Genomic DNA, 144179 nt, shown 5'->3' with positions numbered 1-144179 from the left:
GTTTGTTTGTCTTTATTTTTATTTTTTGCGCTCTTCTGCATGTGCTTTTCTTATCTTTTTTTTTTTTTTTTTTTTTTTTTTTTTTTTTTGGTGGTTATTTTGTTTCATTTTCTTTTAATATAAGGCTTCTCCAATAAAAATGAATTACTGCAAATGTAGTGGCAGGACACAGGGAATGGCTTCTCCACTGCCAGAGGGCAGGGCTGGATGGGATTTTGGGAAGGAATTCTCTGTGAGAGAGGCCCTGGCACAGGGTGCCCAGAGCAGCTGTGGCTGCCTCTGGATCTCTGGCAGTGCCCAAGGCCAGGCTGGACAGGGCTGGGAGCAGCCTGGGGCAGTGGGAGGTGTCCCTGCCCATGGCAAGGGGATTGGATGGGATTTAAGCTCTCTTTAATCCAAACCATTCCATGTTTCTGAGAGATTTTTATTCCACAGTTACTGTTTCTTTATAGCACTCCCAGCATTTTGAATATCCTGGCAAATGTGTGGTACCTGGAAATAAGGTGGAGCGTTGGAGTCCTGTATGCTGAGAATTTCAGACTTCCTGTGCTGACAGACTCTGGCCCCCAAGAGAACTCTGCATTTGACCTGAGGCCATGGAGAAACTTCCAAAATTGATTCATAGCACTAAGAATATGGGTGTGTAGTTTGATCAGAAGTGTGTAATATCACAGGGTAGAAAACTTAGAGTTTAGTGTTTTAGAATATAGAATATAGTAATATATAGAGAGAGCAAGATGGAGGTTTTAGGGCAGAAGTTGGTCCTTCTTCATTTTCTTCTTCATGGGTTTGGGTGGTATTTTGTAATTGGACAGAAAAGTCTGCATTGCAGACTTTGAGTGATTAGTTATTGAGTGAAAAGTGAAAATAATTTAGGTATCTCTTAATTAAATAGTTTAACCTTAAAAGACCTTGTAGGGAAAGATAGTTAGCCATTTTGTAGCTTGTTAATAGAATCCTGTAGAAGTCACAAGTTGTAATAGAGATAAGAAATAATAAATATCTGAGTTTAATAATAGACACCAAATGCCATCTTTAGTGCTTCAATCCCGACCTTGATTCTGTAATTTCAACCAACCTTGACAGAGGCAAAAAAGAAGCCAAGAGCTGGCAGTGGAGTTCCAGCACAGCCGTGCTTTGCCCAGGTGGAAGGGAATTGCTGCTCTGAGAGCAGGGTAAAGCTGGGCTGCAGCTTTGGGAATGAACATTCCAGAGCACATGGAAACCCACAGGAATGCCAAATTATTTCAGTAAAGTTTGGTTTAGATTCAAAACATGCACCAGTTTAATTCTGCACCCAAATTAAAATTTGCACTTGAGGAGTTTGCTGTGGGATCCTGGCACCTGGTGAGCTCTTAGGGCTGGGATGTATCCCAGAAAGGGGCAGGTCTCCATCACACCAACCTTAACTTGCCCAGCTCTGTCTCAAACCCCTGTGTCTGCTGTGCCTGAAAGCTTTACAGACCATCTGCTCAGGCCTCAGAAATCCAGAGCGGCTGGCAGGTGAGGGAAGTTTGAGATGGAGGGTCTCTGTGGGATCTCCCTCCTGAGTTCCCATCTGCTGCAGCTGCCAGGGGAGATTTCCCCATCTGGCTAAGCCTGCTCCAAACAGCTCCCTGCCCTGGGGGCTGTGATGTGTGACCCTGAGAAAGCAAGTTCTGCACCAAGAACATGTCAGATCTGGAACTTGGCTCTAGTTTTTTGGGATCAGCGGTTTTCAGGCAAAATGTCAGAAAAGCCCTGTAAGAACCAGCCCATCCAGGCTTCTCTTCCCTGCCCCAAAGCAGAATAATCTACACTTCTGTTTGATTTCACAATAAAATGCAAAGTGACTTCATCTTGTAGGTTTGTATGTTCTCTTCAAGCGATATTTTGAAGGCAAATGCCTTATTCTTTCTGGGAAGTTGAGCAAAAATAGTACAGTGTCAAAAATACACAGTGACTCCCATACAATACCTGTTGCTTAAACCAGGTTTTTCAGAAACCAATCAGTTTTCTAGAAAATCACACCAATCTTTATTTTAGTGCAAACTGATGCTGAATATTCACCCCACAGAGCTTTTTTTTTGAGGGGGAGGGGACAGAGGAAACTGATTCTAGAATTGATGGCAGAGTTTGTGTGTGGTTTATTTATGTGGTTTTTGTATATATTTTTTCTCTTTGGCAGCAGCCACTCCTTTTCTTTTCAAAAGAAGATTCAAGGCATTGCTGAGTACCAGGTCATTGGTTCTAACCCACTGTGATGGACATGAGCTGTAATTTTTATAGTATCATTTAGGGTGGAAAAGTCCTCTGAGATGATCCAGCCCAAGCTGTGCCTGATCTCCACCTCATCACCCAGCCCAGAGCCCTGAGTGCCACATCCAGGAATTCCTTGGACACCTCCTTCAATCTGAACAGCCCACTCTTGTTTTATGGACTCAGCTCTGTTTGAAAAGTAGGAAAACAACTTAAAAGAGCCTTTTTGGGATGGCATTTCGTGTGTGCCTTTCAGAACCAATGCCCTTCCCTCAGAGCTGCAGATGTTGTACCATATGCATCCAGATGGATGGCATAAACAAGGCTCTTTTTTTTTATGATTTGGAAAACAACTGTAATTTCTAAATTGCTGCAAGATTTGGTCCACATCTGACAGAAATAATTGCAGTCACTGAGCTGAGCAGAAATTAAACAGAAGTATTTATATGTCACCTGGGATAGCAGAGTAATCTGTGATTTCTGACCTCTCAAAGCAGCTAGGGAGCATCTGATAAAAACAAAAAGTAAGATTAAACTAAGAAAAAGGGGACCCTCTTTCCTGTGGGTGGTCAGTCTGGGCCTGGACCCCAAAGTGTTTGGGCAGATTCATGTTAAAACCAAAAATTGTCATTTAGATAGTTAATCCCTTGATCTGACTCAAGAAATCTCCAAGTCACTGATCAGCAGATGAGGGATTGCTCTGAAACCTTTCACTGTAAGTTGTTCTGGTCAAGCCTCTGCTGTGACTCTGCTAGAGAATAGGTATTTATATCAATAAATATTTCCCAGATGAAGTGCAGCTGTTCATTTCTTCACATTCACTGAGGAAGGCCAGAAATATTCAGCATCACATGGAAACAGCTCCTGTCATCCCCAAAACTTCAGCCAGACCAAGTTCAGCAAGGTGTACAAGCCCCAGGGTGCTCATGTCTGGATTTTTGGCAAGCACTTGTACACATGGATGTGCATCTTGAGGAATTGTAACTGTAGGTCCTTACCATGCAGATTATATATATTTAAATCTATGATTTCACTGAGTCAGGATGCCTTTTGGTCACATCTTTATACCCTAGGAGGGTATGAAACAGCAAAGCTGCACAAACCTCCTTACCAAAGCCTCTTTCTCTTGCCATCCTTTGATATTTTCCTTCCTGGCTCCTGATTTTTTTTTTTTTTTTATATTGACCCCTAAAATGCAAGTTATCTGTGAAATTATAGTTATTGCAGCATCTCTATTCCATGGGCAGGGAGCCTGAGCAACTGGCAACCTGAAATAACAACCCTGAGCAATTTAGTTGTGCTTTTTTTGATGCTGTTGTTTTCACCTCCCCCAGCCCCATGCTGGCATGATAAGCATAATCATTTTCTCCCTTGGACTGTATTTAGGCCAGATGCTGGAATTTGATCCAACAGTCCCCATTTGCTGAGGATAAGAAATGGCTTTAATGCTGCACACCGACATGTGAATCCCATCAATTTTTCCCTGTTTCATTTCTTCCAATCACCCAACCAATTGGCTTGAGCAAGCAATTCAGGGGGAAAAAAAAAATAAATGTAATACGGTTCCCTCTTTTGAGAAAGGTACTTCTGTCCAATTGCTTTCATCTTGAGAATACAGCTCTGAGGTCTGTTTCCAGGGATGTCCTCCAGCAGGCAGCATGAATTGCAAAATCAGTCACACAAATGGCCTCCCATATATAAAAATAACCAATATATCAACAGGGCTGAAGCCAAGCAGCTGTTAAAATAACTACCAGATCAGTAGCACTAAACTTACAACAGACAGATGCATCTGAAAAGGGAAAGTCCACGGCTTTTTTAGTTTGATTTATGTTGTTGCTTCATTTTTTATTCAAGATACAAACATTCTGAAAAGGAAATGCGAAGACTATGAAGAGATTGCCATAACAAAAGGAAATACAGTGTAAGTGTAAAATTACTGGGGGAATATTCCTGTTTCTAATCAGGCAGGGTGCTGTGGCTGAGGAAAAAATTGGGATAAGCTTTATGATGGAAAAGCATTTTTGGATGGGTTCTGCCACCCCTGCTTGTGCTCCACAGAGTTTTGTGTCTTCCTTGCTGCTGCTGCAAGGATCAGCCTTACCCTGCATGAGACAGCAACTCCCTTTCAGGCTGAGCTGTATTTACCCACATTCATGTTCCTGAAGTTTTCCAAGTGGTTTTTATTACAGAGTTCCAGCAGGAGGATGGAGGGGTCTAAGGCAGGGAGGTAATGAGATAATTTACACAAATAAAAGCAGGGTTATGGAACTCTGACAGGAACACCTTCCACTAGACCAGGTTGCTCCAAACCCTGTCCACCCTGGCCTGGAACATTTCCAGGCTGAAGGCAAATAATATGAATTTCTATTACATATTATATAAGATGAAAATAACCTTGTCTGTTTATGAGTAACAGGATTTAATGAGAGTAAGTTGCTGAAATACAATGATTCATCTGTCTTAGAAGAGAGACTTGTTAGCAAAATTCGTGCTGATGTCAGTGAGGCCAGAATTTTACCTATTAATTAATTTAAAAAATGTAAATATATTCTCTTATCTAAAGACAATTACTTTATAAATTGGTGCTACCTAGATAAAACTCATAGAGATTAAACTCACTTTACCCTTTAGGTAGAAATACATGTGCAAGTGAATACAATTCTGGCTACAAAAACAGTTGAGAAAATTCAGATTCAGTATCTCTTCAAAGCCCAAAATGTTTGAGTTGTGCCAAAGTTCAGTATAAACAGATATTGAATCAATATATTCAACAGATTCCATTCAAAGTGAATGGGGAAGGTTCATTTTGAGCTCTAATGACTCCTTACATAGCCCTGGGTTGATTCAGTGCTTTGGAAGCCCTGAAGATGAATTTCCTGTAGCTCTAATATTAATTTGAGCATGTTTGCTGCTGTGCTGGCAGCTGCCAGGCTTACAGGAGACTGGTAATTCATTTTATCAGATGGTTTTCAAGGGGTAAAACAGGTGCACCAGACTTCACAGCCAGTGCCTGGATACCCCACAGGCATCTGTCAGAGGAGAAATTCCCTCCCAGGGTGTTGATGGCTTTATTTGTTTGAAATGTGTCAGCAGTGTTTACTTGATAATTAGGAACGTTTGCTTAGCAATTGGTAATGTTTAATGAGGTGTGTTGGTAAGGAGGATGTCTTTGGAAAACAGGTTTTGAAGATGCTGTGCTGGAGTGCTGAACAGGGAATCACAGGATTATAAAGTTATTTACGTTGGAAAAGACCAAGGGAAAAGAAAAGGTGAGTGCAATCTCACCTTTCTTCCAGCACTGACCCACGTCCCCAAGTGCCACATCCACACATCCCTCCAGAGATGGAGACTCCACCACTGCCTTGGGTCTGTTCCAATGCTTGACAAATATTTTGGTGAAGAAATTTTCCCTGATATCCAAACTAAACCTCTCCTGTCTAAATTTGAGGCCATTTCCTCTTCTCCTGTCACCTGTTAGAAACCAACCCCCCCTGGCTGTCCCCTCCTGGCAGGAGCTGTGCAGAGCCACAAGGTCCCCCCTGATCCCCCTTTTCTCCAGGCTGAGCCCCTTCCCAGCTCCCTCATCCCATTCTGGGTCTCCAGATCATTCCCAGCTCCATTCCCTGCCCTGCACACGCTCCAGCCCCTCCATTCCTCATCATGAGGGTCCCAAACTGTCCCCAGGACTGGAGGTCCCTCAGCTGTGCCAGCACAGGGGACAGCCACTGCCCTGGTCCTGCTGCCACACTGCTCCTCATGGATACACGAGCTCCTCAGAGGAGGAGGATGGTTGGGAGAGATGCAGGATTTGCTGCTGGACTCGGTTCTGTCAGGGCATCCCTGGGGTTCCCCTTCAGTGCTGGGCTCTGACAGAATTTGCCTCTCCGACCTCTGAGCAGCCCCGTTGAGCAGAGCTGAGTTTGCACGAAGCTCCCAAGCACTTCCTAAAGGTTTGGTTGACATTTCACCCCTGCTTTCCACTTCCAGCATCTCCCCGTCCCCACATTTTCCGTGTCCCCTTCGCCCGCCCGGCCAACGCCACGCGAGGGCGGCCTCGGGCTGCGCATCCCGGGAAAAGCGGCTGGGATTACATCCCAACCCCTCCACATCCCGGGAAAAGCGGCTGGAATCACCTACCGACCCCGCATCCCGGGAAAAGAGGGCTGGAATTACCTCCTGGCTCCTTCATCCCGGGAAAAGCGGCTGGAATCACCTCCTGGTTCTTCCAGCCCGGGAAAAGAGGGCTGGGATCACCTCCCGACCTCGCATCCCATGAAAAGTGAACTGGGATCCCCTCCTGAACCCGCATCCCGGGAAAAACTGAAATTACATCCCAACCCCTCCACATTCCGGGAAAACCGTGCTGGAATCACCTCCCGAGCCCGCATCCCGGGAAAAACGGACTGGGATTACATCTCAACCTCTCCATCCCGGGAAAAACGGACTGGGATTACATCCCAACCTCTCCATCCCGGGAAAAGCAGACTGGGATTACATCCCAACCTCTCCATCCCGGGAAAAGCAGGCTGGAATCACCTCTCGGCTCCTCCATCCCGGAAAAAGAGAGCTGGGATCACCTCCCTGTCCCTGCTCATCCCGGGAAAAGCAGGGATGGGATCAACTCCCAACCCCTCCATCCCGGGAAAAGCGAGCAGGAGTCACCTCCAGAACCCGCATCCCGGGAAAAGCGGGATGGGATTACATCCTAACCTCTCCATCCCGGGAAAAGCGGCTGGAATCACCTCCCTGTCCCTGCTCATCCCGGGAAAAGAGGGCTGGAATCACCTCCCGGCCTCTCATCCCGGCCCCTGCATCCCCGAAAAAGTGAAACTCTTTGCAGAACTCCTTGAACTACAGATACGTTAAGAATTCATCATAGATGTAATGGTATTTCCAAATTACCCGCATTATACCTGTTTTTAATGTCTTTTGTACCTCACCGTGACTTTGTAAAAAACTCACGCCGGCTGCTTTCATTTTTGTGGGTGATTTACAGCAATTCACCCTCCAGGCACGGCGGTGCTCCTGGGGTTACAGTCTCTCACTGGTTTTTGTCTGCTCTTTATTGCTCCTGTGCAATTATTTCGCTGGTACAAGGGGATAACTGAGTGAGGTATAACCATATGAATGCTCCTCTGATTACTTGTGATGCCTGTAACACACTGAGGAGGATTTCTCAGCATTAGGAAATTCTCTGGCAAATTCCAGCAGAAACGAAGAGAATTTAAATATTTTAGAACTGAGTAGACGAGGCCATAAATATACACCTATCCAAAGAGTCAGACAGCTGGGAAATAGCAGGGCCCTACAGCTAAAATTACCCAGATCCTACATTTAGTAGCAGACTGGAGGCTTTTCTTGGGAATTCAGCCCCAGATGCGAATAACTGATGGTGGCAGAAGGAAGGGCTGCAGTGCTCACAGCTGTCCCACCATCCCTGTACATAAACACACCCCACACAATGGATCTCTCCTTTCCAGCCCTCTGGATGTGATGCAACACTTTTTTTCTTTATTTTCTTCTCGATTCAGACTTGCTGATAACGTTTTTTTGCCCCCAGCAAATGTCCAAAACCTTTCCTTGTTTACGCACAGAAGTCGAGTCACACTTTGTTTCTCTACTTCTTGATTCTCCTTACGAGTCCTAGTTTGGGCTGAGAGTTTCCAGCTGGAAAAACCAGCATTCCTTCCTAAAGAAAATGCATGGAAAACAGCCTTTTTTTTTTTTCTTCTTCTCCTCCTTCTTCTCCTTCTCCTTCTTCTCCTTCTCCTCCTTCTCCTTCTCCTTCTCCTTCTCCTCCTTCTCCTCCTTCTCCTCCTTCTCCTTCTTCTCCTTCTTCTTCTTCTTCTTCTTCTTCTTCTTCTTCTTCTTCTTCTTCTTCTTCTTCTTCTTCTTCTTTTTCATAGCAACATGTGTTTGGTTTGGGTTTTTTCCTCCAGCAATAACAGACCAAAGCAACTGAGCATCCATCTCCTTTAGCCACACAGGATGTCAGTGAAATCCCCTGTAACACAGAGGCAGCATCTTTCCCTTGAGCAGTTATTTGTATCCAATAGCTTCCTGATTAAATAATTTACTGGGACTTTGCATATTTATCATTTCTTAATGAGATCAGTTGTGAAAGTGTGAAAGTCTGGTGCTATCAAGACCAGCTGGGAGGGTTGAGATGTGCTGGACACCTTCTCCTCTGGCTGTACAACTGTGTCCCCAGCCCCAGCAGGTGACATGGCAGTGGCTTCAGTGACTTTCTAGAGGGCAGAAAATAGACAATACCCAAAACAATGTGTGGAACATCAAATAAAGTCTCTTTTTGCAGGCAACATGTGGAGATAAAAAGGGACTGCTTTTACAAAACACATGTTCTTGAGATCCTGCAAAGGTGTACTGAGAGAAATTGCTGCAAAACAAAAGCAACAGGCACATGATTCCACTTTTCCTTATGAGTGCTGAGTTTTTCATCCAGTTTGGAGTGCCCTGCTCCAGTGTGATGTTTGGCACATGAAGTCACATTAAACAGGATGGATGTCACCATGCTGTGCTTTTCCCCACCCCACAACAGCAGGTGATGGTTGGAGAAGCTCTGAAACCCCCAAAGTGATGTGCTGAGAGCTGGAGCCTCCCCAGCCACTGCAGCTCACAGGTTTTATCTCTGGAGGCAAGGCTTGTTTGCCCAGATATGTCCTCCTTAATTTCATGTTTGCTGAAAGAAAAGGGATCAGGGCAATCAGTCCTGGCATCTCTGCTACTCAGGGGAATGTCAATTAATCCAGATAGCCACATGCTGATTGTTCTCCCTGTTACTATTATTCTGTATCATTTCCAAATCTTCCTGGACATTTGCAGGCTCTCTCTGCTATTATGGATCTTAATTAGGCAGTTTCAAGCCCTGGGAAGCTGTTCCTGGGTTCAGATGTCGATTATGGACTTTTATTGTGGTTTTTTTTTGTCAGCAAGTGGGTGGCAAGCAGATAATAAATGGGGCTGTTACAGAGGATCCCCCTTTCCAAATGACAAAAATAAAGAATTGTCATAGAATTATAGAAAAGCCTGGGTTGGAAAGGATCTCAAAGCTCATTTAGTTCCAACCCCCTCGATATCTTCCGAGGCAGGATTTCAGCAGCACCTCTAGGTCCACATGAAGATCCTGCAGCACCTTCATTTCCAAAGCTGTACAAATGGTGGAAAACAAAAAGAAAACATGGCTTGTCTAGGTCCTGACAGAAAAACATCAGGAGAGATAGGAATAGAGTCTTGAGGCAAGAAAGTTTATTGTGAGAGCATCCCTGGGTGAGGATCCTCACAGCAGTGGAGATCTTAGCCAGAAAATTATTATAATATTAAATATTTGTGTCCAATAATGTGCAGAGGAGATCCCTGTGGGAGTTCCCCTCCAGGGTCACTAACAGGGTGTTGTCAGCACTTTTCTGTTTGTCCCTTTCATCTGCTCCTGGGTAAGAAAAATCTCTTTAGATAAAAGTTATAAAGTGTACACAACCTTTTGTCTGCTCACATTGACCATGTAAGCTGAGCTTCTTATGAAGCTTTTCAAGTCACCTAAATTTAGAGTGCACTGCAAAACACATTAAAAAAAATAAATTACAAAGTGAGGAAGCACATAGTGGAAAATGAGGGTGGGAAAAGAGGCCTGGAAGAGGCTCATAATAATAATCAGAGGTTATTATTTAATGTCTGATAATAATCAGAGATTAAAACCAAAATCTGTGCAAGCCAAGGCTCATTTGTGTCACCTGGGATCCTGGCATGGTCCTTGGGAAGTGGCACCATATGGAGCCCAATATTGACAGAGAGGGAAAATTGCACTTCCAGGAGCAACACAGCTGCCTTTGTGGGCATTAATCAACAAACTGAAAAGCTGAAACTGAAGGGGAAAAATTACTAATGATGATGATGTTGAGAATGATGATAATAATAATAATAATAGCAAGAATAATAATAATAAAGAGACACTTGGAGAGATTAAGGGCAAGGAGGCTTTTCTGGATGTGACTGAGGAAATCCAGCCCAACCTCCCAGCATGGCTGTGAGGGGAAATTTTTTGAGCTATTGGCATCTTTTTTATATATGATGAGTTGTGCAAGGCCCAGGAGTCCTTTTAGACAATTAAAAAATAATAAATACATAAAGCATAATTTCTTTTGCTCAAAACTGCCTCTAAGCATGTGTTTAAAAGCTTTGCTGAGAGTCTGAATGTTTTCATTTTCTGAAGGGCAGGCTGCAATAAGCAATGCTGAAATTAAACTGGTGATTTTAATGAGTTTTTCAACTACAGGTACACAAATACCCACAGATGAATTAATATTAAAAAAATAAAAGTGTCAGAACATCCTGATGAGGCACCAAGCCTAACCAGGGGAATTACTGTGTTATAAAGAAGTACTGGGGGGGAAAAAAAATCATATTTTATAAGGAATTGAAAAACAAAAGAATAATCAGAAAAGTGTGCATATGCTCCATGTCATTAAGGGGGGGAATAAAATGAGAAGTGACAAAAGTTAATTTTTTTTTAAAGGCTTTGGGAAGGATTTTAATACAAACAGCAAAAGCTTGTTATAGCATGTAACCATGAAAAGCAAAGAAGCTGGATTATCATGCAGGAAGGGTATTTTAGAGCTTGGAGATAATCCACATAAGGCCCAAACTTAATGGAAGTTCTGCTTCCTTTTTTTCAGAGATAAAGGAAACAAGCACAGCAGAAACAAAATAAATTAATAAAGTGAACGAGGGTATGAAAATGGAAATTACTTCATCAAACTGCTGCATAAATGCAAACTGCCTGCAACAACTGAGAGCAAAGAAAATGAAAGAAGCTGGTCATGAGAAATGACATCTGACACCATTATTTCTGAGGAATGGATCAAATTACAGAGTGACAAGATAAATAAAGTAAGATAAGGCAAAGCTGGGTGTGGTCCTGAGCAACCTGGTCCAGTGGAAGGTGTCCCTGCCCATGGCAGGGGGTGGAACAAGGTGGTCTTTAAGGTCCCTTCCATCCCAAACCAGTCTGGGGTGCTGACAACAAACCCAGGTGTTTTCTGCATCAAAACTGAAACAGGAAGAAGCAGCAAAGTTAATTTTTTCCATTAAAGCCTTGGAGGGAAAAAAAAATCCTATTTTCATGTTAACATGGGTCATAATGGCATAATGCTTGAAATGAAGGAGCAGCCTACAATATAAGAACTGTAATTTGCTGTGTCATAGGATGTTTCAGTACATGAGGGTAGAGAAACACATTTGCAGATAGCACCATCCTTATAAATTTTCACACCAAAGAAAATCGGTGGATAGCTTCTTTACACAGCCAAAAATCTCATTTATTCGTGTATGAAGCAATTTTGGAGTCCAGCAGATCTCTCTTGCACTCAGCCTTGGGAATATTCATGAGTTGTGATTGCAGGAGAGCACACAAATACATGGAAAAGCTTTCATGGAGCTCCTCTGAGTGAGGTTGCTCCAAGTGTGGCTGAACAAAACACAAATGCCACCCCAGTGTTAATAAAAGTGATAAAACTGGGAGCAGTTCCTGCCAGTATAAACACACAGAAATGTTGAGCTGATCTTTCCACCCTCACTGTAACTGTAGGGAAGGGGGAATCAATGGAATCATGGAGTGAGAGATTGCTCATCATGGACATTTAAATTATTCCCCCAGAGGCTGTAATTTCTCAGAGGAACTTGCTCATCCCAACTCATTTCACACACTAATCATGCCTGTAATTTGTTCTGAAGATTTCTGCCCTTCTCTGGCTTGTCTCTGCTCCTGTCAGTCCTCTGGGATGGCATCTCCCACCCTGGGCCTGCTGGGCACCCTGGGCCTGCTGGGCAGGAGCAGGATGGTTCCTGGGGGTGTCAGCTTCTCTCTGTGACAGTGACACGACCCAGGGAGTGTTGTTAGGTTGGATTTAGGGAAAGGTTCTTCCCCCAGAGGGTGCTGGCACTGCCCAGGCTCCCCAGGCCCTGAGGCTGCCAGCGCTCCAGGAGTTTGGGCAGCACTGCCAGGGTGGAATTGTTGGGGTGTCTATGCAGGGACAGGAGCTGCACTGGATCATCCTGTGGGTCCCTTCCAGCTCAGAATATTCTTTGCTTCTATGAACCCCCCTAAACTGGAATCCTACACTCTGGATTTTGGATTTGGCACCTAAGGATCAGCTGCCCCAAGGAAGGCTTTCCATGAGGAATACTCAAGTACCTCTTGCCCATTTTTCAGAAGGTTGGTGAAGACCAAATGATTCACCTGGGAACAGAGAGTTTGGAAAACTCCTTCTCTTTTTTGGGAGGAGCCAACACTGAGCCATTTCAACTTAATTTCCCAAAATGAGGGTACAGGAGAGGCAGGTTTGGGCCTCCCTGTCTGGTGCTTCAGCAGTTAGGGCCCTGAGGCTGCCAGAGCTCCAGGAGTTTGGGCAGCACTGCCAGGGTGGGATTGTTGGGGTGTCTGTGCAGGGACAGGAGCTGCACTGGATCATCCTGTGGGTCCCTTCCAGCTCAGAATATTCTGTGCTTCTATGAACCCCCCTAAACTGGAATCCTGCAGTCTGGATTTTGGATTTGGCACCTATAAGGATCAGCTGCCCCAAGGAAGGCTTTCCATGAGGAATACTCAAATACATCTTGCCAATTTTTCAGGAGGTTGGTGAAGACCAGATGACAGACCTGGAAACAGAGTTTGGAAAACTCCTTCTCTTTTTTGGGAGGAGCCAACACTGAGCTATTTCAACTTAATTTCCCAAAATGAGGGTAGGGGAGAGGCAGGTTTGGGCCTCCCTGCCTGGTGCTTCAGCAGTCGGGATCCCAAGTGCCTGAGGGACACGGCTATCTTCAATAAGATTTAATGAGCCCCAGTGAGGCCTGCTGGGCTCCCTGGATTTTACTGCCCTTAAAAGAGTTAAAATGGTCTTTTCCTCAGCCTCCCAGTGTGTGTGACCCACAGAGCTCAGGTGTGTGCCCTGGACCTGCCCCAGCACAGCTGCATCACTGAGCCTCAGCACAAACTGAGATGCTGAGGAACCAGGGGCAGGTGCAGCTCCTGGAGCCACCACCCCAGAGACCTCCCTGGGCACACAGGGATGCCCAGGTCTGGGAGCAGAGGATTTGCAGCTTGTAGCCTTAGATTTAGGTGCCAAATCCCACCTAAACCCTTGTTTAGGAAATTTAATCCTGTATTGAGTGCAGCCTCCGGCTCTCTCTGCTTTAGTTCACCTGTAAAGCATTCCTGGCCTGAGGCTGGGAGGATTTTGGAGGCTTTTTGCCTTTGGTTTGCAGCAAATTTGTCCAGCAGGGCCTGGAGAGGATTTCACAACTTCTTGCTACTTGCTCACCCAAGAAAAGCAGCTCACAAATTGATGCCTTTCATTTGTGCAGCTTGACTATATGAAATGGCACCAAATCAGGAAATAACAAATGATGTGGAGGATTTCTCTGCAGCAAACAGCTTGTTAATGCTGGAAAAATGCCTCTCAGTGGCTCTGCTAATTGTTGGGATATTTTACAGCAGGGGAATTTTTGCTTAAGAATCTCCCAGCTATGTAAGAACTGCAGAAATAAAGGAAAACAGGTAAGACTGAGCATTCAGGACAGACCTGTGTCAGGAGACAGGCTTGTTGGAGAGAATTAAAATCACAGTTTGTTCAATGTAACCAGACAGTGAGTATGCAGTCCTTGGCTATTTATAACTCACAAATAAGGCAAGCAGACAGCTAATATAGCCAGGGGCCAGCAGGAACAGAGCAGTGCAGCTTTATTAGCAAACCTAGGTGGACATGTCATTTGATATAACCATGTGGGAAAGTATTTTTATGGTCTGTGTGTTGAAAAAGGTCAGAGATGCTTTAAAAATGAAATTAAATGAAATTAAACCTTATTGAAGATAGCCGTGTCCCTCAGGCACTTGGGGTCCCTCAGAGGCTTAAAGATGATCTTTAGAGAGAAGTGGGTTAATCACAGGGGACTTCAGCCTGTGTGGAAAAATCCAACAGAGCCAGATTTGCAATAGATGGGGAAAGAAACACATTATTTAGGAGCATATGGCAATTATCAAGCAATAGAGAATAATAGCTGCTTAATTATAAACTCCTGCATGCAGACTTTCTGACAGGCAAGCTGCAAATGCTCTCTGGAAATGCTACAATCAAAATAATTCCATGGAGCTGCGACATCTGAGTTCCATGGGCTGGGTAACCAGGCAGCACGGGCCAGGCCAGCTGCAGCACAGGGGTTGGTGGCTCTCACACACCTGAGTTTGTGTCTTACAGGGATAGCTTTGTGCTGGGAAAAATCAAATAAAACACAACACAAAATTTGCCCCAGTCACTGAAATTTAGAGGTGTTTAGGTTTATTCTTTGCTGGGTTTTTTGACTGGAAATATTTGCATTATTTGAAATATTTTGGATTGCTTTTGTGCTGGAGCCCCAGAGGGGCTGTGGCAGTGCTGGGATGGCTCCTCTGCAGCTCCTGCCATCCCTGAGGGAAAGTCATTCATCCCAGGAGAGCCCCAACAGCATCCACACACTCAGCTTCTGCTTTGGCTAAGAACTTTATCGTTTGTATTCTTAAAAAAAAACAAAAAAAAAACCAAAAAAAAAACCAAAAAAAAACCAACACAACAAAAAACCCAAACAAAACCTCAAACCATTTATGAAGGAGGACCCCAATTTTTCTGTCATTTTTTCATATACTTCATTAAAAACTAAATCAATGAGAAGACACTCAAACCACCCCCAATAATGCTCCATTTTTTAAAAAAGAGAAAAAGAGTATAAGTTTCTTCCCTAAAAATTTTCAAGAGGTGCAATGTAAAGAAAAAAAGATAAATATGTAGGAGCTGTTTTTGTGGTGTTCTCTTTGGAGGCACAGCAGTAATTGTACCTCAGGTTAATTAATCAGGTGAATTAATTCTGCCCATGGAGTGATTTCCTCACGCATGGGGACCTAAAGCAAGTAACCTTAAATATAATTATCCTTTCAGGCATATCTTACTGCTTACTCAAGAGTAATGATGGTTTAATTGTTGTGTAAAAGTTAGATATTATTAGCAAGGGTTTAGCCTCCTCTGCAATATACTGAATTCAAGTATGCTGTTAGCTTCTATTTTTGTCCCAATAACTTCATTTTCTTTGGAAAAAAACATCCATCCATCACTATTATAAATTCAAGACAAATTATTCCCCTACCCAGAAAAAAAATCCATTCCCATTTTTTTTAGCTCTCAAATGCATTTTATTACAGTTTTTAAAAATTTTATTTGTGTCAGTGAGGATATGGACTTTCCTCAAGAGCCAGGTCAATGGTAAGTGATTCGTATGTTAAAATAAATGGAGTCAAAGAATAAAATTAAAATAAAATTAAAATAAATACAATCAAAGAATTGTAGACTGTTTTGGGTGGAGAGGGACCTTAATTTCCATCCAGTGCCACCCCTGCCATGGCAGGGACACCTCCCACTGTCCCAGGTGCTCCAAGCCCCAATGTCCAACCTGGTCTTGGGCACTGCCAGGGATCCAGGGGCAGCCACAGCTGCTCTGGGCACCTGTGCCAGGGCCTGCCCACCCTCACAGGGAACAATTCCTTCCTAAAATCTAACCTAAACCTACCCTTTTTCTGTGTGAAGCCATTCCCTGTGCCCTGTCACCTCATGCCCTTGTAAATATTCTCTCTGCAGCTCTCCTGTGGCACCTCTGGGCCATGGGAGGCTGCACAGTTTGTGATTTCTTCATCCTTTTCACTTTTAATCTTTTCCTCTGAGTCCACTTTTGATGTTTATCTCTATGTTGGGGAAAGGTAGTAGCAGGACAGAACTAAAATAAGTGTTTGTGAGCATTTGAACTCTCCTTACACTTCCAACCCAAAGGCAGCCAGAAATCAACCTTGCATTGCTACAGCCAGAGCAGAGAGAGAGAGAGAGCAGAAAACTTCAGCTGGAAAGGCAAAGGTTTCACGTTCTTTCATTTCTCTCTGTGCTGGAAATGCCCTTGAACAGAGAGATGCCAAGAGTGGCACAGCTTGTGACACCAGCTCATGGACCCCTCTGCTCCTCACCCTCCTCTACAGCAACACCAAATTAAACTCTTCTCCTGCTATCAAAATTTGGGCAAGCTGTGGTCATTAAAAAATTAGGAGAAAATTAATTCCATCTATCAAAGCATCATCCTTCTCACAGAGCAACCTGGAAGAAGGCAAAGCCCAGTGAAAAATATGTAATTTTTATTTCCACTACTGCTTTTGATCTGAGTTTTGCTGGGGAATGTCACAAGGTTTTATATTTTTAATTGCTCCTGGGAGCAAAATCTCAAAGAGTCCACTTGAATAACAAGATTGCTTTGAATTTAGCAAGTGGAAATCAACAAGTTAAGGGGGAAGATGTTTCTTTTCGTTGGTGAAAAAACCAGTTTTACCTTCTAGAAGCAAATTCAGCCTGCATGGGTCCTATAAGACTTGCAAATGCAAGACGGTGTCAAAAACAGAGGCTACAGTGCAGAGTGAGTGCAAACAGAGCCAGGTAAGAGCACGCTGAATATCACTCAATAAGTGGACTAAAATATTTGTTATTCCTCATTTTGCCTTTTCACCAACCATTTGAAAGTTTATCTTTCTTTTTATCTTTTCTACAAGAGCAGACAACTCTTTTTCTAACCTTAATTAATCTTTTTATTTTTCTTCAAAACAGGAATAAAACCAGGTCACATGCTTAAAATCACAACAATCTTTTGAATCTTGCTCAATTTTCAGTGTCTTTAGAATAATTATATTAATTTAAATTTACTCAGTTTCTTTCTTTTCTTTTTTTGAAAAACTGATGCAGTTCTACTGGAAAATATTTATTCTCTTGGCTAAGGATGGTGTTGATACCACCTTTAATTCATGTTGTTATTTTGTCAATGGCAAACCATAATATTTCCATGTGTAAGGAATGTTTCCTATACACCATTCTGCATAAAAAGGCATGAAAATAAATCCATTCCTTTAGAGAGAAAAGAACTGGTGGGACTGGGAGAAGTTTCCATCCCCATGAGCAAAATACTCTTTTGTTTAGGTCAAAAAGCAGCAATCCCCCCAAAAAGCAGTTTCCTTGTGCATCACCCACTACGCTTGCCAAAATAAATTGTACATTATGTATTTAGGAGAAAACAATATCCAGGGAATTAGCTCAGGCTAATTTAAACCAAATTAATTAATCTACCTCAGGAAAATACAAATCACCAGCTCACTAATTCTTTTTTTCCCAAACCTTTTTATAACTTCACAAGAGGAAAAATTCCAGAAGAGCAATCCATAGCTGCACATGCAGCTGCCTAAAACATGAAGGAAATAATTTATTTCTCTGTGCCTCTGACATTTTTCTTGGGTAAAAAAGATATTTAAGCTTCACAGCACAAATATCAAGACTGTAGGATCTTCATTTTTCTGGGATAGACTCATTGTGTGCTTGCGTCTGTGAGATGAAGCAGAAGAACCAGGACAATCTTTTTGGCCCATCCTTTGTGTGTCCCTTGTAATTTTATTTTTTAAGGCTTGTCTGCTTTCAACTTCAGTGTCTTCTGGGGACTCCTGTCAGTAATTCCTTACTCAGAAGCCCAATTGCATGTATTTTTACTTCTCTGCCACTTTAGCTCTCAGTGACCCCCTAGAAACACTTTCTGGGGAAATAGTTGTGAAAATCCACACTGATATCAAGAATTTATCTTTTTTTTCCTAAAAATATTCTCATAAATAAAAAAGGTCCTGCAGAGATATTCATGAAGATTGTATAGTAGGGATTGCAAAGGTAGCCTGGAGGAAAATGTTGGTTTTATTCAGGTAAGCAGATAAATTACGTTTTTAAAAGCTGCATTGTGCTTGTGTGTGAATTTATATGTATATATGAGCTTGTGTGAGTATTTATATACATAGATGTCAGAGTTCTAGATACTAAAAAATTTTAAACTTTCTGTACTAACAGACTCTAACTCCCAAGAAAACACTACCTTTAACCTAAAACCATAGAGAAACCTTCCAAAATTAATTAATAACACTAAGATTACGAGAGTATAATTTGATTAGAAGTGTGCAATATCACAAGGTAGAAAACTTAGAGTTTAGAATTTTAGGATATAGACTATAATAATATATATAGAGAGAACAAAAAATAAAGATTTCAGAACAGAAGCTAGTCCTTCTTCATTTTCTTCTAAATTTGCACCTGCTGTCTACCAGAACATGCACCTCAGAGATGTGAGATTTGTTACAGGAATATGGAGAAAATGTGGGAAAGGGGTAATAACACCTTCTGGAAGGGTCTGTGGGAGCCCCCAGTGATACATCCCACAAACTCTGCTGGCACTGAGGGTCTCCTGGATTCACGTGTCAAAAGCCACCTCCAAAGTCCTGGAGGACTCCCAGCTTCCTGGGCCTTCTGTGGGCACAACCATGTCCACAGGGATATAAATAAAGAAGGCATTTTACCCTGGAAATGCACACGAAATAGATCCTTGATAAAAAAAAAATAATTTACAGAAATGCTGAAAAAATACAAAAGATAAAACCCCATTCCAAAGCCAAATCATCCTCCCCAACTGAAGACCAACCACAGACAATACTAATAACTAGAAGCAATTTATAAGGAGCTGAGAACACCATGAGAATAGGGGAATAAAATACATTTTGACTAGAACAATATAATGTTATTGGCAACACAATGGCATACAAGCCTCTGGAGGTGTCATGCTGTCTTCCTTGATTAAAAGCTTGAAGAGAAGCATGAGTATTAATTTAGAAAAACTGTTTATATCTTCTGTCTCTCTAGAATATTATTAATTGGAGTGTGCAAAATTAGGTCTTCAGAGCTCTTGCAAATTACTGTAAGCAGCAAGTCTTTATGCAGAAGGATAAAGCAAGGATTTCAGAAGCTTTGGGAGAAGTAATTAAGTTCTGTTACTTGCAAAGTTCTGTTTGTTTACAGGAAGAACTTTCCCTACAGAAGTGGACAGAGTTATTTTTCTTTGTTTTCCTAACAAATATTTCCTGAGGGATGACTACCAAGATTAATTAATCCTATTAAATCTAAGGCAGAAAACATCTCACTGCTGTGAGAGACTCGAAAATCTGCACTGGCTGTCCTGGATCCTCAGGCTCCATGACTTGGAGCATCAATAATATCACCACATCCAAAGGCAGGGGACAGCTGAAAAAATGTCATTTGCAACAATGTCCTTCTTCCAGCTGCCTAAAGAGATTAATTCCACTTTAAATGGGTTCAGGTAAGACAGAAATGCCTCTCTGATCTTTCCTTTAGTGACAGTATGGGATCCATGAGCAGCTTTATTCCTGGGTATTTGGTGATGTGGGAATGGAGAAAGTGTTTTACATTTATCTCTCCCTTTAGGATTTGAAATCAACGTCCACCATTCCTTTTCTATCTTTTTTATCTGAATCCATCTTCACACATCTGATTACTTTTAAGAGATACAAATCTGGGGCTTAAGGACAGAAAGAAAGCAAAAAAATCATTGACTGGTTTGTACCGTGGAGCAGTAATTAAAAAAAATAGGAGTCATATTGTTACCTAAGCAATTAAACAATTTAATAATTGCTTAAAATAATTTTTAAAAATTAAAAATAATTTAATTTAACAATTAAATTATTCCCTAATTTTCACAGCAGTCTCTTAATGGAGGCTTAAACTCTCAAGCTCTGCAGGTCAATCCAAGTGATGGTTTTCCCATGATTAAGGGTTAAAGGATTGGCACCCCAAATGTGCAGCTGGTGCTGAGCAGAGAGCAGTGGCTGGGAGGATGATGTATGCTCAACCTCCAGCTAAAGCCATTACACTGAGAGTGAAGGAGCTCAGGGAGTGCCCATTGCCCAAATCCAATTTTCATAGCTCTGTGTTGCTGAGAGTGCAAATTACTGAAAATTTGCCAATCCAAGGTAATATTCAGAAAAGCCTTTCCAGTAAAAGTGGAAACAGCCTCTCAGTTAGCAGCGCTGCTCTTCCAATAAAGCACAGGTGGAATAAACCGCACATAATTTCAATAAATAAACCAAAACACAAAGCAAACAGCCCTGTAAAAATACTGGGGAGAGGAATTGCATTCTAACACTGAGCACATGGAAATAAACCCTTTTGGAATGCTTCCACTCCAGCTGAGTTAGAAGTAAAATAAACCTTCATGTGCAGTGAAAAACCGATGGATTTTTTGGTGGGAGGAATATCAAGTAGCTGAGTATTACCAGCAGAAAGGTGGGAATGCTGCATCCTAGCAAAGCCTGAAGTTTGTCTGCTAAAGTGACCTTTCCCCACCTAATCATTTCACTGTCCCTCATAAATGACATATTTCCCTGCCTCCTTTTCCAGCAGATTCATTCCCAGGTTTCTCCCTGTCCATCCCCACAGGAGATGATGTGGCTGCTCAGGTCTCTCACACCCCCATGGAAAGGCTGTGCTGGCGGTGTGTCCTGTAACCCCTCCGTGTCACCAGCCTCGGGTGGAGATCTCCAGAGGTCATTCACTTATTAATTAGTGATTTCCTTTCCAAATGTGGTAATCCAATGTCTAACCTCCCTGGGCTGTGTGCCTGTGAATCCCTGATGTTTGCTTCATCCCACAGGAGGGAACATTTTGGCACCACCTGGAAGCTGAGCATGTCCCCCAGCCCCAACCAAAGTCTCACTGATAAAAAGTCAAATATTGTGAAAGATAAACTTGTTAAAATTATTATTAAACCCAGGGGGTACAGAAGAAATACAGGTAAAACACAACTTTGATGTGGTTCAAACCTATAAATGTGAGTGAGTGCTTCCACTATGGCATGTACCTATTTCTTTGGCCAGTTTGGATGGAATTTCAGAAAAGAGGAGTTGTTTCCATGTGAAAGTTCCAGCACTGAGCCAGCCTGGCTTTACCTGGCATGACACTGGACTGAGTTGTTGTTAGGCATCATATCTGCTCTAAAGGAGAGATTGTTCGGAAAACTGCATTTGGGAATCCAGGAGTTCAATGGAAAATGAAGTCTAATTTCTGTCAGTGAAGTTTGATTGCCGAGAGTCCTGTTTCCTTATGAAACAGGAAAAATATTTTCTGCCTCAGGAAATACGCATGTTAACTGGATATTACTCTGAATATTTGAATATTCTGGCTGACACATCTGCTCCAAGGAGATACAAACTTCTCTTTCATGTGGCAGTTGATAATCTGGCAGCTGATGGAGGGAGAGTGATGAGGATTGTTTCAGAGGAAGATTGTTTCGAAACATGATTTAAATGCTACCCTGGGATTTATAAACTTTAATTAGTCCCAGTTCAAATGCTTTTGTTTCCAAGCAGATATTTTAAAGTGCTGATGCCTGGCCAGGGCTTGTGCAGTGGTCCTGGCCTTGGGCTGGGGGGCCCTGGATGCTTTTTTCTCCCCGTGCTCTCAGGGAAAATCAAATCTGTGCCAGGCACGGCGGCGCACATGCGCTGCCACCAGATCCACACAGATGTGATTGTCTGCCATGCTGTAAACACTGCTTTTCATGATGCCCCAGAAAAAGAGAATCTAGTTCACTTCCTCCAGGCTACACAGAGCTAACTGGGATGGAAAAGAGTGAGCAAATAGGTGGAAAAGAGCCAGCAGAGGGAAGGAGGGCTGGCATCCCCGGGAAGCTGAGTGCCCTGCAAGGGAGGCTTTCCTGAAGCTGCCCGAGCACAGGGCAGCCAGCCCAGCCTGTAAAATGCACATTTGCTGATGGATAAATATTGTGCCTGGCATTTGGAGAGGTGATGCTTCCCAGGGAATGCTGCCTTTCCCAAAGAATGCTGTTAAAGCCCTGCTGCTCAGGGAGAGTGTGCCAGGGCTGCTTCCTTGTGGGAAATAGTAAGGGTAAGAAGATTTTCAGAAAATTGGGAAAGCAGGACTTAGAAACAGAAAGAACAGGGAACTTACAACCAGCTACAGCTGTAAAGTCTGAAGGTAGAAAACGCTACAATAGTACAGCAAGCAAGGGCATGAAATAGCTTGAGTTTTAGGCTTGGCTAAGATAGATCTTAAGACTGCAGAAAAACATGCTTAGCAAGATAGTAGAAGGTTTTAAGTTTAATAATGGAGCATTGTATATTGTAATAGAAGACATAAAAGCCAGCAGTGTATGAAGCAGGCGTACATGTGATTTTAGTGATTGGCTAGAACAATTTATTTAGCAATATGCTATTGGCATATTTAGCAATATGCTACTGGCTAGAAAGTTTTTAAAATGCTCTGTAAAAAAAAAAATTGGCTGCTGCTGGCTGTTACATGAGCTTTTGCCACCTTTCTATTGTCTCAACTCTGTCATGAGGCTGATACTGCAAATAAAAGCTCAAGGAGGGTCTCCCAGCAGTCCCATTCTGTTTGTGAAAAAGAAAAAAACTCCCCACACACTTCCTCCCTTCCCCAGCTAATTGGAGAGGATGATTCCAGGTCTGTCCAGCTGGGAATCCTCTGCCCTGTGCACTCGAGCATTCAACATTTCTGCTGCACTTTGAGTCACTCCATGATACTGCTATTATTAGCAACAGCTGACCAGAGCAAATGGAGCACAGCCTTTTAGGGTTTTTTTTTCTGCCCTTGGCCTGTTGGTTTATTTATTTGTGTACATGCTGGCTGAGGGAGCTTATTAAATAATAATAATAATGATAATAATGCTGGGATACAAACAGCTGGTGTAGTGTGTTCTTAAAAACCTGATGGCATCTCCACTCCGCTGGATGTTCTGCTTCAACATTGGAATGGATTTAAACAAAACAAAAAAACCAACCAACCAACCAAGAACCCAAACAAAAACAAAACAACAAAAAACCCCCAAAACCCCACAAAAACAAAAACAACCAAACCCCCCCCCCCAAAAAAAAAAAACAAAACCAAAACCCCACTAAAAAATAACAAACCCCTGGACAAAAAAAACAAACCCCAAAGAACTAACCAAAAAAACCCATCCCAAACTAAAAAGAACCCTCAAAAAACCCAAACAAAAACAACAACAACAAAAATCCCCGTGTGTGCTTCTAGATGGGATTTACTCCCAGATTGGTGGGTTTCACTTTCTCCTTCATAATTTTGCTTCTGATTTGGCTCCCCGTGGCAGACCTGCCTCACTTGACTGCTGCCAAAGGAGTTAACCCTGGATTTCTGTGGCCTTCTCAAACAGCCAGAGAGAAGGGGAAAGGGGCTCAAAGGGATCTTGTGGGAGGGAAGAAGTATGAGAAGGGCCCCTCAGCACAGAGCTCTGTCCCTCCCCTGGCTGAGGGACCTGTGCAGTTTCCCCCTGCACCAACTCACTCTGCTGCTTCTTCCAGTTATCCCGGGGGCTGGCATTGCCTTGGTAACTCAGCAAGGGCCTTCTCCTTGCAAAAATTAACATGTTTTATCAGTTTGCAAACTATGGGAGCAATCTGGGTGCCCAAATGAAGCATTTGTGCTGTTTCAGTCCTTCCAAGCTGTCTCTGAGCTGCCTCCCAACCCCTCCACATCCCCAGAGGGGGTCTCAGTCACCCTCAGGGGGGAAAATGGCACTAGGTGCCTGTATTTAAGTCATTAATTATCTTCCGGCAGCCCTCTTTGCACACAGAACCTGATGGAATTGAGAGAAAGCACGAGAGAAAAATAAGCCAAGCAACACTGAGCCTTTTTTAGGATATGCATATGGATAGCTTTCAGCAGTCTGGGGTAAGGGCCAATTTACTGGGGTGTCCCCTGCAATTAGGAAGTTTTTCATTGCTCTGGAGCTCTGGCAGGCAGCTGAGATGAGAGATCCTCTGGTTTGAGGGATTTCCTGATGATTATGGCTTTTTCCCTCTGCTTTGTATGACAGCTCAGGTCTCCAAGTATTTCCCTTAACAATCTCAGTGGTAGTTACAGTTTTCCCCCATTGAAACAGAGGTGGGGGAGAATCAAGGCAAGGAGGTGCTGACCTCACCATTAAAGCTTTCCCTGAATCTCTTGCTGCCTACCTTGGTTTGAAAAGCCAGGTGTCTGCTAAGGAAGGGAAGAGCCTCCCTTGAAATGGAAAATGTAAACCTCCTCCCTCTGAATTATTAAAATTTTGAAAGTAAGGGGCTCTCAGGAAAAGATATGGGAATAGAAATAACAGTTCTTTAGCAGGAAAATTAAAAATACAAATGCAATAGTACAAAAAAAATCCACTGACAGTCAGAACATGCCCTGTCCCCTGTGTGCCAGGGTGGTGTCCCAGCCCATCCCATGGGGGCTCAGCCCTCCTGCAGTGCCAGCTGTGGCTCTGCTGCAGCAGGGATCCTGCACAAGGGGGGAGTTTTCCTCTGCAGCTCCAGGGCTGCTGCAGATGGGCCTGGGCTCCCTCTGGCCATGCAGGGCAGCAGAAAGCTGCTCCTCTGGCAATGCAGGGGGCAAAGGCTGCTGTGCTGTGCCAGGCTCAGATTGGATCCAGGCAGGAATGCTTGGCTCCTGCCCTGGGCGGAGCATCTCCCCATGGGATGCTGGGATTGGATCAGCCCTGCAGGGACACTCAGTGGCCATGGACAGCAGAGATCTCCTGGAGGGAGGATTGGCTGTGGAAGGGATCAAGAAAACTGCCCCATGAACAGAGATAATTGTGATCCAGGGGTCCCAGGATGAGGGAAGAGATGAGGATCTGACTCCCTGTTTCAGGAGGCAGATTTATTATTTTATGATATATATGATATTAAAACTACACTAAAGAATAGAAGGAAGGATTTCATCAGAAGGCTGGCTAAGAATAGAAAGGAATGGAATGATAATAAATCTTGTGACTGACCAGTGTCCAAGCCAGCCAGACTGTGATTGGCCATTAATTAGAAACAACCACATGAGACCAATCCCAGATGCACCTGTTGCATTCCACAGCAGCAGATAATCAATGTTCACATTTTGTTCCTGAGGCCTCTCAGCTTCTCAGGAGAAAAATCCTAGCAAAAAGATTTTTCATAAAAGATGTCTGCGACAGATAAGTGCCCCACCTCTAGCAGATGGGGATAGAATACACACCCCAGCCCCATCTTGCAACTTTTAGGACACTGCCTCTTTCAGGGGCTGGGTTATTCTACCTGTGCTCACACAACTTGCTGCCCCTTCCCATCCCAAAGTGGGCTCTGCAGGAAGAGAAGCTCCTGCTTGCCTCTGGCATTTTCCCTGCATCTTCTCTGGATTCCTGCAGAAATCAGAGCTGTGACAGCTCCCTCTGCAAAGGCACCAACCCCAAATCACACACCTTGCAGGAGTACAACATCCATCATCTCCCTGCTGAGGCTGGGATTTTCTTTGCAGCTGCAGCAGAATCAGACATCCTAAATCCGCTGCATTTCAGTGGGATTTGTGTGTCTGATTCCCCTCTGACAGCCTGCCCCTCTGTTCCTGCTGGAGCCAGCTCTAAGCCTTTCATCTATTTTGGTAATTACCACACTATTAGCACCATTTCCCATTAAATCTCATCCTGCATTGAGCTCCTGACACATAACTGTGTTATAATACTTCATAACTTCACATTTACCTTATAACATTTTCAAACAAGATAAAATGATTCACTCTTTTGGCAATCTCCCACTTTTGTGTCACATAAATTATTATAGAACTCTTTAAAAATGGAGCGTGTCTGTTTAAAATATGTTTCTAAGTGAGGAGGATGTATGAACAAAATAAGCTTTGTGCAGAAATGTTTAACCTGGTGGACTTAAAGCAGCACTGATTAGAGCTTCCTAATACACCTTTTAAAATCTCTCCCCCGTCACCTCAGCTGGCTGATTGCAGGGTGATTTTGCCAGAGTCCTCGCAGAAAATGACCGGATTTTGGGGTTCATGACTGATTATATCCTTCCCTGGGCTCTGGGCTCATTTACTGCCTCTGCACTTGGCTTGGGTTTGGGTTTGGGTTTGGGTTTGGAGAGCAGATTCCCCCCTGCTGTTGTGTCACCTGAGCACAGAGGTTGTACTCTCACGTAGTCATCATGGGACAATCAAATCTCAGCACAGTCAGAATTGTTTTCATGGCTCTTGCTAGGATATTATCTGGATTTCATAATCAAACAAGCAAAGCTTGTTTGCATAGTTGATGTTGCACACTGAAGTCTGTGGCTCACCACGAATATGAGCAGTAAAACATGGCCTGCTTCTCCTTTATGCCCTGAATGTGTCCCTAAGGACCAAGAGCACCAAGGGAGGGCTTTGTGAGCCACTCTGTGTTCTGAGGCCAAAAAGGGCTTTTCCATCCTCTGTGTGAGTAGATGAGCCTGGCACAGTTTCACAGGATTGGATCCTACCATGGAATTACAGAGTGGTTTGTGTTGGAAGGGACCTTAAGGATCTTCCAGTTCCAACCCCCTGACATGGGCAGGGGCACCTTTCCACTGGATTTCTCCATTTTTGTGCTCTCTTTCCATAACCAAGGTGTATTACAAGAGCTTGGAGCTAATAAACACCAAATGGGGTGAATCTGGGAGGGGAAAAATGCCTGGCTAAAGCCAATGGTGCCCATTCAATATCTCTGCAGGCCTCTCATTTCAGCGGGTGGGACATCTCCCCTTAGTCCTTTGCAGAGCTGGAGGCCAGGTTTGCCCCAGGAGGGTCCTGAGGACTGGGCTTGACCTCACCCAGGGTCGGACAGGGACACATCTACCACTTCTCACCATCCTAATCAAAGGCTCTGTGCTTGCAGATCTGGCAGAGGAGCCCTTAGCAAATCTTCAAAAGGTGGTGCAAGCAAAATGGACTGTGAGGTTTGCTCCCAGCCCTGCTCTCATTAGCAATTAACACTCCTCCCTGCTGGAGAAGAGTTAACGATCCCTTCGCAGGGGCTGACATTTTCCCATCTCCAGAGGTTGCTCCCCGTAGGCAGAATGCCACAAACTGTTGGATTTCCTCCCTAAAGTGCCTTGTCACTGAGAGAGCAACCAGGGAAACAGGCAGCCAAGAGGTTCACCACGTGCAATTACCCCATCTCCCCTCCTGTTCCTCTGTCCAAATCCAGCTGGATCCATCCTGATCTCTCTGGATTGCTCTGTCCCCAGCTGCCCCACCCCTATTGCATTGCACGTATCTTCAGCCAAAAGTAGCAACTCATGAATAAAAAAGGGATTTCTACCCACTACACCCTATATTCATACTGCATGCACAGGATTTATTTAGCTCTTATGGAGGGATTTTATTTGATGCCACAAAATACCTGAGTGGAGCTCAGTGCTTCCCTAACACCTTCCCACTTCTTGGAAACACCCTGCGGGCAGCTCCAAAGTTGCTCACCTCAAGATTATCTCACACACAAGCTTTAAAAGTGACATGGTCACAGTTTTCCATGTTTTACACCATGGTAAGAGGTCAAAATTGGCTTTTGCTCTTGTGGGAGTGCAAAGGTGCAAGAGGACCCAGGGGAATCAGAGAGTTATGGGATGTCCAGGGTTGGAAGGGACCCACAAGGATCATCAAGTCCAGCTCCTGGCCCTGCACAGACACCTCAGGAGTCCCACTGTGCTCTCTGCCATGGGAAGGAAGACAAGGAGCTGATGAGCAGCAGCAATCCTCCCCTGTGGGCAGCAAGCCCTGTGTCTCCAGTGAGCAGCCAGTGCTTTTTCAATGCCTGCTGCTTGCTGCCCAAACTTTTACCACCTGGAAAACCCCAGGAGAGGGAGGAGGAGCCCAGCAGCAGTGATTCCTGCAGTTTGGGCACTCTGACACCTTCCTATGGATCCCTTCCCTCCTGGGCACCACCACAGCTCATGGATCTGTGGCAGCAGCACCCCCTGCTCGTGGATCAGTGATGGCCATGCCTGGTGGCTGGTGCACAGCCTGAGCACAGCTCCTCGTCTTTTCCAGGGAACCCTGGAATTTTGAATTCTTCTGAATTCCTGTTCTGAGAAAATTCTGGTTTTACTGGGAAATGCCGCACTCCTGGAGACTCTGAGAAATGTCACATTTGCAGCTCATTTAATCTGCCTATTTGTATTTGGAGTAACATTACATTAGGTCAGCTGTTATTATCATTCCAGATATTCACTGATTTCTATGTCTGTATCCAGCTGCTGTGTTCCTTTTGATGTTACAGCAGGAGCTTTTCCTTCTTTATGTTTAATCTTTATTCCTTAGATCATTTTAAGGAATTGTAAACCCCCTATAATATGGAAGATAAGGTGGTTTTCCAGTACAGCAGACCACAGGAAGAAAATCCAGTCTTTCAATTATCTTTATTTAAATTCATTTTATAACCAGGGAGCAAGGTTTTACTGCTCTTTAGAACATGATGCTGAATTTGTCTGGATTTCTTGGTACAGACATTCATCCAGTTACATTTATTTAATGTGCTAAATGACCTTTTAAAAGTGCTTTTTGATGTCATGTGGAATATCAGCAACACATTTTAGAACAGCAACAATGCAAGTTCTTTTTCTTTCTTACTTTTGCTGTAAATCAAAAAAAAATGAACCATGCTTTGCAGTACTTTTCTAATAGTTTTTTGGATCAACTACAATATCTGTTTTTTGTAAAAAAAGAGGATAAAACAATGTTCAGTCCTTCCAGCCCATCTTAGGTGCTAGAAGAAATAAGAGACTGAGAATTAATCTGTAATTTCACTTCTTTGCTTAAAATTTTCATGTTTCTAGCTGAAAGGACCTGTTAGTCCTATTCTTCCACAATTTTCTTCTAGAGCTGAAAAATACCTGGAGATTATGGACAGCACACCAAACCCCAGGGGTGTTTATGATGAGTTATACTGAATGGAAAAGCTTTAACAGAATAATCTTTCAGAATACTAATTGGTTGGTAATGCTGACAATTAGTTGCTTCAACTCTGTTTTATTTCCTTCAATTAAGACAGTTAAATATAGATGCAAAGTTTGATAATTACACTCCAATTGGGAGATGTACAATAAACAAATAAGATACAGTGTCTAAATTGATTAGCAAATCTGCATAAAGCTTTCTTTAAATGCAAGATGTATTTTTCATTACTGTGTAATTATTCATTAAACACCAGCTGTTAAAAGTCAAGTTAATGAAATATGAAAAAGTGTAGGATAACAACCAAAGTCAACTCATTTCAAAAGAATTTTCTTGAAAGGGTTCTCTGAAAATAAACATGTTTGATTTGAGCCAGTGAAACTTGTCACAAATCTGAGGAGGAGAGGATAATGTTTGCTGAGGATTTCATTGTGAAAACAAAACCATTCCCATTTCCAAATACCATTTTCCTGTTGGTTTTTGAGAATCAAACATAACATTTTACCCAAAGTCTCCTAGAGCACAGTGATATTTAAGCTCTGAGGAAGTTTATGGGAAAGCAAAACTCGCCACTTCATTTCTGTCTGAAATACTTCCCAGATTTTCACTGTCAATTACTTCTCATTCTAATTTAAACATGAACTTAATTGCATTCAGCACATTCAGCTGCTTCCATGTGGAATGAGACCACAGTGAGGTTTGACAGAGCACAGAGCTTAGGATTAAACTCAGGATTTGATCTGAGACCTTGGAAAAGGCTTCCAGACTGAGGTGCTAGAAGTGAGAATGTGGATTTATAGTTTAAAGCAGAGACAAGTTAAGCTAAGTAAAGGAAAGTTTAGAGTTTTAGAATTGAAGATATAAAAATAAAAGTAGTTACAGAGGTGAACAAGGAGTTTAGAATTCAGCACTGTAGGTTTGTGTGTCATAACAGGATTGGCTAAGAAATCTCACGCTGTAGCATGGGTCCATAAGAAAAAATATTTAAAGATTGGGTCAAAACATAAATATCCTTGTTAGCAGTGTTCGATTGGTCAATAACTTCTTAAAAGGTCTTGTAACTAAGGGTCTTGTGACCTTCTGAACCGTGTGGTAAAGATGTGAGCTCCGCTTTCCTGCCTGTGTGGAAGATAAGGAAATAAACCACATCATCAAAAGCCACTCAGTGGTCCCATCTCAAATTCCTTCCAAAATTCCCCACAAGAGAATTTTCCCATTTGGGACACAGAGAAACAAAGAATCTTGGAGTGGTTTGGGTGGGAAGGGAGCTTAAAGCTCATCCAGTGCCGCCCTCTGCCATGGGCAGGGACACCTCCCACTGTCCCCAAGCCCTGTCCAGCCTGGCCTTGGACACTTTGAGGCGCCCACAGCTGCTCTGGGCACCCTGTGCCAGGGCCTCTCCATCCTCATTGTAAAAAACATCTTCCTTAAATCTGATCTAAACTGATCTTCAGCTCCAAACCATCACCCCTTGTCCCACCACAGCAGGTCCTGCTAAAATGTTTGTCCCCAGCTTGTCAAACTGAAAAGTCTGGCACAGCTCATGCAGCTGCATTTTCAGCCTCTCTGCCAGTTAAGCAGCAAGGGCTGTCATACATAAACATTTGTTTCAGAAACCTGATATTATTCCCTGCTGCCAATTAGGTTTAGCATAAGCAATTTTTCTTCCCCAGCTCTTTTTCCACTTGGTGCAAAAGCCTGATGTGTTTTTCTGCCTAAGTCCAGCTGAGAAGTCAGCAAGCTGAGTGATTTGCAGGATGGAAAGTTGAAGGCAGCGTGGATTCTGCAAAACATTTGGTTTTAACTTTTTAAATGGAAGCAAAAGGTTTGGATGGGCCCAAGTCAAAGTGTGTAATTTGGATTTGTTAAATGAAATCATAACTCTGGATTTCAGTCTGGTCTGACACGGGATGCCCACAACAGCTGAATGCTGTTTCCCTGGATTCATGATGGTTCACAGCCACCAGGCTGATTTCACTGTGGTTCTTCAAGTCTAGGAAATAAATCACATGGAAAATGTGTTTTCTAATGTTGTGGCAGCCACAAGGAAAGGGCAGAGTAGCAGGAGGAGGGAGGGGAATATCTTTGGGTTGGTGATAAGAGACAAAAGTGGTTTCCAAACCATCTGCTGGCTAAGCCTGTATTACACTGGAGATGATGTTTGGGACTTTACCCTATTTTGGATCATTTGTCATGGCTTCCTAATCTTGCTTTATTCCTCAGAGCTGGAAGATGTTCCTTGCATGTCTGTATTGCACAAACCACTTGGGTGTGTATCAGCCCTTATCCAAAGTGCTCTTTGAAATTCCACTGTCATTGAATTCCAATGGCAGGAAATGCCTACACAGTTTATTAAATATTGAGTGATTACCTTGGCTACAGAGTATTTATTTCCAGGCTGATAATTTTTGATTAGAAGCTGAATATGTATAATTAACTAGCTAAATTAGTTTTAAAGATTGTAACATATCTTACCTACGACAGTCTTTTTATTTCACTTAAAGTCATGACTTGAACAAGGGCCACACCAATGTAAAGATTTATCTCTTAAAGAAATTATGGCTGTTTAGGAAGTTTGTTCATGTTTATGAGCAGAAACTAATTTTTTAAGATTTAGAGTGCCAAGAAATCTGACTGCATATAATTCTGCCTTTTGGGGTAATAAATAAAATGAAAGCAGGATAACACAACTGCTCCCTTTCTGAAATGTGTCACAGTTCACAGAAAGGATTAATGTTCTTTTCTTTGGACATTTCTTAGGAATAAGAGGTCAAACTATTAAAAGGAGTCTCAGCCTGGCCTTCAAATTTAGGTTGTTCTTACTTTCCTATCCCTGAATTTGCTCAGCTAAGACAGAGAACATCTTACTGAATTCCATTTTTCCATGGTGAATTCCATAGTGATCAGGCTGTTTTATTACACCTTGTGCAGGGCTGATCATGGTCACAGGACACTCCTTGGAGCAGATATGACACACACAAGGACCCAGTCTCAGACAAGAACTCATCATTTTCACCTGAAGAACCAAAAGATGGAGAGATCTGCACAGACACATGCTGAAGGTTTTCAATTATCAGCAACTAATGTAAAAATTGATTGGAGAAAACCCTTTAGGCTGGCAGACACTTTACTGACAAAGATGTGTTGGGAGAGGCTGAAGCCTTTAAATCAGTCATTTACAGGGCTGGATTGTCACTCATCTTTCAATCCCATCAAGAGAAAATTGTGCCTTACTCCATGTGCTGGTTTATTTACTTCAGGGTGACTGAGATCACGCAAACCTCAATGGCCTGACTGATTGACTGCAAACTGACTGCTGGGTTTACTTCTTTCATTTTATTTAGTATAAATATATTCAGTATTTGAGTTTCATAACTTGATTTGTGGTCTGCCACTTTGGGAAGAACTCACTCTCTCCCAATTAATGCAGGAAGGCAACTAAAGCCAATTATTTTTGTCTGTTTGGGAAGTTTTCCCTTGTTTGCTGAAAAGCTTAACAAGGGTTAATTAAGAGCCTTCAAATTCTTCCCACTGATCTTTACATAAGTATTTACTCCAGAAAACTCAGGGTCAGGCCTAAAATACTGCATGCTATAGGGATGGATGTCTAAATCAAATAATGAGCAAGGGATAGAAGTGATATGAATGAGAAATAATCCTGATTCCAGCATAAAGAATGACCTAAAATATTGAAATGCAGTAGACTTGTGCCTTGACAACTCCTGCCCATGCTGCAAACAACAGCAAGACACATAAGTAATAGCCTTTTCTATCTAATCTTGCCAGAATTGCTCAAGAAATATCTTTTGGGGGATTAACTGTTCCTGAACACTTTCTTCAGTGTTTCAGCTCAGAAAGCTTTTGTCTTTTTCTTTGTCGTGTCTTTCTTACCTATGAGATTTTTTTCTTTAGACAAAAAACAACCTTAACCCAGAAAGTGCAGCTTTTCAGATCCTATTAGGAAAGCCCACATTTTGCTTGTGCCTTTTATGCTGCTGTATTGAGGAGAGAAGCAATGCTGCCACACTCATCTGGGAGGGAAATGCTCAGGGCTAACAGAGGCAGCCAGCTCAGGAGGAGCAGCTTTAGAGAAAACAGAACAAGGATATTGATATTTTTTAAAAAATTCAAATGAAGCTCTTTCCATATATATTCAGTAAATCACCAAAGGTAAATTTAGTGATATTTTAAAGCAGTTTCTTCTGGTAGATACAGCAGAAAATAAACAGGGTGGTTATCCCAAGGATAGAGTTAGGACATATTTTGCTAGGATGGAAGTCTGAGCAGGACATTGTTTTTGTAAGGAGTGTAACTATTCCCAGTTCCCACTTTTCCAAGTCCACACTCACCTATACCTACAGCTGCTCACACAAATCCAGTCCTTCTTAGAATCCATGTTCCTTTAATACCCATACAAGCAAAATCGTTCTCTTAATTTGTCTTGGAGTTAATATGATACTCCTGACCCAGGAGCTGGGCAATGAAAATATATATTAATATGTTATTCTCCAAATCAAATTATCAGAAAATCCCTCCTTGGCTCTCTACATGCCAGGTATAGCATTCTACAATGGTACAATTAAAAAATTAAGGGAATGAGACAAAGAACTTTGCTATCAGAATCCCTTAAAACAGATGAAGTTCTGTTTGGATAACCTACTTCCTCTTGGAATTTTTACTGCACATCCTCCTGTGCTGTTTTTCACCCCCATTTAAATACAGCTTTCTCTGGTGAAAATCATCCAACACAGTGCTTAATAAAGCTGCACAGCCACTAATCCTGTCCTTTGGTGGATAAAGGTAATATCCTGGAATATTCAGGGATTTATCTGTATTTCTGTCTGTATTTCTGTCTGTATTTCTGTCTATCTGTAGTAATTTTCCAAGAACAATTACAGCAACCAGGGTTATTCTCATGCTCAGGAAGGAGAGAGGTGTAAGGAGAAGGAACAAGATTATAAGTCCAGTTTTCCTGTTATCAGCTCAGGGATGGATGGAGAAAAAAGGGTTTTTTACCTCATTCTGAAATCTCTGTGGATAACTGGGAGCAAGTTAAAGCTGTAAAGAGCCTCCAGTCCTTTCTGGGATGGAAAAGGCATTTCACCAGTTAGAGCCCCTACACCTCATAGGATTTGAGCAGAGAAAGGCAGTAAATACTCACTGCTACACCCAGGATCACCACCCACACCAGGGATTTTACACTCTGCTCATCCCCTGTGCCACCACAGCTCAGACCACCCTGCTAAAAGCTGGAAAATCACAGCATTTGGCTCAAATTTGTTGTGGGTTAAGCCCTCACGGGGTGTCACAGAGGCAAAGTGGCTTTTGAGGAACATCCATGTGGAGCACAGAGGGTTTCTCTGAGCCTGTGTCAGTGCAGGTTTGTGTTCACAAACCTGTGCCATCACTTCCATTACAGGCAAATATCCTCAGTGATGCATGTCTTGTCAGAAAAAATCATATTAAAGCTGGGGTTTGGCACTGCAGGACTCATCCTGTGAGGTTTATAAAGGAAAAAAAAAATCCCAAAGCACACTTAGAAATAAAAATATTGATTTTAGCCGATTCCTGACTCAGTGGATAAATATGAGCTTTTATCTTTTTCTGGAAAGCTTGGGAATACAGAATTTGGGTGTCCCTGTTGCAAAAGGAGATGGCTGTCTCTGGAATTACACTTTTTTTAGACCAAGCAAGCTGTTTGTTGATAAAGCCCCCTAAGTTTGTTTCAATATTGTTTTTCCATCTCCTCCAGTTGCAACAACCCTACAAATCTTTTTAAGGCAGGTTTCACTTGTCCCTAAAATGGGAAAATTCTTACAAGATTTCTTTCTGGAAAAGAAAGACTACATGAAAATCATGGGCAGAAATTGTCCAGTTTTTGACATCAAAAGATTTGGATTTTCTGCCCTTTCAATCCTGTTGCCACCTCCATGTAACACATAGGGAAGGAAATGACCTTTAAAGGTCCCTTCCAACCCAAACCATTCTGTGATCCCATGATCTGAAAGGGTTCATTGCCCTGCCAGGGTGAGTTAGAGGATTTCCTGAGGGGCAGACAAGCAGTTTCTACTAATTGGATTGAACTTTGTATGTGACAGTGTTCACAGGGGTTCTTGGATGAGGGAAGAGATGAGGATCTGACTCCGTGTTTCAGAAGGCTGATTTATTATTTTATGTTATATATCACATTAAAACTATACTAAAATAATAGAAGAAAGGATTTTATCAGAAGGCTGGCTAAGAATAGAAAGGAATGGAATGATAATAAATCTTGTGACTGACCAGTGTCCAAGCCAGCCAGACTGTGATTGGCCATTAATTAGAAACAACCACATGAGACCAATCCCAGATGCACCTGTTGCATTCCACAGCAGCAGATAATCAATGTTTACATTTTGTTCCTGAGGCCTCTCAGCTTCTCAGGAGGAAAAATCCTAAGGAAAGGATTTTCCATAAAAGATGTCTGCGACATTTATATTATTCTGTGTTAGTGCTCTCCTGTATCACTCACTGGGATGCTCTTCCCTTCCCTTAAGTCAGCACCAAAGGCAGACTGTCAGATGTGAAACAGCTCTGATGAGGGAAAAAGTAAAGGAGAGCAGGGAAGAAATCAGGGAAGGTTTGCAAGAAAGATTAGAAGAAAATAAATCCAAGATCCAGAGTGACCTTCCACAGCTGGAATCAAAAAAGGGGAGAAGCCAATGTCCAGAGGGGAGGAATGATGATGGCTGGAAATCCAAGGCAACAACGCTGTTTGCAAATGAGGAAATATTGCAGAGATTTGCATTAAGACAAGCTCGATTTCTCTGCACTTAAAGCCATTTTTGAAGCCATTTTTTCCATTTCAAACAGTGTACCTGGAAGTAAAAAGTTCCAGCAGCATCTGGCTGTGGGGCTGAGGGACATTTCCTGTGTCTCCAGCTGTGGGGATGCTCCTCCTGCACTCCTCACCTCCCAGGCCCAGAGGATGAGGAGGAATATCTCCTTGAAGCTAATTAAATTATCCTGATTTCAAATGGAAAATTTAAAAAGAACCCTTTGCTAGTGATAATTAACATTTTTTCTTTCACATGAGAGAAAAAGATCAGCATTTTGTAAGGAAAGCAAATCCCCATTTGTGGCTTTTTGTCGAAATCTTTAGGGGCTTTGGCTTTCACACAAATAACAAAAGTGGGGACTCAGAGTTAATTAAATAAAGCTAAAAATTGTGATGAAGAGCAGGAGGTCCTCAACACTGGGAAAAGAAATCAGTCAGCAACTCCTTTAATTTTTCCCTCTTTACAGCTACCAGATCAATGAGGCACTCGGGGCTGCAGAGGAAATTCTTAACGTGAACACTGTAAAAGCATTTTCATCTCCAGAGCTTGCCAAGAAAGTGCAGGTGTTCCTGGAGCCCCAAGTAATAAAAAACCCAGGGCTCCTGGGTCTGGCTGCCAGGGATTCCTGACAAAGGGAAGTCATCTTTCTGCGTGGGAGATAATTGCAGGTGATGTTTATTATGCCTTGGCTTGACAAAAATCAAAGAGTGATTAGGGACATAGACAAAACTTCACCACTTTCTTCTTTTCTGCCTTGTAATTAGGTTTTGTGGCTAGTATCCCAGCTATCAGGTGAAATTTAATATAAGAACAGTAGAAAAAGTTCTAGGATATTATGATATAGAGGATATAACAGCTCGCTTCACAGTCTCTGTCGTCACTTGCTCCTTCCACAAATCTTATATCTTCCTGTGTGTTTGCTTTTCTCTTTTCTCATGATTTCTCTGAACCTTTATCAGAGGAATATTTTTAAAAGACAAATGGATTAACCAGTAGACATGGAAACAGTCTACATGAATGTGGATTCAATCAGCTTTTTCCATGGGAAGAACTCACTTGAGACAGGTCAGGAGTCCTTGGTAAAATGAAACTGGAGGTATCCCTGTTCATTTACAGCTAATAAATGCACAGTACTGCTGTGGACTGGGCAGCTTTCCAGATTTTTCCATCAGGATCTTGCTGAGCTGGGACACCAGGCTGGTTCTGTCTCTGTCTGAGTTTTCTTCCATTCCAGGTAACGTGGGGGTGGCCAATACTTCCTATTTCATTGTTTGGGTCATTTAAACATTTACTGAATTGGAAAAAAATTAAAGGAGATGACAAGGCAGAGCTGGAGTTGGCTCAAAGGCTGTGACTGTTTTAGAGGAGTTTTATCCCTGTGTTCTACACCAGTAGAGAGATCAGGAATTTTGCTCAGCTCCTGAACACAAACCCTGCAGCAGCTGCATCTTGGCAAAGGGTGAAACTCCTGAAACCAGAAATGAACCTCCTGAAACCAGACCTCAGAACTCTTTGGGTTGAGCTACTAAATGAAAAAAACCCAATCTTAACCCTGGTGGAATTTAACATAACTCACCAATTTTGCATTTCAATTTTTATGGAACGTGCTCTGCTCCAGGCCCAAGGAGAGCCATCACACAGGACCTGCCATGAAATGAAAGTCAAGTTTGCTGTAGAAAGCATCTGTGGAGCTACAAATGGGACAGCTCAGAGCTAAAGCCCTGTCTGGTGTTATAAAGGGTCCCAGGATTTGCTCTTCCAGTTTATTGCCATCTCAATAAATTTGATACAAGAATACAAGATGTTTTCAAAGAGCAGCCACTGATCCTTGTAATCTTCCTGGATTGCAAGGGAATTATTAAGGGAATGCCAGTACAGCTGCATTTCTGGTGATTTCCATGTCAGGCTCAGAACCTGCTGGTTAGGGTTGATGGACAAAGGATTGCTTTTCTTTTTAATATAGAAATAATAACAATAACATGATATAATATACAATAATATAATATAATATAATATAATATAATATAATATAATATAATATAATATAATATAATATAATATAAATATAGAAACCAAGTGTGGTTTCTATAACCAACCTCCTTTTGCCTCCATCTACTCACAGAAGCTGTGGCTGCCCCTGGATCCCTGGAATTGTCCAAGGCCAGGTTGGACAGGGCTTGGAGCAGCCTGGGACAGTGGAAGGTGTCCCTGCCCTTGGCAGGGGGTGGGATGGGATGAGCTTTAAGGTCCTTTCCAGCCCAAATCATTCTACGATTCTATTTTGCTTGTAAAATATTGACTAAGATTTACAGGTTCCAACCAAAACCCTTTTACACCAATAACATTTCAAAATGAAAAAGGCAAACTGATGTCAAGGGCAGGCCACACCTCATTAATAGTGCTTCCCATACTATGGCCTGGAAATAACTCATGTATTTTTAAAAGGCTGCTGAGTTTATTGAAGGGATTGCATAATTTCTTCGTTACCACAGTAAGCCAGTTAAATCAATAATTAAAATTAGAATTTCAAAGTCCTTAAACCTACTGGACTTGTAGAAAAGCTGCCAGTGAAAAAAGCCTTATAACACCTTGTCAATATATCACAGATCCAAGGGAATCACAACCCCAAAAGAGCTGTTACAGGGACACAACTTAAGCCCTTAATAGACTGCTTTGCAGTGAGTCTTTTAGTCTCTGAGAGAATGAATTGGATGTGTCCTTCCCTGAGCTAAAATAACCTTAATAAGCTTTCCAGTGTATTTAAATTAGCTGTGCAGAATTTGCAGGTGACACAGAAGGAGTTGAGCCCTGAAGTCCAAAATCCCAGCAGAGCAAGGGAGGCAAAGCAAAACCAAGCTCTGCAAAAAAAAAATAAATACGTATGCTCATGGAAATTAAATGTATTTTTGAACCCAAACTCTTCTGCCCAGCCTGCAGCAAAGATCCAAATATCCTTCGTTAATAAACCAGACATATTTGGTTAGATCATCCCCATATGTATCATAACCTCCTCCCCTGCAGAACTTATTAGAAGGAGCAGGAATGCTATTCTGTTCAGTTAAAAAAAAACAAAAACAAACCAAACAACCTGAACAAACCAAACCCCAAACCAGCCAAGATGCAAAAATCAAATATTGCAATCACAAGATAACAAGATTAATAATGGACATGTCATGCAAAGAATGGATAGATAAGAATATCCACAATAAATTGCTATGGTAGATGAAATAATGAGAAATAAAATACTTAGCTAATTGCTAAATGGAAGTTTACAAGGGTGCATGCTCATGCATGACTTTTTATATAGAAGCAGGCACTGACATCTACGTTTCAGTTTGAAAGCCTTCTGTTCAAGCCTCTATTTTCATCTTTGCTGAGTGAGAAGGAGCCAGCCCGGTTTAAAACAAGAGGAAATTGAAATACCACACATCTAAAAAGAGCAAGTGTGACAAAAGTGATTTCTGCTCTGACATTTTGAAGGAGTACAGGGTGAAGTGAACAAGTTCTATCTAGAGCAGTGTGGATTTGACAGGTGTCACATATATCACATACAGGACCAATATAAAATGTAACATCTAGCAAATCCAGTCCTGCCTTTACTCCTAAAATATTGGGAACTAATTTGCTTTACCTGTCTTCAGACAGCCAAGAATATTTGGGGTATTTAAATTAGCAACTGTCTTCCTTCTTCCTCTGCATTTCAAATACCCAGAGCTTTGCCCAGGACAGTTTAAATCCCAGAGTTACTGCACATCATAGGTGACATTATGAGAGGTCACCCCGAGGTTAATTCCTTTCCCTGAATAAAATCCTTCCAGTTCCATCACCTTCCCACTTGGGTACAGGTCCCTAAGCCTCTCCAAGCCCTTTCCAGGTGCCCTGAACAAGAACAAACTTCCCAAGGCAAGGCAAAGCTCAGGCTGCTGCATCAGTTCACAAGGCAGCTCTGATTGCAAAGACAATTCTCTTTCAGCTGCTGCAATAAACATCCTAGAGAGAAAAGGAAATGTGAAACTGGCACAGGGTGCCCAGAGCAGCTGTGGCTGCCCCTGGACCCCTGGCAGTGTCCAAAGCCAGGGTGGAAAGGACTTGGAACCACCTGGGATGGTGGAAGCTGTCCCTGCCCATAGCTGGGATGGAACTGGATGAGCTTTCAGCTCCATTCCAACCCAAACCACTGCAAAATTCTATTTAGAATTATTATATTTTTATTATTATATTTCTAAGTTATTATTTCAGCAGTTCCTGGAGGTTGGAAATCATTCCTTCCAGAAAAGAAAGGTTGTTGGTGTGTGCTGAATAACTCTACAGGCTGTGATATTATGGATATACTAATTGAATTCCACTTAAATAAGATGGAATTTTGTTTGTTTAATTGGAGTTTTTCAACATCCCTCAAAGATGCTAATTTTCCCATTAGTTACTCTTTTATTCATTAGCATTAAGCAAGAGGCGAGGAGTAAAAATAGGTTGAGAGCAAAAAAAAAAAAAAAAAAAAAAAAGCAGAAAACCAAATTAGAATTTAAAAGCATTAAAATGTACCTAATTATTTTTTGTTAATAAATATTTCCTGGGGTGAGAAATGGCAGTGCAATTAAAATCTAAAGCCCAAGCTCTATTTTGAGGCCCCCTTTTTGTCTTTGAGGTAAACCAAATAAAGCAGGTACATCCACGCACTCTCTCCTTTAAGAGAATGCTGCTCTTACAGAGCTCCATATGAAGATGAAGTGTGACTCAATATCTGCATCACTGATGGTGCTGATAGGGAGTGATTCTAAAATACGAATTGTGAAGCAGAGCCCCTGCTGGAATCTGTCATTTAACATCCTGCATTTGCCAGAATGACACAGAGGAACCAAGTCACTGAGCTTGCTCATGCCCTAATTGGTCCCCAGGAAGGAAGGAAGCTCTCACCTGGCTCCAAAGGAGCTCAGGGAGGAGAAAGTTCTGCCATCCACCTACTCACACATCCACCCACAGCCCTCCCTGACTCAAAGCTTCCCATGCCTTTCTGCTCCTCCTGGCTTGATTTGATTTCCTCAGCTGCCCTGAGAGTCCTTAAAAGCCCACCCAGCAGGCAGAAGTGCCAGGAGCACCAGCCACGTGCCTGATGTTTCTTTAATTCCGTGAAGCAAAGCCTCGGCGACAGCCCAGGCGTGGATAATCCAGCGGGAGGGCTCTGGGCAGCAGCTGGGGAGCTGTCCTGGCACCCCCAGCTCCAGGGCTCTGAGCTGAAGGGCTCCCCTGCCCACATCCCCACAGCGGTGCCCCGTGAGGAGCCACCTGGCTGGCCAGGAGCTCCCAGTTAGCCCCAGTGTGCCACACACAGAACCTGCTGGAGAGGAGGGAGATGTAGACGAGATATTTTCTGAAAAATACCTTTGCTGGGAGTTTTCTCCTGAGAAGCTGAGAGGCCTCAGAGGAAAAGAAAAACAATAATTATTTGCTGCTGTGGAATGGAGCAGGTGGATCTGTGATTGGTCTCATGTGGTTGTTTCTAATTAATGGCCAATCACAGTCCAGTCTCAGACTCTCTGAGAGTCACAAGCTTTTGTTATCATTCCACTTTTTTGCTTATCAGCCTTCTGATGAAATCCCTTCTTCTATTCTTTTAGTATAGTTTCAATATATCGTTTTCTTTTAATATCATATATACAATATATTAATAAATCAGCCTTCTGAAACATGGAGTCAAGATTCTCATCTCCTCACTCATCCTGGGACCCCTGTGAACACCACCACAGGGAGCCAGGCAAGAATCCACTAGGTGATGCTCATTTTGAGGGGCTGGGGAGAGTAAGGGCTGAAGTAAATGTATTTTTGGTCAGGGAAGGTGACAGGGGAGGTGTAAAGGTCACCTCTGATGCCCCAAAGAGACACAGACCTGTGGCTGCTGTCTCCATCAGGCAGCCCTGCCAAGGGTTTGCACAGTACTGGCTGAGGAGAGACCAAAGTTTACCCACACAAGTGCCTAAAGAGCTTCCTTTCCTTCCTTAGATTCTGGTACAAGGTTTTAGACTCTAGTCTAAACTTTTAGACTCTGTTCTGACCCAAATGACTCAGTGATTCCATCCCCTGGGAAAAGGGCAGTGACTGGGCAGTGCTCAGTTGCCAGCTGGGGTTAGCCCTCGACAGATGCCCAGCAGATTCTTCTCTCCTGATTTGTACAAAATGAAGCCATTTCATGGGTCCATCGTGCTCCCTTAGGTACACAAAATAAATAAATAAACCCAGAAGTGTTCAGCAAACCCCCTCTTGCAGGGATTAGCAGCAGGGGAATTAGTTATGTAAATCACTTGGGCCTTCAGAATACAAAATACACACTGACTCTCAAATTACTCACTGAGAAAAAGCTTCAGCTTCCTCCTGATATCTACAAAGGTTTTCCCCTTGATTGTAGCTTTTCTCCCAAATCTGACCTTCCATATTTCATCGCAGCTTCACTGAACTCTCCCATTCTGCCTCCCATTATTTCACATCCATATCTTAGGGAGAATCCTCTTTTCCCCACTGTCATCCCTAATCCTTTTTCTCCGGGCATGAATTTCCTCCCCCACTGTTCACCCAGGCTCACACTGATGCCAGACCCCTGTCACAGCAGGGAATTACTCAGGAGCAGGGCTTTTCAATCCTGGAGGCAGCACAGCTCACTGAAGGGATAACAGCAGGAAACCACCCTGTTAAACCCAGGGCCTTGTGCATTGGAGGCAGGGGAAAATCTGAATTTCCCAGTCCTTGTGCAGCTGGGGGCTCTTGCAGGGTTCATCTGAGCCCAGGAGGAGGCTGAGTGAGGAAAGAAGGGCCAGGAATCCCCTTGATGCCAACTGGGTGAGTTTCCCCTTTACCCTGTCACAGAGTTCCTGCCTCTCATAAATGTATCACCAGAATTTCCCATTTTTTTTTCTTTCCCCAGTTCTTCCCAGCAAGTTTTCCCCACATTTTTCTTCACAGTGGCTCCCAGCTCACACAGCACCTTCCTGTGGTCCTGCAGCTGCCTCTGCCTGCTGAGCTTGAAGGCTTTAAGCTGTCCTGAGTGTCCCTTGCTCAGGCTGTGGGTGCCAGGGGACCCCTCTCAGCAGGGCTGCTGCTTCCTACCCAAGGAGGAAACTTGCTGAGGTTCTGGTGCTGTGAAGCAACAGCAAAACCTTCATCTTCTCCCTCATTTCCTCAATCCACCTCTTCTAAGAGGGTAACAACCCCTCGTTTTTAAAGAAGGGGTCAGCTTTAGGCTTTTCTCACAGGATCACTAAGGTTGGAAAATCCCTCCTAGATCGTGAAGTCCAGCCATCAACCCAGCACCTCCAGAACATTCACCACTAAGCCACGTCCTCAAATGCCACATCCACAGGTGTTTTGAGCACTCCCAGGGATGGTCACTCCACCACTTCACTGATGTGGAAAGGAGACAGACACTGCAGGTGTCTCCTCATCCCCTCAGCATCAGGGTCGTGTTCTGGACACAGTGAGCTCTCAGGGCTGAGGGACTGACCCCGAGCTGCTCCTTTCAAAGCCTGGCTTTTGGAAACAAAACAAACCCAAACTGCAGTGAAAGAGGCTTTTTCTCCCCCATGCCAAGCTCTGGCAGCGAGCAGGCTGCCAGCTCTGCCCCTGAGCTGCAGTGAGCAGCTGCTGCTCGTGGAGATGCTCAGCTCTGGAGGGAAAACTGCCCGAGCACTGAGCACCGAGGTCTCCCACACGTGCAGAGGCACTTGCTAAGCCCCAATAACTCTGCTGCAGGGTATCTTTTGCCTTCTTATTGTGCAGGGATTAAGGCCTGGCTGCCTCGATCAGAAAGCTGTCCTGATTGCTCACAAACTCTCAGCCTCCCCGGTTAAAACTGATTTAAAGAGACAGGAAAAGCAATGAGAAATCAGCTCCCACTCCATCCTTTGAAACAAACTTAATTTTGACACCTAATTATGTGCAAGTCAGACTCATTCCTATTTCCTTTGCCAAGCTGCTTTTTAGTTTGGATCTCACAGGGTGCTCACCCTCAGAGGGAGGGAGGCTTTGATTAGGAGGAAAGAGAAACTCCTGGAGAGGAGAAAGGAATAAAGGTACCTGCAGCACGATGCTGCCTCTGCCCCTCACCTGCTCTGTGACCTTGGCCATGTGGCTCTGGCATCTGGGCTTTGATTTCCCTGCTTTCAAAGGAAGGGAAGCATCAGTTTCCTCCTCCACATGGTATTTGGAGACAACAAACTGCAAAGTGCTGAACTCAAGCAGTAAAACCATTCCTGTAGCCTAATGACAGCTCCAGAGAAGTAGCAGGATATATCCATTTTCCCCCCATCTCTTTAAGCAGAGCTAAGGAAGAGAAAAGAAAGCCCCTGCCCTGGCTGAGAGCAAGCAGCAGCACCGCAAGTGATGCACAGAAATGTGGGGAACACGCTGGAGTGCAGGAATTCGGTTACAAGGCTCGTTGGCAAATTAATGGCTAAATCAATTAAATGAGAGCATGGGATTTCTCTTGAGGGAAGTCTAGTCACGGTGGCAGGGAGAAGGGGAGGGGTTGTGGAGCAGGGATGACATAACCACGTTTGCGAATCACCAGCACCGTGCACGCTTTAATCCATTAATGGGGTTTTTATCTGTGATCATAAAAAGCAGGTTACATTCAGCCTGGAAGGGAGCGAGGCTTGGAGGAGAGGGGAGGGGAGAGAAAGACACAGAGAGAGAGGCAGAAAGCAAGGCAGAAAGAGAGCACAATCCACTCAGTGCGTTGCTCGCAAGCTTGGGGCTGACAATGAGGGATCTCAGGAGAGCAGCTTCTCAGAATAACGCGCTCTCCTCCGCATGGACCGACGGCAGGCAGTGGTTCAGCCCTGCTGATATTTTTTAAGCCCTCCTCGCGGTTTGATGGGCATTCCCAGTGCCTTTGTGCACGTCTCGGGAAGCGTTGACGTGGAAAGGAGCAGCGAGGAGGGGGAGGCTGGAGGAGAAAGCTGCAGCTCCTCCAAAACCAAGGAGGGCATGCACGGGAGGGAGCAGGCTGGCAAGGAGGGCGAGGCGGGGGCACCTCGCACCATGGTACCCCCGTGCCGGCGCGGCGCAGTTCCGGAGATGCCCCTGCTGTGACTGGACACACCATGAGCATCTGGGAGCTGCTCCTGGCTTTCCTGGTGGTGCTGCTGATGCTCGTGGCCCTGCTGGCCAACGTGCTGGTGCTGATGTGCTTCCTGTACAGCGCCGACATCCGCAAGCAGGTGCCGGGATTGTTCATCCTCAACCTCACCTTCTGCAACCTGTTGATGGCCGTCTCCAGCATGCCCCTGACCCTGGCTGGGATCATTTACAAAAGTCAGCCGGCGGGAGATCAGGTCTGCCACGCTGTGGGCTTCTTGGAGACTTTCCTCACCACCAACTCCATGCTGAGCATGGCAGCTTTGAGCATTGACAGGTGGATTGCCGTGGTCTTCCCTCTAAGCTACCACTCCAAGATGAGGTACCGGGACGCCGCTCTCATTCTCAGCTACACGTGGTTGCACTCGGCGTCCTTCCCCATAGTGGCAGCTTCTCTCTCCTGGCTGGGTTTCCATCACCTCTACGCCTCCTGCACGCTCTGCAACAAGAGACCGGAGGATAGGACACAGTTTGTGATTTTCACTGGGGTCTTTCACGCCCTCAGCTTCCTCCTCTCCCTGGTAGTGCTGTGTTTCACCTATCTCAAAGTGCTGAAGGTGGCACGGTTCCACTGCAAGCGCATCGACGTGATCACGATGCAGACCCTGGTGCTGCTCGTGGACATCCATCCCAGGTAAGCTTCCCCTGAGGAGGGGGCTCAGTGTTGTGGTAGATAGAGATTAACCTGTCTCACAGCAGGGGATGGGGAGGGGGAGGAAACAAACATCCTCTCAGCCCATTGCTGTTCTGCACGGTTCTCTTCACTTGTGTTGTTTAATTCTCTCATTGCTGAACTCATTTTTTGTTAGGCTTAAGGACTTGTTTTGGGAGGGAGAGCAAATGCACTGGCAGCTTTGGCCAAGCATGCACTTCCCTTTGAGACAGTGATCAGATCACTGCCCTTTGTGTCTGAAGGTGGATTTAGTGGTCGATAGCTTTGCATATTTTGGGCACTGTCAGCCCCAGAAGAGTTGCTGGATCCCTGAGAGGGAGGAGGTTGCACATGTGCCTTGGAGTTTGGAAGGGAAGCTGAGCGCTGCCTGCTGCTCCTTTTCCCAGCAGTTTCCCCGTTGCTGTGCTCTCTGTAACTTTATCATTCCTGAAGGCAGAATCCTTAAGGGAATTACATCTGCAAAATACATGTGCTCGAATGCCTGTACTTAAACCTAAAGTGAGAGAGAATTCAGTGGGAGCGTTAATGTGACAAACAAGGGATGTATGAAGCTTGTTTCAAATGGGAGATTTTAGGCAAGTCCCTTGTGCCTCGAGACAGGAGGAGAAAAGTCCCCAGGGACTGGCAGGATCGTGGGCTGGAAGGCAAGAACCAAACAGGGAGAGGAGTGTGTGCAGAAATCATACCAGGGATTATGCACAAGCCATAAATCTTGCATGAATAATCGATGTATGGGTCTGGAAGGGATGCAGGATTGGTGTGTGATACAGGGAGGAAATGTGCCTGGAAGAGAGGAGAGCAAAGAGGGCAGTCCCACGCCACACATCCCATCTGAGCATCCCTGCTCCCCTTTGCTCCACCAGCCTCTCCATCCGAGCAGCCAGAGCAGAGCTGCAGGACTCAGAGCACATGTGGCTGTCCTCAAACACAGGTCATGCTTTGGGGATGCCTGAGGCTGAGACAAATAGGTCTGGAAGGATCAGGGCAGGGCAGCACATTTTAGAGGAACAGAAACATTTGCTCAGAATCCTCCTGTCAAGCTGTTTGAGCTGTCTCTTGACCAAGAATGCAGAGCAGAACTTTGGGCAAGTCTTGCTGCCGTTCTTGAGAAATACAGGGATAAATCTTCCCTTTTTCACCAATCACACTGAGGAAAAAAAACACCCTCCTGCCCTTCGTGCTGTCTGCTTGATGAGCTGTGCCTCGACTGCCTCAGCTCCTGCAGCATGAGGAGATGTGGTGCTTACTGCCAGCAGAGTGCCACAAACCCACCAGGGCTGTTCGAAACCCCACTCGTTTTGCCTCATGCTAAAAGTATGCCTGGACTGCACAGCAAAGTTTAGTAAAAGGGCAAAAACCTCAGTGTTGCTTCTCCTCCCCTGCGTTTTTTCCCGGTTGAGGTTGATTTGAGGGTGTTTGTGCATTTTGTGATCCTCTCACTGCGGGATGGATTCAGTGGGGCTGTGGGGATGGTGCTTCCTCTCTTCAGGGCAGCCAGAGCTGTGCAGGCACTTTGCTGTGGGTAACCTGCACCACTGCCTGCATCTCTGGCACCAGATTATTCTGGCGTCTCTCTCTAAGAAAGGAGCTTTAGTTTATTTTCTGCCCTGCAGAAAATAGTGGGTGATTTGGCCCCTGGAGGGCTGTTCTAACCAGTGACAGCTCCTGTGCTGAAAGGGGCAGATCTGAGGTCACCAACCCTCCTGTGAGAGCTGCACGGGGGCTGCAGCTCTGCTGGCTGAGTCAGAGATGCTCAGAAACCTCTGATAACTAAAGGCATCATTTGCATTGTGTAACAGGCAATTTTCAGGGTACCCCTAGTACCTGGCAGCACAGCTGTGGATGCTGGGAGAGCCCAAACGAGAAAATAAGGTTTGCAATCCCACTTTAGGCTACTCTGACTCCTCTGGTCCAGTTTCAGCACTGGGAAATGTGTACAGACAATTTTCTGCTTCCCATGACTCAGAATCCAGCCGCAGGGCGGTCTGGTGACAGGATTGTGACAGATGGCTTTATTACCTGTGACTTAGAAAGACACCCGTGATCTCCTGAAGATCATTCAGGACGAGCACAAAGGAAACCTCCGAATACCCTGCAAATATGTGTGAATGTTTAGGGCATGTGGCATTTCAAGTTAGCTGATTTTTTTAGTGGATCCTGCTTTTTCTTTGTTGTTAAGACCAAAATATCTTGGGTATTGTGGGAGATTTGAGCAAAACTTCACTTAAGTGCTTAACCCATGTATTTGTTAATTAAAATTATCTATACTATCTTTTTGGTGCATCCAGCTCTACACGTCTTAAGGTCCAATATCCCATAAACTTTGTTTAAAATACCAAACCTTCAAAGGGATATAGCTCAGATTTCCCACGATATTAAAATCTTTAAATGAAAGCTTAGCCAATAATCCTGTTCTATTACTGATGTCGCTGCTAGAACTCACACATGCCTTATCTTAGTGCATGAGAGTGTGTGCAAAACCAAAATATACATCTGTGTGCATGGTCTACATGAAGGAGTGAGATAAAATACCTTCCTCTGTGATGTGGTATTTATTGGATACATCTGGAAGGGCTGAACAAAAGAAATGGGTTCAAGTCTACCAGGACAGTCATGGGTGAGCTCCAGGAGTGAGAGACAGCTTTGCATGTGCCAGAAAGGAAAAGATGTGACTGGGGAAACAGGGACAAAAATTACACCACCCTCTCCTCCCTAACAATACCTCAATTGAACCTGTCCTGGAGAGTCACTTTCCTGTATTGCCATGGGCTTGGCATATTCTGAATTTAAGAACATAGGTCTTAAATGAAGCTCATGAAACTCTGAGATAATTTTTCTGCACATAAAATACTCCAAGTTCCCCAGCTCTTGCAGAATTGAAAACACACAGGTTCCCTTGAAAAGGTGGACTTTTTTTTCCCTTCTCAGTTGTCATTGCTAGCTGCAAGTAATTCACATAGAGAACATGTAACACCTTTAAATGTGTCATTTTCTTTAAGAGAAAGACAATTTGTTAGAAGAACAAACTTTTCCTCCAGTATTTATTTCATCGCATCATGATAGCTGCTCTGGGCCTGACAATGTAAGACCAAATTCAGAATGGAACAAAATAAACACTTTTTCTGCAACAGAACCAAAGGAGCTCATTGCCACAGACATCACTGAAACACACTGAGATCCTCAGGACACAGCATGTGTTTGGGTGTTGATAAAACATTTACAGATGAAGTAAATAATGCAAGGGTATGGCCATGAGCCTCAGAGAGCGTGGAGCCTGAGAGTGAGTCATCAATTAAAAATTTACAACAAAAAATGGAAAGACTAATGCCAAACAGTTGAGTTTAAAAAAAATTATATATATATATATATAAGGGCAGGACATGGGGCAGCCCATTCAGCTTGCCTGAGAAGCAACTGTGTCACTGTGAGATCCGTGCAAGGAGTCAGCAACTCTGCCACGGGCACAGAGAGGGGTTCAGGATGCCAGCCTGGCTTTGCTGTGCCCTTCCCAAAGGGATTTATTGAGGTACAGGCAGTCCTGGCACTGTGGGAGATGCCAGCGCTGCCCAATCCACCTGCCTGGAGTAAACAGGGGTTCATCCACTTCCCCCAGAAACCATGGGGAGCACAGGAGTCCCTCAGACAGGGAACGGAGGAGGATCAGCTTTCACATTGATCGGTGTTTTCACAAGCCAGTGTGCTGATTTCAGGGTCTCAGCCCTGCTGGCATCCTTAGAGGATTCAGAGGATTCATTTAGGAGGCATCCCACTCTGGATATATGGGGATTTTTGAAGGAATTTTGAATGAGTTAGAGACAGGACCTCTGAATTACTTCTGTTTTTTTTCTTATCTTCTGCATAGGAAGGGTGAGTTTGGCTCACATTGTTACTGCATGGTTCAGAATGTCCCAAGACCCCTAAGTTGCAAGACCTTTAAAGGAGTTATTGACCAATTGACTGTTACCAAGGTTATTTATGTTTTTGACCCAATCCTTAAATATTTTGTCTTATGGACTCATGCTGCAGTGTAAGTTTTCTTAGCCAATCCTGTTATGACACACAAACCTAAAATACTGCATTCTAAACTCCTTGTTCACCTCTGTAACTACTTTTATTTTTATATCTTAAACTCTAAAACTCTAAACTTCCCTTTACTTAGCTTAACGTGTCTCTGCTTTAAACTACAAATCCACATTCACACTTCCAGCACCTCAGTCTGGAAGTCTTTTCCAAGGTCTCAGATCAAATCCTGAGTTTAATTCTAACTTTGGCTTACAGGCCCAAAGTTCTCAGAGTTCCCTGCATTTCAGATTCCAACAGGATATTTTCCAAGTCTCTGAGTATCACCTTGCCTGCAAATACAGCTCAAAGTAGTTCAAGAAGGAGCTGCAAACTGAGTTCAAGGATGAATTCCACCATTTTTTCTATAGATCAGTTGATATAATGGGGCTGTGTGCACTCAAACATATAACCATGTATTTGTCAGTGACTTTGTGGAGGGTAAGATGAACAGACGATGCATTAATAATTGGTTTTGTCCCATGTAAACACAGTGTTTTCCTTTGTAACTACTTTTATTTTTTCTATATCTTAAACTCTAAAACTCCAAACCTTTCTCTTCTTAACTTAACATGCCTCTGCTTTAAACTATAAATCACATTCTCACTTCTAGCACCTAAGTCTGGAAGCCTTTTCCAAGGATTCAGATCAAATCCTGAGTTTAATTCGTATTCCAACAGGATATTTTCAAAGTCTCTGAGTATCCCCTTGCCTGCAAATACAGCTTGAAGTGGTTCATAATCTGAATTAAAGGATGAAATCCACCAATTTTTCTGTAGATCAGTTGCTATGATGTGGCTGTGTGCACACAAATATACACCCATGTATTTGTCAGGAACTTTGTGCAGGGTAAGATGAACAGACAATGCATTAACATTTGGGTTTGTCCCATTTAAATGCAGTGAACAACTAAACCAGATTGTTGTCCATCATTCCATGGTGAAGCAGAATTGGGAATTGTCACCTGGTGCTATTTGTGGCTGATTTGGTTGTGTTTGTGTTGGGTGTCCCGCAGCGTGCGCGAGCGCTGTCTCGAGGAGCAGAGGAGGCGGCGGCAGCGGGCGACCAAGAAAATCAGTACCTTCATTGGTACCTTCATCCTGTGCTTTGCACCTTATGTGATCACAAGGTAAGTGTGGACTGCATCCTGGAAAAGGCTGCTGAGAGGCACTCCTGGCTCGGGGAAGTAGGGCACGCTGAGCCAGAGCAGGGCTCCAGTCTCCTGGGGAAATCTGATGCGCCACTTCCACTCCTGTAGCGGAGGTTGCATTTACTGAGCTACCAAATGATGGAAAATGTCCCAGTGCTTCTCCTCTCCATCCTGATGCACTCTGAGGGTCAGACTCTGCTCACTCAGCCCAGTCAATGTGTTGCTTGCATGGGAGGGACTTAGGAAATCAGTCCATAAGGTTTTTCAGATGATGCCTCAGGTTCAGCTTTTCTATGTTTCACATTCTGTGCTGCTTTAGTGTGTGGGTCTGGGCTCACATCAGGGGATGCTGAGCTCTGTGCACAGAGCAGGGAGACAAAACAATTCCTGCTCCAGCTGGGCACCAAGGACAAATGACCCAAATCTCAGGCTGGGAAGACTGAGAAGAAGGATGAGACTGCATGGGCTAAAGCTGGAATTGAACAATTAGCTCCAATGTGCAAGTAGACCAGAACTTATAAAAGTGACAGACCCCATGACCTGCTGTCCATTTTTTGTGACCATTTTGGTTCATGTTGAGTATGGCCCTGGCTGGGCTCTGGTGCTGCCCAAGGTGGCTTCATTGAGGAGATCCTTTTAATAAATCCTTACTTTATTAAGCTCTGTCCAGCCTCTGCTCTAGGTAAGCCTTCCCCAGGCATCACAGACATTTTTTTGTTGTCACCTACTGCTCTGACTGACTTCCCAGTGCAGGGGTTGATCTCCAGGGAAAATCTCGCCTGAATAGCTCAGACTGTAAAAATTTGGTCAACAAGATTCAGCTGAGGTGAAAACATGGTCCACAAACTCAAACAACAGTTTTGTCTGATTGGGTAGGGTTTATTAGTCATAAATATCAAATATCAAAGCTGTGCTAGCTCATAACTGAAAAATATTCTTGTGATTTATGGTAGATATCTATCCACCAGCTTATCTTTGGAAATGGCTCCTATGGGAAACACTAAATTAGTCCTGTGAAATAAAAAGTGTTAGAAAGTGAGTGCATCCAGAAAAAAAAAAAAGTTATCTAGCTGTTAAAGGAAATTTACAGCTTGCATTCCTTATTATAAGATTTTGGAAAAACTGAGATGCTGCTATGCACAACAGAGAAAGAAAAAAAATTAAGGTATCTCCTATTCCAATACTATTAAGCAGAAATTAGTGAAGCTGATCTCATTCAAATCGGATCCACCTTGAAAAAAATCATTAAAAAATCTGGATTAAGAATCAATATAATTGAACTTTTGGCCAACTTTGAGTTTTTCCAATTCAGTGTAATGCCCTCAGTTCCCAGAATTAGAAAATTTAAGTAATTTACTAGAATTACCTTCATTTTCCCTTCATGGCCACAAGACACCACTGCAAGCCATGCACTTAAATGGTACGAAAGGACTTGTAATTAAGGACATTTAGCCTTAATTCTCAAGCTGCAAGATATTAAAGTGTGTGTCTTTTTGCAAACGGCTAATTTTAATTTCATGTTACGTCTCTGAACTTCCTGAAAATCCTCCCAGTCACACAATAGCTGGCAGCTCATCCTGAGTGACACCAAGTGCTCTAACCAGAGCTGTCACGAGTATTTTTGGGCTCCTCCAAAGGCATCTCAGCACTCAGGCACCACCTCCCCACCTCCTCTTCGCTCCGTGGCATCCCAATTTGTGTCCCAGTAGCCTCAAAATACAGAAGAGGGGGTAGAAAAAATCCTGAGCCTGCTCCCTTTAGTCTGTACAAGGATCACTGCAATGTTCTCCTGCTGAGGAGCAGCTTCTCCACAGAGGGAGATGGTGAGGAGAGGGAAAATGCAGCTCCTGGGTGCATGAGGATGTTTTGGGGTGGGGTGGGAGCTGGTCAGACATGTCAGGGGGGGTGAAGCCTCCCACATTCCTGGCCCTTTCAATTCGGACATGTGTAAAAGGATCCCTGCATATCATTATCACCACTAATAATGAAGTTTTGGGACTTTTTTCAGGCTAAGAACGATTTGTTGCTCAGACAAACATCAGTCTCAGAGGCCCTGAGATTTCAGAGGAGCAAGCATTCTGCCATAGCTCAGAGCAGTCACAAGTTCTTTGTTGCAAGGCAATCTAGAACTTTCTAACCCCATGGACAGCTGCCACAGGGTTTATTTTGCTTTTCTGACCCATCACCTTTACTCACTTCTGCTGCACTGAGGATGCTTTTGTCCAATGGGCTTCTGTCTCACAGGCACACATCTGCTTCTGTTCTAACTTCTGAACTCTCAGCTCGTTCCATACAGCCCCACCCCTGCATTATAAACCTTCACCATCTCATCAGTGCAGTTTCTCACTCACTTCAGGCTTATTCTCACTTACAACTATAGAAATAAGAGTTTATTAATTTTCTGCCTAATTCTGTGTATTGTATTTTAACATCAATCCAAGGCTGCAGATCAAACCCTCCAGTGTCTGTGGGAGTTTCTGTTTTTCCATTCCCACAGCTGCACAGCAGGCTAAGGGAATTCCCTGTTGAGCTCCCTGAGAGCCCTTGCTGGACACCTGCAGGGCTGGATGTTCAGAACACTCATCCCTGCCTTCCATGGGCTGAGCACCCTGACACCAAGGGGATTGGCAGAACTGGAGTTTAATGTGTGAGCAAGTGTGTAATTGTGTGTAATTTCTGGACCACGTCCAGTGCTTTGCATTCTCAGGAGGGACATGATCAATCACAGTTCAATCCATGGACAGAAGTCAGGACAGGGAGTGCCTTACTCAGCCTCTCCTTACCAGCAATCTATTTCAATTAAACATGCTTTTAAGTGCTCCCTGAAGTGGGGGCTGACAGCAGCAAATCACAAGGTTTCACTACAACATCTTCCTGTTTCCACACTGAAAATATTCCATGAACAAGTGAAGGAGTTGTGCTCATGACCCCAGACAGAGAAATGCTTCAGTGGGCAAACCTGAGATTTTCAGATCACACTGAGGCAAAAATCAGATCAGGCACTTCATTTATCAAGAAAATACACTTCTAATTAGTTCAGTGGATGATCTTAAGTGGTGTATCAGGATCTGATTGCCTTTGACCCAGGGTTTCCACTTCATCAGCATCACAGGTGTAACCCCCCCATTATATATTTCCAAGCACAGATTGTTTCTTGTTTTGTAAAATAACTTGCTGGTACACATTTCTTCCTCTGCTGTATTTATCATTAGGCAATTAAAGATACTTGTTCCAAACCTCTTTTCTCCAAGGAACTTTTTCATAAGAAAAATGAAGATAAGTCATACTAGTTCCTAAAATTCATTTCCAACTCCAGGCATTTCATACTGAAATACAGAACTTTGCTCATGTAAGTTAATAAATGCTGTCAATGTGTGAGGAAATTGGCCTTAAATTAAAAATCCTGAAGTAATAGCAGGCAGAAGTTCATAATCCCACGCCCTCAGGTTAGAGAGGAGGATGGTGGAACAGGCAGAAGTTGATTAAAATTCTGTTGTATCATCTCTGGGGGATAGGGGGTAAGCAAACCCCAGTTTTAAACTGTTGTTTGCTCTCTGCATATGCAGATCCTGCTTGGGCACACAAAAAGCTCAGAATTCTTCTGCAATTTGTGTTCTTCAGCATCCCAGCTGGGTGGGCACACGTTCAGTAAAATATTTCAGTGTTAGTGGTGAACTGCACATGTAAATAAAGGATTTCCAGTGTGCATTATGTGTGTAGAGATCAAGGTCACACTCTTCCACATGGCATTCTTGTTTGTTTACTGAAGGGGAAATAAAATAATTGGATAGCCGTGTGAAATGACACACTCTACAGAGTTGTAAGTTTCTAAAATATCGACAAAATATCACAGAAAAAGAGCTTACAGCTTTGAAATAAAAAGGGTTTGAAGACCAGACAGTGGAAGAGAGGCTTATGAAAGCAAGCCAGGGAATTATGTAGTTGATACTGTAAAATTTAATTTACAGGTAACACTGAAATATTAATGTACCTTCACTGAAAATGTCTTCTTTTAGGTTGAAATGTTTCGTGAAAATGGAAGCTGTGCATATCATTTCCCTCACAAATGAGAACCAAAACCTTTCAAAGGCAATAAATTCTGTGATGTGCCTTGAAAGGCTGACATTTAATTGTTTGTACATGAAATGGAAATGCATAGCTCAGGGTTTGGCTACATTTCTATGTTTGCTGCTTGATAACAGCAAATGTAATTTACTATAAAAAATAATACATGAGAATTGAAAAATGTGTAAATGTCAAGGAAGCTTACAGAATGCAAGGAAAATATTTAAGATCTTGTTAATAAAAGTGTAGGCTTTTCATTTGATCAGTCAATGAAGGTAAAATTAGCAAGTCTAGGCTTGCAACCCTGAAGTGTCTGCTTGATGTGCTTTAAATGGAGATGGTTAATGTCTCATAGAACTGACTGACAGAGCCTCAGACACAAATTTGTCATATTTTGGTTATTCAAGGCATCCGCTGAATTTAATTAAACGTAATCAAATTCACATCTGTAAAGCACTCAGTAAAAATAAATCATCCAAATGAGATTCAACGTGGTGAAATTCAAAATGTGAAGTAGGCATTGAGTAAATGAAGTGGAGAACAACAAGGATGGCTCATGGTAGATTACAAAGCAAATATGACTCAATAGATGATTAATTTCAAAATTGTCAATTCTCATTTTAGAACACGTTAACGTGGATGCCATAAGTTGCACTTTATTAAAGAAGAGAGAATACACCAGATGAGACCACCTGGAAACTCGAGCAGATGAAATTATGTCTCAGTTCTGATCTTTGTGGGAAAGATAATGATCATGAATTACAGGGAGAGGTTGAAAGAACTTTGGTTTATTTGAGATGAGAGAGAAATGGGAGAGATGAGGGTTCTTTGGGACCTCAGAGCTGCTGAGCCAAGCAGCACCAGTGGAGTGGCACCAACAATTCCCAAGTATTTTCATTCCCTGGTCACCTGAAATGTCCCTCTCATTGACTGGACTGTGACATCTGCCAGCATTATTTTAAATAATACACTGTAGTGAAAGGTTATGGTATGGAAATGACTGAGGAAAATAAATCCTCATCTCTAAACTGCCTGAAGTACCAACTATATTGTCATTGCTGCTGCAGGAGCCACCCTCCAGAATGCTGCTTGGAGGTGGTGCTTTGTCAGGAGAAAGCATTTCCCAGGCAGATTTAAGAGCACCTGCTGCTGCAGACAGGTCCAGCAAAGCCCTGCCCTGCCATGTGGGCTCTGTAGCAGCACACGTGGCTGTTTGACCTCTATGAAAATCAATAGTTTCTAACAGCTATAGAGGCTTATTGAACAGAGCTGCCCTTTGATGCTGCTCAAAGGCGTGGGGAGTTATCAATATTTCCCTGTCAAAAATGCTCTCAGTACACAGTGAGCTATCTGGGCTAGTGTAGGTATGAGGAGTATATTAAGTTTTTCTCCCTCCCTTAACAATTTTAAATTTTAAAGTTTTAGTCTTGCTCTATTTGTTGCCAATGTGAATCCTTGCCCTTTGAACTGCACAGTTTTTTAATTCAAGGTATGACACGCCATCTCTCAGCAATGAATTTTCCATTTGTGCTTCTACAACTCAAATTGTTCAAAGGCATTGAACTCTATCTAGGAGCTGGACTGGCCAAAAGAGCTGGGTAGCCCTGGTGAGGTAACTCAGGTGCTCTAGAGGGGATCTAGAACCACAAGTTCTGAGTGATGCTGGGTTTTTAGGTCGCTCCTAGTAGAGGAATTTGACTCCCTTGAGACCAAGCAATGGCACTTTGGCAAACAGGCCTCAAGTTTACATTTGCAGCCTTTAAAATTTATAAGAGGAGGACAACATACACATTTTCAGGAGTAGGGCTTTTTTTTCTTTAGTTCTGTTGCAATTGCCCAGCAGTAATTTGTGGGTTTGGGGTGGGTTAATGTAATTTTTAACATTCACCCTTTCCCCCTCCCTCTTTCCCCAGACTCGTTGAATTATCCTCCGTGGTCCACATCAACTCCCACTGGGGGATCATCTCCAAGTGCTTGGCTTACAGCAAAGCTGTTTCAGACCCTTTTGTGTACTCTTTGCTGCGGCACCAGTACAAGAAGACGTGGAAGGACATGCTAAACAAGATCCTCAAGAGGAGCTCCATCAACTCCTCGGCGCTGGCGGGCGAGCCGCACGGCCGGAACCTCCCGCAGCTCAACGAATGAGGAGCCCGGCACGGCCCCTGCCAAGGGATATTTGGGAAACCACAGCAACTGGCCCACCCCTAGCAGCTCCCCTCAGCTGCCCAGGTTTTGGGAGGCAGCTGTGGGCAGGGTGAAGGCCAGAGCGTGTCCCTCCAGCGGCCCGTGGCTGCTCTGGGCCTCCTCCCCGCGACTGGAAGAGCGCTATTGATCCGTGGTCCTGCAGGCTCCACAAATACAAATCTCCCATTGATTTCCATCAGCTGCTGCATTTATAGATAAAAAAAAAAAAAATCCAGTCCTCAAGCAGAGGGATTCATGAAGGTAATGGGAGCAAAGTGCTGCTGGTGTAAGGTTGTTCTGAAAAGCTGCACAGGGGTGTTTGTGCTGTGTTTGTTGTTGGCTGCAGGTGAGGGTCCTTCTGATGTAGCTGCCAAGGTGGCTTTACAAAAACCACCCCACTCTAGTGGCTTGTTTGTAGAAACAAAGGTTGTTTGAAGAAAATAGAGAAGATTGTTTGTAAAAAATATCTTAATGGGAATAGCTTAAAAAAAAAAAATCTAAATATTCATCCCGCACCCAATGCAGTTCAGCCTTTTCTGACATATAATTTAGGAAGAATCCCATAGAATTGAAGGAAGAGAAAAACCACTTTTGGAATGTGCTGGATTCAGCCATGTCTTCTCTAAATTTTAAAAATTTATTTTACATAGAATCTCACTAATATTCTCCCCATTAAATTTCAGGAGAATACAAATGGTAGACAGGGTGGAAAGGTCAGGATGCCTCCTGCCTCCCTTCCATATATCTGAGCTCTGAGTAGCTGGATTCTTGCCAAAGCTGCAGATCTGGGCCCTGTGCCCAGGAGGAAAATAACAAATCTCTTTTTCTGAGGAGTTATTAATCATGGGGCTTTTTCCTACTTAAAGGAAAGACGAGCCTAAGTCTGAGTTTCAAGTATAATTTCCAAAGCAAGTGGAGCACAAATAATAGGCCCCCTCTCCACCATGAAAGTGGAGCCAATAATCTGAATCCACCCCTGAATGTGCAAATCTCTGGAGGTGTCAGTACAAATCTTTATAGCTCTGGATTGCAGTTCTGCATAGGAACATTATTAACATTTACCATGCACTCAGATGCCTGCCCAGATTTTAAAATAGGCTTGGTTAATTAGGCTTCATGGATGCAATGGCAGCTTCAATAACAGCTGGCACAACTGGCTGTTCTGCCATCCATCCCTGCTCATATCCCAACTGTCAATGCCATTCTGAGGAAATAAGGCCTCAAGTTGTAAAAAATGTGGGATTACTTTTTAGTTGCCACCTTCTCTCATGCAAGAGAAGAGCTTGGTGTGTTGCAAAAAATGTCCCCTCTTGAATTTTCTGGCCTCTGATTCAAAGCCCAGACAGGGGACTCAATGAGAGCTTCACCCCAGAGTCAGTGAATGTCATACCTCAGTTATTATCTGAAGATTATCAGCTACCATGTAAATAAAAAAAATCAGCTTAATACTTAATTTCAGTTATGAAAATACCATAATTACAATAAAATCCATGCATAATTATAGCCACAGAATTTAGGAAGCTTTTAAAACACTGCATTCAAATGAGCCCTTAGCCAGATTAAATAGTCTACCTCATCTTAATCATTTTGCTTCTTAGGCTTAACATAATTTTCTCAGGTGCAATAGATAAAAACACCCAGTTCAATACTTATTTCTTAAGAAATTCAAGATATATTGATGATTAGATTGTATTGGAATACAGGATGTTAGCAAGTTGAATAGTATTGAGTTTAAAAAGATAAAAAAGCTCTATATTGAGCATGTTTGACTTAAATTGCACCAGGAAAGGCCACAGCTGCTGTAAACTTACACATGGAGCTGATGCCAAAGCCAATGGGAGGTTTGTAGGTCAATAAGGGCAGTTCCAGAAACATTTAAACCTTCAAATTCAAAGAAAGTAAGCTAATTTCCCAGGAGAAAAAAAAAAGCATAATCCATTTAGGACGTCTAGTAAAAGATGGAGAATACAGCACTGGACTTGTCTCATTATGCTTGTGTATCACAGTCAGTCACTGGCTGATTTATATCCCACCATGAGCAATAAATCTCTCCCCTTGTATGTGTTTAAAAATTTGTCTCTCTTTCCTGGTGCCTTTCTCCCCTAATTAATCTTATAACAGAGAATAGATATGATTTCCCCTTCCTTGCATCATCTCTCTGTCATGTTTTGACCATCTGAAGCAAGCAGGAGTTGTAAATGCTGGTGCTTGACAAACTGCCTCAGTACACGAAATAAAAACACCACCCCAGCATTTCCTGATGACATTTTATAGGATACTCAAAATATGATGCTGTGGCTTGTTCAGTGCTAGATTTTCAGCTGAATTCTCATAGGCAACTGGCAAAATTTGTCTAAAATGTGTGTCTCAGTGGTGAATGTAGATATGAGTAACTATCTGTCTGCTGAGTATTATATGTACTGCACAACACTCTGGCTGGAGTGGGTTAAAATCCCGCTGGTAAATGTAATGCACAGTATTTATTATCTCTGCTCACCAAGCAGAGCTGTTCTCTTGTCTAACACACGTGTGTGCAAGGAGAGGGAGGGGGGTGGGGGGAATTTCCATTTGTTACTTCAATATTTTTGAAAAAGTTTTGTCAAGTTTGGCTGCAGCCTGCGCCCAAAATCTGGAGCTGCATGTGCAAAATCTGGGCAGCTGCTTAGGCAATGTGCAGATTTCTGTTTGTTGTATCTGTGACCCATCTGCAATATCTACTCCTCACACGCATGTTCAATTAGCATTTCCTTCAGAGCTTGTGAATTTGGCAGGCAGAGCACTGGCAGATGATTAAGAGAATGTAGTCCACCACCACTACCACGTTGTTTTGTGGATTCTGAGCTTTTCCCTTTGTTCATTTGAACGGTTTTTACACCATTTCAGGGCCCTCACTGTGAGCTGTCATCCCGGTTTCTGTTGTGTTCGTGAGCCAGTTTGAATGAGAAGATTAATTGCAATTGGCAAAAATTATGAGAGACTGATAAGGATTGTTGAGCAATTATTAAGTACCAGGCCCTCTCTTGACATAAATCAAAATAATGGTGGTTTCACCTGAGGATGGGGTCCATTAGGTGACTTTATCCAGGGTTTATAGATTTATTCTCTATGTTTAGAGCCCTTTTAAAATTGTATTTACAAGTGGAAGGGTGTGAGCAGGATTTAGGGAGTTCCTCTGATGTGCAAGTGCTCACTTCCAAAGTCAGGCAGCCACATAACTAATTAAGTCCTACCCCTGTTCTTACACTTTGAGTGGATGACCCTAAAAACCTCTTTTCAGTAGCCCCAAATCAGACTTTTTAGAACTTTCCTTATTTCTGAAAAAAACCAAACCTACAAACCTAGAGATTAAAAATGCTTCAGACAAATCCTTGTGGAGCCTGATGGCTGCTGCAGCTGTAGCCACACAAATCACAGCAGCCCAGACCAGCTGAGGTCGGAAGGAACCTCAAAAAGCCCCCAAAAGCCCCCAGAATCCACATCCCTGCCTCTGGCAGTGATTCACCCTCTCAGTTTTGCCAAAGCACCTAGAAAATGATCTTGGTCTGCTTCAGGTCAACAGTAAAATCTTCTGGCTAGGATTTTTTTTTTAAAAAATAGCTTTGAGAAGACATTTTAGACTAAACTTCAAAACTCAGAACATATTTAGGAGGCTCCAAAAGTGAAGTAGGAATGGGTGTGAGTGGGAGGCTGGGAAGTACAAACTGGCTTTGCTGCAGTGGTTTGGGATTCCTTGGCTGCACTGAGCTTTTCCCAGTGCCCTGTTTCCACCCTGAGAGCTCTCCAAGCCTCTCAGACATTCACTCATCCCAAAGAAAAAGGTGAAATCCTGTCAAAGGAGTATCCTTTTGGGTTTGGGAGGACTCTCATGGTATTCAGATGGTTATTATGGAAACTACTCACATAATTTGAACAACCAGAGAATATAATTCTTAGAGTCTAGGAGGTTTAGGTCACTAAAATGTGAATTTTTCTGGATCTACATGCCCAAGGTTTCATAGCTCCCTCACCTCTCTTAATCCTAAATGAAGAAGGCTCTGAATATCTTGCCCTGTACGTTTTTATGTGCACAGTGAATATCTCTGGAATAACCCTTTGGAAATTGCTTTTCTCTGCTGTTAGATCTGTCTTCTACCCACACAGTGTTCTCCTGATTAAACAAAGCTTAAAAGCAAAGGCAGGGAGTTCACACCTCTGTCAGCTCATTGTTACTGGACTCTAAAAGTCACTGAGCAGCACGGAGAGCTCAGCTGGATCCTGACCCCAGAGCCGCTGGGTGTTTGCTTTGCTGGATTGTGAGGGCTGAGCTTGTGTGTCTGCAGAATCAGGGATTATGTCTTTGTAACCTGCCCAGACCTGAATAAGTGAGAACAATGTCATTGTAGCCTTAAATCTATTTATTTTTAATTTGCTTCTTATGCTTTCAGCATTCAATATAGTGAAAATGTTCGATGGGTGAAGGTTTTCTTTTAGGAAAACCATCCTGCTCCAAAAGGCAGCTGTCCCTGTGGGGAGGGTATAAAAGTTTACACAGAGAAAAGAGCTGCTGCAGTCTTTGTAAAATGTCAGCTTCTTACCTGTACTCCTGGTGTGTTTGGTGTAAATATGTATTTAGGATTGTGGGTTTTAAAGAAAATACTGCTGGTTTCTGAGCTGAAGAAGTTGCTGTAGTTTACCCTATATGTCTATATTTCTAAGGAGGAGGATTAGCCCCACAGGCTGTAAGTGCCCTTCAGAAATGTGTGTGCCAAGAAGCAGAAGCATCAGGGGTGTGACAGCAGGGGTGGCAATTGAGGAGTAAAATAACTTTTTTGTTGTTGTTGTTGAAGAAATGCTATTTCACATGGTTTCAATATACCCAAGGGCACAAGTCCATATGGCTGATTATTTACACACAAAGTCATGTCAGGGAAAGGGTTTCCATCTGGAATTATTACTGAGTCAGAGGAGGGTTTGGGGTTGGAAGGGAGCTCAAATCCCATCCATTCCAACCCTACTATGGCAGGGACACCTCCCACTGTCCCAGGTGCTCCCAGCCCCAGTGTCCAGCCTGGCCTTGGGCTCTGCCAGGGATCCAGGGGCAGCCACAGTTGGAAATCCATTCCAGTCCTCCCCACCTTCACAGGGAACAATTCCTGATTCCCAAAATCCCATCTAAATCTCTGGCAGTTTGAATCCATTTCCCTTTGTCCTGTCACCCCCTGCTCTGGTCCAAAGTTCCTCTCCACCTTTCTCTTTTCTAGTCACTGTAGGTCTACAATCAGAGCTTTATAACAAATGTTTTTTTTAAAGGTCATGCAAAGCAAAAAAAAAATCAAAAGTCCCCATTCCCTTGGGATTTGGATCCAATGCCAGAGCATCCCAGTGAGATTTCAGTGGCAGTGCAGCAGGTCCATGGTGCAGAATTGGCTGCAGCCTTCCTGCCCATCCCACTGTCCTGCTCCTTATTGCACTCTGAGCTCTTGAACAACAACTTCAAAAAGCCCTGTCAGATACCAAAGTGTTTTAATTTACCTCCTGACCACCAAACCCTTGTGCACAGACCGGTAAATTCTCCTCCTGTTTTGCTAATGGGATCAACGACCAACAGAGGGGGGAAAAATACAAAGGAAGGAATCTCATTAACTGAGTGACTTTTGTGAGGAAAATGTCAGTGAAATGCTCGGTGCCCTCAGGGTCACACAGCAAACGTGATAAGGCTGGGGACAAGTTCTCTGTGCTTTGTGTCCAGCCTCATTTAAAAAAATAGTAAAATAAAGCTACCTGCATCGGCCAGACTAAAGAATGGGTCTTTTTATAGCAGAAACCATAGGGCTTCCCAGACAAGACATTTGAAAACTATTATCACATATTGCCTTGGAAAATAGAAATAGGTAACTAAGAGGTGCCTTGATTAACTTTATTTACACACAGGGCATTTTTCTAATCCTTAGAAGTTTTTTTCACAGCGTTTTTAGTTTTGAAGATTATTTTAGGATTAAAATTTCCATGTATTTGGCAGTCACTAATTGTTCCCTTCTGAATTCTTGCAGGAATGTAACTTATTACCAATCCTTCCAGATACAGTTGGATATAAACTTTAGTCCCTAGATTAGACTATTAGAAGATTATTTGGTTTTTTAAAAAGTTTTTAGGAGCTGGTTTTACAACTCCTTGCTGCAAGGACAGTAGGGCTGCTTGGGTGAGAAAGGACCATTCATATCATGAGAGGTATAAAAAGTTCAGTCTGTGTATTTAAAGTATTTATTTTGTTTTGCAAATATTGAAAATAGATGGTTTCCTATTTTTAAAAGCACCTAGAGCCAGTCTGAAGGAAGATAGTTATGAAATAACATTAATAGCTGCTGTAGATAGGGCATGTTTGATTATATTATTATAAATAAACCACTATAACTTATTGCATTTAACTCTTTTTTTGTATAACAATGGGGTGTAATTGCAGGGGCTATTTATTTAGGGGAGAAAACGGGAATATAAATGAAATCTTTCTAAGTTGCATGGATAAAGGGATGCACAGACCTTTTTGTAATGACAACACACTTAAGAGTGCCATGAGTTAACATGGATTTTAGGGTCCCAGGTAAGCTAAACTCTGAGAGTCTCCTAAGAGATATTCCAGAGAAACAAATTCATTAATGGAAAAGGCAAACACATAAAATCCTCTACAGTTTAAAGGAATACAACAAATTAATTCTCATTCCTGAGTTCAGATTTTGAGTAATGGGGCCTGTGCTGTCTGTTCTGTTTACAATGGCTTGTGCTTTGTGGGTACATATCAAATGTTGTAATATATTTTTATTACATAGAGTCAATGGTTAATACAAAGTGACATATATACATAAATACATACTAAATCTGTATATTGTGATTTTGTTAACTTTACTGTTAATGAAATGTGATTATGACAAATGACTTGGCATGAGCTATTTTTTCATATAAAATTAATGTTTTAAAAAGCCTGTTTCACTTCATTGTTGCAAAAGTCAAGCCTGTGGTGTCATTGCAATGCTGGGACAGGTCAGTCCTGGTCAGTCTCTCCCATTTTTTTGGAAAACAGCTACAAAGTCCATTGCAATTGAATATTACTTCATTCCAATATGATCAACACCAGGTATAATTAGAGAATAATGTTTATATCTAATCTTGGATATATGTTTAGCCTTGGTAGACGTGATTCTGCTGAAGTTGAGTTCTTCCATGACATCTTGGGCAGGTTTCAGGGTTGGTGTGAATTCAAGGTTGAGCGGCTTCCTTCTCCTGCTCCCTGAACATCCTTCCTCATTCAGAATTCCCACAGAAAGGCCTGAAGACTTCCTCAGCACCACCTCAGTGGTTTGCACTCTGCACAGGGCAAAATTCTGGTCCTCAGAGAGCAGAGTCTTTCATTTTCCATTTAAAGTCCAAATTCTTGGTCCCCAAATGTTTTTTTTTCTGATTTACAGGGATTCATCATTAATACTTTAATAATTAATAATGAATTTTATTAACATAGAATCACAGAATGGTTTAGATTGGGGTGTACCTTAAAGGTTATCTCATTCCACACCACCTTCCACTCCCTGGAATCAGCAACATTTCCAGGCTTCTCCCTGTGATCTCCAGACAGAGATTTGAGTTGAAGATTAAATTCCACTCCAGTGCACAGATTCGGCCTCTTAAGGGCTCCTTTGCTTCCCACCCAGGTGTTAAATCTCCACTGTAGAAAAGCAGAAGAGATCCCAGAAGAGCTGAAAATTCACAGACATCAAATAATTTCTGATTTAACCAACACGATTACTTTGTGCTGCGTCTTTTATTCCCACTTCCCCCCATTATTTTAAATCACCATTTCCCCCACCTTTCCCTGTGCATGCCCCACCTCCCTGCCAGGCACAAATTAACAGGAATCTCCAGATTAACACCCTGGTCCCACAAAGGCTGGCAGGGCTGGGTGAGGTAAATCATTTATTCACATCCAGCCTGCAGCCACTTTTAATTTGTACTGAGAGCAAGGCACAAATCAGGCTCCAAATGCAAAGATTTCACTTCTTTGAAAGGAGAAGCTGGCTCTGCAAACCTCAGCACAACAATGGTGTTCTCACACAGGGAAAAGGCATTTCCCAGGATCACAGCTCCATCCTGGGCTTCAGGCTCCAGCAAACAGGCAGAGGAAAGCTGCTGACACCATGGGAGAGACTCTGGGATGCTGTTCCTTCTCTGAATCTGTGGGAGGTTTTATTTTGCTCTGGTCTCCATTACAACCTTCTTTTCCCCATCCCTTAGGAAGGACCTAAATATTGTCTTTCACAGCACAAAGGAATATTAATTCCTGGAAAGTTTCGCCTGGAGATGTAGCAGAGACAGAATAATTACCCTGGAAAATGCAAGGAAGTGCAGTTTCAAAGGACTTACCATCCACATCATTATATAACTTTTTTTTTTTCCTTTACCAGCATCGTGCTAGAAACAGGTTAAAAGCCTCATGGCAACTTCTGCTGGCTTGGCTCTGGGAGGAGAGTGGCTGCAATGCCAGCAAGACAGTGGGCACATTCCAGCACCTCCAACAATGCCAATATTTATTTGAATCTTTTGTACTTAATAGCACCTGCAGTGTGTAGAAGAGGAGCCCAGCCAGAGCTGCAGGAGTCCCAACACAAAATAAAGAGCTCAGGTGTGTCCCTGAGCCATTCTGGTCCCTGACACTGGAGCAAATCTCAGCACAGCACCAGGGACGCAAGAGGCCTCTGAAGGGAAAATGTTGGGAGCCATTCTGTGGCCTCTGGGACATCTGGTGACAAGCAGCTGACCTAAACTGGTATTACATCTCTTTGTGGGGCTGCACAGACTGTTTTCCTGTGTTGAGCTGGAATATGCAGTGCAAACTTCACAGAAATATCAATTTTGAGCAGAGGGATGGAGCACCCTTGATATGGGAGAGCTGGGGATGCTCACCTGGAGAGGAGAAGGCTCCAGGGAGAGCTCAGAGCCCTTCCAGGGCCTGAAGGGACTCCAGGAGAGCTGGAGAGGGACTGGGGACAAGGATGGAGGGACAGCACACAGGGAATGGCTCCCAGTGCCAGAGGGCAGGGATGGATGGGCGATTGGATGGGATACTGGATGGGAATTGTTCCCTGGGAAGGTGACACTGTCCTTGTCCTGTCACCAGCTGCCTGCAATGTCCCCCTGTATGCAATGTCCCCCTCCCTCCCTTCTATAACCCCCTTTAAGATACAGAATGACCCAGAGACAAACAGCAAACCTGGCAGGACTCTGAGGGTCAGAACTGATCCATGCTGAGCTTTTTTTCTGAACTTGGGCAGAGTTGCACTTTCCTCCATTAATATCTACACAGACCTACACTTTCTCAGGGTTGCGAATTCTTGTTTTTTCACTACGAGAAAAACCCCTGAGGTTTAGAGTTTTTAAAAAAATCATCATTTGTTAGTTTGTACAAGGCTGCTTTTTCCTTCCGTTTTTTCTGATGCAAAGATTGCTTTCAGTGCTTTGTCATCTGTCCTCATTTAATCCATTTCAAAATTTATCCTTGCAGCATGAAACGTTGCTGTTGATCCCATTAAATGTCTTCTAATAATTGCAGGGTTTAAGAAAGCTAAGGACAAAAACTGACTGAAATTAAGCTTGAAATGAATAAGAACATGAAAAAAAATTGAGTAGGAGTATGGTAATTACATGCTTATGACTGTGACATTAGGCAAAAGAAAACAGAGCAGCAGATGGTATCTGAATCTAAAGAAAAATGTAAATGATGATGAACTCACACCATTCCCTAAATAATGGTGTGTTTAGCAGCAGGTAGATGTTCCATGTAAAGAAGTGCTGCCTGATAATTCAAGGACATAGATCCAACCCAGGAGGGACATACCAGCATCCTTTATTAGATGAGAAATCACTTTCTCAGTTTCTGTGCACTGCAGGGCCTGTACCTTGCTGTCCTGGCCATTGTGCTTGTCAATACACTCACATTAGTGCTGATATTTGCCACTGGTAATCACATAAAACATCATCTTCTCCTGGGTAGCTTTAACACAGAAATTGCAGCCTGGGTGGGTTTGTTACAGATATTTTTTCTCATAATTTGTCCCTTCTTTGCAATGCAAAAGAAAGAAGAGGAAAGGAATATATATATCTATGCATTTTTTCATATTTATATACTTCTATATTTGTAGCACCTATAAATATGTATGGCCTTTACATACGTATTCCTCCAAAGGAATACTACAAAGTCAATAAAATCTATTATCTGTTAAAAATTGATCAATTAATTTTATGGACGATATTAGCATTTTGTAATTATAATCTCCACTTCTTACAAGTCAAGAGGACTGAAAGAATGTTTCTGCCTAGCAGCAAACAATGAATATACATGGGCAGTGAGATCATCTCAGAAGAACTTGGAGTTACTTTGGATTGTTTTCTCCTCTATTTTTTGGCCAGTGTTCACAGACTCCTTCCAGGGACTGAGGCATGTTCTTGTTATGGTGAAAATGGGCAGAGTAGATGGACTTGATTAGGTCACATAGATATTAGTGACGCCTCAGGTTTAGCTTTTCTGTGTTTCACATTCTGTGCTGCTTTAGTGTGTGGGGCTGGGCTCACATCAGGGGATGGTGAGCTCTGTGCACAGAGCAGGGAGACAAAACAATTCCTGCTCCAGCTGGGCACCAGGGACAAATGACCCAAATCTCAGCCCAGGAGCACAAACACCGTGGGCTGGAGAGAGAAAAACAAGCAGGGTGGGACTGCCTGGGCTAAAGCTGGAATGGGACAATGAACTGCAAGGTGCAAATGGAGCAGAACTGATCCCAGGGACAGAGCCCGTGCCCGGCCGTGCATTTTGGGGCCATTTTGGTTCATCCTGGGAGCAGCCCTGGCTGGGCTCTCCCAAGGTGGATCCATGGAGGAAATCCTTTTAATAAATCCCTGCTTTATTCTTTAGCTCTGTCCAGCCTCTGCCCTAGGTCAGCCTTCACAAGGCATCACTACATGTGCCTTTCTAATTTTACTTTTTCTTCCTCTATAACCCAAATTCCATGAGTGCTACAAAACCTCCATCAGTTTTAGGAGGGAGGCAAATATCCAGTGTGGCCCCATGTAAGCTCCATTACACCATCCCAGGCTGTTTTACAGTGTATTTCCTCTTTTCCCTGTCCACCCCAGTTCCCACCAGCTTTTCAGTCAGATGGGCTGGCAAGTTACAGCTCGTTATTCCCTATATTTTGCTCCTTTTAATGGATGCAGGTGCACACACTGCTGCACTGCTTTCCCCAGGAGCCCACAGCTCTTCATCATCCTATTAAAGTGATTCCATACTTGCCATCATTTTCACATTAAGATGATCAGCTTTGACTGCACACACAGAGACGTTCAAATTATTTGTCGTGAGCAGCTGATCAGATTTAGGTCTGTTTGCTCACAAATTACCCCCTGCCTGTTTGACGGGTTAGAGAGCTGCTGAGTCACTGAAGCTATCCAAGATGTTTCAGGTGTTTTGGGCTAGAGGGGCACCACTGTTGCTTACAGAGAGCTGATGTGACAAATGGTGGCTGAAGCATTGTGGGGAGCACTTTGGCTGTGCCTGATCTTCAGGAGGTTATCAGAGCTCTAATCATCATCAATTCAGGTGTGCACAGAGCAGCAGTGCAACACAAACAGCCTCAGTGCTAACCAGGGGCTCTGTCAACAGAGCACTGAGGTATTAAGCAATTAAAAAATATATTATTGTCACTTCTGTGGCCTCAGGATCAGTGCAGGCCCTGTCCCCTGTGCTGGGGTTGCTGAGGGACCTCAAATCCTTGTCCAGTTCTGGGTCCTTCACTGCAAGGATGACATGGAGGGGCCGGAGGGTGTCCAGGGCAGGGAATAGAGCTGGGGAAGGGTCTGGAGGCTCTGAGGGAGCTGGGAAGGGGCTGGAGAATCCCTGAGGGAGCTGGGAAGGGGCTGCAGAATCCCTGAGGGAGCTGGGAAGGACCTGGAGAATCCCTGAGGAGCTGGGAAGGGGCTGCAGAATCCCTGAGGAGCTGGGCAGGGGCTGCAGAATCCCTGAGGAGCTGGGCAGGGGCTGCAGAATCCCTGAGGAGCTGGGCAGGGCTCACCTGGACCAAAGGAGGCTCAGGGGGCCCTTGTGGCTCTGCACAGCTCCTGCCAGGAGGGCACAGCCGGGGGGGATTTGGGATCTTATCCCAGGGAACAGGGACAGGAGCAGAGGGAACGGCCTCAGGCTGGGCCAGGGCAGGCCCAGGGTCGATTTTGGACAAATTTCTTCATGGAAAGGTTTGTCCAGCCCTGGCACAGCTGCCCAGGGTAGTGATGGAGCCCCCATCCCTGGAGGGATTTAAAGCTCTGTAGATGTGGAGGACACAGCCTTGGCATGGTTGGACTCAGAGACCTCAGAGGGATTTTCCAGCCTGAACAATTCTATTACATGAAAGGCTCTATAAATTTACAAATATACCTCAAATTACATTTGTATTAGTGGTTTTTGTTTCCAGTAGCACCCACAATGTGCTGGACCTTTTATGAACATCCAGGAGAGGATGGGTCATGAACTTTGATGTAGAAATTCCCCTACTTTTCCAGTGGGAATTAGATAAAGAGAGATTCTTGGCAAGCTCTGGGATGCTGATAAGGAAGTCTATCAAATGCAGTGCCAAAGGGGCTGGGCAGTTTTATCTTGATATCAGCAGCCTTTGTATGGTTTCAGCAGAAGAGAATCTGTTGTTTCCTCTCTAAAGTCTCTTTACAACCTGGCATAAACTGTGGCCAAATTATCAAATATTTCCAAGGAAACATTTTCAGATACACAAGTCACAGGAGATTCTGGGGTTTCATCAGCAGGGTGGGGCTTCTGTTTTGTTTGTTTTCTTTTCCCCTCTTTTCTTTTTTTGCATGGTGGGAGGGATGCTATAACCACTATTTTACATCCTGAGCTCTCAGGCTCGCTGAAATCGGAGGAGATGCAATCAGGGAAGCAGATAAACACCGGGGACTCCTACACCCTGCTCTGGCTGTTGCTATATTTAGGCTGCACTTGCACAATTTGGGGTTTCTAATGCGGAACAATTGGAGCTCTGCAGTGCTGATGCCCCCTGAGGGCTGCCTGCCCTCCCATTTCTTGTGTGCCCACACAAACATACACCCCACTGCTGCTGGGGGTCACAGACATTCATTTCTACTTCATTTTTACCACCCTGATTTGCTCCTTCCTCCCCCTCCAGAGTTTATATTTTTCTTTCTAGTAACAGGCATTTATGTTGTTTAAAATTGGAAATGGGTGATTTCAACATCTTCAACATTTCAATCAACAGCTGATTGTCAAATCACAAACTCATTGAAGGAATGCTGCTCTGACCATCCCATTTCCTACCCTGGGCTTTTATCAGCTTTGGTGTGAAAAAAAAAAAAGCCTCAGCTTTCTGATTTCAGAGTAATTTTCTGATTGATGGTAAACTCGTTATCAGCATTTGCTGAAATATAATTTGCCACCATCTGCTTCTGAACTCTCTGGCTTGGGCTGGCAATCTTGAAATGCCACCACTTATCCTTTGTTGTTCACCTCAGTGGCTGATCAAGGAACATGGACTATTTGAAAATTCAGGAAAAATGAAATTAATTCAGGAAAAATACGGGACTAGAACATTTCAACTGGAATCTTCTTTTCCACCTTTCAGTTTTCTCTCTGTAATAGAAGTTCTGTTTCTCCCACCCCACTCTCACACTTTTTCTGGTCTCATTTCCCAAAAATCTACCAAGCTTCCTGCAGAAGACAGAGAAGAGTTCTAGGGAAGCTCTATTGATTTATATTTATATTAAATCAATCATGCAGCAGTCAAGGTCTCAATAATACATCTAAAGACTGTGATAATCTGAAAAGTACCCTCTGGAGACTCTTTCTGCTTTAAGAATGATACATTACTCCTGAAGCTGAGATGGAAATCAGCAATTAATTCCTATGGACATTTTCATTAGTGAGAAACAGATTTTAAAATGCTGGCTTTTCTCCAAACCAGGTATGTTCTGCACACAGTGCTGAGGGTGCATTGACTGAGGGTGGACAGGACCTTCAGTACCCAAATTTAGAGTCATCAAACTGGTCCTTGATGACCTTTTTAGGGCAAAAGTCACACAAAATGTGCAAGTAAAAGCAGATAAATACCTCTGAGGAATGACTCTCAAATTTCTAACACTCAAGGAATTTGTTTTAGTATTTTTAAAGGGCCATACAGCAGCCACCAGGAGCAAAGCCCTTTAGAATGAAACTGAATAAGGAGATTTAACAGCTTATGTCCCTCTGGTGGAGCTGTTGATTGATTGCCTTGGTCCTTCAGTGCAATCATTGGGGTTGGATGTTCCCAGAAATCATTATGTTCATCACAGTGGCTCCAGCTGCCCTTCATCAGCCAAATACAGAAAAATAAGGCAGATACAGGGTGGATCATAGAAACAGAATCATTTTTTTCCTCCAGTTCCCATTCCTCTCCCAAGTATTCTGTAAATTCACCTGTTCTGCTTGTGAGGACAGCCTTGGAGCCAGGAGATGATCCCTGAGCTGAGCCAAACCCAAATTAATGATTCTGTTCACCTGAGAGTTCCAGGGCTCACAAAACTGTAATAAATAGCAATGTGATTTTACCACTTTATACACTGGAAAACCTGGAACCAGATCCAGATCTCTGTGGTAAGAAGCAGATCTCAGATTTAAACCCTCCCTGGTCTGGTTAAGTGAGATTATGCTGCCATTGCTCCTTATTAACCCAGATATTGAATTTCTGTCACATCTAAACCACAAAAAGTAATTCCATTTCTCATCTTTTTACTTGCTGACAGTAAGGCTGGATGAATATTTAATCTATAAATGACAGTTTACTCTGAATGCTCTTTTTTGTTGTTTTTGGGACAGCAGAGTTAATAAGAATGACTGGGCTGCTGACATAAGTGATGTATTGAATTTTATAAAGCAGCTGCTGCAAATTAGGAGAGAAAGTTAATGACTAGAATAATTAAAATATCAGGTGGTTGAGATTACTCAGTGTAATAATAGGTGAGAATTGTTACTGTTTTCTCTAAACACCAGCAGTATTTCAGAATACACAGTGCAATGTTCTTTTGCGGTGTTTTGGTGGAAAAATTCACTTTCAAAAGTGCTGCTGTGATGTGAAAATCCAAACGTTCTTTGCTGACACTCCAATCATGCTCCAGGGACCTTCCCTGGGAGAGGAAAGTGCTTGAAAGGGGTCTGGTCTGAAGCTCAGTTTAGTAAAGAGCACAAAACTGTGGGATATTGGTTAATCCAGCCTGTGGAAATCACCAAACACCAGCGAGGGGAAGGTGGATTTAACACCCCTGAGAGTGACACCCAGCAGGTGAACAGAGGCACTCAAACTCCTGAAAAGGCAGATAAAGTATTAAAAACATGCACATGTAAAGCACCTTTGTGTTCACTGCCTGGTTTTTTTACAAGCTGTCAAAAATCCAATTATTGTCATTTTTTACTGATGAAAGCACTCATTTACCTATTAAGTTGAAAGGTTCCACCAAAAATTGTTGAGTCTGGAATTTGTGAAATGTATGATAGTATCCTTTATGTGCCTAATGAGAAAAACTCATTATGAGTTTTTCTCATCAACCTCATGAGATGATAATTAAACTCAAGCATGAGAGAAATGTTTAAAATTTTAATGGAAGCTGTAATCTCCATCAAAATCAAATTGCGTCTCTTGTCAAGAGGACAGAGAAGCCACAAAAGTGATCAACAAATTGTTCTGCAAATCTCAGTGTGGCCTTGGTGGATTTGTTAACCTCACCTAGCTATAAAGTGACCATGGATGCTGCAAAATGTTGATTTTACCAATGGAAGATGGCAGAGAATGGTTATTTAGTGACAAGATTGTATTCACTGTTATGGCTTCACTGAATGCAAATTTTTCTGCTAAAAAATCTTACCACCTTACAGTGAAATACAAAAATGTCACCTGAAGTTTAATGACCTTCAAAAAGCAATTAAAGACCAGTAAACACTTCAGATTAAGTGTATAGATGTGATTTAAACTTGGAGTATTAAGGAGATATCAGAAGAAAACACTAAAACTTCTAAAGTTAATCACCTGAAGCCACGAGGATTCAAAACTGTTTATTAAGGACTGGAAAGAGCCAAAAAATCCTGTTTCTATGACAAAAGTACCCATGAAATCAAAGGTAAAAATCACTGATTCTTTCTCCAGATGTGCATCTGCTGCAGTAGGAGAGGAAAAAGGCTTTGAAAAGTTGTGTCCTTGGGGAGGGTGAAGCAGCAGAATTTCCCTGGGCTCTGGCTGGAGGGCTGGAAGCTGTGCACAGAGCTGGCTGTCCTGCAGAAGGAGGTGATGCCATCACAATCCATACAAATTCTGTCTGCTTTTACACTTCCCCCTCAGGCTTAGGGCTGCTGCCCAAATTCACCCAGAGCCTGGTGACAAAATAAAAGGTAAAAAAAAGCTCCAAACCTGGGCTTTTTCAGACCCACAGCAAAGGTGTGTCATGGCAGTTTTTAAAGGTTAATTAGTGGAAGGCATTGGTGTGGATCCACTTGTGTTCTGTTTCAAGTTTGTCTCTGTTTTGGTGTTTCTCAGAAAGGTCAAGCACCTGCCACAGTGTGACAAAAGAGACAAGGAAATCTGGCTGGGTCTCTGTCAGTCACTGCTGAAATCCACACTTTGGGGACATGTCCCAAATTCAGTGAAAATAATGAGCTGAAGTTAGAGGAAAAAACCCACAATGATACATGGATAAGAGAAGGGAAAGTGGATGGTGACAGAAGCTGAAAATATGTGACAGCTTAAAATATCCAATGAAAAAATGTATTTCCTAACTAGCACAGACAATGATTTCATTCATTTTCATTTTCATCAGTGTTTTACCCACACAAAGCTCAACCTCCTGGTAAAAGCCATACTCAGATATTCCTAAACCTCTTCTGCTGCCAGTAAATTAAATTTGGATCAGAGATTACCAAATGGCACCATGTTTCTACCAACATGTGTGAGCAGATATTGTTTCTGTAGATTCCCAACCTGACTCACCCATCCCTGGAAGTGTCCAAGGCCAGGTTGGACAGGACTTGGAGCAACCTGGGATTGTGGAAGGTGTCCCTGCCATGGCAGGGGTGGAATGAGAGGGATTCTGAGATCCTCCCAACCCAACCAATCTGGGATTTGCAGAGAGACTGCAAATGAGACCTTCTGAGAGCTTCTTTGAGAGGTTACTGCACTTGTGGTTATCAGGCTGGATGAGAAAAACCCAGATGATAATGAAACCAATAAAAGTGAGCAGCTGGATAACCTGACAGGGATAGTTAAGGAGAAGCCAGGCAGCTCCCACTGTGTTTTATGATTGTCAGGGCTCTGCATGGGAGCAGATGAATGATGGTTGGCATTATCAAGCAGAATGGAGCATCTCCTGTTTTAACCTTTCATTTGTTTAACCTTTACTGTGTGGGTGAGGTTGTGCAGCTGAATTTCTTACTACTTGGAAAGGATTGTATTTTTCTCTTTTATATCAGGGATGATCAAGATTTAGCAAAGTTCTCACACAAGAGAACTGCTATAAGCTGTTCAAATGGATCTGTAATTACAATAGGGCTGAATCCACCCTCCAGTTTTATTTCTTGGCATCTCTGCAGGGCTGTCTGTTTTCCTCTAAGACTAAAAGGAAAAGAGATTTAAAGCACAGACTCTAGAAAAAAATTACCTGTTCTAAAGAGGTAGAAAAGGAGGCTAAATAGAAAACATTGGTATCCAGATTTACTGGCTTGTGGTTTGGATGTGTCTGAAGGTAAAATAATGGTGCTGTGTATTTCAAAGGAAAGGAACATTTTAACTCCCAAGTGCATAACTACAGCAGTAAATAGGGCACACATCAGTTTGCCATCATTATATCCAGGGCAGGTATAAACAGCATGAGACATTCACACATCTGATATTCCTGGTAAAACTCCTTGGAGCCTGAGTGTTTTCCAGTGCTGGACAATCAGAAAATAATTGCACAGACAAGTCCACTTGACAGCTATTAGGCCATTTATTTAGGAATGCCTGGACTAAAATGGAGTAAGGTCACCTGCATTAGTCCCAGTTCTGCTGTGCCCAAACTCATGTAAGCACTAGTGACAGCCAGGAAAGAGCACCAAAGCCACTGTCCCCAGCACCTGAGGCCTTCAGCAATCAGAGTCCATCCAGTCTCAGCCAACAGATGTCCAAGGATTCCCCATCAAATCCATTTCTTGTTGTCAAATGAAAAATAATTTCTCACAGGAAGAACCTCAGTTCTGAGAACAAAGCACAGGAACCTCAAGGTTTGTAAAGTTAAACTCTCACACCATTATCTCAAGGTAGAAAGACCTCGCCAGGACTAAAGCAGTGGTTTCCACCTTCAATCCCATTTAAATTTGGCTATTTTGTTCCACTTCTGCCAGTGCATTCCAACCACCCACAAAGTTGCCTTTGGGGACTCCAGAGAGAATCCACCCAAAAAACTCAGTTCATAACCCAAAAAAACTTGTGTGCTCTTAATCTATTCATGATGGTCATAAAATCTACATATGCCAGTGAACACAACAAATTTAGCTGCAAACAAATTGTCTGCTGTCATTACTCCTTATTCCAAAATTATTTCACTTTGTTACCTGCACAAAGACATCATTAATCTCTTCCCACCTCTCAAGAAAAAAAATATCATATCCCTTCTTAACAAACTGCAATTATATTTGCTATGCAGAAATACATGGATGCTGTAAGGGTGCAAAGAGGGTGAAATTAGTAAAATATAATTCCACAGGATGGAATGATTGGATGAGTTGTTTACTTCTGTTACTTAATTGAAATGATACTGACTTGGAGGCGTTCCATAATGTCAGTCACAGGGAATTAAAAGTGCACTCTGTTTCATTGGAGCCTTTGCTGTTAGTTAATGGTATCTGCAGAACCAGGAAGGGCTGAAATTGCCTAAGAAATTTAGGAATATGATTATTTACTACGCAAGGGCTCTAGATTATGTTTTTCATTCTGCAGTGTTTTGCCTTTTATGTGTTTCCTTCATTCCTTGACAATAAAAAAATAATTAATGCAGATGGCACATGGCATTTTTACAGTAACTTTTCTGCTCTGCTTTATTTTTTCCTCAGTTTCAATGATATTTTGCTGAACGTCTTTTCCAAGAATCCTATCAAACTGGCAAAAACTGTAAATAGCAATCAAAATGTTTAAACCAGAATTGTATTTGGAAGAGTATGCTGCAGTCTGCTACCAAGCATGTTCAGAGATGTTTATTTAGCCACAGACTGGCTAAAATCATGCAGCTGACTCTGTTTTTTTAGGTATAATTTAGGTCATAACATTGAAGCTAATGGAGCAAAGTCGTATTTTCATCAGCTGGTACCTTCCTTCACAGGGAAAGTGTCAGAATCAACATCAGTTGATTCTTTCCTAGATGTGCTCTGCATCTTTCCTGAACCTCAGTCCTATCCTGCTGTACAATTTTACTACTCAAAAGCCAACACTAAAGCACAACTCTTGCTCCCAAAGAGGCACGAGGCCAGAAAAGCAGCAGCAAGAGGAGCAGGCCTGCAGAGGAGCCCAGAACTCCTTGTATGTCACAGAAGACAGTGGCAGGAAATGTGCAGGAGCACAAAAGGCACCTCAAGTCAGGCCAAAAATCAAGAAAAAAGATGGTAGAGAGGATGCACCCCTCAGTGACTAAGCCTCTCCTCTCATACATGACATAAGTGGCTGTATCCTCAGGAAAAGCTTTGTTCAGGTCCTTCTCCCACAACAGGGAAGAACTGCCACACCACAGTTGTCCTGATCCCAAAACCTTTTTGTCAGGTTTAGTTCATGGAGTAAAATTGCAGCCTTGAAAAGCCAGAGGAGAAAACATCTGGAATTTAACTCTGGCAGCACAAAGCATCCTTAAATCTAAACAACCCAAGCAGGAAAGCAAAGGTGGGTTACTCGCTGCAGGCTTTTTTCCTGAAATGTAGCGCTTATCAAAGGGGGAACTTTCAGAGAAAGAGAGAAATTCTGACACAAGTTTCAATCACATTAAACAGAAGTTGTCGCCTCTCAGCTTTTCCTCCCATATGAGAATAAAACATAAAGAGTGTCAAAACTTTTTTGAGTTGCAAAAATATATCAATTTCATACTTTACATACTTTTTTCATTTTTTTCATTCAGAACACTTCTCGTTTGTAAGTATCTCTTTTTTGCTGCTGTTGTTTCTATCCTTTCTCTTCAATTTTTAAAGAAAACAGATTGACAAAGGATTAAACAACCCAACAAGCAAAACATTTCATTCCAGCTCAACTCAAATCACCTTCCTCCATTCTCCCTGTCCCTCCCCTCAACCGGGGGCTCCTTTTGGTTCGACTTCATTCTGATTTTTTTTTTCCCACCAAAAAATGAGAACCCCCCCCACCCCGAGCATCCATCCAGCTCCACAAACAGCAAGGCCTCACGGTGCAGAGAAAAAGGCATGAAGAGATGGGCTACGTAACTCTCACTACGACTACAGCCAGGCTGGGAGAAGCAGAGCTGGCGCCGCGCTCTACCGCCGCTGCCACCGCCGCGCCCGCTGCCGCAGCCGGCGCGCCGCCAGGCTCAGGGGCTGCTTCCCAAACTTCCTCATGATCTCCTTGATCCTCGCCAGGTTGGTCTTGGAGATGGTGAAGTCGCACTGGGTGGCGCCCATGTCGTAGCCCACCTCGCAGGTCTTGGTGGCGGCGGTGTAGCCCTCGGCCTTGACGCCCACCACGTACTCGCCCGGGTTGAGGAGACGCCAGTAATCCCCGTCAGCTCCTGGTGGGGGCAAAAAATGATGGTTTTCAGGGTTTTGATCCTTTCTCCTTGAGGATAGGGGTGTTTATAAAGTCACAGAATTGCTGAGGTTGGGAAACATGTCTAAGACCCTCAAGTCCAACCATCAACCATCACCATCATGTTGACCACTCAACCATGCCCTCACGTGCCATGACCACAGACTTTTTGAATGCTTCCAAAGATGGGGATTCCACCACATCCCTGGGTAGCCTGCTCCAGTTCTTTAAAACCCTTCCCATGAAGAAATTTATCCTAATATCACATCTAAACCTTTCCTGGAGCAACCTGATTCCATTAGATGAGGACACAGAATCACATGGGATAAGCTGATTTGGAAGGGACCCACAAGGACCATCGGGTCCTTTCCCCTTTCTCCTTGAGGAGAGTGGTGTTTATAAAGTCACAGAATTGCTGAGGTTGGGAAACATCTCTAAGACCATCAAGTACAGCCATCAACCATCACCATCATGTTGACCACTCAACCACGTCCTCATGTGCCATGACCACAGAATTTTAGAACACTTGCAAAGATGGAGACTCCACCACATCCCTAGGCAGCCTGCTCCAGTTCTTTAAAACCCTTCCCATGAAGATATTTGCATCCAAACCTTTCCTGGAGTGTCACAGACATATTTTCTGAAAAATCCCTTTGCCAGGACTTTTCTCCTGAGAAGCTGAGAAGCCTCAGAGGAAAATAAAAACAATAATTATCTGGTACTGTGGAACGCAACAGTTGCATCTTTGATTGGTCTTATGTAGTTGTTTTTAATTAATGGCCAATCACAGTCCAGTTGTCTTGGACTCTCTGGTCAGTCACAAGATTTTGTTATCATTCCTTTCTATTCCTTGCCAGCCTTCTGATGAAATCCTTTCTTCTATTCTTTTAGTACAGTTTTAATATATGATTTTCTTTTAATATAATATATATCACAAAATAATAAATCAGCCTTCTGAAACATGGAGTCAAGATTCTCATCTCTTCTCTTGTCCTGGGACCCCTGTGAACACCACCACACTGGGGCAACCTCAGTCCATTAAATGAGGACACAGAATCACATGGGATAAGCTGATTTGGAGTGGACCCACAAGGATCATGAAGTCCAACTCCCAGCCCTCACCATCCCCAGAAGAAGTCCTTGGCCAGGGGTAAGATGACACCACAGGTAGAATCCTCCATCCTCACACCAGGAGGGTGTCCAAGGGGCTGCTCCCACCACAAATACCCCTCCTCATCCTGCCAACCCTAGAGAAAAACACATCTCAATCATATTTTCCAAATGGTGCAAAAAGGCTCCAAATCAGCTGTAGGTTTTTGGCAGTTGGAAAGGCCTGAGGCAAAATCTGGTGATTCCCAAGGGGTAGGAAAGACCTTTCCCAAACCAATCCTTACTGAGGGATCCAGAGGAGCCCCAGTGAAATATCCACATCACACATCCCTGATCAGACTGCCAGGACACTGATTTTGGTGCTATTTGTTAGGAAGAGTGTGTGAATACATAATATCAACTCACTTTGAGGTGTAAGGAAATATTCCCTTCTATTAAGCCATACATTGGGGTTTATTACACTAATTTTCCTACAAAGTAAATTCACAAGGATGTTTAACTACCTGGTTAAATGCACAAACCAAGCTCCTGCAATCAACTAACCTACTCAGAAAAATGTATTTAGCACCTCATTGAATCAGGAGATTTTGGTTTCTTCTTTTTCCCCATGAATGATCTCAGATATATCCATTTTATGTACCCATATGTGCATCAGGATTGTTTTAGGCTTCTTTTGAATATGATTTTAACCATCGAATATTCTTAGCTGTGAACTGAAAAAGGGGAAAAACTATTACCTAAAATTAGTTTTTCACTCTGTCCTGGAGGAACTCCCTGTGAAGGAAAGTACATATTCAAATATGCAATTCCATGTAAAAATAGAAATGGAACATCTCTGCATGAGGAGGGGTTGGGGTTTTTTAGCACTGATGAGACCTGACAGCCTTACTAACACCAGCCTGGGCTCACTGGCAGTGCAGAGCGCAGCAAAAACTGAAGATGATTTGAATAAAAATATTTTATTTTGGGGAAGGATCAGGCTGGTCAGCCTCTGTTTAAAGAAACAGTGATTTAATTTAGGATTATATAAAATAAAAAATGTGTTTGCAAACAGCAAGTGTTAACAAATGGCAATATTGACTATACCCTGATAGTGCAGCCTCTGGGTGTGCCAGAATTGTCTCTGATCAGGTCCATTCTTACATCCCATTATGACCAGGGGGGTTTTAAGTCAATATGACCACATTTGGGTGATAATAAGGCCCACATTTTCTGTTCCTCATGACTCAGGCATTTTTAGGAAAGGCTCTAAGAGAGGCTCTTTATTCAGCTCTCCCTCACCACTGGGACTGTTGGAAGCTGAACAAAAGGCCAAACCACAAATCTGCCCAAATTCCTCCCATTTATCCCCAAGGGCTCATTTTCAGCTGTAAATGCCCTGGCAGTACCACGGGGCAGGCAGAGGGCTCTGCATCCCCTGTGGGATATCACATCCCTGCTCCCAGCCTGGCTTTAGCCCCAGGACTGCAAAGCTGACCCACATTTTCCTGACACATTTAACAGTCAGTTCATCACAACCCCACACAGGGCCAGGAATAAACCTACACATTCACACCCCACTGGGAATTCACTGCAAAGCTGGGTATTAAACCTGCAGCAGGATGCACATTCCCTGTTTCCACTTAGACAGGAGTATTTCTGTCAGCTGTCAGTGCCCAGAATTTAATACCAGGCTAAAAGGTTGGGGTTTTCTGAAAATCAGATTAAAACCAGTAAAAAAAAAAAAAAAATCAGAACAGATGGCAAAAAGAAACACAATTAAAAACACAGATAAATTTAGTAAATAATAGGTTTGCTGAAATAATAGGTTCCACTGGGAGCAGGCTGGAGGCAGACTGCATCCATACCCACCTACTGGGGCTGGAAAGGGATTGCCATGTCTGCTTTGATAAAATAACAATGCATTACAGAACAAAGATAGCATTGCTATGAATTCAATATGCCAGACTACTCCATAAATTCCACAATTAAGAGAAATGTCCTTTGAGCCTGATAGGACAGACCTTAGTTACAATTAAGCAACTGTGAAAGTGCAAAAGCAGTTTTTACAATTAAATGTGCCAAACTGCACAGATTTAAATATATTATAAAAATCTTTCTAATGATTTTTTACCAACAAAAGACTCTCCAGGAAACCTGGCCATAGTGCTGCATACTCAAAGCACTATATACAACTTAAACTCAACTTTTCTATATGGACCAGGCATCCAGGTCCATGGATGCTGGATGAGGCTGGAGAATGGTAATACCAGAATTATGCTTAGCTTGGATTAATTAAATAAATATTTAATAGGTAAATATATTTAAATATTAAACATTACTAGATTCTACTTCAAAATCCTTGGGTTTTGGTACATAAAATGAAAATACGCATATGAAACCACTGCAAACTTACCAAAATATTCATAAAAATTTCTCTGGACACTGTGTGAAATTAAATTAATTACAACTTAGTTCAGAAACCACACAGAAGCATCTGTCTTTGAACTCTGGCTGTGACGAGTGTTTCACCAGGAAGAAACTGCACATTTCTCCATTAATATTTACTTTGTCATTTCCCAAATTACAGGAGGCAACCCCCAAAACTGTCTTGACACCATGGAGGGGGAAAAGGTGCATTTGTCCACCTTTTCAGTTTCACCGAACTGAACTCTTTCTGCAGAGGTTTTCTCACAGAATCCAGCCCAAATCTGACTGTAACAATGTGGAATCACTCAGACTTAATCAATAGTTACATCTGCATTGAGGGAAAATGGAATAATTCCCCACAAAGCTCTTGCTCCTGGAATCAATGCCTTCAATTAGCCCATTAATGGTGTTAGCTGAATGTCAGCATCCCTCTCCTTCCATCAGGGATATTGCATCCAGGAGAAAGCCAAACCAATCTGCTTTTATTTCAGTCCACAGGAAGAAGCAAAGGAACTTTCTCAAACCTTTAAATGTTATTACAAGGCTTTTACAGGCAACTTCTGTCTGGCTCCACAGGGCAGCTGACCACGGTAATGCAGCAGTGAAACAGCAGAGCTCTGCTCACTTGAAACAAAACTTTTGTGAATAGAGATCCTGGTCATAATTCTTCCCCTGCTTGGCCTATTTTTACATCAAGGCAACTCAGAGGTTTAAATGGGCACATTTTTCATTTTAAAAGGTATAAATGAAGGGAGACTGCTGACAATTTGCCTTCTTTCTCTGGAGTTATACATGTCATTTTAGCTTCTTGGCTCCAGCACAAATCCTCTAGTTTCAGGGACTAATGAGACATGTATTGTTATCTGGATAATATGAAACAAGATAGAACTTTTATGTTCCCAATTCCACAGTGACTCCAGAGTGTGAGCTTAAATGTCTCATTAAAAAGAAAAATTAAAGGGAATGAAATAAGTATTTTTATTTTTACTAACAATTGCAGATGGCCTTGAGCCATAGAGGCTCAGCAATAAGTCAAGATGTAAATAGCTGCAAGATTCCCTGAGTGTTACAAGGTGGATTTTGAGATCTTGCACATTCATTGCACTTTATTTTTATTTTTTTTCATGACAATCCAGAGTATAGGGAGCTGGAGATTAATCACATATTGCATTAACTCAGAGCAGTACATTAATTTTGTTAACAGAGTAACACAACCCACACTTTATGGCAGACTTTCAGCACTGCCAAGGCTTCCAAGACAGGAAAAACCAGCTGATTACTTTAATTCCCACTGTCATTTCCCAGTGGTCCCATTTTGAAATATTTAAGGTAGAATCATTATTGCCTAATTAAGTATCTGTCATTCAATGCTTTCTTTCACAATGCAGACACAGTAGCACTGAAATTAATCATAAATTAAGTTAGATATTCCAAGATTCATTATTGGCTCAGATCACCTCTTGTGGCAAACATGAAAGATTTGGAAGTCACAAAACTCTATGATATTCCAAGGCCTGAAATCAGTTTATCTGCCTCACTCTGTGCTTCAGTGGCAAAGCACATGGAAGTGGTAGCAAATGAAGAGCACAGAACCCCAGTAAAGAGATAAAAACCCATAAAATTACCATGCAAAAACATGTGGATATGGTACTTAGGAACATGGTTCAGTGGGTTTGTTTTTAACTACAAATCTGTTCTTTTGCACTGATATTTTGTATTTTTGGGGTTTTTTACCTGTGCGAATGTCATGGTTAACACCTTCCACTGAAATAACAGCATTTGGGATTCCCTTCCCATGCACATCTTTCACAATGCCTTTGATGCCACGATGGACCTGGGAAGAGAATAAAAAAAACAAGTAAATATTGCACAGCAAAGAACAGTAGTATTCCTAGGAACTTACAATGAATCTTTAATTCCACAAGTGAATTACATTTCTTTATTCCTACTTTATGGCTCACAACATCGTGGAACATCATTATTAACCCTGTAGCAGCCCTTCAGGCTGAGAATCAGTTTGTCAATTTTGTTGGGATACCTGAGGCACCAAATTCAAGATAAAAAGAACAGATGAAGCAGCAGACAAAATATTGGGGTCTTCTTCCAGCTGCCCTTTCTAGCCAGCTCAGCACCCACATCACATTTTCAGAAGCTTCATTACTTTATTCCCTGAAGTCAAACCAGCCTGGCTGGACTTCTATGTCTATAAAAATACCAATTACCACATAATTAGTCATGCAAGAAAAATAGTAGGTGTTGGAACCCTAGTTGCTCAGAATTTTAGACATTCGGTACTATCAGGCACTGACGCCCAAAAAACCACTACACTTATCCTAAAACCATAAAAAAACTTCCAAAATGAAATAATAAAACTAAAATTATAAGTGTGTAGTTTAAATAAAAGTGTATAATATCACATAATAAAAAACTTAAAGTTTAAAAATATAATAATATATTAGTTTTAAAACAGAAAATAATCTTTCTTCTTTACCTTCTTATTCGCCTTCTTCTTCATAAATTTAAGTAGTATTATATAATCAAATAAAAAAGTCCACATTGCAAAACACAAGGAATTAATTAAGTTAAAAATAAAAATAATTTAAGTACAATTTCTTAATTAGACAATTTATCCTTAAAAAACCTTGTAAAAACACAAGTCCATTTTTTAGTTGATTAATAAAGTACTGTAAAACTCACAACTTATAAAACTAATATAAATAAGTATAAAAATATATCAATATCATAATATATAATATAATATAATAAATATATAATATATAATATATAATATATAACATATAACATATAACATGTATAATATATATTATATATCATATATTATATATAGTATATTATATATTATATATTATATATTATATATTATATATTATATATTATATATTATATATTATATATTATATATTATATATTATATATTATAAATATAACATAGTATAAAGAATATAACAATATAATATAACATACCATATAATTATAATAATAATATATATTTTTAATGTATTATTGATAAATATAGAAATAGAAAAACTAATACAAATAAAAACTAATAAACATCTAAATCCAAACCAAAAATTCCAGATGAATACCTGTTCCATAAAAACAATCAGGGACTCGCGGTTGTTTTCCCACTCCTCTGGCAGCTCGCTCTCGTGGGGATATTTGTCACAGCCAACATAGATGGAGAGCTCAAAGCAGTTTGTGTGCAGGTAGCTGAAGTCATTGATGCCTGCCAATATTGGGGAAAAAGGGAACAACTTCATGGCCTTTTTAATCTATTGATCAGATTGTTTTTACGCAAATTAATGTAACTTCTGTAAACGCAAGTTGGGTATTCATCTAGACGGCTTGCCCTGCAGATTTGGAAGGGAAAAAAGATTTTAGAAATGCCAAATGTTCTGTAACAAAGTACCAGAGTGCTCGAGGCCAGGTTGGACAGGTGGCCTGGGTTGCAAGATGTGGCTGGGGGGTGTGTATTCCATTGCACCCTGTCAGAGGTGGGGCAGTTATCTCTGTTCATGGGGCAGTTTTCTTTATCTCTCCCACAGCCAATCCTCCTCCAGGAGATCTCTGCTGTTAATGGGCCATTAATCATTAATTACCTTCTGTCCACGGCCAGTGAGTGTCCCTGCAGGGCTGATCCAATCCCAGCATCCCATGGGGAGATGCTCCGCCCAGGGGAGGAGCCAAGCATTCCTGCCTGGATCCAATCTGAGCTTTGGGACACCCCAGCAGCCTCTGTCCCCTGCATTGCCAGAGGAGCAGCTTTGTGCTGCCCTGCATGGCCAGAGGGAGCCCAGGCCCATCTGCAGCAGCCCTGGAGCTGCAGAGGAAAACTCCCCCCTTGTGCAGGATCCCTGCTGCAGCAGAGCCACAGCTGGCACTGCAGGAGGGCTGAGCCCCCATGGCATGGGGCTGGGACACCACCCTGGCACACAGGGGGTCAGGGCATGTTCTGATTCTGTCAATGGTTTTTTGTATTAGTGCATTTTTTATTCTATTTTTATTTTCTTCCTTAATAAAGTACTCTTTATTAAGGAAGAGTTTGCATTTTCCATTTCAGGGGAGGCTCCTGCCTTCTTTAGAGGACACCTGTCTTTTCAAAGCAAGACAACAGGCCTTGGAGCAATCCGGGATAGTGAAATTTGCTCCAAGCAAGGGTGGAACTCGATGGGCTTTAAGGTCCCCTTCCAACCCAAACCCTTCTGGGATTCTATTGATGGGGAAGATGGGAGCACAACCAGGAGAAAGGTCTCTATAAGAAAAAATTGTTCTTTTTGAAGAAAGCCCTAAGCATTCCTAATCCTGGACATTACCCACAAAGCACCTCTCCCTTATGAGTGCCCTGGGTGGAAATGGAATCTGTCTGTGTTGGGTGGCAGGAAGGTGCAGCTGTTCACCCAATTCACAGAATTCCCATTTGATAGAACCCTGAATGCCAGGACACAGAGCTATGTGCTCACAGGGGCTGTTATGTAAAAGTGATTTATCAGAGCAGTTGGTGAAAGAGTTGCTCAGTCTCTTTTCCTCCCCGAGTAATCTAACAGATAGAAAAGCCAGAAAAATCAAGGCAGTAATAATTATTTTATGTTACATATGGCGTCTGTAGTTTGTAAGAAGTGAAAGGGTCTCTTTTCTCCCTATCATGGTGCTGCAGAAAACTGGGATTGCACTTTTGCTCTGCAATAGGGATTCCCATCAGAAATATCTCCTAATCAAGCCCCAGGAACCCCAGTGCCTCCAGTCTCTGAGGAGCTGCAGTTTAATTCTGCATTACAGAGCCAACTGTCACCTTTGCAAAGGGCTGGAGCACTAAGGAGAGCTGTCTTTACATACACAGCTCAAATATTTCCATTCGCCAGGTTTCTCTCCTCTTTCTCACCATTATTTTCCCTCCTTATTAGTTCTCCACTCTCACAGAGATAACGAGATACAGAACATGAAATTTCTTGTTCCATCTGCACTTCTAATAAGAAAATATTTTAAAATATATTTTTTAATGATCATTAATTGTTGTGTTTTAAATACAAAGATTAGCAGGAGTTGCATTCACCGAGTGCTTCTGAGCAAGAAGAGTTAAACCAAAATCCCTGTTCCTGTCCAATTAGCAGTAGTCAAGTATTTAATGAGCCCTCAGTGCCTTCTGGAAGCAGAGCAGGAGGATTATATAATACAGGTATTAAACTTTTCACTTTTGTTGATGGGGAAAACCTAAACATCAGCCAGTGGCATATGCTACTCTACATAAATGTGCTTCCCCTCCACTTGAGAAACAGCCACAATTATTTTCCCCTCACATACTGTATAACATTCTGATTAATCTGCTGTGAAATGTTTTGCCATACACACTAATTGCTCAGTTTTAATACGTGTATTTAAGAAAATGGCTTTGTGTTGCCAAGAGCGACTCTTTCCTAGTGCCTGAACATGCAAATCCAGCCTCAAAAACACAGGAAATAAAATTAAATCATTCCCTTTTTTGTCTTTGTGCAGTTTATCCAGTGCAGAAAATTTATATGTAAAATTGCTGGAGAACTTGCATTCACTGCAGTCAAAATAATGTGCAGGAAAAATCATGGCTGGGTTTTAAAGGCATGAGGAGGTGCTGGGTATCTGTGGTGCACATGCTTCTCTAGGGACTGAAATGAAATCTAATATTTCTAAATGAAATAAATATTTAAAAATTATTTAATATTTATATAAATATTAGATATTTTCTAAATGAAATGTATCTAATGCCATCTAAATTTTCCCATGGCATGAGCAGTGAGAAGTTTCTGTGCAGGACCACTGCAAGGAAGCAGATGGAAGAGGAGAGAGGCAGTTTCAAGGTGTGGTACAATGAGGAGATGTCACTCACACAAAAGGATGGGTGGGAGAGCTTCTGCAAGCACTTTTTTAGAGGTCTTACCATAATGTAACAGAGAAGGACATAAATCATAATTAAAATATCATCAAGAAATAAAGCAAATCAGATGAAACGAATCCAAAATATAATTGGTCCTAAAAAATCAGGGTAATATTCAGCATCTATATTGTCCATCTTTACTTAATGGAACTCAGTGTGACAGCTGTTAGTGACAAGGCCAATGCCATCTTTTCTGGATTGATTCATAATGATGTTTCTTATTGCACTTAGGAAAATTAAATTCATAAATTGGATAATTAAGTGGTCAAGTTAGTTCTCAGAGAATGCTTTAGAATCTGTAGAAATGTACGGGATTGTACTTTCAGACCTAAGAGTTCAAGGTTTTCCCCAAACTCACCCAACAGTTTTTAACCTCCTGAAAAAATATTTGATAACCTAATTCTCAACTGTTGCCTTTAAAGGCTGGCCAACACTAACTATACATGGGCCAACATAAAAGCCATAAAAGCCACGTCCAAAATCCCAAAAATGTTCATGCAGTGGGCCTGCAAGTTCCAAACATGAGCCAGGTTCAGCTAAACCTGGGTTTCAGAGACACTGGCCTGCATCTGTTTGCCATTAGTGCTGCTCCTGTTGTCACCCCACTGGTGGCAGATGCCTGTGTCATTTCCTAATTTCAGCAGGGAATATGCTGCTTGACTGCTGCACTTAGAAAAACATGAGGATTTTGAGCAAAGGCAAACGTGCATAATGCTGTTAAAAATGGGTTTCTAATTGGGCTTTCCTGGAAATCAAGGTTTTGGCCACACCACAGGCCATGGCTTCCCCTGTGTGCTCCTTAACAGGGTGACAGGCTTGGGTGTGTGGAGATTGATCCAGGCTGTGATTTATCCTGGCAGCAGGAATGCCTGTGCAGCCCATGCAACATTTAAGTGTAAGGACATCCAGGTGTTTTAGAAATAGGAGAGTAGCAGGCAAACAGTAGCTTCTTATGGCATTTCATTGCAACTGCCAGTGCATGTGAGTGAGGGCTGATCTGAGGCTGAGTTCAGTCAGCAGGAGGCTGTAATCAGGACTTCCTTATCTGGAATCTCTCCCTGAAGCCCCTGCTTCAGCTCTGACACTGGCTGTAGTGCTCTGCAGCAGATTTCCTCTTGTCACCTTGTGTGGGGGTTTGGACTGGGTTGGTTTCTTCCTTACAAACAGTCTTGAGTGCACAGAGTTCTTAAAGCTAATGCTTTGAATGTGCATTTGTGGAAAACTTGGCTGCAAAAGTAGCAGTCACCAGGTATTAACGACAGCAATGACATCTGGAAATATTCCTCCTAGAACACACATTTTTGTGTGCTGCAACCCACACCAGGCAGCGCAGGCTTTACCCTAATTAGCAAGGGAACACTAATTGGAGCCTTGCCACTCACTTCCAGCCACGGTGTGCCACGAGGCTCCGTTGACAGTGCCATCCTCCTTCTGGAAGTCCTCGGTGTGGCAGGCCCTCCTCCTGGCGTCCGTCATCAGGCGGTGTGTGGAGGCGTAGGAGTAGGCCAGCCAGCGGAACACGTGGTCGTCAGGGGTGGGTGTGTAGTCCTGGGTTTTCCACATGGACCTCACCATGTCGTAGGGATAGGCCACCACCAGCTCTCCCCCCTGCAGGTTGCCACCCAGCACAAAAGGGATTTTTTCCATCCAGGCGATGATCGCCCGCGTCTCCACCGCCACCTGGGAGAAAAAGCGACAGCAGATCTGGTTCAGCGTGGAAATCTGATTGTGCTGCTTCAAAGGAGAGCAGGATCAGGAGTTGCTGAGAGTGAGAGGCCAGCAGAAGGGATGTGGGCAAGGAGAAGGCCTTCTTTAAATTATGGTACTTGTCAGCCATTTTGGGAGGTCACAGATATCCCTTAAGAGCTAACAGAACCTTGACATCAGTAATTTATGGAACAGGAACATCTATGCAGAGTGAGGCCCAGAGCAGGAACTGACAGAGGTGTCAGATGGTGACATTGCTCCCCCTCTTTGTTTACAAAAGAAAGGATTTTAAACATAGAAATAATGGCCATAAATTAAAACACAGGAAGTTTCATCTCAAACTTTTCCATGAGGGTGGCAGAGCACCCCAGCAGGTGCACAGGGAGGTCATGGAGTCTCCCTCTCTGGACACATCCCAAACCCACCTGGATGTGTTCCTGTGTCACCCACTCCAGGTGACCCTGCCTTGGATTGATCTCCAGAGGCCCCTTTAAACTGTTACTATTTCATGATTGTGTGATTCTAAAGTACTAAAAACTGCCACAGTGAAGCTGCTATTAATAGCTGACATTATAATTCAAAGGTCAGGCCAAAATAAATTAAATTTCTGGCACTACAATCCAATAAATGACGTTAACATAAGCCCACAGCAAGGTTTTGCATGTATCTGATCTGTTGCTGTGTTTTTCAAGATAAGAACATATTTCAAGTAAGAGCAAGTAAGAAAATCCCAGGACAAATCTGTGAGTGAGTTTTCAAAGAGCTCATCGATGCCACAAAACGTGGGAGAAGCCTGATCCACATGGCTGAGCTCATGCTTCTCCTTGTCTACCTTGCTGCCTAGAAGTTGGGTTTGGAATCCTCCAGGCTCTTGCAATAGCTGATGGAAAAGAAAATCCTCTAGGAAACAGTTTCTTCCTTGAGACCTGTCTCTGAATCCTGGGGGAAATGGTGCTTTTGTGGTGCATTTTTATTTCCACTGACATCAAGGGAATCATTGACTTAGATCAGGTGTGGAACTTAACTCCCAGGTTATTTATCTCTTGAGAATGTAAATCTCACTCTCTCAGGACATCCCAGCTTTTGTGTCCCCTCTCCTGGCCTTACTCACAGTGGCATTTTCGGACAGGTACCAATCAGGGATCGGGATGTGATGGTTTGGAACTTTTCTTTTACTTTTCTTCTGATCTTCTGACTCCCAGAGCAGAGAGTTTAGGTCAGGGAAGTTATTGTTGATGTCAATGCCGTCCTGAGTCCATCGTCCTAGAGACCAGCCCCCCAATTCTGAACCCTTGGATTTAAAAAAAAATAAAAATAAAGAAAAAATAATTAATGTTCATTCAGATTACAGACACCTATGAGCCCTTGCAGAATGTTTGGGAATGTCCCAGAGATAATTCTATATAGAGAAATGGAAGATTAATTATTTAATTAACTGAATTAACTCATTGGCACTTTAAAAAAGTTTTTGTATGAAATCTTGAATGAGGTGAAGGAAAACCCATGAAAATTTACTTGAGCTTAGCCAAAATATATCTCTCAATGGAGACAGCAGACATTCCCTCCCATGACTATGATTTTGACTTTCCTACTTCAGTCTTCTGCAGACTGCTCTGGAAGATTTTCCGACGCATTTGACCAGCCCCTACAATTTTTCCTGGTGTCTGTCTTCATCCAGACTGAATTATTATGATGCCCAACACATTATGCTCTCCTTAAAGGCACACTATAAAATTTCAGCTGGAGAGGAATGCGAATTTTCACATGCTGAGCTTGGTTTCTAGTAAGAAACAGATTGCACAAATTTTCCATTTTCCATAATGGAGTTCCCATGGCTCTGTACATCTCAGAATGGTTTCCCCTGGCAGTGTTTGTGATCCTTCTTTCATGTACATTTTCCTGTTAGCCAACATCACATCAAACACTGTTTCTTTCAGCTTTTCCCCAAGACGGTTTGTGTTTACTTTGATGTGCCTATCTTTTCATTTTTAAATTTCGATCGCTCGCAAAACGCGATCTTTGAAGAAAATAAAGACAGGAGGAGCATTTTTGATCCATCTACTGGAAAGAAAAGAATTCCTTGATGTGCTCATCATCCCCATTACCGCTTTATAGGCCTTGTCATATCCATCAGGGTTCACTGAGGGCAGCAGGTGGATCCTGGTGTCCTGGATGAGGTGCACAATGCGTGGGTTCCCAGCCAGGTATTCCTGGCACATGAACTGCATGAGCAGAAGGATCAGCTCTCGGCCAAGCACTTCATTCCCATGAGCTCCTGCAATGTAGTGGAATTCTGGCTCTCCTGTGGAAAAAAAAAAAAACACGGAGCAGAGTTGTAGTCAGAGCAGCAAATCAAATCTCTATCAAACAGCTTCAATGTCAATCAGCAACATTTCACTTAAGGAGTGTGGAGAAATGTCTCAGCTGCACAGATGAGAGGTCAAAATGTCAGTTTGGAGAAATAAATTGCTTTCTGTTGCTATTTTAGAACTGGCTTGTGTATTAGTGATATCTAAAGCCACTGAGTAAAAGCTCAAAAAACCCATATTTGATTAAACATATCTTTAATTATACTCACAACTTCAGCATGTTAGAGATGGATTTTAACAGTTTTGAAGGTCTAAAAGTCACATGAAAAATACTGAAAAATACTTTGCTAGAAGACAATTTTCCTAATAACCGATCTAAGGATATTAATCATGGATACAGCAAAGCACAAAATTATTTTATTCCAACAGCTCTCCCAGGCACTGGCACAGTGAGAACAACCAAAGATCGAATGAGTTTCTTCTATGCTGAAGAATTATATCATGGTAGGAAACTGAACCCCAAACCTCATGAGTGAAAAATTATTTGGAGATTTGACCTGTCCCTGCAATGCATTAAGGTAAATTTCTATCCAAAGCTACATCAATGCCATAACTAAAATCCATCCTCCAGTATTAAAGTTCACTTTTATTTTACTACTGTGAAGAACGATCATTAAAGAATTTGATCCCACATTCAAAATGTCCTCTATTTGTGCTCATCCTCCTCTTCCCAATTTAGAAATACAGCACTGAGGTTCAACCCACATACATTTGAAATCTTTGCTGCCATGAATATAATTCCATCAGTGATAATTAGTGCAGATATGGAGGAAGAGGAGGGGGAAAAAAGCCAAATTCCAACACCCCTTCAACAGATTTAGTGAAGATTAAAATCCTAACCAACTTCGTGTTCTCCTGGGTTGTCAGAAATCTCCACTGCATACAGCTTCAGTCCTTGGTGGCTTTTTCCAATATTGTAAATTCTTGTGATATTTGGGCACATTTTATTCACAGTTTTCATCAGCTGCCAACAAAAAAAAAAAGAGGAAAAAAAGAACATATTAAGGCAATGCAGCATCACAACAGATCCACGATGAATTGGTTCATTCTAAATTGAATGTGGCACAAACTCTTAATTTGCTTCTCTGATTACTTCTTAGTTGTAAAAACTTTATGCTTAGTTCATGAATTTATAGCTATGCTATCTCATTTTTAAAACATTATGCCACAGAGAGTAATTAAAATAATGAAGAGTGTATAAAATAACCACACCCTGTGAAGTACTATAGATAAAGGACTTGAGGTGACCCAGGGTGTCAGTGCACAGAAATGCATTTATTTTGCAGGTTGCCACATTTCAACAGAAATATGAATTTTTCCACTCTGCCAGCAAGCAGAGATACTGCATTAAAAGCAGTTCTATTTTAGCTAAAGGCTAAAACCCTGCTGTATAAATAATGTTACTGACTCAGACCTGTGTTTACTAATTTCTCTCCTCACACCTTCTTCAAACTGAAGCAAACTGAGCTGGCTGATGGTTCCCTGCATCCATGCAGCTCCATCCATGAGAAATGGGGAATGTGAGCCTGTTGTCTCAGAGCTCCTCTGAAACCCCTGACTCTGAAACTCCCACATGCAGGAGCTTTCCTGACGTGCCTGGCACTCCAGTGCACACAGGATACCAGGAACATCAATTTAGAGAAGTGGTTGAAAGTATGGAAATGCTCATTAATAGTGAGAAAAATGCCCAGAACCAAGTTCAAAGTCCGTTACATTCAGTGGAAATATTTGTGTTGGCCTCAGCAAACTCCCCATCATGTCTTTAATTGCAAACATGTGATTATTTTCTGAGTCAAAGAACTTTCCCTGCATTAGACCTTTGTAGTGACATTTGCTGTGACTCTTTTGGTAATGTAATGCAGTGGAGTTAATGGAAATACAATGCTGAAAATCAACATATTTCATATTTGATCTTCTCATTCTTATTTCCTACAAATGGCAAAATATTTCAACTATGATCTGGGTTTGTTGTCTCAAAGATAAGGTTGTACTCAAATACCCACATCAAACATGTAACAGCTTCCTGTACCACATGAATAAATACAAATACATATATAGAAATTAAAAAATAAGAAATATTTTGGGCTGTGAAACAATCCTGCACACAAAACACCGTGAGGGTTCCCATTGACTGGAAGAAGAACACTGAATGCTCTTTTACAAGGAGAAAACTGGAGCTGTAAATTTCATCTTCCTAAGCAGAGAGTTCTACTAAAATCATCTGACACTGAGAAAATCCCTCCCTCTCACAAATACTTGACTTATTGCAATGTAATGTGATGCTTCCAGAACATGGCCCAGGGAACAGCATCTCCTCCTCCCTCAGTGTTGATAATAAATCAAAAACCAGCATTTTTCTAGGATGCTTTGTGGTGAAGTAGCCATGAAAAGTGACAATTATGCATTTTTTGGGGGGTTGGGCATGTTTTTGATTGCTGTTGATTGTTTGTTTGTTTTTAATAATAAGTTGATTCTGGCAGTTATTATTCCATTTTGCACTGAGGTTTTGAGAATAGTTTTGGGTATATAAGACTTGCTGCAACGCAACCCATAACATTCTGCCCATCAGCAATTAAAATCCAATGAGCTCTAAAAAAATTAACTATTTTGACACAGAAATTGGGAGAGCACACAGTTCACAATTCTCAACCACAGTCACAGATTTTCCATTTGTAAGAAGAGTGCAAAAAAATTCTGGTTTAAAGCTGTGTTTTTTTTCCCCCAAGATATTTCTAACCTGACCAACCTGTCTTTCTGCAATGACAACATAAATGCATTTTATTTTATTGTTCTTGACAGTAATTATGCCAATTGAGTTCCTACTCGTCTAATCTTTGTGCTAAGAAATATAGGCCATGAAATCTCTACCAAAATAAACGTGTGACTCAGTACACAATTGCTCAATAAAACCCAGTGGTGATTCATGCAGTATAAATACACTGAAAACCCAGCACACAGCAAGTGATTCACACACATCAAGTCCAAACATATTATCTTTATATTTGAAGGGAAAGTGGGCAGAAATATTTCTTCAGGACAGCCCACACTTGTGTCTGTGGTGATATGAAGCAAGATTAAAAACAATAACAAAGCCAAGAACTTGTTTGAAGTTAAAGGAACAAGATTAACAACGCTGGTAAGTTTAAAATTATACTAGCAGAGGTTTTTTTTCTGGTGTTTCTGGTGAATTTTTGCTGATTTTCACAACTGTGAATATGGAATGGGACTCTAGAGTTTATTCTGATTATTCAAACCCACAGAAATAGATGAGAAAACTGATGGCTAAATCAGAGTCAAATCTAGAAGGAGGAACCACTGTGCCATTCACCACTCAAATACATATGGAAGAAAAAGAGGGGCATATTATATGAAAATACTTCCTCTGTCACATAGTGTCACCTCTTTCAGGTTCATTTATGTGCAAATTAAGACTTTGGGACTTTATGGGACTGCTTCTTTTAATAGATTTAAGCAGAGAAAATATTTTAAAACCATATTGCAGACAGAGTTTAAAATGAAAATAATAGTTTAATTTTTGTGGAATTCAGATTCCACATGGCTGAAAAGCCTGCACCCATCCACCCTCCATCACACACCATCCTTCTTTGCCTACCTGCCTCATCTCCTTGTAGTTGTGATGCTTAAAGTCCAGATTATCAGTGGTTGTCATTTCATTTCTTCTGTGGTAATAATTGTTTGGGTCTGAGAAAGAAAAAAAGGAGTTTTCTCATGCTTAGGAATTTCAAATATAGAGATGCTTTGGCACAATGCATGTAAGAAACATAGAAATCTGAATTCCATTGTCCTGTGTGTATCTAAAACAGGTTTTCAAAAGCAAAACTCAGAGAAACAATTATCTGAAATATTTCTAATCACTGCACAAATCAATTAATAGAGATCCAAACAAAAGCAAGGAGGCACCAGCTTTCCAGACAGCTCCTCTGCACAAAAACCTGAATTTCAACAGAAAAGCAGAAGGGCAGCCTTAGGCTGCAGGGGGGGGAAAAAGTCATTGGGAAATGATGAGTCAGATGCACGATAAAAGAGTGGAAGAAAAATCAAATTAGAGGAAAAAGCCACAGTAAATGCTTTGTGTCCACTTGATTAATTTACTATTGCGAGGAATTTTTGTTTTCCTGATGAGTATTTTCCAAGTTCATGCACTGACTGCAAAACATGGAAAGGAATAATTTGGCACATTAAGCATTCCTAATTATCTTCCAAAGGAGTTCCTGTGGAAGTCAGAGGTGTTTGTTACTAAAAATTTACATATTCACTTGTTTATGGATATTTTTTATAGTTTGTTCATTTTGAAGTATCAAAGGAGGATGTGTGGTTAGAAAAGAATCTTCTGTTTCCTTGACATTCCAGGCCCTTCACCTGGGAAAAAAAAACCAAAAAGAAACAGGACAAGACTGTTATGGCTGAGCTTTGAAGTTCCTGATAAATGTGCTCCTAGCCTAATCTATTATGATTTATTTTCAGAGACAAACAAGTCTATTTGGAAAACATCAGACACATTCCTTAACTTGCCACATCTGGGATGTCTGGAATTCTGAGTAATCATTTGTCAAGCCAGTGGCTGTCAGGCTTCTATGAAAAATTGTTTCCCTTCACACAAAATATTCTTCATTGGTTTAAAATTATTGAGGGAGAAGCAAAATATGAAAAAGTTTAAATGTCATCCTTATTGCAACACAAAAAGACATTGTCTCTAGAGAAAAAAAAATGGTTTAAAACCATTATATTCCCATAATATCACCTGTCAGCTGTGACTTTTTTTGTGGGGGGAAAAAAAAGAACAATTCTGAGTAGGAAAAATATGTAGTTACCATCCCACAGCAACAAATCCTTACTGAAATTATGGAAAACTCACAACAGTGTGAAATACTTTATAACATTTTTAAGTTTCATATTTCCTGCATCAAAACCACTAAATATTCTCATAAAATTCTAAAGTTTTGGGGCTTTTTTGCTCCATTTAAGTTATTTATGAAATGAAACATGCAAGTCCCATTAAGCTTCACAGTAACATGACCCATTCTTGCCTCCACTTCCATTTCCTAATCTACAGCAGAGATGCTGAAAGGTCAGTTGAAGGCTGCTTTACAAATATGACAGAAAAATGTCCCCAGAAAAATCTTGTCTCATCAAAACCCATGTTAATTTGTAGAAATCACTCATTGATATACTGATGAAAAATGGAAATCATAAAGAAAACCACCACTTCTTCTAAAAGGAGACAATGTGTTCAATGCCCCACAGAATGTCTTCATCATTGAAAAAATACCTCCACGTTGTAAAAATATAAAAATAAATGTCATAAAACTGCCAGGATGTTGAAAGTTTTCTGTATCCCCATGAGCCAAAATATACAGCAACCGATTTTTTTCCCAGATACTTTAATCCCATGCCTTTCAAAGCCTGGCTCTTTTTCCATACATCAAACACTAATATCATGGGAATGACTGTGAATGCTGTAGAGTTGGTGGAAACTTAAAAAAACTGCAGTGAAAATGATGGTATCTCTGGCCCTTCCTCAACAACAGAGCTCAATTTGACAGTTCCCTGGGGAATTAACACTCATACTTTGCCAGGCTCTGCTGCAGCCTGCTTGGATAGCTGGAGTTCTGCTGCAGCAGGAATACAGATTAGAACATTAAAAGCTAAAAGGTAGAAAGACAAACAAGGCTTGCACACAGCTGGATGGGTCCACTTTGGTAAAAATTATTTTTTGAATAAAACTGAGAATAAAAGACTGAAAAACTCAAACCACAGAAGATTTATAAGAGAAATATACTGATTTATTCACAGAAATTCTGCAGAAAGTCTCTCTTTCTTCCATGGAGAAAAGATCCTGCAAAACTGTGGCACTCACGTTTATACAGAGGGATATATTAGCTTCTTTCTATCACTAATCTGTCTATGCATCAAAAGTAGAGGTAATGAAGTTTGCTGGGAGAGGCACCTTGTGCTCTTCATCTTTCTACTCTTGTAAAGATGGACAAGTGACTAAAGCTGTTAAATCACAGATTCACAGGAGCACAGATTGGTTTGGGTTGGAAGGAACCTTAAATCCCATCCAGTGCCACCCCAGCCATGGGCAGGGACACTGTCCCAGGGTGCTCCAAGGCCAATGTCCAGCCTGGCCTTGGGCACTGCCAGGGATCCAGGGGCAGCCACAGCTGCTCTGGGCACCTGTGCCAGGGCCTGCCCACCCTCACAGGGAACAATTCCTTCCCAAAATCCCACCTAACCCTGCCCTCTGGCTGTGGGAAGCCATTCCCATTGTCCTGTCGCTCCAGGCCGTTGTCCAAAGTCTCTCTCTCCATCTTTTTTGTACTTTCCCTCAGGGATTGGAAGGCCACAATTACATCACCCCAAGGCCTTCCCCTCTCCAGGATGAACAAACCCAATTCTCTCAGCTTTTCCTCACAGCAGAGCTGCTCCATCCCTCTGATCACCTCCGAGGTCTCCAACAGCTCCACGTCTTTCTGATGCCTCAGGTTTAGCTTTTCTATTTTTCACATTCTGTGCTGCTTTAGTGTGTGGGTCTGAGCTTCACATCAGGGGATGGTGAGCTCTGTGCACAGAGCAGGGAGACAAAACAATTCCTGCTCCAGCTGGGCACCAAGGACAAATGACCCAAATCTCAGCCAGGAGCACAAACACCGTGGGCTGCAGAGAGAAAAACAAGCAGGGTGGGACTGCAGGGGCTAAAGCTGGAATGGGACAATGAACTGCAAGGTGCAAATGGAGCAGAACTGATCCCAGGGACAGAGCCCGTGCCCGGCCGTGCATTTTGGGGCCATTTTGGTTCATCTTGGGTGCAGCCGTGGCTGGGCTCTGGTGCTGCCCAAGGTGGATCCACTGAGGCATTTTAATAAATCCTTGCTTTATTCTGTAACCCTGTCCAGCCTCTGTTCTAGGGCAGCCTTCACAAGGCATCACTACCTGTGCTGGGGATCCCAAAACTCCAAGTGGGTTCATGCCCAACAACTTTGCAGCATGAGGGCTCTGAAAACTGCCCAGAAAAAGTACCAAAAGTACCAGAAAGGACCAATTGCTTGGCAGTTGATGAAAAAAAGGGGCATTATCACTTATTACAGCTCTACAGCACCTCAGCCAGCGAGGCCCTGATGCTTCCAGTGGGTTTCAGCTTCTCAGAAGTGCTGTTCCAAATGAAGGCAATCCAAAGGTTTCAGAGAAGTTTTTAATAAAAAGAATATTCTGGTTTAAATCCCTTAGACTGCCTTAAAAACCCCAATGTGCTGTTTCACAAATGACTGCGGGTTTTTTTTTAATTTCCATGTAATTTAAGTGAATTTGACTTGTCTTCACTAAATTGAACATCTCACAGACAGCACATGTGTAATCTTGAAATAAATCCGCTGGCAGCCACATGAGGTGATTCTAAGTTTTTTTCCACATGATCTATTTCATGGCAGCCTCATGAGCATTGCTCATGAGCATTAACATCACACATGAAATCAGCAATGAAATAATATTTTTCAACTATAAACTGATTCTTTTCTCCTTTTATTCTCAAAAGTAGATGCTGGATTTAGAGCTGCTGTTGACACGGACATTTATAATGAAAGATACTTGTAAAAAGCCACATTTTTATCAAAAAATGATCAGAACTTTAGACTTGACCAGGTAGCCTGGCACTAAGAGAGAAGCAGTAAAAATAAGACTAAAGCCACTGCAAAACACAGTCCTCCATTACAGAGCTGTTAAAGTTCTTTTTTTATCTTGGCTTCAAAGTAATGGCATGATCATGGTACCAGTGATAGTTTTCTATATAAGAACTATTAAAAATTAAATTCCATCACAAATTTATTCCGTTAAAATAATTGTCTCTTGCCTTGAATACTCTACAATATAAATAAATGCATGAAGAACTCAACTGATTTTCTCTCTCCAATCTCTGGGTGCTTTTGATCACATATAATTTTGTTTTGACCTTCCTTAGATTTGAGGAATAGAAGGCAAGGAAAGCACATCCATCCCTCTGAGGCAATTGCAAAAGACTGTGTGTGTCAGCTTCCCTCTATGTAAATACCAGCATTTTTGGAAAGTGGAGAGGGAATTAAATGTTTTTGGGTTTTGTCCTCTTTTGCCCTCTTTTTTGAGACATGGCAGCACTGATTGTTGTTACAGGTAAGATTTTCTGGCATCTTTCCTCCATGGAAATGTCTTTCTCTTGGTGAAACAGCAAATCCCTTCTGTTGCCCAAAGATAGCACTGACATAGTTGGACAACACAGCTTTTTTTTCCTTTCTTTTTTTTTAAGCTACTGTAACAATCTACAAAAAGTTATTTGTCCACACTAGCCTAAGATACAACAAAAGTGTATGCTATGGATAAGCATTTCACTGATAAAAATTACAATTATCTTATATAATACTGCTTAGATAAGTATGTTCCAGTTGTCCAAATTGTTTTTTTATCATGATTTATCAAATTTTCAGCGCATCTAGCACATGCAGCAGCTTTTAAGGACAGACCCTACCCACAGGAATGGGTTCTAGATGTCTTTAACCATTTCCATCTCATTCAGACAGTGCTAACCTAGAATATCAATCTTATTCAGGTTTTTTCTTTTCCTTTTATCTTTTCTCTTTATTCCTTTATTACCCTCACTTCTGAGCCTGCTTGATGGAAAGCTAATACAGAACACAGACTGAATGCAAATGGTTTAATATATTCAGGGATTAATGAAAGCATAAACCCTAAAATCACAAATCTAGAAGACATGAAAAGAAATTTAGAGTTAGGAAAATGGGTTTCTTTCCTTCCATCATCCTTTAGTTGTTGGGCTATTTCCCTATGCCCTGAGCTTTGGACAGGCTAGAGGTGTGTCAACTAACAGAGCTCCACCTCCTGATTTTGGTGAATTTAGGAAAATTGGTCATTTTGATGGAAAAAAAAAAAACCTGTCAGAAAAGAAGAGCCCTTGATTTCCAGTCCCACAGTCAATACAGAGTGTCAGAGCAGCACCGCCAAATTTACTGCTCCCACGGCCGAACCACCCAGACGTTTAACTTGGAATGAGCAAAATGACACCAATGAGGAATCCACTTAGAGGGAGCTGCAAAAACATGTCCCATCCCAGAGGAAGAAAACGTGCTTGGAAAGGCCTCTGGAACCTGGGGAACAGCTTTGTCCCGGGCACCTCGCGTGCGACGCGCAAAATGAGCAAGGAGAAAGAAATGCCAGCTCTTTCTGAGCTAAAAAGATGGGTCAGCACTTATCAAAACCTATTAGTTCTTCAGTCCAATTACATTTTGAATGAACACACCCCATTCCCATTGTGTTTCTCAATGAATGATTCTGGTATTTTCTTTCAGGAATATACTGAATCAGCCACTGCGGGCAATTAACTCAATAAATGACTACCAGGGGGATGCTCTGATGCTGTTTCCGTGTGAATCCAAGATCTGTGAAAAGCTGGAAGAGCACTCAGCAGGACAGTGCTGAAAGTGGGGATGTGTTCCCAGCTTCACCCACTGACACAGACCCGTGAAGCTGAAGGGTAACAAATGCCAGCACTGCCAAGCAGAATCTGGCCCTGGATGGGTGTAAAGCCAGTAAGAATCCAGGGTGAAAAACTGCTGCACTCAATAAAAATCACCTTTCCAAATACTGACATTTTTGCTTTTTTTCCTGTTTAGATGCAGTTTTAGGAAAGAGAAAGGGATCACGAGAATTTACATACAAATTGCCCTAGGAAACAGTCAGATCACCCATGCAATCTTGTTTTTTTAATAAAGGCACTTACAGATACTATGGCTTGCATATCAAAAGTTATCCTGATACTCTCTGTGGGCTTGGGCAGATATTTCTATTTCTTTCTGCATAACCCTACTCACTAAAGATAAATATTATACCAAAAGCAAAGCTGTCCAAAGGAAATGCACTTTTTGAGTCTTGTCACATGCAGCCATGCCAACATGAACTAGCAAAGGCTCTGACCTGGCAAGGGGCAGCCCAGGATCTCCAGCCTCATGCAGATGCTGCCCTCCTGGAACCAGGAGCGCGGGTTGATGCGGATGTAACGCGCCACCAGCGGCACCGGCAGCATGTTCAGCACTGGGATCTCCTTCTCGCTGTTCCCTTCAAAAATCTGGGGGAAAGAAAGGGCGACATCAGTGCTTCAGACTGACTCAGGGTGCTTTTGGTAAGAGAAATGTAAATGTAAAATGTAAAATCACCTTTCAGCTCCAGGCGGATGGTGGCTCGGGCCAGATCTGCTCTTTGAGGATGGCAATCCCCCCATTCCCCCATGGCAATTCTGATTCTGTACCTTGGGATTTGCTCTTGAAATCAATGAGAGATGCTGCCACTGACTAATCTGTGGCCAGCCCCTGCTTTCCCACCTCTGCTCTCCCCCATAAAACATGTTTTGTTCTACTCACCACATCTCCAGACTCGTTCCTCACAGCAGTCCATGCATGGCTGTCATTGCTCACCAACACTCGGTAAGAGGTCACCCAGTTACTCCTTGAAAAAGAGAATAAATAAGTTACTTTTCAGAACTTAGAATGACTGCATTTTATTTAATATAATCAAGCTTATAAGGCTGCTAGCAGTGGAAATCCCATTTGGCAAAGTCATGCCAATCTGGATTCAACACACTGTTCAAAAAGCCTGGCACAAAGAGGCAAAATCCTGGTGAGATAATATTCTGGGATTCCAGGGGGTGAGAGACTTGCTGCTCTCCTCTCCTTTTATATGCAGAGTTTGGGATAAATGGCTTATCTAGAATAGATTTATGCAGTGTTCAAAGATCATCTTTTCAGCTGCAGAACATTTATTAGTTCTGCTGTTATTATCAGAGAGGATGGGAAAAAAGTAATAAATCCTCAAGGATGAAACATCTGTGAATTTCAACCAGCAAAATTTCCATTTCTTTCAATAGAAGAATAACTGGTGCCTGCAGTTATTCTTGTATTTATTAGCAAGAGACAGGGACAGAGAGACAATTGATCACAGGACTACTGCACTCCTACAATATCCTGATCAATCCCCAATAGGCTGATTTTTCTAATGTCATCTGATTTACAGCAAAATCCCCTTTCATCTAAAAAAGTCAAATACTTCAGTTATATCTCATCTGGATCCAGCTAAAGAAGAGTAGGAGCAAATGTAAAATGCTGCTCCCTATATTCTGGATTAAAGCTGTGGAGTTTCCCACTGCTCAGGCATGACCTGTGGACAGGTAACAATGTGTGTACAGGGCTGGAGAAGGCTGGAGAAGGCAATGCCCAACTCTCCTCCCACATTTGTTACTCAGAAAAAGCAGCAGTGATTTTTTTTCCCCCCTAACACCTTGTTTCAGTAGGCAGGGACTTGGAGGAGACTTGTGGCTTGGAGGAACATTTGCACCATGAAGTCAGTCCAGGATGATTAAATTCCATATTTATGTGCAACCAGCAGGGCTCTGAGCTGCTCTTCTTCAGAAGAGTTAAGCTACAGTCCCATGGCTGGGAGTGAAACCAGGGCTAGGAAAGCTCTTGGCACTGCAGAGAAGAAAAGGGCACTTGGGCAGGTGTTGGAGAAGCAGCAGAGCATAAAAATTGAAGAATGGGAGTGCCTGGAAGGACAGAAACACCTAAGGACTTCCTCTTGTACTGCTCCTGTACAAATACAATTCTGATTTGTTTTGTTTTTTCTTTTAAAATCAGCTAATAATGGCAAACTACCTATGAACACACACTCCACATTGAACCCACTGTGCCTGTGTTTAGGGACAAACCAGCCTTTATGTGCTCACTAAAGAGTCAGGCTTCTAATGAAGACCAAAAAGGGACAAGGATGGAACAAGGGAAAAACCATCAGCTCCAGTTCACCAAACCTTGTACAAAACAGACAACTGAGGTTTTTTACACATCTGAAAACAAAGATGAGGTAAATATTTAGTAGGATTTGGAAAATCACTCCTGGACATTCTATACTAATGCCCCCAAAACTAAAGAAAATGAGATTTTGACAAAAACCCAACAAAATAACAACTGAACAAACCCAGCTCTGTTTTAGACACTAAACCAGTCCTTTGCAACTCTTTCACCAGCCTCCTTCAGTGAATAGACTTTGCCATTCATGTTAGATTAAATGGAAAAATCTTGACTATTGCCAAGCAGGCAACTTTTTGTTATGGCAATGAAAAGAAGGGTACATCTATCACTTGTAATGCACACAACTTTAGTATTTGGTAAACAACTGTAACAAGTTAGCAGCACTGTGAAAATCCTAATTGCCTGCCTTTCAGTGGAAGGGCTCCTGGGGTAGGAGATTTACTGCAGAGCTGAGAAGTGCCGTGCTGGCGTCTCTAAAATTTGGCTGTAAAATGATAAATGACACACAACAAAATAAACAGTGACTTCAGCATGCTGGATAAGTTTCTCCTGACTCTTGCAAAGAACTTTCTTCCCTCAGCTTCTCTGTGTTCTCAAGTTGAAGAAAGGCTGATTTACTTCTGTCAAATAAAGGAGCTGACAAGAGGGAAGGAGAGGGAGTTGTGACAAGGACATGGAGTGCCAGGACAGGGGTGATGAAAAAAAAGGAGGTTTGGATCAGATATTGGGAAAAAATTCTTGGTTGTGATGGTGGTGAGGCCCTGGCACAGGGTGCCCAGATCCCTGGCAGTGCCCAAGGCCAGGTTGGACAGGGCTTGGAGCAGCCTGGGACAGTGGAAGGTGTCCCTGCCCATGGCAGGGGTGGAATGGGATGAGCTTTAAGGTCCCTTCCAGCCCAAAGCATTCTATAAAATGGCCAACAGCAAAACTCTAAAAAGAGGAAAATAGCTTTTTCTGAATTACTAGGAAAATACAAGCTTGAGAGTAAAACTCCTGGGTTTGAAGGAGGGTGCTGGAGGCACTGTAAATATTCAGTGCACATACAATTATATTGAATTATATTGAGCTTTTTGCAGTTTGTTTGGGGTTTTTTTGGGGTTTTTTTTGTTTGTTTGTTTGTTTTTTTTTGTTTTTTTTTTTATTTATTTTATTTCCTTGCTCATTTTGTTGGGAGTTTGAATGAGCTTTGCATAATTGTTTCTTTTACTATTCTTGGTCATCCCTCAAAATCAGGCTAAAGGACCAAGAGAGGCAACGGCACAACCCAAATTACATCATTGCTCCTGAAGCATTACAGAACTTTTTTCACTTCAACTGCACAGATCAGATAAGGAAGGCAAACACAACACATCCATATTCATTGCTCAACATTTGCAGAAGCAATTCAAACAGAGTACTAAAGTCACATGAAACCATGACAAACGTGGACAGACTTTTGTAAGAAAATCATGGCACATACAGGGTGTTTTAAAAGAACAAGCTTGATTTACTGGCATGAGAAAATGCTGCTGTCACAGTAACATTTCTAAGCTGGGACTTTCATTTAACATATTTTGATTTTCTCACTCCCTACCACTACAAAAGTTCAAACCTCTCCCAAAGGAAAACACATACAAGTAGTCCTGCACATTTTCCATCTTGAGTGGCAACAAGCAGCGTGCTGTGGAGGGGCAGAATGCAATTAAAACCCTAATGGACTGCATCCAGCCTTGGACACTGGCAGGATAGAAGGACCTCAGAGGGTCATGGAGGAGGTAAATCAGTGCAATGTAAGAAGGTACACACCATATACTATTCGTTGTGTTTGCCTGTGAGGAAAAAACTGAATAAAAACATCACAGGGATCAGATCCTTCTCTCACTGGCACTGCATGCAAAGCTGCCTCCAGGGGCTTAAATCCTTCCCACTTTTCCCCCAATGCCACCATAAAAACAGTTTCTGACAATATTAAGGAGGCTCCTGTAAATTCAGACTGCCCTGGGAAATGGCACCTTCTCCCTAAAAGCCACATCCCCACGCTGGGGCAGGGGAGCTGTGTGTGGGTTCTTGGGTCAGAGGATCTGGAAAGAAAAACAGCAAAGCCCTACCTGACTGAGTGCCATCAAACCCCAGACACTTCCACAGCTCCAGACAGACCAGAACTCACTAAATCCTCCCAAGAGCTGCAGCTTTCCCTCCCGTGTATGGCACAGGAGGGCTGCTGACCCCAGGGAGCAGCTGGATGTGGAACAGCATTTCCTGGGATCCAGGAGTCCCAGAAACACCTGGTTTATTCATGCAGGCACAGAAATTTAAAGCTTTTTTTTTTTTTTGTGGCAATCCATCAGAGAAACAGGGCAGCTAAAGCCAAGGCTTGTGCTAGGAGAGGTATTGGGGAATTTTGTCTGTGTGATCACCTGGTGACACCAAGATCCATCTCCTCAGTTTGAGATCTGCAGACAGGGATTTCTGTCACATCCAATCTCCTTGGAGCCCATCAGCACTGGACAATAAAGCTGTCTAGGGAAGGCTGAAATAAAGCTGTAATGTTTTCCAAGACTCAGGATGTCCCTGCTGTTGTTTCACAGAAGCTTTTCTGGTTTCACTCTATAAAACCTCTCAGGACCTACCACAGCACTCCTAAGAGAAAAATACAGATATTTGCTGAGTTTATAGAGCTGAGGAGACAGAATTCCAGGGAAGTCCGAGGCCAGCATTCTCAAAAGAGAGCATTAATTATGGAGCTCTTTCTTGGCACAGAAGCCATTGTGTGACAATCCAGGAGTGTTTGAGGTTACCCCCAGCCCATCACCCTCTGCCACAAAGTGACACTTCTGCCTCACAAATTTCCTCCATGCTGGAAAAAGATCCAAGGTACAGATTTGACAGGGAGCCTTTGGATTCAGGTGCATCCCTTTTAAATAATCCCTTTTAAAATCAACGGCAGCCTTATCTCTTCAGACGCAGCCAATCTGAAAAATCTGAGTATCCACTGACAATATTAATCAATTCTTTTCAGAGACAGTAAATGCAAAAATCAAAATATTATTCAAATTAACTTAATAGAGGGTGGATTTTTGGATTATTACTAATTATTTGATTTTTATCTGTAATGCACTGGCCTTAGACAAAGCTTATTTGAACACCTTCAATTTCAAATTCAGTCTTTTGTGATGCATGGAAATGTCCTGCTTTTCCATTTTTATCCAAAAAGAAAAGCTGAGGGATTAAATAACTTGCCCAGGGACAGAGACAGTAAACCTGAATCAAAGCAGAGAATTAAAAGCAGATCTCCTACAGCTTTGGCAGGTTCCTGTCCCAATAATCAGCTTTTCCTTATCTACCCACAGCATCAGCTACTGAGCAAAAAGATCATGGGCAGCACCAGAACAACAAAACATCTTCCAGCTGAGCCTGCCCTGATACAATTTCCTGACTTTTCTCTCTGTGTGTTGGACAAAGGCTGAATCCCAGCTCAGGAGAATGAGAAGCAGAGGAGGGATGCTAGGTTTTTCCTGCCCAGGCTCCAGCAGGCAGGGGATCAGCTGGGAATTGGGATCGTTTGGGTTTTTTCCCTTTGAGCAGCTCCTGCTGCATGTCGTGTTTAAATGCCAAGCTTCTCAATCATGGAAAGCTGACCAGCAACAAGTGAAATAAATCTAAAATAAATATTGATCCTCATCTCTGAGGGTGCTTTTCCACATCAAGGAAAGCCCAGGGGATTTGAGGTGCTGGTGAGCAGAAGCTCAAGCCCAGAGTGGCAGAGATGGGCCACAAAGAAGACTGAAGGGATGGAGCATCTTCCTGTCTGGAAAGGAGAGAACTGGGGGTGTTGAGCCTGCAGAAGGCTCTGGATTGCACCTTAGAGCAACTTCCAGGGTCTGAAGGGGCTCCAGGAGAGCTGGAGAGGGACTGGGGACAAGGGATGGAGGGACAGGACACAGGGAATGGCTCCCAGTGCCAAAGGGCAGGGATGGATGGGAGATTGGGAATTGGGAATTGTTCCTGTGAGAATGGATTGCCCAGAGCAGCTGTGGCTGCTCCTGGATCCCTGGAAGTGTCCAAGACCAGGCTTGGGATCATGGAAGGTGTCCTATGGCAGGGGGATTGGAGCAGGATGACTTTTGACATCCATCCTAACCCAAAATATTCCATGATTCTCTGACATTCGTGGAATGAGACCAGCAAACACCAGCAGAGCTCCCATGAACAACAGACCTGGCTCCAACTGAGCATTTTATTCTTCTGCTGTCAGGCCAACCTGATTTATCTGCAATAGAACCCCTAAAATTAATATAAAATAGACCCATTCAGGCAAATAAATGTGTACCCAGCAATAATAAATAAAGTGTAACACCAAAATACTTGATATAGCAAAATCTCTGTACCAAAAAAATGCTGGACAAGCTTTATACTAAATGATACTCATGCAACAGAATCAGCATGCTGGCAATTAAATGGGTTTCTACTTGAAAAATTAATTTGTACTCTCATGCAATTAAATGTAAAACCATTAATATTAATATTCTATAATAATAATTATGCTGATAAAATTTTAAATCACCCACTGCCAAACAGCTTCCAAATCAGCCAAGTCAGAAAATGCCCAGGCAAACCACAGGTAGCCCAGCAAGTTTTGCAAACTAATTAAAATAAATATGATTTAGGAGATGGAGATTGACTGGCCAGCAAGGGTATTTTTTTAATAATTGAAATCTTTGAATGTTTAATTTTTAAAATTGCTTTTAGCTCACTGAAATTATGTACTGCTGTGAAATCAATCTCTTTGGAGGCCCAATGAAGAAAAGCTCAGACCCAGAATTTCACTTGCTTGAAATGAATTCAGCACAGATTTTTCAAAGCTTTACTCAATAAACAGAGTTGGAGTTGCCAATACCTTTCCAACCCAACATTTGCAACTTACAGCCGGGTTTTTACAAGAATTTTATGAATTCTATAAAATCTGGTGCCACTGTGGATGTTTCTTTTTTTGCTGTGGTACATTCAGCCAGTAATGCCTGAAGGTGCCAGGCTCAGAGACATCCTCTGCCCCAAACATTTTGGTCTTAAACCATTTTGGGCCACTCTGCAATGAGACCTGCATGAGTTTGAAATTCTTTCTGCATCAGATTCTCTGTATCTGCTGAACACAACCAAGCTGTGATGCCTTTTCTTCTGAACCTCTTTTTGTGGCATTCTTAATTTTCCATTCTTTTTTGTGCATTACTCACCTTTGCAAATCATTCACGTATTTTGAGGAGAGATATCCAGACTTTCCAGGCAATTCCTTACTTCATGAATGTTAAAATACAGGAGAATGAAAAGCCCTGAGAGTCGCCGGCAGACAAACAGTGCCATTTGTGCCCACAGCACATATGAGAGAATATTTACAGCAATGCTGGAGGCTCTCGAGCCCACAGAGAGGTGGCCAAGTGCCACCCAGTGCATGTGGAAGGGACATTGGTTTGGGAAGGGCACAAGTGGAGGGACAAGGAGCTTGATGAACATGACCCCCACCCAACCATTCTCGTTGCACCAAGTCATCATTCACGTGCCAAAGACACAAACCCAGGCTGTGATGAGTAAGGGTGAGCAATCAGCTGCAGCAGATGCCCAAATTCACTGGAAGTCTCCTTCCCCAAAAGGATTCGCCTCATTTGTTTTCAAGTCCCTTCCACAGAGGTTGCAAAGCTTTCCTTCCTCTTCTGAGCATCCCCACTGTGCAGGGCAGGTTCTGTCCCCTCCTCAGCCCCCTCTGGGAGTGCAGAGTGACCACAGCCCTGGGGTGGCACTGTCCTGTTCCCTGCAGTGAGTGACAAAGGCTGGGCACAGGATCCCCGTGACAAATCAGAGCCACAACAGAGCAGCATCAGCTCTGACATTTCTGTCAGACAGACTTGGGAAAGCATCAATCTGTGCCTGGGTGTGCTGTCAGCACCCCACCCACACAGGATCACCCCAGCTGGTCACAGAGGCAGCTCCCCAGAGGCGGGGAGGGCTCATCAGTGACAAAATCCTGGGCAGGGGGCAAGAACTGAGCTGGAAAATCAACAGGGCACAGGGAGTGAAATTAAACAAATAGATGGACAGCCCTGGAGGTGCAGCTGCCAAAGGCTGGCTCATGAAAACCCATGAGAGGGATTCACCAAGCCACGCCCAGAGAAAATCAAACTTATTAGGTAAACCCATCATAATCATTAGTGTAAGATGGAACTGCTGACGCTATTATCTCAAGGGAGCTTTTCCTGCCATGAGTTCAGGTTGTTTTATAACTCCCATCAATACACTTGATATGATTTATATGGATTTGGAACAATTCACCCCATGAGGCTGACTTTGGGAAAGCTGTAACCATCTCTGCAGTCCTGTCACCCAGTCAGGGCAAATAACAGTTTGCACTGATTTAATGCACCAGAATTACCCAAGTCTGCACACAGCAGCTGCTTGTTTTGTTACATGATCGGGATAAAACATGGAGACAAATCCCCTGGACTTGTTGAAGTTTCACCAGGGTGTGTTTTCACAGCCTCTGCGAGGGGACAGGAGGAGCTGCTCTGAAAGGCAGAGCCAGCTTTGTCTGTTGTGCTTGTGAGCTGGGCAGGGTTTGGGGTTTATCCTTCTCTGCTCTCGCAAGCAGAATTGCACTGCAGAATTCTGGCCCTTCATGTGTACAGTGCAAAATTCTGTTTTAGATTGTAGTAGCAGCTCAAAGGGGTTTATTCTTCTCTGCTCTCACAAGCAGCACTGCACTGCTGAATTCTGGCCCTTCATGTGTAAAATGCAAAATTCTCTTCTCTTAGCTTGTAGTAGCAGCTCAAAATACCTGCGAATATCCACGCCACTTTCCTGAATGCCACCCCAGTGCCACTGGAAGGATTATCACTGCTCTTCTGGTATTGTTGGAATGCTAAGATGCTCATGTGATCACCTCTTCAGGAAGCCAGCGTTACTACTGAGACCATGACCTTAGCACCAGGAACAGCTGAAAAGACCCTGGCAGTGTTGGACTTGATGATCTTAGAGGCATCTTAATGACTCTGTGACTCTGATTATTACTGCCTTGCAAGCAAGGAAATGACCCCCTTGCCACAGACGCTGCCTAAACACCAAATCTGAGCTTCTGAGAATCTGCCAGTGAGTGCAGCAATGAGTTGGAATGTGGGGCAGCACATTCATTTTGTGACTGAAGAGCAGAATGCTGTAGCACCGAAATTAGAAGCAAGCAGGCAAATTGCACTGACCTAAATTTATCCTCAGCTGCATCTCTGGAAGGCACCCAGCTTGTTACAGACCTTCAGTACCCTCAGGGCAGTTTGTCAAAAGGGACGCTGGGGCACCATGAAGAGCTGCGCTGCACACAGGGAAGGCTGAGGTCGAGGGTGCACCACCAAAAAAATGGCAAAAATCATTCTCCTGTTCAATCACAAGGATCTTGTCTGTAGCAAAAGCATGATCAGAAGCAAAATCCAATCTGCTGGGTATTTATTGTTTGCTATTCCTACAGAGCAGCACAGGGAAAGCAAAGGAGTGCCACAGTAGGGAGTGTGCCATGGTGTCTACACCAGCTTCTGGCTGAAATGTTTCTTCAGCACTAATGAAAATAGGGGACCAGCTTAAAAAGGTGTCAGTTTAGAACCATGCAATACATCAAAGTCATTCCTTCCAGCCAGCAGCACCACTGATTTGGTGTCTCCTCAAACCTTTAAAGAGCTATTGCAATTTTGGGAGGCAAAGGAAATAACCTCTACCCAAATCAGACTTGAAAAATTAAGATGTTCCCCCAAATTTTTTTTTCCTAAAGACAAATACTTTGCATAAAAGTAAAAAAATCTCCAATATTTTTATGAAGCTGAACGGTCTTAAAGAGAGCATGCTTGAAAGTAAGTCTATTTTTATTTTTCTCTAAAAATTTCATAATTTTGCTGCAGAACTCCAACTTTCTGCACAGATCATTTCATCCATGCTTTTCCTTATTGTTGTCATTTTGTCATTCCATGGCGTGGGGTGATAGTTCACAATTTACCATGACTGAAAGGTTAATTTTTAGAACACACATCTCACTCACTGCAGCATTACATCCTCTCCTGAAAACCACAACATCCTCTGCATTCACACAGCCTGAAGCTTTACATTACTGTCAGCACACACTGACTCTATTTTGACATGTGGGTTTTCTCTTGATACAAAAGATGATGCTGAATTATCAGAAGAGAGTTTGGTTTGTGGGAAACAAGTTTACTCTGTTTTTCAAATTCCTGCCAAACTGCTAAGAGTGATTAATAGTTTCTTTCCCTCTGTCAAGAGAGTGCATATTTTAAATTACAACATCATTGCTTTAAATCCCTGGCCCAATTCCACAGTGATGCTTGCAGTGTCCCACTCTACAGCCTTGAACAGTTCTTTAATGATATTTGGTTCCTAAAACTGGCAGCAATATGAAGAATTGCATATATTATTATTTCATTTATTAATATATATTTTTTTATTATTCATTATTATTACTTAAGAATTACTTATTATTAAGAATTACATATTATTATTACATATATTATTTCTCCCCCAAAGCAACAGATGTCCTGCTCACTTTCAAGGCATTGGATTTTATCCCTATTAGCCAGCACTTGTGGCAATCCTGATTTTTGGATATTTTCAGTGTAAAAATCAAAAAAGAAGTCCTGGTTCTCGCAGCTGGGCTCAATTTTTTTCTGTGGAATTCATAATCTGCAGATATTCTGGATGATCTAAGCAGATTTGCCCATTTATGGTGGCAAAAGAACACTTTTCCATGATTTCAGGTTTCCCAGGAATGATTGAGGTGCCTGAACAGCAGCAGCCCTCAAGCTCATGTGCTTCCTTTGACTGGTAAAAGGAAGGACTCCTCAAATCCAGGATTTTTTGTTCAAAGCCTGTTTTTGCTTGTTTCAGGCTTAAAAAAAGAGAGGAGAAAAATCTGATTCACAGAATCCACAGCCGAGCAAAAAATTCAACTCAGAAGTGCTTTTCCTCAAAAAGGAAATGATGAAGCAATCCAAGTATTCACTATAAACCAGGCTGAGCTTCCTTCTCTCCCATCAGGTCATCTGTGTTTCCCAGAGCTGCTTCTGCAGCTCCTCTTCCTCCTCAAGGCCCTCCTGTCTCGAGCCTGGCATGGCCAAGGGGAGCCAGAACCCCCCAGAGAACACAGGGAACAGCAGGAGAGGAAGGGCTGAGCAGCAGCAGCTCCTGCCAGTGCACAGGCAATGGGAACCCCAAGCGTTTTGGTGTTTTTTTGCATCGTGTGCAGTGCAACCTTCAGTTCATTATTGCCCAGAAAGCCCAAAAAAGCCCCCAGTGAGCAAAGCTGCATGTGAGCAGCCTTAAGCTACCCTTAAACTTCTATTTTATGCCATATTTAATGACTTTGCCTTCAATATATATAAAAAAATATATATTATTATTAATTTCTTATATATTTATTTATATATATAATGACTTTGCCTTTTATATATTTTATATTATGTAGAATATTATGTAGTCGATTATATATATAATTCGAAAGAAAGAAATTATAATAAAGAAATATATAGAATATATTTTAGATAGATAAATATTTAGAATATATTTTATATTTTAGAATATATTTGTATATATATTTTATATATTTAAATATATATATATTTATATATTTATAATATAATTCTTTCTATATTTATATATATAGAAATATAGAAAGAAATTATAATATATATAATATATAATATATAATATATAATATATAATATATAATATATAATATATAACACATACTTGATTATATATAATATATTATGTATAATATATTACATGTAATATAATATAATATATATTATACATTATTTATTATATATTATACATTATATATTATATATTATACATTATACATTATACATTATATATTATATATTACATATTATATATTATATATTATATATTATATATTATATATTATATATTATATATTATATATTAAATATTATATATTAAATATTATATATTAAATATTATATAAAATAGTTTCTTTCTGGGGGACAGAAATTTATATATATATAAATATAAATTATCGTGTCTGATCAGAGTGGTCACCAGACTCCAGGTGCCAGAGCTGTCCCAAAGGAGGAAAAGGATGAGTCCAGCACCAGAAAAAGAGCTCTGGCTGCAGCATCACACACAGGAGAGCACAGGCCACACTGCTGGGAGCTCAAGTGTTGCAGCTTTGCAGTGAAGGGCAAAGATGTTTGAGGGAGGATCCTGCAGGGTGTCCTTGCCTGCCCTCCCCTGGCATTTTAAATGTCCCCATCAGGTCAGCAGCAGGAAACTGCAGGGACCAGGACAGGCACACATCTGATCTAGGCACATCTTCCAGTGAAGTACAGTTTTTTCATTTTGTTAAACTCTTTTTCAATACACAGATTGGTTTAGTGGTTCCTTATCCCAGTGTCATGGAATCACAGAATGCTTTAGGTTGGAAGGGACCTTAAAGATCATCCTGTTCCACCCCTGCCATGGGAAGGGACACCTTCCACTGTCCCACTCCAAGCCCCAGTGTCCACCCTGGCCTTGGATCTCCAGGGGTGCAGCCCCAGCTCTCTGGGCACCCTGTGCCAGGGCCTGCCACCCTCACAGGAAAGAATTTCTTCCTAATATCTGATATAAGCCTGCCATCCTTCAGTGCCTTGATTTTTTATTTTTAAAACATAAAGCTGGGAAAGTCTCCAAGGCTTTGGACTAAATAAAAATCTTCCCTCGGCTCCCCTGCTTGGCAGGTTTTCACTTCTAATACAACACAGATCAGAGAGGTGTTTTTTGGCTCTCATACCTACAATAAGATTATTCCCCAGCATATGTTTCCATCAGTCATGAAAGCACTCTTTTCTTGTCACACAGCCTCACAGAGCTGGGAAGGTGCCTCAGGTGACAGAAGGGCATCTTTTGGTACAAACTTTCCCATCACAAACAATCCCTTTTTGGTACCATCCCTGTCAGCAGCTGAGGGTCAGGGAAGGAAGCTGATGAGTCTCCTTTGATTTCTGAGCAAAACAGGCACAAAGGAACCTGCCCATCCCAAAATAAGTCCCACTCCTCTCTTTCTGTCCCTTTCTGGGACTGTTTCTCCCCACTGCCCTGCTCCTTCCATGGGGCACAGCTCAGTCCTCCAGGAGGCGTTTTCAGGAGACATTAACCTGCCCATCTTTGCTCCTGGCAGGCAGAAATGTGCCTGTTTCTCCTCAAATCTCAGCAGTAACCCAGGAGAAGCCTGGTCCTGCTCTCCCAGCATCAATCCTGCTCTTCCTGCAGACCCTCAGGGCTCTGCATACCAATTTTTTATGGGAAAGAGTCAAACACAAAATTTGACCCACGGCAGGGGAACTGAAACTCAACAATCTTGAAGGTCCATTCCAACCTTCTGTAATCTGGTGTTTCTATGGTTTAAAAAACTTCCCAAACCCCAAGATGACTGTGAATACCAGCCATAAACAGAGTGTCAAGATCTGCTGTAAACTCCTAACAGAGCTGAACTAAAAAGAGAAGCATGACAGGGTGAAGCAGTGCAGCTCTGGCGTTGAGAGGAACAGCAATGTCAAGAGGATGAGTAAAGAAAAGAGTAAGGCTTTGCTTCATAATTACCTACCTAGCACAGAACAATGTGGAATAAATATAGAAACCTTATTGCCAAATAAGCACCTACTCCCACAAGCACATTAAAAGAAATTAAACAAAAAAAAATCCCCACAAAAAATTCAGCTGTTGAAAGGAAAATATGATTTTTCTAAGATACGAGTGACATTTTTTCTGGTTTACCTTCAATTATGTGTCACATTCATTTTCTAAGGAGAGTTCTGACTGAATGGATCTCTCAGAGTGACTGTGCATCGCTTGCACACTTGTGCCAAAGGTCCAGCAGCACAAGTGCCATTATCTGCTCACACAAAGCTATGAGACTCAGTGACAAATTAAAAGGCCAAACAAACACGTGAAGAGCAGGAAAAAACCCCAAATCCTCACCTCCAGTTCCTGTATCCCTCTCATACATTCCACAACAGTCACAGAGGAGTAAATGCAGACAAATCTGGGCAAAACACTTATTTCTCTGTGCCATGAGAATTCTCTAGCACAAGCAGTGGCCAGAAAGCTCAAAAATAGTATATTTTTAATATACACTGTATATATATATATATATGCATAATTATATGCATATATGTAATTAATATTTTTAAAAATTAATTCTAAATATATATAAATTTATAAATAATATGTTCACATATATAATACCTGTGTAAATATATATAGTACTATAAAGTTTGTTTTATCTGCTCACAAAAATCGCGTTGTTTAGGAATTACAGCAATTACTTGGTGATCACATAGGGATTAAGACATCTCATAGAAGCATGGTTATTTAAAACTAAATTAAAAAGGTCCCTAAAACTACAACCTAAGCTAATCCAGTTAAATATTGGGAAAGAATGAGGAAGTTTAACACAAGCAAATATGACAAGGTGAGTGTAAAGGCCCAGATGTAGATCATTACTAGAGAAGTTTGCCACCCTTAAACTTCTATTTTATGCCATATGTAATGACTTTGCCTTATATATAGATGCAAATATATAAATATATATATGTATTTTTATATATAATGACTTTGCCTTTTTATATATAAAAATAAGTATTTTATTTATATTATATTGTATTATATTATATTATATTGTATTATATTATATTATATTGTATTATATTATATTATATTATATTATATTATATTATATTATATTATATTATATTATATTATATTATATTATATTATATTATATTATATTATATTATATTATATTATATTGTATTATATTATATTATATTGTATTATATTATATTATATTATATTATATTATATTATATTATATTATATTATATTATATTATATTATATTATATTATATTATATTATACTATATTATATTATATTATATTATATTATATTATATTATATTATATTATACTATATTATATTATATTATACTATATTATATTATATTATATTATATTATATTATATTATATTATATTATATTATATTATATTATATTATATTATATTATATTATATTATATTATATTATATTATATTATATTATATTATATTATATTATATTATATTATATTATACTATATTATATTATATTAGTAATTTTATATATATATATATATAATGACTTTTTCTTATATATAATGACTGCTGCCCCATTCAGTGACTTGATGTCTCACAGCATTTCCAATCTGGTTTTTTTTGGGTTTTTCCTAAAGAACCAAAGCACATCAGGACATGAATTCCTTGTTCTGAGAGCTCAGAGTGCCATGGAGAAAAGTCAGGGTGTACTTACGACCAGAGGGAGTTTCTTCCCTGGGTGATGACTCCAGTGAATTTTGTCAGCCTTCGAGCATCGACTTCAATCCACTGGTAGGGGTCATTTCTTCCTGCACACCAAGCACCATCATAAAAATCATTTTCGTTAACACCTGCCTGAAAAGAAGGCAAAGCTGACCATAAATCAGAGCTAAGAAACTGCAGGTTTTTCATGGGAGAAAGAAAGGAACACATCATTCATCCCCCTCACTTTAAGACCCTTGAGGCCCTCACCAAAATATTTCCTTACTCAAGGCAGGGCAGGAAATTCTGGGAAGTCCCTTTGAAAACCCAGAATGTTTACACATAAATTTCAGTCAGAAAAGATAAACAGAGCTTCAGTCTGTTCTTGTGGCCTGATAGAGCCACAGATCCAGAGCCACAGCCTTTATCCAGAACAAATTATTCACATGGTCTGCAGAGTTTGGAAAGTCCTAAAAAGCCAGCTCTAGCCCATGTAATAATGGTGATTAGAAAATCAGTGATTAGAAAATCTTGTTTTCCCAAAGCAGAGTGCAGGGCATGAGGGAACAGCAGCACCACCTCCCACCAGAATCAGAATTATTAATTTTCATAGCCAGGGTGGCAAAGGTTAAAAATTCAGGAATGTCTGGCTTCTCCCCAACTGGAGCACCAACCTGTATCCCAGTTTCTGCTGGAAACCCACCACAAACAGCTTTCCCAGCATTTCAAACAAATAGTTGAAGGTATTTTGGGTAAGCTGTTTTCCAAATAAATCTGAACTAGAATTTAATGAAACATAGCATCTGAAGTTTTCAGAGATTTATTTTCCTTCTAAAGCCCAGGAAATGTTTGGCACCAAGCTGGATGCTGGCATAAAGAGCAGAGAAGCTTTGCCATGTGGTCCTCTGAGGCTACTTGTATTTTTGTGGTATTTCATCTGTGGTTTATGTGGATTTATCATTGCCATCCATGCAATTCCAGGAATGGAGATCATTAAATAGTTCCCAAATTAAAATGAAGAGGTTTACAGACTTTTCTACCCAAAAGGGTGGCTCTAACTCAGAGAGGATGCAGTGGTTAATCCCTTTTCCCGGTGTGGTATCTGGACGACGTGCTCCAAAACACAAGACACTGATTCAATTCCTAAAACATCTCATTTTCTCATTTTCAGGACTGAAATAAGGCAACTTAAAAATCACTTGTTTTCCTACATCTACCAAAATTAAATTAAGCCCCCTATTTTATGCATTAGCTCTGATATTTTAAGGAGAAGATTGCATAAAAGTCAAATAAGAAAACACAGAGAAAAAAGCCTGTTAACAATGGGAGATAAATTCTTCAGGGAGAGCAGAACAACGGGGAAACATGAGAACACAAACATGGTCACTGACCTGAGTTATAACCCTTGGCAAGAAAAGGTTTCAATGCATTTGAAAGTAAGATGGAATTTGAAGTAGCCTGAGGCTTTAAAACCTTGCCAGGGAGTGTTAAGATCTGCAGAGCACCTTGAACCAGCATCCTGCTAATCCCTTCACACTGGAAATTCCAGCAGCTCCTGCAGAACAAGTGCCCCTGTCTCCCAATCCCTGCTCCTTTTTAAGCTGAGGATATTTCCCTTGGTGTGATGCTCATCAGGGAACAAACCTCTCCTCCATATTGCAATGAGAAGTGGAAAGTAGAGGAAAAAAATATGGGAAAAGTGCTTATTAAAATGAAAAACCCTCCCACCTAAATTACATTTATGAGTATACATGGTTTCAACTGGGTTTAAATAAATTTCAGCTGAAATTGCTTATAAAATATGAGGAGTTTTAGTTATCCACAGCTTAAAATACTCTGGCCTTAAATAGGGGCAAAGATCCCATTAAAATAAAGTAAAAAGAAGAAGAGGAAAAAGAGGAGGAAGAAGATGAAACCCCATGCTGCTACTTCTTCCTGTTCTCTTATTTTCTGATAGCAGCTTCTCTGAAGCTAAAAAAAAAAGGTTTTTACTGGGTAAAAAGAAGGAGGTGTCTGTGTCTAATCACCACAAAATACTATGTGAAAAACAGGAGTTTAATCAATGAGAAGTTATTTTTAGAAATGTATCTGAAGGGAAAAAATTGAAGAAATTTATGCTACAATTTCTCAAGCTTCAAGTCTATATTTTTTTCTGAAGGTGCTTTCTCTCCCTATGGCCACTTCAAAAACTGTTTCTATAAAATAAAAACTTATAGATTCAATCAAGTATTTAGTAATTAGAATTCCTATTAAATTTCTTTGGGAAAATGCTCATTCCTGAAAGATCTTGTACAGTTTTCACCAAGTACTCTATCAAATAATACAGATCAAGATCTTTCCTCCACTAAGTGTTTACTTGAATTTGAAAAATCCATATTGAATTACTGGAAAAAGCAGATTCAAGTTATGCCATGGGTACTTAAATTATCTTCATAAGCAGGAGACTGAAAGACTGAAACAGCTGATGGAAACTGGAAGCCAGGGCTAAGTCTTTTTCCTTTCACAGAATATTCAAGAATAACTCCAAGTCTAACCCAGTTTGTGCTTCACTTGCAGCCAAATGCAAAAAATATTTCTCAATATACAGTGTCTTATTAAAAAAAACCAAACCCTTTTGGACAGAGGAAAAGAGATTTTTTCTGTCCCTCACAAATCAGTTATTCCCAAGTGTGAAAGCTGAAAAATGTAATTCAGCTAAACCAAGTGAGCTGCTTATTAGGTATCCAGAAAATAATATGAAGGTTATAAATTCCTTTACAAATAATATGACTTTGCATTTTAATTCGTGTTTGTCTTCCAAATTAGATGTGTGCAAGAATAAAAACTTGCTCACAATATCAATGTTGTCCTCATTATTCTATAATGAGGAGAAAGATGACACTACCAAAATGTACTCAAATAAAGAAAGAAACTCCAGTCTTCTGCCTCAAATCAGCTGGAGTAGCAGTAAAAATACACCAAATATCAAACCACTGCTGCTTTAACTCTTTTCCATTCCCAGCAGGATGATCAAAAAAATTATTTTACCATAGGAAGTTTGGGAGGGAAAAAAAAAACGAGCATTACTCATCACAGGTATTTATAGCAACCACTGCCAGTAGGGAAGAACTGAAACACACAGGCTGCAAGTAAACCTTCAACAATTTTGCCTTTTCCTTGTGATTTGATGATGCAGCTTTTCAAAGGGAGCAAAGACCTGGAATGACAATCATGGAACCATGGAATGGGTTGGGTTGGGAGGGAGATTAAATCCTATTGAGTTTCAACCCATGCCATGGGAAAGGACACTTTCCACTGTCCCAGGCTGCTCCAAACCCTGTCCAGCCTGGCCTTGGGCACTGCCAGGGATCCAGGGGCAGCCACAGTTGGAACTCCATACCAGTCCTCCCCACCTTCACAGGGAACAATTCCCAATTCCCAATATCCCATCCAGCCCTGCCCTCTGGCACTGGGAGCCATTCCCTGTGTCCTGTCCCTCCATCCCTTGTCCCCAGTCCCTCTCCAGCTCTCCTGGAGCCCCTCTGGGCACAGGGAGGTCTCCTTTAGACACAAATGCCTGAGTTTGCAGACATGATGTTGCTTTACTTGGGTTATCTTCAGTGTTTGGGTTTCTCCAACCAGGAAAATGAGGAAGGGAAAGAAACATAGTTTGACAAAATATTTATCCACTCTTAATTATCATGTAAGTGACAAATACTAATGAATTTCATCCCTGAAGGCAGAGAGCCTCAATTAATATTATTTTATGCCATGATTTCCCTTGATGATGTTAAATTACTCCTGGTTTATCACTAGTGCGGTTAGATCTCCAAAAAATGGCACTCTACTAACATGGCTCGTGCCCTTGAGAAATCCCACCTTAATCCCCACACTCAGGCAGGACTGGGAGGAAAATCAGGGCCCACACAATTCAAGGGCACAAGAGAAGCAGATCCTGCAAAGTCTTACCCAATTTTAAGCCAGTCCTTCTCTGGAATAAAGCACACACCGACTGGTTCATTTCATGTGCTTCAGATAATCTAAACAGGAAAAGTGAAATAACCAAAACAAACCCTGACAAGCTTTGGAAAAACTCAATTATTCTGCAAATTGTCTGAGAACCGAGGCAGTGCCAGTTACCTGGGGAGAGCCCTGAGCTTCTCAGCTGACTTTGCATCAGATGGTGAGGTTGGGCAGAGAGAGGATTTTGTATGCAGAGGATTTTTGAAATGCAGATCACTGGACAGGGGCAGCAGCCCATAAAGCTGCTTGTCACCATCCCCACAGCATAACATGTTCACAGAATTCCAGTGGCACAGCGGTGGCGCTGAGCTGGCCAAGTGTTTTCCTTCAAGTACAGCTCTGAACAGCAGGAAAACACAGCAGCTTTTTGCCTTTCCCAGCTCACTGCAACCTCCTGTGCTGAGCAGCAAAGAGAAAGCACCAGGGAGCTCATCACCCGCCTGGCACATCAGCCACCTGCAGCACCTGTCCCTGGATAAAGCAAATTCCCTCTAAATATGAGTGAAATTCAGAAATCTTCATGCACTGAAACGCCAGTGACAGGGACATGCAGATTCCAGGTTTAGAAAAGTTTTAGTGCTATTCATTTTTATCTAAGCCCAAAGAAAACTGTTTTTAAAGAAAAATAAAGGCAAGCCCAATTTTTTTAACAGTAACTTTATGTGCTGAGGGGGTTCAGGGAATTACTCCATCTATAGTTTCAGTAGGGGTAAAAAAAAAATGGTCTAATCCAAGATTTGGGAAATTTCAGGAAGAGCTGAGTGGCATTTTTCTTCTGCTTTGCTTCCCAGTAAAACACTGTGCCCTTGACTTCTCTGGAGATGATATTTAGAGGAAACATCAGTCATTGGTAACACTCTATTTATTATATATATATACATTATATATTTATTTATCACCTCTCTGTTTATTTTAACACACTACTGGTGATGACAGGACTAGATGGACTCCTGCTCTAAACCAGTGTGGTCATGTGTTTAAATAAATTGAACTTCAACAGCAGCATGAGAAACAAGTAGCCAGAACCAACAGAGAACTCAGAGGTGTGCATCACAGTCCTTGGTTTTATGCCATTATATAAACAAGACTGCAATAAAATAACTAAGAACCCCCCTGAATATCACCTGCATTCCATTTTTTTTGATCATGAGGGGTTTTTTTCCTAACAGAAAATATCAAAGTCAATGAATATGAAAGCTGCAGGTGAGAGCTCACCTTGCACACAACCCCATGGACCTGGGTTAGAAAGGAAGGGCCTGCATGGACCTGGATTGGGCCCATTCCCACTCTGGGCTGCCTGCCATCCCCCTTTTCCAGCTGCCTTTTCCAAACTGGTTTCCTCAGCTTTCTGACCAACTTTAATACATTAAAACAAACACTGAAAAAAAATTAGGAGGCCTATGCAGGCATTTTCCTCAGAGAGATGTTTGTGCAGAGGCAGAGTGGTTTAAAAATTGGTTGAAAAATCAAAACTTGATTGGTTGAAATCAGTCCCTCTACCAGAGTGAACCACATGGAATGTGACACTGGTGATGAGAGCTCATCCCTCCTAGTCCCAGCCTAAGCATCAAATCCCTTCAGCTGGGGAGAAACACAAATGGAGGGGTCTGAAATGAAAGATAAATTAAACAAACTCCAGAGATCTTTCACGGTTGGCTCAGTGCAGATATCCTGTTTATGACTTTAAGTGTTCTGCTTTATCATGCAAAGTAACATTTTTAGTCTGGACAGACTGTAATTCAGAGAACAGCCCTAATAATAAAGTGGGAAATAGAAACATGAGAAATGGGACAATGGCATTTGGTCCTGGAAAGCACCTAAACACATTTTTAATCTGAAGCAAAAGATGCTAAACAGGGTTCTGTGTTAGAGAGTTCGGAAGTGAAGCATTTTTTGGATGGTATAATCACTGCTGCTGAAAACAACTGCCTTAGGGAAAGGGTTTCACTTGAAACCACACTTTCAATTGACCATTGTCATTAACTACAGACAGACAACAAAGGAAAAAGCAACTTGCTGTGAGAGCTTCCTTGCAGGCTGGTGAAGGGAACAGGGTGTTGGGATCTTTAGCTGGTCTCAGTGCCCTAAGAAAAGTTAGAAAGTCTCTTTTCCCAGCCCAGTGCTTGAAGAAGGAGTCAGGGCCCTCCATTTCTCAGTCTCAAGGTTGTTTATTGTTCCTTATCTATAAAAACTTTTTTCCTGCCCTGCCGAAGTCCTCTTAGCAAGACAGCCCAGGCACTCTGCCTGCCCCCAGGGCAGTGTTATGTCTTTATACTAAAAACTACGTGTGCAATATTTACAATAACTTCCCAATACCTATCACCTGTGTTAGACAGTGAGCTTCTACTCTAAACCAATCTAAAAGTGCCAACATCACAGCAGATGATGGAGGCCAAGAAGAAGAAGGAGAAAGGCTGGGTGTACCCAGATTCCTCCATTTTGCCCCCTGAACCCCCATACCAACCAGAAACCCCAAAATCTACTTTTTCACCCCGTGATAAACTCACTATTATTCTACTTAAACTGTTGTGGCTTGCAGATCTTCATATAAGGTTGGTTACTTGCTCTACGGGTCATAATCAAACCCACAGGCAATTCTGGGCTCTGTGCCAGGGTCTCTGAGCCCCCTGGCAGGGGTCCTGGCCATCCTGGACAGCCAGAGGGATGTTCTGGGTTCCCACAGCAGGGAAGGGAGCTGCCTCCACCTTTGCCTGCTCAGAGTCAGGATCTGCACACCAAGCCTGGAGATCTCCCCAACTATCCCACGAACCCAAAGGTTATCCACCAAACCCCCTCCCTTGCACAGCCCCAGCGCTTCCCCTCCTTTTGAATTACATGAGCTGACAAAGCAGTCAGAACCAATAAGTGTCCACTGGTTCTCTTTATTCAGCAGCACAACCTGGAGCCATTCTGGCACTCGGGAGGAGGAATTGCTGTTACCTGGATGTTGAGCCTCCCTCGGTGGGCCCCGAGGCCGTAGCGCTTGGCCGTGGAGGCATGGAGCTGGAAGTCAGTAATTTTCAATGTCTCCAGACCGAGTGGAGGGCAATCTACAAAACAAAACATTGATTAAGTTTTAATTGAACAGGAAAACGACAAAAAACAAACCAAGGAAACAACACCAAACAAACAAGCATTCACAGTTCCTGGATTTCGGCAGTGCCAAGCTGGCTGGGCCCTCGCTGGGCCGGAGGAGCAGAGCAGCGCTGAGGGCAATGAGGAATGGCAGCTCTCTGAAAATCAGTGAGGCAATGCATATTTACACCCTTTGCAGGGGCTCAGAGAGTTATTGCTGCTTGCTCTGTGCTTCAGTTTCTCACAGATATGCACAGTATTTCCTGTCAAGTGCTTTTCACCAGCAAAACGCCCTTTTTATTTTTACTTTTTGTATTTTCTTTTTCATCTCTTGCTTGGATTTTTTTTCTCCCTCCCTGTACTCATTCCAAGCTACTGTAAGAAATTATGTTTCTAATTAAAATCTCTTCTGGAAGCTTCACTCACAGTTCCTCCCATTGCACAACAGCATCTGTTCCAGAGGTCTGGGAGCCCAGAGAGAGCTGAGCTCTGCAGAGGTGGTGATTAAACACAAACAGAACAATTTTGACCCAAGGGCCATCTCTCTAAGCCCCAAATTCTGCACATCCTTGAGGACAGAAAAGGAAATGCAAGCACTTCAGCAAAGCAGTTCTTGGAGCTCTTTGGAGTTTGGGAAAAATCTGCTCTGTGATTATCAGACAAATATTTGGCTTTTTAATCACTCACCAAAATGTCATGAGGTTATCAAAGTATGAAATAATCATTTATGGTGGGAAAGCCCTCAAAAATAATCAGGTTCAACCATTCTCTCATCACTGACATGTTCACCAATACTGTCCCCAAATGCCACATGCACATCTCTGTTAAATCCCTGCAGGGATGGGGACTCTGACCTGGACAGGGAATGTACCTGGTTGTATTTAACTTTCAGGTTGTCTTTAACTTTCAGGTGTAATTTTGCATTATTAGGCACAAACTGGCAATGTGTGAGATTTCCCAGATTCCTCCTTAGTTCCCAACAAATTAAAAACCCTCAGGAAAAACGTGACAATCAATTGACACAAAATGTGGCTGTCAATTCATGCTGCTGTTTCTTTGGTCATCCTTAGGAAGTTCCCACACAAATCCAGGGCCAAATGTCTCCTTCAGAAGTAGTAAAGACATAAAGTAAAAATGAACATATTTTCTGAAGTACCAACAGTGATCTTAGTGTTACATAAGAGCTGAAATGTAGACAGCTCCTCATTTCAAAGAGCTTTCAATTCAATTATCCAAAACAGAGAAGAAACAGGATGTGCAATGAAAGGCAGAGGAAGGAATAGCTGGGAGGATTTTGGGATGATTGTCTGATTGTTTTAATTTCATTTCCTTATAGAGTGTTGCATCTTTCATCATACTCCAAGTGGAAGTGTCAGGCTCTGACAGATCTCCTCTGGGAGTAAATTACATTGTTGGGAACTGCCTGCCTCTTTTAACAAGTTTGGTCCTCAAGACAGGTTTGGAAATCAACCTCATGGTGCATGGTGCATTCAATACTTGAATGAAAATAAATGAAAATACTTTCTTCCACTGTTGGCTCCTCTTTGTCCAGTGGACATCCCAAACTGGGAGCAGAGCAGCAGGATTTGCATTCAAAGACCTTTAGATATTTATTTATTTTCAATGTTGGGATTCATGCAGTTTTCCACAAGAGAAAATTTTTGATTTTTATTTAAAATAAAATTATGTTTTCTCTTAATAGTCATATTGTTAGAATATTAGCACTTTAGGAATATAAATGTTTTCCATATGCATACAAATTCCAACATCAATAAAGGGATGAAAAGAGAAGCATGTAGACTAAAACAACAACATGTAATGTACAGAGATGGTGGGGACAAATTTTTCAATATAGCTTCTTCTGATTACCTCAAATTTACTCATTTTAAGACAACAAAATCCACCTGAAGTCGCCATATCACTACTGAAAAAAAATAATTCTGAGTCATACTGAGAATTTAATTTTGGATAAATTATTTTGTTGGGGTGTGTGTCCCCTGCTTCTTGGAGCTACTGGAGATAATCAGGACAGCCTAGTTTTGAAAAACATACAGGAAAATAAACTGATTTATGGCATTCATAAAAATTTACTTTTTAAAGGATTGCTTTAATACATTTTATTTAACTTGAAGAAATATTTCACAAACCAATGAAAATTGCCACCCAATCAGCAGGGCTGTCTTAATGATTTTGTACTCTCTGTGCCAGTTTGAAAAAACCTTAGGGAAGCCACAGAAATTGGACAGCAGGAATGACCAGAGATTGTGTGAATCTATTGCATAATGGATTCAGCTGGAAATGACTCAATTATTTGGTTATTTCTTTAACCAGCTGAAAATCTAATCATTATAAAACACAGGGAATTCAACTGTGGCTTTGAGATATTGAAATACATGTGTTGTGTACATAAGAACTTAATAAATAAATGCAGCTACAGCATTTCTGGTTTAGAGGGACAAAAAGCAAACATTAAGGTTGAAGATGCAGTGAAGGGGCTGCTCTGGACATTTCTTCCCTCCTGGTCCATATCCAAGCATGATTTTGTGTGTGATTTGCACCCATGGATAGGTGTTCACTTTAGAAATGAGCATTAATAAGGTGTCTGGATCAAATGAATTAATTCCACTAAACAGAGACAGGGCTTGGATTCAGAGTTAACAACATTTGTCTGTGGGAGTGTGTTCTTGTGAGGTTTCCTGCAGCAATGCTGAATGGCCTCATCTCAGTGTCCTTTACTGCCAATTATTCTTCCCCCAGGAGTCCCAGCAGGGCACCAAGGCAGTTCTGGTACCTGGGGGAAATCCCTGACCGTTAAAATCAGCAGGAGAAACAGCCAGGAACCACCTCAGTCTCCATTTCATCTCTTGAAATGTGAATTTGCCTCTTATTCCAGGTTTGCCTGCAGCAGGAACAGCACCTGTGTGTGCAGCTGAGCTCCGTGCCCAAGCCAGCAGGGGCTCACTTTGCAATCTCACTGTGGGGGGATATTTGAAAGCAGTTTCATCCTCATGATGGCTTTGTCCTGTGGCTGCAGCATCTTCCACTGAAGCCCTGGTCAAAGCCCACCTTCTGCAGAGCCAGCCTGGTTTCCTTCACTCCTGCAGGGCAATTACAGCTGCTGTGCTGCAATTTCAGCTGCTCTGCATCACACAGCTGCAGGAGCAGGCCAGGAAAACACTTGTGCTCTGCTCTGTTACTTAAATTACTCATTTATTTTATTTCCTTCTGGTCTAAATAAAGAATGCCAGATAAGTCCAGACTGCCTTCATGGCTCTTGTATCCAATAAAGATGCATTTAGGAAATCATTCTGTCCTCCTCTTTCAGAGGCAAAGCAGACAAACAATTCTTTTACTTAAAGAGAATTTCCCATCAGTTTTGGAATATGTTCCAAAATGGAACATATTCCAGCTTTTCAAATAAGTAAATAAATATATATATATGTATATTCCAGCTTTTCAAATGGAAGGGCAGAGAGAAGCACCATGTTTCCTCTTCAGCCCATATCACAAAGGCCATACCTGTAACCCTCTTCAATTCCTGCAAGTCTGTGCTGGTCTAACTCCTCATGAGCACAGATACTGGGATCTGGAAATGGAGAAATATCAACTCTGTGCAGCCTGACAATCTCCTGTCCCAGGGGAGATACAGGGTTTAAATCTTGTTTAAACAGAGCACTTCAACATGCCATTAAGAGGCAAAACTGTGAATTTACCTACAGATGCAGGTAAATTAGGCACACAAATAAATGTCTATTTTGTGGGAATTAAGACTTTAATGTTCGTTGTACCATTCATACTATTCTTAGGTCTTGATGGTCTCACACAAAAATTTCTTAATGAGGCCAATATCATAAATTTTGCCCTAGCAGCTAAATTTAGAGGTTTTCCTATGAAAAGTGTGGTTGATAATTCATCTTCCAAGAGCAGAAACTTTTAATGGGAGCTCTGGCAGTCGAATTTCCGTGGCTAAAGTTCTGCTTAGGTCGCATGTAGGCAAAGGACTTTAATACTGCAATGCACCTGCAAGGTGAAATAACAGCAAAAGAACATTTCTGACAACCTTCACCTTGCTGAAAATATCTTTTGATTATGTTTCTGTGATTGACAGCTTTTGTAAGGGCTGAGTTCAACAGAATAAAGTTTTCAATTTTCGAAATAATTTTATATATATATATATATATATTACATAAATAATTTATATTTACTTATGAGGGCACGGAGAGGTGCAAATCTGGTCTCAGTGTTGCTGTTTTGATGATGTGACCATGGAAGTGTGAAATTCCCACAGATGTTCATGACTCACACTCCACAGTTGCTTTTCCCTGGAAAAATGTCCATGGGTTTCAGTCTGGGTGCTTTTCTGACCCTGCTCATATATCAAGTGTTGCTTGCTAAGAACAATAACAAGTTTCTTTTCTGACCTGAGTTCAGGCCACAGCCACCCTACACCCCAGATCATTTCAAGCAGCATCTTGAGGCAGCTTAAAGTTCCTCAAAGACCTTTTGCTTTTATTTCCTTTTTCTGAAAAACCCATGAGCACTGTGAGAGCAAAGCAAGCAAAGTGCACTTACAACAAATGCCCTGCACAGAAGGTGAAACACTGAATTACAGTCCCAGGCCAAAGATCAAATAAAGAATTAAGGAGATGCCAACATTTCCTGTCCTAAGACCACATTAATTATTGGCTAATGTTGCACTAAAGCTGTATATTTTTCCAGACAAGCACCAAATGCTGCATTGAGGTCTTCAATATCAGGAGGAAATATTTACCACAGCAGTGCAACCTACACTTGTGATTGCTCCTGAAGATTTAAAAAGAAATAAAGAATAAATGAAGCATTCTCTGGGTTCTTTAGGTCAGGTCTGACATGAAACCAAATGAGATTCTGAAAGTGCACTTTTCTTTTCATTTTCTCTCATTAACTTTTCACATTTTTTGCTCTCTCGCAAGCCCAGGTTGTGGCTGGCTGCAGATGCAATGAAACATTTAGCAGGAAAAGCTTCTATTATTGCTGGCACAGCTGGAGGCAGCAGCTCCAGAGTGCCTGGGGGTTTTGTGGCCAAGCCTTCAGACTCAAGAGGTTCATCTAAACTCCAGACATCACATTCACTCCCTGAGCTGCCTTCTGCTGCCACCAGCCTGGCCCAGGATGGGATTTGTGATGTGGCACAAGGTGCCCTCCAATTTGTACCCAGATCTGCAAAGATCTGCCCTCTCTCTCCAAAGTATTTCATTTAATCACTCTCAAAAAAACATATTTTTTTAATGGCCAAAGGAACCCAGCCTGAAAAATATCATATCAGCTCTTAACTTCTATTATGAGCTTTGACGAGGCTGAATTCTGTGCTATTAATTTTAAAATGCCTCCTCTGATGTTTTTTTTTTTCTGAAGCACAGGGTGAAGAGTTTCTGTAATTCCAGCTAAAGCCACAAAACTGAGTACAGCCATCAAAAATGAGAACCATTCTTTTTTTCCCAGAGCCAAACAAACAGACAGCCAAAAAAATGGAGAACAAACCCGAGACAGACCACTTGCACAATGGCTGGGTACAGGACAAAAATTACCATTAAAAACACATCTTCATGCCAGAAATAGCTCAAAATACCAGGTCACTGAGGTGTAATGCAAGAGCAGAGATTCTACACTCAGAGCATTAATTGCAGCCATCAAAAATAAACATTAAAACTTGGAATACCATTAACAAGTATAAAACCAAGACAGAAATAACTCTGATCTTAAGATACAACCCTGGCTCAATAAATGAGACATCTTAGAAGTGCTCAAGTTTAACCATATAAGCAATCCAATTTGAGTGCATTTTACCAAAAATAGGATAAATATATAAGAAGTATGAGCATAAAACTGGCTTGTGGTGCAATTTTCCCCCTCTCCCTCCAGGAATTTTATACAGCAGTAAATATATCCAATATATCCATAGTTGGTATAGAAAATTCACTGGGCAGAGCGACAGCACAGTCATGAAATTCCTTGAACATAAATAAACTGGAAAGTATCCACAACTCCTGGTCCTAGAAATATACATTTACTGAACATTCTGGCTGTTTTTTGAGGATTTTGCAACACAGCCATTCTCAAAGTATGGATTTGAGGTGGTCCAAAGGAATTATACAAGTGGGAAGACACAGGAAAGGGGCTGTAAATGCTCCACCCTGAGAATCAGAACTGCTCACCTGGGGCTGAGACACACAAGAACAGCTTCAGAAATCCTTTGGGAACACCTAATTCCACTGGAATAAATGGCACTACTCTGATATCACCCAGCTTTCACCTTCCCACCCTCCCCACACACATGGAGCAGGAAAAACCTGAGAAACTGTAAAGTTCTCATTAGCAGTGAGGAGCCATTAAATTTCATCCCCACTGCTAAAGTCACCTCCACTCCCAAGTGCTAAATTTTCACTTGAGAAGGACTGAAATCAGCAGCTTCCCAGACAGTTCCACTTAATGTTATTCAAATTTTAATCCAGTTCAACTCCAGCACAGACAAAACTACATTATTTTAGTTCTCAACAAGGCAGAAAATGAGCTGAAAATGACACTGAAACAGACACGTGAACTTCCTTTGATGATGTAGTTTAAACATGAGTGAATCATGGATGTGGATAGAATCACTTGGCTCCTCAGTTTTGGGTTTTATAGGGTGTTTTTTACCCTTTTAGCTGCCTGACTTGGCTCCTGATGCAAACCAGGAACCTCCAGAGCCACGTTGATGAAGCAGCACGAGCTGTGCTTTAGGCAGCTGAGACTCATTAGTCAGCTGAGAGTTGAGGTGTCACCTTCCATATTTTTATTATTAAAGTTAAAAATACTCAAAGTGCCAACAGAGAGCAGACTAGCAGCAGTCCGTATCTGCACTGAGAGCTGGGTGAGGATCATCCCTCTGATCCTTCTGAGGGTCATCAGCCCTCCTCTGCTGCTGCTGGAATGTTGGGGGACACAACACAGATGATGCACTTCGGACCTGGTTAACATTAGAGATTTTATAACAGGATGCTTTGGCAAAAGCAAACAGAACTTTGAAAATTAGACCTGGATTGCAAGAAGATTAAATCACATGGGTCTACTGAATAAAGAAAATCCCATTGAACTCTGCAAGCAAGAAATGTGGTTAATGCATAAGTTTGTGTGTGTGATTTCAACCGAATCATTGCAGTACTTACACTATTTCAGGGAGACTGGTACATTACTGGTCTCCCTGAAATAGTATATAAGTGCTTGTATCCCATAACAAAATGGGATTCTGATCACCAAGTCAGTCTCTCTGTCTCTCTCCATCACCGACATGCTGCCTTGGGAAAAACTCATCCATTGGATGGACAGGGAAAAACTCATCTTGTGGATGGATGGAATCCTTCCATCCTTTGGATCTGAAATCTTCCCAACAACGTGCTGCTGCTCAGTGCTGACATGAAAGTTTGAACACAGGGCTGCAAACACAGCTCCATGCACGAGCAACACCCCCAAGGATGGGCTGGGATTGCCAAGCCAAAGCTCACCCTTGGCACTGCCACCCCTTCTCCTCTCTCCATCACCGACATGCTGCCTTGGGAAAAACTCAGCCTTTGGATGGATGGAATCCATCCATCCTTTGGATCTGAAATCTTCCCAACAACGTGCAGCTGCTCAGTGCTGACATGAAAGTTTGAACACACAGCTCCACCCCCAAGGATGGGCTGGGGTTGCCAAGCCAAGGCTCACCCTTGGCACTGCCACCCCTTCTGCCCCAGCAGCACCAGGAGCATCACTGGGACGCTCTGCCCCAGCCCCAGGCTCCCTCAGAGCTGCCACCCTGCCCTCCCTCCCTGCCCAGCCTCTGCCAGGCTGCACATCTGGGATAAATATAAGGAGCCTGTGACAGGAAATACCTCAAACCAATCCAGCTTGCTTTTAAAACCTTTTATAAAGTGTAAGGTCTGAGTTTTATGAAGACCTGGTGTGGCTGCTCTAGCAAGTTTACACATTTAGACACTTTTGTTTTTTTCCTTCTAGCATCACATCTGTGGTTATTAATTCATAGGAAATAATAAGAGAAATTAATAAACCCAAACACTTCTCATAAGGCATAGAAGTTTTCATAGTGCCTGGAGCTGTTGCTCAGGCAGTGATTCCAGAGGAAAGTTGTGTGGTTACAATAAACCTGAACTCAAGCTTTGTACTCCTTCCCAACCCTTAAAAAGGAATCAGTTTGTAAGTTCTAGGGCAGAGTAAAAAGCAAAAATAAGTTTGGTTGGATTGTGTGCTTCTCACTTAATTATTCTTTTTTATTTAACTGATTATTCATTTGATGGACTGTATGTTCTTTGAATCCACAGAATTCTCTGAATTCTTGAGTATTCTTTGATACACAGCACTAAGACAGCACTAAAATGTCAGAAAGAACTTATACATTTAAATCCCAAACAGTGGGAAACTGCTTCAGTAGAGGGATAAAAACTTGGCCAGGTGCACATAGAAAATAACCAGAGGTTCTTTGGATATATCCAGAAGTGCAGAAAAGCAGAAGATTTAGGAACTCATATAACAGAGCTTTCTTATTTCCTTTAAAGCCCACCATGTCCAAGCTGTTGCACCCTTGAGAAACACCCTGAGAGCAGAGGATTTAAGAGTTCAAAGCATCAAGAAGCAACATTTCAAAAGATATCTAAATCTCTGAGATCTGAGAAAATCAAATCCAGGCCTGGATTGAAGAGTGACTACCCTCTTTTATTAAAAAAAAACCCAAAAAAACCCCCAAAACAAAAAAAGACCCCAACAACCAAAACCACCATACCCCAAACCAAACCCCAGAAATAAATAAAGAAGAAAAGAGGAGTGGAATTGTAGGGGTGCATGAGAGAGGATTTCCTTGGGAAGAGGAGATCTGAAATTGGCGTTTGGGCTCACTCAGGGGACACAAACCCCAGGGCAGCACAGGAATCCCACTGGGGAACGTGGAAAACCCAAGGACAGAGCCCAGCTTGCAAAGGGAATCAGTTCCTCCCCAATGTAATTTTAAAGGAATGATTCCTAAGGAGCTCAGAAAACCCTCTGTGCAGCCAGGCTCTCCCTTTCCCACATTTCAGCAGGTGATTCCCTGAGTTTTTGCTCATCTTCCCAAGGATTTCAGCTCTCAGGTGAATTTTTAGCTTTCATGTGTCCATTGTGAAGATGACATTTGGACACACCAGAGTTTCTCTGTTCAACTTCCCCCTCTCTACCTGCCTTCAAACCAATCATGGAAAAGTCAGCTAACAGAAATAACTCAATAAATAAGTTTTAAAATGCCTCAAGCCCAAGCAAGCACCAGGAATCTGTGGATTTAAAAGCTTGGTTATTACCTTTTAAATTCTGAACACTCAGCATTTTCTCAAGGCTCTGAGTTTCCTGTCTGCAGGAAGAGAAATGCTAAAATTGAGTCAGACATTGCTTTTGGAGATCTCTGGGAGGATTGCAGGGAAGGTTTGAAGCTTGGGAAGTTGGTGTGAAGCTCCAGCTCCAAGCTATGGAGCAAAGGAGATAAAGCAGTTCAAGCAAGGTTCAGACAAATATCTCCAAGGGTGGGCGCCTCTCCAGCACAAATGTTCAGAGCTCCTTTCTCCCTATTCCAGCTTCCTACGGTTCCCAAATTCATTCTGTCAAAACATCTTTTCTGCTTTGTTTAACAATTCAGCTGTGGTCCAGCAAAGGCTCAGAATCACAGGCTCCACATTTAGCACATTGGAGGCCTCACTGGTTCAAAGAAAAACGTGTCAGGAGCTCCAAATGAATTGGAATATGAGTTATAAGTGAGTATAAAACGGGCTGCATTCACCTCTGCCTGCTCCAGGCCGAAAGCCCAAAAGTCCAAAAATAAAATTTAAATAAAAGGCCCAAAAATGCAAGCTGGAGGCAATGCATTTCCCAGTCTGTGGACACAAGGAGGAATGCTCAGGAGCGCATTCAGATAAAATCTAATTTTTATCAGTTGCCCAGTGAGGTTTGACATCCTTCCCCTGAAGAAAAGTGCCCACATTGTCACCCAGAGATTCATCTGCACTGCAAAACATCAAGGTGTTAATGTGAAAAGTTCAGGTCATGATTTGGGACTTGTTAATTCCAGTGCTGCCTTGGAGAGTTCAGCCTCCTTCCCATCCACAGGAGCCAAAAGTATTTGTTAAGTACAGGTATTCTGCACTTGAAAAGCTGTGGAATAGGGAAAGCTTCAAGGCAAGCTTCCCTGAGCACACAACTCCTCATTTTCCCACTTCCTAATTGGAAAGGAAAAAAATCTGATTCGGGTTTAATGAGCAGAAATACGGAAAGAGTTGCAGAGGAAAAGTTCTGTCCTATTTTCTGTCCCCTTTTTCAGAGAGTTCTGTGGCATTCTATCTGCACTAACTCCGCACTAGCACTTTTTAAAAATATTTTTTAAGGTTTCCCATTTTATTCCTCTTGTCAGACAGCAGGGGGGTCTCCATGTCTGATTGCCATTTGACATGCATTCAAGCACCAAAAAAAAGCCAAGTACACATTTGGAGTATGGAACAAACCAGATGTGTCTGCAGGATTTTGGATTCCACGTGGTACCAGCCTCAGACCCCTCATTCCTGCCAGCTTGGGATTTATCCATTTTCTTCTCTGGGGCTCGTGCCTTTCATCCATCTCTTGGCTTCTGCAGCACCTGGACTCTGTCAGCATCTCCAAAGGTCTTTGGAAGAACACTCAGAGATCACTCACGTTTCTGACTCTGTGCATGATTCCCCAATCCTTTGTTCCACCACCAGATGGAATCAAGGTTTTTGGGGTCCCTTTTTGTCACTTCCATGTATCTGATGAAAGGCAGAGGAACTGGTCTAGGTCTGAGCCACGCATCTGGGGAGCCTGCAGGAATTCTGGGCTGCAGTCCTCTGCTGGGATCCAGAATTATCCAGAGGAGTCTGAGGAACAAAATATCCCCCAGGAGGGCTGTCAGACACTTTTCTCTTTGTTTTAGCTCAGGGGCTGGGCCTGGCTACTCCTCTCCTCATCACTCTGTTCCCCAGCAGCATAAGAGCTGTGGCCTCGCCTGGGGAAGCCTCCTGCTCCAGGGACATCACTGCAGGCTGGGACACATCCCCATCTTCTTGGGTCAGCCCCATCCTCTAACAAATCCAAATCCAAATCCACTCCACTTTTACCATGGGAAATCCCAGCCTCCCCAGCAGCCACCCATACAGCCCAGATTTACTTTTGGCAGAGCTCTCACTGGAATTTTTAATTGGAATTTAAAGATAGTGCAGTCTGCACACTCTGGGATAAAGCTGGGTCTGTCCCCTGGGATAGGGTACTGCCCATCCAGCCTGTGATGGCAAACACAATTCTAACTCGTTCTGAAATGCCTTCTGTAACTCAGAATCACAGAATCCTTCAGGTTGGAAAAGATCTCCAAGATCATCCAGTCCAACCTTTAACAGTATTTTTCAGTACCTGAGCAATTAAGGGGGAAAAAGAGAAAAATCACATTGTCAAGTTCTACTTTTAGGCAATCACATAGGAAAGGCTGTTTTGCTGAAATTGCAGTTTCTGTTATCAGTCAGTGAAGCATTTTTGGGAAGGTTGAGATCTGGTCCCTTGTTTTCAGACATCCTCTGTCTTGTACATGAGGAAAATTCATTACACTTTTGAAAATAATCTTGGGGAAGGAACAAAGGGGTGTGTTTGAGCCAATCTGGCCTAAGGGGTGGTTGTACCAGTGCTGCAGGGTGTGCTGACAGCCAGGTCTGAGACCAGCTCTTCCAAAATACTCTGAACTGTTCCCTTCCTTTGCCAGATGTTTCAGGTGCACCCTGAAAGTCGTGAGGAGCCATAAACCTGTCACCATAAACTGCTGTGTCCCTGAAGGGGAGAACATAAAAATACCCTGCTTTCTGGGAAAGAGGGACAAAGGTGGGTTCCAGTTTGCAAGGTGCAAGCAACACCTTGTCCTAGCATGCCAGGATGGTTGGTGGGCTTGGCATTTCCCCTCAGTTCTGGATGTGGAGAAGGAAGGGGATGCTCAGCCTGGCTCTGTGCTCCCCCTCTCAAACACAACCTTCTTAAAATGGGAAGCTGCTTTGCTTTCTAAAGTTCAAATGAGAAAACAGCTAAAAAGCAAATCTGGGGAGAGTGGGGACTGTCCTGGAAGACAAGCAGGGACATTTGGGGTTCACCCTCAGGATCTCTTCTAGGTCCCAGTCAGAAGGATTGATCCCATAGAGCCAAAATGAGGGGAAGCAACAAGAAAACCACTAAATTTGTGATACATGGGAGAGTAAGGAAGAAATCATCTACAGGAAGCACTCAAGCCCCATAAGCTAAGCAAGAAAATCAGATTTAGGAAGGTCTACCAGGTCATCCAGGTCTACCAGGTCATCCACTTTCTGGATGAGCTGCTGAGGTCCAAAAGAAAGAATCAACCTGAACAGAGGACTCTGGTGCTTTATCCAACTGAGTTCCACTGTAGAACTTTCAAAATTCCCATATTTTTAAAGTTTTAAACTATAGATATACACATAATTCTTTGCCATCAACTTCATGGAAGATCTCAGTTGGATTTAAATGGTCTTTGGGAATCACCTTGATTGTAGGAGAAGAGTTTTGCCAGGTACATACCTTAAATAATTCACCAGCAGCCCCAGGATGATGTACAGTCACACCAGAAGTCTGTCTGGCAATTCATTAATTAAAAAAGCAAACCACAAAATAAATCTGTAAGTAATTAATCCCCCTATAAAAAAAAACTCAATTAATCACTTCCACTATCCACTTTGAAAGTCATATTTTCTATGTCAGTATCTACAGAGCAGATGCACTGTGTAGCAGAGTAAAAAGACATGTAACTGTGATCTTTGTTTAACTTATGTACACAACTTTTACTGCATGCCTTGCTGGGCAGGTTGGATGCAGCAGCACTTTTGCAAGCACAGCATCCTGCTAATTCCTCTGTGAAAACATGAGCAAAAGTCTTTTATTTTCTCTTATTTACAGATCTGTAAGTTACAGGTAATTAATCACAAAGAAACAGAAGATTAATCTCATATCTGGGTACTTTCACTCCTAAATCAGCTCAGCTCCAGCCGTGAGTCACAGCTACTGGAAGTCACTGTGGCCCTCTGGAGCTCCCCAGCTTTTTTTCACTTTTCTGCAATGTCAAATCCCAGCGAGGCAGCCCCACAGAGCCCAGACAGGGCAGGTTTGGGGGGATTCATGTGTCAGAACAGAAAATTATTCCCTCTTCCTAAGCCAAGAGTAAAATTAGTTTCTCCTCTCCTTACAAAGTGGTGTTATCCCATGTAATTCTTTGAAATGGATTGTTATAAAATATACTTCACTGTGTATTGGGGCTGATTCCCATTTATAAGATAGCTGCTTTAAATACCCCTCCAGAATCAGAAAATCACTTTAAGGCCTTTTCTTGTTTGCAAAAATGATGTAAATCACTGAGCAAACAAGGAATGAAGCCCTTGTCTTTGCTTGTCTCCATTTAAGCCATAATGAGATGGATGTTCCACAACACCAGGATGTTCCCCACCAGGAGGGAAGCATTTTTTGTCCAAAAGAGGAGTTCAGATATCTATCAGCAGACTCACCAGAACATCCTTTGTAATTTAATTAGAGCAGGGCTGGAGGGATTAGCAGCTGAGCCCAAGTGCTCTGAAGATGCCTTAAGTGACCCACACACTCTCCCTCTGATGCCTTCACAGGCACTTTGACTCCCTGAGTCACCAGCTGGCATCTCTTCATTATTCTTGTTTTTCTCACCTATTTTTTCGTTGCCATTTTTAGCCACGGGTAGGAAAGAGGAACAGTTTTCCCTTTACACCTGTCAAGTTGATTTAGCACTGCCTGGCACGTGCAGGAGGAATAAAAAGCCTTGCTCCAATCTGATAGTGCTCCATCCCTTGCAGCACACAGCCAACATCCAGAATAGCCTGTTCTTGCTCACACTGGGATGCTGAAACCACAGGGGAATGGAATCATAAATGGTCCTTTTGCTGTGCCACAAGGAAATTACAAATGAATCTAGATCAGGAATAATGAATCAACACTGCGGTGTGTTTTACTAATGGTTTGATGTCAGTGTTTCTCATGGCTTGATTGGATATGCAAACACCCCACCAAACACCTTTTGAAGCTGAAATAGCCACAAGAAGGCTCCTCTGGAGCAAGGCTTGACCCTGAACAATGCAGGAATTTGTGGATCAGGAATCCTCATCAGGAAAATAATCAGACAGCAGCAGTGGTGGAGACCTGTCTTTGGGCTCGACAGTTTCCTCTAAACATCCTCATTTAATTCCCCAGGCACTGAATTTAAAAGTGCATCTTAAAAGGCAAGAAATTTTGACTGCATCAGAGCTTTACTTGTTTCCTGGAGCTCCCAGCATTAAAGGCACAGATTTGTATTTCCATAGAGCAAATAATCCCACAAGACATCACCTCACCAGAGGTCCAACAAGAAGACCAAATCTAGAGCATCCTTTGCAAAGCAACAAGGTCACAAGCAACCACTGTGTGAATATGACATTTAAATCTCAACTCTGACCACCAGTCTTTTGGCAGTTTGCTTTTTACACAGTGAATTGGGCAAGACTTTAAAATCCCAGGTCAGATACAGAAAATTCAGGAAATTACTTCTTCTGCACCACAGCTTCTACTTCCACCACTTCATTTTTCTGACAGATTTGAAGCTCACGTAGCTGACAGAAAGCTTCATTCCAAACCCAAAAGAAATAAGTGAACTTTGGTTGTGAGCCATGGGATTGTCCTGTCTGGCCAGCTCACTGAACAGATAATAACATTAAACCCCAAGACTGAATTCAGCTAATGAGTGTCTCATAATTGCTGGCATTTCAGGAACAGCTCTAGGCTCAGGTTGAGATAGTAAAATCTATTCAGTGAAACCATCCCCCTTTTAAAGATGTGTTTTTAAAGAGACATTTTTCTCACCTTAAACATGAGGTTGAATTCAGAGAAGGCTGCTGGAAGAATTATCTTTGAAAGTGGTTTTCTCTGGCATAATAAAATGTGTTTATTCCCATTTTTTTTTCTTTCTCATGTTACATTATTCATTGAAGCCATGGGCAAGGAAAGATGCTAATCAAAAAGATTTGGCCAATTTTGAGGGTATTGCTCATTATTCATTCTTAGTCATCCCTTGTCCTCTTTTGTTGTGACATTCTTTAAAGGATGGGCTCTTAAATGGAATAGTGCACATTACATTATTCTGCATATTTTAGAAGTGCTGAGGAGAAAATAGAGGCTGGTAGATGAAAGAAAACTCATTAAAAGCCACATTGCTTGTCACAAATGGCAATTAGGATGCAATACAGGTCATATTAAAATTCATGGGATACCCACCTAGGGCCAGGAAGTCCATTCTTAGGAGTTCCCATTATGAGAAGCGTAAACAAAAGCTTTAAAATTAAAGTCTGTGTTCTAGGTCACAGGAGAGCTCCACTTTGGGCTGCTCAGAGAAGGAAAGTTTAAGAGAGGGGACACCAAAGGACTGGAAAAGATCAGCACTGGGAGTTCCCCAGCTCATGAGGAATTCTGTGCTGCTGTGTCTTGGTGACCAGGTCTCAAGTGCTTTCAGCTGTCAGTTCAATGCCTTCTGTATCATTCTGTCATTTCTTCTTTCTCGTGAGCAAAACCACCACACAGATGCCAGTAACACCCCAAACCTGTCATGTTTTTAACTTCACACACTCCTCAGAACTTCGCCCCCATTTCACACCAAAATATCTCCAGTTTTTCCTGAATAACATCCCTGTGATTCAGCTTTCCCTCCTCATTCACTCACTGATCTCTCTCCATGTTTTCATTATCTTGATAAACATCTCACTTAAAGTACTATTGGTCTATTTTTATAAATTCACATTCTCTCTGCTGGATTATTTCCATGTTTGCCTGCACTGTCCATTTTATCCTCTCCTTGCCTTCCCTTTCTGACTCCTCCTCCTCCTCACAGGAAAGACCTGGCCCATCCCATGCACTACAGAATTAAAAAGAAATAAACCAAACCCTTAAGAATTGCATTATTGAACAGGTGGCAAGATTGCAGAAAAATAAACAAATATGGGGCAAGTAAACACTGATGCATCCGAGGAGTTTCATCAAGCCTGGGGAAAGCACCAAATGAGATGAGGCAAAGGAAATCCTGATTTCAGCTAAACACAGACAAATGTTGGCTTGTGCAGAGATCAAACACTGGGAGATCTGTGAAATACAGAACAAATGTTCTCTAAGCCCCTCTCTGAGCACTGCCATACAAATAAACACCACTCCTCTAGTTTCTAAATACATTCAGAATTGAAGTATGGCTCTACAAGAACTACAAGTTTAAATTTTGCAGATCAAATCAAAATAATTACAAACTTTGCTGCGGCAGACTTGGGCTACACTGACGAGGTTATTGGGCACCTCAGCCCTATAAAATCTCTTGATGATGAATTTTTGCCTGTAGTCAGACCCCCAGACTCTGAAGGGATCTGCCCCACAGGTGGTAGCTGAGGCACCATCTATCAGACTCTATTAAAAGCCTCATAAAAGCAAAACATTGATGTTAACAAGACTCTTTCCACTGATTTGATTGGGCTTTGGACAGAGGCCTATACAAACAAGGACAGAATTAGAAAATGGAAATCTGTTTATATGCACAAAACCTGTCAATGCAAATGTTTGCCTTCCAAAGATGACCTAGCACCACTTAATTTATGAGGCATTTAAAGGGCAAAGAGGCAGATTGATACTTTCAACTTTTACCTGAGTTGACTATTTGCAAATATTGATTTTAATATTTTAAACCAAAAATTGCAAACCCGTTGGCGTCAACTGGATTTCTTTCTACATTAATATTTCACAGACTGAAAACATCGATATTCTGGCCACCTTCAGTAATTAGCTGAAATAAATGGAGTGTGTGTCATCTGTTTAGTGCCATGTCCTTGAGACTGCTCCATTTGATTTCCATTTTGATTCAAAGCTGGGGTTGATCAGGACCAGCTGCTCAGCCAAAGGGCACATCACACATTCCCATTGCTCCTCCTTCCCCATCTCAGCTCCCAGCCAGGCCATTGTTTGTTGCAACTAATTAATCCCACATGTCCTGGCTGCCAGTGAGCCTCACAAACCCCAAATTTCAGTATTTACTGCATGTCCAATAAATTAATTCCACCTCTGGAGAGATGCATAAACACAGTTGTGTACATGTAAGCAGAAGACACATTCTTACCCAGCCAGATTTATGGTTATTATTATTGATACTTGTTTGACAGCTGCTATTATTATTTCTAGCTGGCCTCTTAACATGCAGATTTGAGTTAATATAGGTATGTATTAGTGTTTCAACATCTCTGTGAGGGCCAGATTGTCAGATCTTCATTCCAAACTGATCCCTGGTGACATGGGGACATGGCACTGAGCATCACAGTTACTGCCCTGGCAGGACCTTGCCCTTGCCTGCCTCTGGGTGAGGAGAAAAGAGAAAATTTAAATATTACAGCCAGGACTTTTAACACTGCAGCTGAAACTGCCTGACACTTCCTGCTGGAACCTCCTGTTTTCACTCCCATCTGTAGCAAGTGGTGACCCTTCTCCTCACTGGTGTTCACCTCAGGGATTATGATGCCTCTTGCAGTTAAAATTGTTCAGCTGCTCCCAGGGAAATCTACTGAATTTTTATGGTGCTGAGTTGACTTCAATCACCCAAGTCCTGGATCAAGGAGCAGGAGTTTGGTGGAGGAGATCGGGTGCTTGTTGTACCTCTGGCTGATTTTTAAAAGCTCAGAGGCTTTGAAACCTCTTATTGCACATGGCTGGTGAAAGCTTGGAAGCTCAGCTGCGTCCAAAGAGCCCAAACTTGCTGCAGAAGGAGAAATTGAGCCATTCCCAGCTGCTTTTGGTGGTGCACCACAAGCCTCTCCCCCTGTGCTCAGTGCAGCAGGTGGGGAATGAGGAAGATGCCAGTCTGTAAAGAAAAATAAACTTTGCCCTCATGGATTGGATTCTCTTCCCATCAGTGTCATGTTTGGAGCAAGTGTGAATGCCCAAGTGCTGGGAAAATTGGGAAAAAGCCAACAGGGAAGGTGAAAGCAGAGATGAACCACAGAACATCCCACCACAAGATGGAAATCTCGATTGTCTCCACCACAATGAGGAATCAAAAACCTAATTACAGAGCTTTAATATCCAAGTGTGTCCCATGGTCATGAATTTATGGAATGGTTTGGGTTGGAAAGGATCTAAAAACATCATCCAGTCCATTCCACTGTCCCAGGTGCTCCCAGCCCCAGTGTCCAACCTGGCCTTGGGCACTGCCAGGGATCCAGGGGCAGCCACAGCTGCTCTGGGCACCTGTGCCAGGGCCTGCCCACCCTCACAGGGAACAATTCCTTCCCAAAATCCCATCCAGCCCTGCCCTCTGGCACTGGGAAGTGTTCCCCCTTGTCTTGTCAATGCAGCTGTTCAGTCTGTGGAGGTGGAAAGCTCTTAAGTTAAGAACCTTTTTCCTTAACTTAAAAACCCAAACAAATGACACATTGCAACAAGAACATTCTCAGATCTCCCGTAGACTGCAGTGACCCTACTGAGATAATGAACTTGAGGTGGTCCAGGCAGTGTCATTTCCTTGGGAAGCTGCTGGCCCCTGAGGGGACAGGGACACAGATGTTTTGTGTCTCTTCTCCCCAGACAAGGTACATCTGCCACCACCCTTGACTTCTGCCTGGAGTTACCCTGACAAGCCACGCTGCCTGTCCCACAAATGGTTTTAGAAATGTCAGATGTTAGAAATTACACTTTCTTATCACTATTTATTAGTATAAAGGCCCAGATGTTTGCTGCACGAATGCTAATTAATTTTTATTACTGCTAACATTAAATTTCAAATATTTTGTTTGTTACCTGCTGGATGTCACTGGACAAAGTTAAAGCCACCCTACAACCCCGATGCCCTGTTTTGCTGTACTGATGATTCTGAACCACAGATTTTGTGCCATATGCCCCAGTAATTAACATGAAATTTCCTCCTGAAGGAAAGTTCAGCTGTAGAGGAATGAGATTTGGCCCCAAATTTTACAACTCTAAACTTCATGGACCAAACTCACTCCTAAGTATCCCAAACCAGTAAAATACCTATCAGACAGTCAGGGAGCACAGAAAGGGATTACTCTTTTGGGGTGCAATCAGATGTTAATGGGAACAAGTGGGTGGTAGAAGCTGGTCGAGTTTCTGCAAACTTTCAAAAATGGAATTAAGGGTGGCCTTTTTATTTTAAGGCATTTTTGTTGCTATTTAATTTCTTTTCTTAACTGGTCCATAATTAAATGGAGCTTGTTAGGGCTTAGTCTTTTCCAGGAAGATCTCTGTTTACATATCTTCCTCTGGAGGGCTTAAAAGTGAAATCTCAGAGAAATTCACAGGTTTAGAAGTGAAATTAATTCAGAAGCCTTTCTTAGATTGAAGTGACAAGGGATAAGGTGAGATGTCACTATACATAATCACCTTTTACTATGAAATCTGTCTCTGTTCTTTTGCTTACAGAACAGCAGCTTTCACAGCAAGCCAGTTGCCAAGTGTAATTAAGAATAATTAAGAAGGAAAAGTCCACAGACTAGCCAGAGTACAGCAGAATTACTACATTCCGACTCTTTAACTCTTTCCCTTTCAAGTAGAGATTGTTTCAAAGTATGTAAAAGTTCTGTTCTGTGGGATATTAAAATTTAATGTGTTGTCATCATCATCACCACAACCACATTTATTGTTATTATTACCAAGACTGCCATTAAATGGAAATTCATTAATGCTAAAAGTCACAGGCGGCGTGAGATTCAGCAGGCTCCAAACTCTGGAGGAGAAGGTGGAAAGTTACCTGGTGGCGGTTCAAGAATGGGTTTTCCTTTTTTGTTGTTTTTCTTCTGTTTTAACTCCTTCCTGCTCGGTTTGAACCCTGGCTGTTCCTCTCTCTCAGCAGCACGGATAGGTCCTTCCTCTCCGGGTTGCTCCGTGAAAGGAAAGAACTCTTCCCCGGGATACGGAAAGGAGTAATAATGATCCCTGTTGGTGATTTCCTGCAGGTAATAATCCTGATCGTCCATGGGGACGGCCCGGGACACATCCCCCAGCAGTGCCAGCCCCAAGGTGCAGAGAGCGAGGCAGAGTCCGGAGCGGCCGCGGGCGATCATCGCTGCCGGGCGCGGGAGTCCCGGAACTTTGCTGGGAGAGCGGGCAGAGAGAGTTCGGGCAGCGGGAACGGCGCTCCGGGAGCGGCGGGGATGGAGCCGGACCGGGACGGGGATGCGGGGAGGAGGCAGAGCCGGACACACGGGCAGTCGGACACACGGACAGCTGGGCACACGGACAGTCGGACAGTCGGACAGTCGGGCACACGGACACGGCACACTCGGACGGTCGGACAGTTGGGCACACGGATACACGGACAGTCGGGCCCACGGACGGTCAGACACTCGGACACACGCACACTCAGACAGTCGGACAGTCGGGCACACGG

The 144179-nt window shown here is 42.2% G+C and overlaps 2 protein-coding genes across 2 annotated transcripts; one reads left to right on the top strand and one right to left on the bottom strand.

Moving 5' to 3' along the window:
* The first annotated feature begins 44361 nt into the window (after positions 1 to 44361).
* Positions 44362 to 63964, top strand: GPR26 (G protein-coupled receptor 26). Its single transcript, XM_063163037.1, has 3 exons — positions 44362 to 45527; positions 50641 to 50754; positions 56754 to 63964. The coding sequence occupies exons 1-3, from the start codon at positions 44860 to 44862 to the stop codon at positions 56983 to 56985; spliced, it is 1014 nt and encodes a 337-aa protein (XP_063019107.1). The 5' UTR covers positions 44362 to 44859; the 3' UTR covers positions 56986 to 63964.
* Positions 63965 to 75050: 11086 nt separating this feature from the next.
* On the bottom strand, positions 75051 to 143939 carry CPXM2 (carboxypeptidase X, M14 family member 2). The gene is made up of 13 exons (XM_063163036.1): positions 143541 to 143939; positions 123539 to 123648; positions 116610 to 116749; positions 101801 to 101885; positions 101358 to 101508; positions 94993 to 95081; positions 92220 to 92343; positions 91116 to 91312; positions 90122 to 90301; positions 88686 to 88983; positions 84485 to 84624; positions 83112 to 83211; positions 75051 to 77841 (listed from the first exon to the last, which is right to left on the bottom strand). The coding sequence occupies exons 1-13, from the start codon at positions 143851 to 143853 to the stop codon at positions 77591 to 77593; spliced, it is 2178 nt and encodes a 725-aa protein (XP_063019106.1). The 5' UTR covers positions 143854 to 143939; the 3' UTR covers positions 75051 to 77590.
* Between the last annotated feature and the right edge of the window lie 240 nt (positions 143940 to 144179).

The sequence above is a fragment of the Melospiza melodia genome, chromosome 9, assembly GCF_035770615.1.
Source record: "Melospiza melodia melodia isolate bMelMel2 chromosome 9, bMelMel2.pri, whole genome shotgun sequence".
NCBI lineage: Eukaryota > Metazoa > Chordata > Aves > Passeriformes > Passerellidae > Melospiza > Melospiza melodia.
Note: the sequence above shows the minus strand (reverse complement) of the source record. Positions and strands in the feature narration are given on the sequence as shown.

Bases quoted from the DNA above. Each gene is read 5' to 3' on its own strand.
- CPXM2 (XM_063163036.1), bottom strand. From the start codon at position 143,853: ATGATCGCCCGCGGCCGCTCCGGACTCTGCCTCGCTCTCTGCACCTTG. The intron at 90,302-91,115 runs GTAATGGGGATG...TTTAAATCCAAG, and splicing joins ATGACAAGGCCTATAAAGCG to GGTTCAGAATTGGGGGGCTG. The intron at 77,842-83,111 runs GTAAAAAACCCC...TGCCCCCACCAG, and splicing joins TAACCATGACATTCGCACAG to GAGCTGACGGGGATTACTGG.
- GPR26 (XM_063163037.1), top strand. From the start codon at position 44,860: ATGAGCATCTGGGAGCTGCTCCTGGCTTTCCTGGTGGTGCTGCTGATG. The intron at 45,528-50,640 runs GTAAGCTTCCCC...GGTGTCCCGCAG, and splicing joins CTCGTGGACATCCATCCCAG to CGTGCGCGAGCGCTGTCTCG. The intron at 50,755-56,753 runs GTAAGTGTGGAC...CTCTTTCCCCAG, and splicing joins GCACCTTATGTGATCACAAG to ACTCGTTGAATTATCCTCCG.